The sequence below is a fragment of the Ilyonectria robusta genome (assembly GCF_021365365.1).
Source record: "Ilyonectria robusta strain PMI_751 chromosome Unknown BGZ61scaffold_34, whole genome shotgun sequence".
NCBI classification, from domain to species: domain Eukaryota; kingdom Fungi; phylum Ascomycota; class Sordariomycetes; order Hypocreales; family Nectriaceae; genus Ilyonectria; species Ilyonectria robusta.
In genome coordinates, this window is record NW_025764468.1 from 342,828 (window position 1) to 474,305 (window position 131,478).

A 131,478-nucleotide genomic window follows, 5' to 3' on the forward strand; every position below is an offset into this window, starting at 1 on the left:
GAGGGATCAGCGAGCGAAGAACAAGAAGAGATTCCGCCAGAGTATTGGAGAGGATAAAGAAGCTAAGTGCCCTGCCTGCGACCAACTCCATCCGCTCTCACTATGCTACTACGTTTTTTCCTGAGAAGAAGCCAGGCTGGTTTACACATCGTCCTCACATATTTGAGAAGGTTAACCGGCGGCTTGAGAAGAATGAAGATAACCTAGTTGATCGGATCCGAAAGATCAAGCTGGAAAAGTCCGCGTGACTAAGGCCGGTCGGCTCCTGTAACGCGAACGCTGCCCTAGTGGCAGGCGACTACTACCCGTTGCGGGACTGTCTTCTCTTGGACTCAGGAGCAACACTACATATCTTTCGAGATACAACAAGGATGAAGAACCTTCGAGCTGCCCAGCTAGGGGACTTCTTCTGGTCAGGCACGGAGCAAGTGTCAATTGATGGATATGGAGAAGCGACTGTTACCCTAACGGCCGCCGACGGCTCGCCGAAGAGGCTCACACTCTACGACGTTGCCCTGTGTACATCCCTTACTACCAACCTTGTCTCGTTCTCGAAGCTAAGGCAGCGAGGCCTGTGGTGGGATACTAGACCAGGCAACAACTGTCTGAGGAGATCAGATGGGTCCTTCCTCGGGGCTATTGACGAACGGCTTGGGCAACAGGTCCTTGAATGGAGAGAGAAGTCACCGGCCTCACCAACCGCTCGACGAGAGCATGCGGACCGCTCGGCAGCACTCATCGCTAATCGGCCACAGAAGAAACCCCGCTACACATCGTGGACTCACAGGAAACCTCTACTAGGAGACACCCTAACGTGGCACCGACGGCTCGGCCATCCAGGTCCTGACTCCCTTCGTTGCCTTACAACAGCCTCAAGGGGCGTTAGACTGAAGATGGAAGAGCCCGAGGGACCCCAAAGAATTACAACAGTAGACTGTGATGCCTGCGGTGTGGCGAAGGCTCGCCGAGTGATCCACAGGGCTCCACGAGAGGCAACAGCAAGAGCCAAGCCGGGAGACCGAATTGCACTCGACTTCCACCCGATGGCCCAAGGCTACGCAGGCTATACATCGGTCTGGATCTTTACAGATAGAGCAACAGGGTACTCGTGGGATTATTACGCAGACAGTCGCTCAACGCCCACTATCTATACGGCAATCACTCGCTTCCTCAAGATGCTAGAGGTGCAATACTCTATCAAGGTCAAGGTAATCGAGTGCGACAACGAGATAACCGACACACACCCACAAGTGGCCGAGCTGCTGAGCGAGCGCGGAATACGCGCCGAGCCCTCGGCCCCAAATACCCAAGCTCAGAATGGAGGGGCAGAGCGTGTTGCTGCAGTCATCATACAGAAAAGCCGCGCAATGCGAGCAGGAGCTAAGTTACCCGAATACCTATGGCCAGAGTCAATTAAGGCAGCAACCTACCTCTATAACCGCACGCCCTCTATGCATAGGAACCGGAAGACCCCGTACGAGCTGTTCCACGGCCAATTTCGCACCGACCACTCAGCGAAGCCAGACCTTTCCCACCTTCGAGCCTACGGATGCAAGGCTTTTGCTCTGACCGCAGACGCACAGTTGCGAAGAAACCGGCTACAAAGGCAGGCTCCAAGGGCATGGATCGGCTTCCTCGTGGGCTATACATCAAGCAACTCGTTTAGGATCTGGAACCCTTTGCAAAAAGAAGTCTTTACGACTCGAGACGTTACATTCAACGAGCGGCAACTGTTCGACGGGCGCACGGAGAGCCTTCGGGACGACCTGCGGAAACAGAACCTAGAAGCCATTCAGCAACGCATTCAGGAACTGATGGCAATGCAAGAAGAAGCCGAGCAATGGTTATCTCAGCCACCAGACGAAGAAGCAGACGAAATTCTAAGTGGGGGAGAGTATGACTTTTCCAGCGAACACTCGCCGAGCGATCGAGAGACTATTAGTGAAGAGCCTGAAGCTGAAGGGGCGAGTGAATACACTACAGCTAAGTTTGAAGTCCTTCCTACACCACCCCCATCACCGCCGGTCGCGTTCTTCCACGCCTTGGCTGTTGGCCTCGGTGTGAAGGGGCGTGAGGAGGCGGCCGACCACGAGGAGGTTCGGAAAGAGGCTCCAAAAGGGCACGCCGACCGACTCGCCGACCGACTTAAGGAGGCTCGGAAAGAGGCCCAACGAGGGCACGCCGACCGACCGGCGAAGCAGCGGGTCTCATTCAAGGCCGCGTTTCTAGCTGGGAGACTCCAGTCACCGAAATACCGCACGAGCAACCGCCGAGTGGTCTGCGAAAGCCTGGCCAGCTCTAGCAGGCCACCTGACGGGGGAAGTGAAGTCTGCCCTCAGATCACACTAGATGTAGGTAAGCGTGAAACCCAAGGGGATAGGGAGAGCTCTACAAAGACTGTAGGAAAGCGAGAAGCCCCGCGGGATAGGGAGAGCTCTACATCTAGGGGGGAAAGGCGACCTAAGGTTAGTACACCTTGGCGCCTGTTGCAGCCACTTCCTAGCTCGCATGCGAAGATAGCCAGCCATCCATACAGGGATGCACTGCTCGAAGCGGAAAGACTTCACTTACAGAGTCACGCAGAATCACAATCGTGGATCGAAGTCGCTAAGTGTGCGGCGAAGGGTCGCCGAGTGCTCGGCTGTCACTGGGTATATGTCTACAAGCTCGATAAGCACGGAAGATTCCTGAAGATCAAAGCACGCCTTGTGGTGCGTGGCGACCAGCAAGCGATCGACAGCCGAGAGACCTACGCAGCGACTCTAGCCGGCATGTCATTCAGGACCCTTGTGGCAATAGCGAACCGATTCGACTACGATATGTTGCAATACGATGCAGTTAACGCCTTCGTACACGCGAAACTCGATGAAGAGATTTATATGGAAATGCCTAGAGGCTATCAGAAGCCAGGGATGATCCTGAAGCTGCAGAAAGCCCTCTATGGTCTCAGACGATCGCCTCTTCTGTGGCAAAAGCACTTCGAGAAGGGCTTGCTGCTAGCGGGCTTTCGCCGAGTGCCCGGCGAGGACTGCTGCTGGCTTCATGGAGATATCATCTTCTTCTTCTACGTGGACGACTGCGTCCTCTGCTTTCCTAGGCAGGTCAAACCCCAAGCAATGGCACTAATAGAAGACCTGCAGAAGACCTATCATCTAGAAGGAGGCAAGCCCCTACAGTGGTTCCTAGGGATCGAGGTAATCCGAGACCGAGGAAACAGTCGCCTGTGGCTCTCACAGTCCTCCTACATCGACAAGATGCGCCGACTGCTCGCCGATCACCCGCCGAGACTACGAGCGATAACTCCAATGATACAGGAAGAACTGTTGCCCTACGACGAGATCGCTAGCCCAGGAAGCGTCAACCTTTACCAACGCAAAGTCGGAACGATCATGTACGCGGCCGTGATGACCCGACCGGATGTGGCTTTTACAGCAAGCCGGTTAGCTAGGTTCAACCAGAACCCAGGGCCACAGCACCATCAAGCAGCCGATCGGGCCCTATGGTATCTCATCGAAACACGCGGACTTTGCCTCGAATATGGCACAATCCCCGGATGCGAAGAAGATGGCTTACAAGTGGCTTCCGATGCGAGTTTCGCAGACAACTCAGCGGACCGCCGGAGCTCACAAGCCTTCGTCATGAAGCTATTCGGAGGGATCACATCATGGAGAGCGAACAAACAAGATACAGTCACAACGTCAACCACGGAAGCGGAGCTCCTAGCGCTATCCCAAGCAGCTAAAGAAGCCCTCTTTGCTAGCAGACTCATCTCCGCACTGAACGTCGACTTATCTTCGCCAACAGCTCGCCGAGCGGTCGCCTCTCCTGCGAGAGTTACGATCGAATGCGATAACAAGCAGACTATCCGACTAGTCACCGCAGAGCTGGTGCAACTACGTACGAAGCTGAGGCATGTTGATGTTCACAACCACTGGCTTAGGCAAGAGATATTGGAGGAAAGAATTGAAGTGATCTACACCCCGTCAACGCAACTGCTAGCCGACGGCTTGACGAAGAGCCTGCCGGGAGAGGCATTTGCCAAATTCACCCAGCAACTCAAGCTAGCCGATCTCTCTGATCAATTGGAACAACTGAGGAAGGACGAAGAGCGCAGCTTGACGGCGATGCCCTCAAGCTGAAGGGGCGTGTTAGATTGGATCATGTACAAAGCATCTGATCGGGTGGTCATATGGTGACCTCCAGGGTCGAGACTGCCTATTGGGGCAGATACCTCGGGACCCCACTTTTAGTCGACAGACATACACTCAAGCGATCACAATAGGGGCAACGGGGAGAACACCGAGAATACACACAATCAAGTCATCTGAAGTGCCACGCAAGTTTTCCGACAATATAGTCCTCATGCGTTTTACATTTGAGTTGAGGAAGGAAGAAAGAAAGAAAGAGAAAAGGACAGAAAATCCTTCAACAAAATAGACTAAGTCGTCACCGGAGCAACAGTGCTCAGTCCAGCAAGAGGACAAGGCACTGCCTTGTCCAGCAGGGCCTAACCCGTTACAACGGCGCTGTGGACGTGTATATGCCAGCTGTGAAGGGTTCTAATTGTCAAATATTAGGGTGGAAAAATTGTGTATTGTCTCCTGCCCCTATGTCTTGAGGTTTCAGGGCAAGCTTTATATACCCTTTCTCTTCTGTATAGAATCAGCTAGAAGCTGATTGCTAAGCCTCGTGGCAATAGGTGGCAATAGGTGGCAACTTTCGCCACTGACGTATCTGACAATAGTGTAAATTACAGCTATATAGTCCTCATGCGTTTTACATTCGAGCTGAGGAAAGAAAAAGAAAAGGACACGAAATCCTTTAACCAAATAGACTGTCGTCACCAGAGCAACAGTGCTCAGACCAGCAAGAGGACAAGGCACTGCCTTGTCCAACAGGGCCTAGCCCGTTACACCAGCGTCCCTTTCACAATAGCCTCAAATTTTCATTCAGAGTGTTACAGGCTGGAGCCTGGGGATACGGCTGCGGCTGTGCCGAAGCCGGGGTTAAGACGCTAGCAACTACTAGTGTTAAACCGACAGGGTCTACGAAAGACACGGGAAGTTCCCTGGCAACCGGCTAGAAGACTTCCCGAAGACTTCCCTGGAACTACTATAAAGACTGTATGAAGATTTCTGCAGAAGGAAATCCTCTTCTCTTCCTTAGATTTAGAAAGACAATTCACAGCACTCTTTGCACAGAAGATCCTCAAAGGGCCGGCCCTTAACACAGAGACTCAAATTGCGATCCCCATTTGAGCTGGTATTTTTTTTGCTCAAGGATTCTTCACGCCAGGTGTCAACCGCCTATGTATGAGCACACAGCTTGGTAAGCCAGCAGCGGCTCAGCGCAGTGTTCCCGAGTCGGGTCAGCAGAGGACTAGCGTGGCGATCTCACGCTCAAGAGAGTCTAGTGATCACCATTCATCGTAGCAAAGGGCAACATTGTTATGTTTTGTAAACAATAAAATCTCGTTCCCAATGTCAACTTGTTTCATTCTTTGCTTCTCTTGGCCCAAGGTCTCTCCTTAAACAGAATGGAACCCCTAGACATTCCCCCTGAGTATGTCTACTGCGTCAAAGCCGGGAAGAAACATCAATAGGATATCCACGGCGGCCTTTTGGTGGCTGATTCAGCGGCTTAGCGCCACAACGCCGCCAAATCACGTCCGTGCCCTCAGCAACTTCGAATATTCCCCCCTCTCTACGGTCGCCGGCCTGACCAGCGTAACGCAATTTCTACGTAATCGAGGGTCTCTATCTTTACGCAATGACCGGGAACCTGCTTGGAGCTATCGAGCAGGGCCCCCCGATCCCGGATCCGTCAGGCAGCCCGGAGGGCTGCAAACTGCTTGCCTAGCCCGAGGCGGCCTGCGGATAAAAGAGGTATTATTCACAGCCCACGAGAGGAAGATTGTCACGGGCCAGGGCCCATATCCTTGCGGCTGTGCCGCAAGACGTACTTGGCTCGTGCGCGCCAGGGATGAGAAATCGTTCCACAGCTCAGGGGCACTTGGGAACTTCTTTCTTTCTTCTTCATCTTTGATGTAAATAGCATCCTGAACTAGATAGCTGGAATACAGTTACTAGAGGCCGTTCACACCGGGCACTTATCAGGTGGTAGTTATGTAATCGTATACGATTTCCCGAAATTACTCTGCAAAACGACCCCACGATAAGTTCTGTGTCAAATATCAGCTCTGCCCCACTATACGGAGAGCAGCTGCCTGGTAGGCAGCTGCTACTGCCTAAACAGGCAATGTTTTCATTTGTGTATAAAGAGCTGCACGACTCAGTGCATCTTGTCATTGAGTTCTTGCTCCTTAGATAATTCTCATCAATTGACTGGTGCCATCAATGATCCCTGTGGAGCCAATTGTCTGACATTCTGCTTATTATAGTTACACGTTGTTGATTATCAAAAATGCACTGTAACTAAACATCCGCGTATTCCCGAACTACATGGCGATGCAGACAGAACCTTCCTCATAAAAAATTCGCTACCTGATGTCTTCTCCGCTTGAACACGCCTCTAGAACCTCAATGATGGAACTTCACCTAATGGACGTCTTCTGGATTGTCGCCCCTGTTTGGAATGAATATCGACTTGCATAGTGGGCAGTCGACATGGTGTTTCCGGAACCAATGGTCGATGCAACTCGTGTGGAAGATATGTTTACATCTCAATCGTCGGACATAGTCCTGGTCTACGAGCACTTCTAGGCATATGGCACTATACTGATGTTAGTATTTGTAGGAAAATCTCAGTATTTCAACTATGAACTTACCAGACTTCAGCCGAACTGGGCTGCGTTGAAGTCCGGGTTGCCTGCTCCTTTAACGCCTTCACCGCCTCGTATTTTCGTGATGGGATTACGCGATTCAGCGTCTGCAGATCAACTCTAACCTTCGTTTTGCTCTTCGCGGCCTCGATGTCTCTCTGAGGTTGGTGATGGTGGTATCGTGATTTTACCATGTAGCTATGTTTATTAGCAGACATGAATCGCAAGAAACTTGAAATAGGTGCCGCACAAGATGAGAAATACCCCAAAAAAGCCGACGACGCCGCCAAATGTCGCAACGAATGGTATTAGCGTCCCTGAGGTGGGGACATTGTCCTCGCTCTGGTTTTTCGAGTCACCTGCGGGGATGTGGTTCATGGGCCGTGACTTTTAACGATGAATTATATGTGAAATTCTAGCCATGTATAGTGGGATATGAAGAATTATGAAGGCTCGGTTTCGGCTCGTTCTTATACAAGGGCTCAGTCGCGGTGTCTACCGATGTTTACTGAGCGCATGATCGTAGGTTTCCGCCATAACAACACCATACCGGTAACGGCGTGCTGAGCCGCATAGCGTGCGAGCCAAAGATCATAAACGAACTAGCTACTTGTTGCAATATTTTTCACTGCCTCGGGATGTGCGTTCGTAGAATGAATGGTGGTCTGATGGCGTTTTCTAGAATGCCTTCCCCACCTCCATTCTGCTCCATTTAAGCTCTCTCCTGCCACCGCTTTCGTGCATCCAGAATCAGGTGCTCGCTCATCACCTGAGGTGAGATCAGCTGATTGATCATACGTGCGTTCTTGTCACAAGAGATCGATCTTCTTCCCAGAGGAATCTATTGGCAGAAATTGCGGCACCAATGACGCAATGTGACTGATCATGGCTGTCAGCTCATGTATAGACACAACTGAGTGGGTGGATAACGCCCAACAATCCACTCCAGACAATTCCTCGAGCATTAAACGTGATGTAAGAGTTCTGAATGACTTGAGAAGCTTGTGAAGTGAATGTCATATGATGCCTGTGCGGCTGTGGGAACGATCAAGGATTGAGGTTGATACATTGTATGTTGGTACTTAACCTGCGCGAATATTGCGGGGTAAAGTGCCTGCAGCCACATCAGCTCACCCACTTTCTCAAGGACGGTGCTAACACTGGTGTGTAGCAGCACACATTATTGGTCCAATCAATCTTCATGGTGTTAACCCTTCTTAATCTGGATCTTGCTACTTGCTTCGCCCTCGAGTGGTTGAGTGGGCGAGTGGACTACTGTCCGGTCGAGATGGCCAATAGCTGGCAGAGCTTGGCACCGCAAAAATCCCCGTACAAGGACCTGCTGTCGCCATCCTCCCGCTTCAGACCTTGCCCTCATTCACCACTCACGCTTGAATTTTGTATGTTCCTCGAGTCCAAGATCCGACACTTTTTCGGAGGCCTGCCGGCTCACCGACCTAGCTTCGACTGTGGTGCATGAGTCATTGGCGTAAATGCGCATAGTACGTCCCCGGCATGATGCTTCCAGGAAGCTTTTACTGCGGCTTTTGTGGGGAATACAGTGGCAGGAACGCATCCACTTCCAATAATGAAGAGAATATATCCCCCTATAGCACTGTCTTCCGGGTTTGCTTTAATTCAGATCGAATCGCCATCTGACTATGAGAGGTGATGGCTCTCCACTGCGAGAGTCCTGGTTCTGGGGGCGATAGGCCTCGGGGTTCAAGTGAGACGGTAACCCGTCGGATGCACCGGCTTCCAAATATCGCAGACGTGCTTCTTAAAGCGGTTCGCGGTCCACTTGTCCTTACCGTCCAGTGCTGTAATGCCGAATGCTTGAATGGGATGTCGGTAAACTCCGTGTCCCTGCCATTTAGCACTGGGTATTCGCCGTGGACCCGTTCCGAACGATGACCCTGATCAGAAGATCAGACTCCCTACGGTGGTCCATCCGCATCTCTTCCTTTTTGTCCTCGCGGCTTTCAACCGGCGCTGTTCATTGCGTTCTGCCCGCTCTACTCTCTTCCATTCATCAAAAAGATTGACACGACTCCAGATCAATTTCTCTCCTCTTTTTGGCCAACCTTTCGCGACACTGCCGCTACAATTAGGACCCCTCTACGGACGATAGGGGCAACTGTTGCAAAACTCCCTGCTTTTGGAGGTTTTGCAACAGTGACCCATATAGGCTGCATATCACCCAACGGTTACACCGGCCAGGTTTCTTTCGAAGCCTGCATAGAGAACAGAGGGTACGTTCTCCAGGTGCGCTCCGTATGGATGCGGGTGATATGTGCCACCTTAGCGATAGCGTATTGTTGGAAAGTTTAGTGAACAGTATAGCCAACCGGGGGGCCTGAGGGCAAGCAGAAAGTGCAGTTCAAGCAAGAGCCATTAGCCACTCGATGCTGGCATGATCTCTAACCTTAAATTTCATCACAAGCTCCACTTTGGCGACCACAACATCAGTACCTTCGTGGCTACCGAGTAGGGGAGTCTCCTTCAGCGGCCAATCGCTCATCATCACGTCCAAATTGGTGTGGCAGATCTCCGAGTACTTCACATTGATCAGGTCCTCATCAGAGCCTGATTTGTAGACGGGAGCTTTCTTAGTAGACAACCGCTGTTAGTGATTACTTCGGTCAGTCAGACAGAAAAGAGAGATTACACACGTCCTTCGACTACTTAGGCCCATTGCCTCCGTCGGGATATTCAACGAAGCGATGGTGGTGTAACTAGGAGCGAATCCCTGCCAGTTATGAAAAGGTTCATGACCCATGTGTCAGTGAGTGACATTTAAAAAAGGGTTGAAATACAGCAGAGTCTACGTACTGTAGCTGACCAGTATGTCACGGATGCGTGCAGGATGCATGAAAATACAAGCCATCATACGATTGATGGTCAGCCACGAATTCAAAAGTTGAATATTTTGACTTCAGCATGTGATCTTGGATCTGCTTGTTAACTTGAGTTCAGCCACAATGCCAAAATCTAATGTGGCAACCACCTTGTGCAGGAGTGTCTAAGGAAATGGTGCCTCGCCTGTGTTCTATCACAAAACCAATGGCAGAGATTACACGCAAGGTCCTAGAAATAAAATGCGTGGATTAGGGGCTTACGCTTATAAATGTTATGGAAGAAAAGGCTCGTGACCACGAGATATCCAAAGACCCCATACGCCTTGCCTGGATCACCGCTCAGCTTCGAGGTGCACACACCCCACTGGTAATGTAGCACGACATACACAGAGGACAAGTGTAATGATGCCTCAGATACCATGAAGCGATACAGTCCGAATGGAAACCATGTCCACACGATAAGCGGCGGACGGAATCGCTGTCCCCCATCGCCTCCAAGCAGATAGCACTGATATGTGGTAACGGAAGCGGTTAGTTTGAGATAACGAATTAACCCTCTCATTTGAGACTGAGTTGCGTACCAGGTGACAAACGAGTCGGGCCATGCCAAATGACCTCCTGTGCCTTCAAGTTTCATCTCCATTATCACCTGTTTATACGTCTTTGGCGGAGCTACTGAGTCCAGCTGCTGCAGATTGCTAGTCTCGGAGTTTGTGCTGCTTGAAGACTGTGCATCTTCGGGATCCTCTGGACTCGCGAGGTAGTTGCTTCTAGCGATCAGACAATTGGACCTTTTCCATTGTTAGCTCTAGATACAGTGGCCCCTACTCGTTAGTTAGGGACTCCATATGCGTACATGGTAAGAATGAGGACATAAACGACAAAAATCACCCCGAACAAGACTATTGTGGCGAGCCATTGGAGCCTTCCCTCTATTGGCTGCGTCGGCGCTTGGTTGTCGAGGTTAGTTGAGGAATTGTTTGATATATTCATGACTGCTTGCCCATCCATCAGTAACATAATATGTGCTAGCTTCAGCGATATGCACAAATCGCGTGGAGTCTCGATTTATGTGCTCACAGCTTCGAGTGTATGTCCGATGCAAGTGGCCTGACCTTCTGGTCGACATTCCGACCCCGTAACTATGACCTTCCATCGGCTTGGCCATGTGTGAGCTGATCCAGAAAGTTTATATTGATGCCCCGGTATGGACATAGTGACATCGCCACATCGCCCGGCTGATCCGGAGCACGTGGTGGGGGTCATCTGAGAGGTTGTAACAGTGCCAGACGAATTGCGCGGGTTCATGGGATCTCATATCGGCGGGTATGGGTGTCCATCCAGTATGAATTTCTGGCTGTCAGGGCTTACTAGTTATTACGCCTGGTCACAAAAATCCTTTAAAAACGCCTCACGTCGTGGAGAGTTGCAAACTTGAAAGCGATGTTCCGTGTGAGGAGTCTGTTGAGGGGATCGAGGGTCAACAAATCCAAACAGGCAAGCCGCGGAGACGACTTCTGATAACGCCTTTGGTTTCGAAAGTGGAGGAGATAAGGGAGACATCGGCAACTTACACATCTAGAACTTCCACGCCCCTGCTTCCAGCTTATACTACGCAAATCACTCTCACGGACGCCGCGGAGATACGAAAGAGAGGTCCGAGGCACATTTGTGTGACACTCCCAAGCCGCCCTCGTTACAGGCTTGACGCTTATCACATGTTGATACATCATACGAGCCGCCTCCCGAGGGTTTGATTACGCCTCTAGAACGCTGGCCACCCACAAGACCAGGTCCTTAACGGCATGAGAGATGGAGGCAGGAACCCTGAAAAGGGGATCGAGATGGGAACTCCCCATGGCACGGACCTGAAGGTAGGTAGGTAGGGAAGGAAAAGAAATTAACATTCTGTAGGACAAGCCTGTTGCCCCCTGTTATTACACAATGCTTTGAAATTCCCCCGAAAGGATCTCCACAATGGTGTCTTGCCATCTTTGTCTTCTAGCCCCGTTTTAATCCCGCCATTATTCTTGCTCGCGTCGCGCACGCTGCTACGGCTGCAGATACGAGGCCTCTCGCTGCGGCTTCTCGTCTAACGCTTGTACATATTGCTGGGACTCATGGACGAGGTAGTTGTGAGGGAATGGTCACGTGATTTTCAACGTTATGAATAGTGTCATTTTATGAATTTTATGTAAATAGCTTTAAGTCAGAGCTTTCCTTAGGAATCTCTTTCTCTCCTCGTAAACAATCATTTTGCCCAAGTCGCACTAGACCTCGTTCGTGCTCTTGTACCGTCACAGTAGTTCTGGATCAAGGCACAGTTACACCCCGAGTGCTGTAGAAGTTGCATCTTGAGCTCGTATACCTCGAGGGTCAAGTCGGCCACGCAGGTGGACAGGTCGCGGTGGATGCGCTCTTTGTCCTGCTCACTAGACTTGAGTCCCAGCAAGGCTTCGCTCTTCTTGACCCGGAGCTTGTTGGATGCGATTCGGTTCCGTTCCTGGATCACTTTGATGTGGCTGTCGCGTTGTTGGGCTGAATGAGCACCGTTGCCGCTGGCATTGCTGTTGCGGCGAACAGTTGAATGTTTCGCCTTCTTCTCTTTCTGTGGATTGATGTCTTCGTCACCCGACGAACTTCGTCTAGCAGCATTGCGAGGCGGAAGCTCATCAGAGTCGCGCTTCCGCTTTCGACTCGGTTTCTTTGGTGTCGAGGGTGGATGCCAGTAGCCCTGGATGGGAGGTAATTCCTCGGAATCCATGTCCTCAGAATTTGAAGATGGAGCGGTGTACTTCGTGACAGGACCGGAGCCACTCCACGGCTCGGTGTAGTCGGTCACAGGGCTGGTATCATTCCAATAGTCTGTCGAGTTAGTATCACAGCGATATACAAAGCCATCGAGTAGAGGACCGGTCTGCGGGTAGACGCCGTTTGCCGTGCTGCTCTTGTCTTCAGACGAACCAAGCGGGACTAACTGGTCTATCGACCACCATTGTTCCCATAGAAGAGGTTGGGACATATAGGATGTCTCAAAGATCGAGTCATCTCCCATGGGATTCGGTTCGCCCAGGGCTCTGTCGCCCATGGGATGGAGAGGGATCAAACGGTATGTTTCTGTGCAAGAGGTTAACCTGATGGCCGAAGCAGAGGGAGGAAGAGCTAAAGAGAGGCTTTACCCATCTGGAAGTGCCTTGAATAGACCGCTGGCTGTCGTTTTGTGCTAGCGATGGCGGTTTTGGGTTTGGTGGAGCACCGTGTAGTGGAGGCTCGGGATGGTGTTGGAAGAACCGATGATTCCCCCTCAACTTCAGGATTAAAGTTAAGGTTTGAAGTCCTGAACTTAGATCGTAGGACTTTCTAGGACTCGAGTCCTAGAAGGGACCACTCAAAGATATAAGGTCTTAAAGGTCCTTCTATTGCAAGAAGATAACCACAAGAAGAACTACCTTTTGTCAAGTGCACTCAGCATCCCTGCGTGATACAACATCAGTTATTATCAGTCTTCAGCTCAATTTACAGTCTTTTGGCCTATCTATTTGATATCCTTCAGAGATCCGTTTGATCAAATGGTACCAGATAAGGCAGTCATCATTTTCGTTCAATTGACCCATTTATCCGAATTTTGATCCCGACCCTATCCGCCTTTTCAGTCACATCACTACCGCAGTCATCACCAATCTGCCTTTTGGGTGGGTTGTGGGTTTCTAGTGTCTCTTGTCCCTGCCCATTACACACTAATGATTTTATATTTTTTATTATACTTTTTTTAAATTTTAATTTAATTATTCAAACTGGAATGAGAGTTGTGACGGGAACGTCCGGAGCGCTGGACCCAGGGTGGGGTCGATACGTAGCTAGGGCGCACGGGGCAGGCCACAGGGACTAAGGTTATCATACGCGTCTACGCGCCTGCCCGCTTTCTCTCTTTCCTCTCCATCGTAGTATTCTTGCAATAGATACAGGCGTAGATAGAGAAGCCGAAGTTCTTGAGCTTCTCGTACCCATCGATAGACCACGTGAAGTTAGGCCCAGGAACCTGGAAGTTCTTCCGGTGCTTCCAATCAGCAAGGAGTCTTTGTTCGGCCCGCTTCTTCCACTCTGGGTTCGTTTGGTACTCGCGATATAAGGTATTCTGGCCGACAAGGACGCCGGCACGGATGCGGACGTAATGGTATAGATACCCCCTGCCAAATCCTCGGATGCTTGAAGGCTGACGGTCGTCTTGGAAGAGGAACTCTCTTGCTTTTTGAATAACCTCCTGTCGTTCAGCCAGATCTCGGAAGCGCTGCTTCATGCCATGCTTCAGACGATACTCCTGTACAGTCCGCTCGGAGATCTCGATGCCGCGTCGCTTGAGATCACGGACGATGGAAGTGTCGCTATATCCGTATCGGTAGAAGTAGCCTTTGATCAGCTCGACGAAGGTGTTGGTATCAATCTTTGAGTGAAGGGGGGAGTACTCCTGGGCACCCCATTCCGTTAACCTCCTTTTCAGGGTTCTGACGTCGAGTACGTGCCCATCGTCGCGGAGATGGGCACATATAGTGTCAATGGATAGTCCTTCTCGCCGCTGCTCGAGGATCCAGTCCTTGACGCGCTCCAAGTCCTTACGGGGCCTCGGCATTGTGCGAGTCGCAGACCAGGGGTTCGAGATCGTGGTAGAGGTCGGAGTTCATACCTCCTTCCAAGGCTTCCAGCTGCAATATCCCGCCCCCTCTGAACCGGCATTATCGGAGCTTCGGCGCCGATGGAATGGCATCAGCACCGCTTGGTATGGCATCAGCTCTGCTACATTGAAAACAGTGCGCTATCATATCAATACTGTAGCCCCATGTGAAAACGCCGGAAGCCTATGTGCGAAATAGCTCCAGTCATTTTCGTACATGGTTTTGTCACCCATGTGGTAATGTGCGACCGTAATCGTCGGGCGGGTCGGGGCACACTTCTTAGCTCCAGCATTCTGTGAGAGCAAACGTCAGCTGGACAACCCCCGGAAACTTCTGCGTCTGGAGCATACGGCTTGGAAAAGACCTGGGCGGACGGAAAGGTGGCGAGGAGCTGTGCTTTAGCGGCGGCATATGCCGTTGGCGGAGAACGCGGACTTCAAACCTTAACCTTGATCCTGAAGTTGAGGGGGAACCCTCAGTTCTTCCAACACAAATACTTTCTCATCTCTTCTTCTCTCTTCCCTTACAACCCGTCAATCTACACGTGCCTAACCATAATTGCCAGCAAATCGGCTACCGACAGTATTAAGAGCCTGTTATGCGCGTCCAATCGACTCTCTGATCGCTTCGAGCGAAGCCGCTACCAGTCCGACATGCAAAAGCCTGTATCCGTCAGTGATTGCTGTGATGGATCCTCGATGCTCGAGTCTGCATCTGATCCTCCCGTCCTCAGCACCGAGTCTCCCGCCGCTCCTCCGCATTGGGCCCGGTATCTCGTCCCGTATCCCACCGAAGAGACTTCCTCGAGTCCTACTCAGAGTTCTCTCTTTACTCAGCTCGATACTCACACTTGCATTGTCGAGAACCGTGCTCGTACTCGACCGCCTACTTCTTTCTCCGGCACCCTGCCTCCCAACTGCGACGACTATGAGCTGGCCCTCGCCATCAAGCCTCAGGTCACAAAGCATTTCGTTAAAGACCGCAGAGCATGGCTTCGCAAAGAACGAGCCCTCCTTGAGTCCGACCGACGAGCTGGTGCTCGCGTGACCGGGGCTTCCATTGCCCGAGCCTTGAAGCCGACCTGCACCCGCCCCGACAAACCTAGGCACACCGCCCTCCGTATTAGTGCCCCTACCCGTCAAGATAAGGACTTCACTCCGCTGGCCGATCGAACCAATAACCTTAAAGTGGAATGGACGGGAGAGCCCGTCGACCTCACCAACGACTCCTACGTGGGACCAACTTCATCATGAAGAGGTGTCGTTCGCTCGCTCGCTCGCTCGTTAGGACTAGATTGCGCGACATACCTGACGAGCAAGCGACATATCTTACTACAAGCGACCGCAATTCTTGCGAGCTGGCAGAGAGTTCCGTAAGACAGATGCACAGCAAGCCTGCTGTATTGATGTCAATACGGCCTCGAAGCTATGAGATTCCTTGAATAACGCTAGATGGTTTGATGCCTATTGGATGAAAAAGCACTTAGCGGACCCCATCAATTGCATGACTCTCGACTAAACCGAACATCGGCGCCTCTGTTTTCGGGTAGAATTGGGTGGCGGCGCTTCGACTGGATAGGGAAATCTGGAACCTACTGAACGCCTAAGACCGCGCGCAAGCCGATTGGTATGATCAGGATTTAACTCAGGTTGATGGCGTATAGCTGAAAATGCCTTTAGAGATTTTTTTTTCCTGATGTGGAATGTCGTACTGACTTCTTTTGCCATGGATTTGTATCTACCCCGATATACTAGCGAACTTTTTCGTATGTAGTAAGTTATATATTGGTAGTGATGGATTGCATTACCATGCCCCACCACCCTTTCGGACGCATCACCCTTTGGGACAGCAAAAAATCCACCAGCCCGTATAAAACTCAACCACATCACTTATAGAGATTAGGCTCAATTTTGAAGTTATTCGCAAGCCATCGCCTTCAACGATTATGAAAATGACTGAAGATCATTATACGCAATTTGTTTGGTTGATTGGAACACTGGGGAATGTGCGCACCCCTGTAGTGCAATATTGGCTGAGAGCCACCAAATTTGCTCCTGAATTCACTCAACTCTCTTTCTCTCAATCTTCAACGTCATCAAAATGGCTCGTAAAAGGCCTCGACACGTTTATTCAGAAGAAGCGATTGCTAACGCTATATCAGACGTCACAAACAAGCATCTATCCCTCACCAAGGCTTGTCAGAAGTGGGGAGTGCCAAAGCAGACCGTCTCCAATAGACTTAACGGACAAGGTGTATCACACTGAATGGATAGGATCACAATGATGATGATGAAAGCTCTTGATTTCTAGCTAAGGGACGGGCCTAGAGCCCGTCTTTTATACATGATGAAGACGGCTGCTGCCGGAGGCGGCAGTCCGTCGCCGCCGCACAGGGGCCGGGGCCCTGTGGGTCCCGGGGACCGGGATCGCGGTCACAGGCCCGACTGTGGTCTGAGAAGGAAGGAAAGTCGTGTTGTCTAGGAAAGCCGGAAATGAGGTTATCATGCGTCTCAGGATGACCCCGAAATGTGACAAGGTGCCTTAGCCGATCAGATTCAGCCAAAAGCACGTCTCTCCAAGAATCAAGAAGCTCATTTAGTATCCTGGATTCTTCGTCAAGAGTCTTTGGGTTATGCTCCCTCTCACAGTCAGATTCGTGCCTGCGTCGTGGCCCTCCTGAATCAACAAAATAACAAGGGGATATTGGGGGCCAACTGGGTAGCCAGATTCATCAATCGTTATCCAGAGATCAAGACCAAGCGCGGAAACGTCAAGAAGCTAACAGGTTTGACTCATTCACTCCCAAAGCCGTGAACTGGTACTTTGATATCCGAGAAAAGGAATATGGATGGATCAAACCGGAGAATACCGTTAACATGGACGAGGGAGGTATTATGTCCGGTTTTGGTGGGTATTCATGCCTTTATTCATGGGTGTAACTGATCAGATTGATTCCATTAGGCCTGGACAGTTTGGTGGTTGGAAGTGCAGAGCCTAAGAAGAAGGCATTTCTTAAGGGCTCCCAATCCCGTACCTGGACCTCATTCATTGAGGCTATCACCGCAGACGGGCGTGCTCTTAAGCCTGGCATCATTTTTAAGGTCAAGGAGCTCCAATCGCCGTGGTTTTTGAACGAGTTTCGGAAAATAGCTGATTGGCATTATATAACCTCACCCAACGGGTGGACGGACAACCACATCGCCGTTAGGTGGCTTGAAGAGGTGTATATGCTACAGACTAAGCCTGCAGATGCCTCTGACGCTAGACGTATCATCATGGACGGCCATGGAAGTCATGCAACGGTACGTCCTTTACTTCTATTCCCAAAGGTCAATGTTAACATGAAGTGGTAGGACGAGTGGATGACCTTGTGCTTTTTGAATAACATCTATTGTTGTTATCTCCCTGCCCACTGTTCTCATGGCCTCCAACCATTGGATAACGGAGTTTTTAATACCATGAAGACGGCATATCGAAAAGAGCTTATAAGTTGGCTTCTCTTACGGATTCTGCACCTGTTGACACAGTCAATTTTATACGGGCTTATGCCAAGGCACGGGAGATCGGGATGACCCCAAAGAATGTATTATCCAGCTGGAGAGTAACTGGGAATTAGCCAGTCTCCCGGGTTAAGGCATTGAGGCATCCAGAGATTCAAGAAGACAAGGCAGAGAGGCCAGAGAGTGGGCCTCCAGAAATTCCAGAATCTAGTCCTTATTTGGGCTCAGACGATACACTAAAAGTCGGGCGTCAAATGCGTGATTTGGGCAAAGGCAAAACCCCTAGCACTCGACGACGATATAACATTATAGCCAAAGGCTTTGAAGCCCAAGGACAACTCATTGCGGCCCACAAAGTCCAAATTGCCAGCCTGCAGGAGAAGGTAGCCCGGTTGGAAAGAGGAAAGAAGAGAAGGGCCATACCGAACCCGAATAGGCGATTCATTGCCCTCAGCGAGGCTCTAGCCCAAGGTGAAGGGATTACGGAAGTTGTAGATGGCGGATTGACTATTGCGGTGGAACTTAACTCGGACGAGGAGGCGGAATCAGACGTGGAGATGGCTTCAACAATTCAAGTCGCGACGGTCCCGGAGTCGCCTCAAATCACCACCAGATCGGGTAGGGTCATCAAAAAACGACGATACAATAGAAGAGTCAATTCTCTACAAAATGGTATATTTCATTTGTGTATAACCTCAAAATTGATTAGCTACCTGGTCAATTCAATTGGTGGGTTTTTGGTGGGAATGGCCTCAGCTGTTAGTCCGAAAGGGTGGTGCGTCCGAAAGGGTAGTGGGCATGGTAGTGCATTTATGCCAAATGCTGACCCCAATGGAAAAAAAGAAAGGCGGACAGCGGAGGCCATTGAGCAGACCCAACTGAGTCAAGTTGAATCGTTGATACCGGTACCTAAATTAAGAGGGAGCCTATCCAAGGGAAAAAAGATGACATAACTTTCAAGATTCTAGCTAATTCTTCCCCTCAAACTCCATGATCCGTGCGCGACAAATGTCGGTCTCCTTCTCCTAGGACTTGTCGCTACCCGGCCGCTTCCATTCCACAAAGTATTCAGTCCTCCCGCGCCGGGTTCGCTTCCCGAGCAATGGCTCAATTGCAAAGTAGTTCCCTTTATAACTCGCCTGGAACTCATAGATCAACTCGGCATTCATATCTTTCTTCTTCTCTCACGCGTTGTGCTTGTTATCAAAAAGCCCTTCTACTTCAGCAAACATCAAGTCGTTCTACCTCGCGTCTATCTGCCAAGTAGTGTGTCGAATTCCCATATGTTTTCCTTGGCATCTATTTAGACCGACTGATCGGCCATTTCGCTGCCGGAAAACCCAACATCACTTGCTTGGGAGATACCATCCGACGGGCATGATAGGGACATATCAGTGCTGGAGCAGGAATTCCAAACGCTGTTGTCTTGGCTGTCGGAGTATGAAGACGAGCTGCTGAATGGAGTTGGCGTCGCCTTGCGAAATCCTGCCCTCAGCTCGGCCACGCCGTTGTTCTGTGCTCATTGGTATGGCATCACATCTCCCACATGAACCCTAACGTCCCTCAACCCCTTTAAGGTGGAGAGTTGAATAGTGTCGCCGCATGGCCACCTTCATTTTACCGTTTCCTGCATTAAATTGATGTTCTTCATCAACTTGTCTCGCTCCTTGACCAGCACTTGGTTTTCTCTCTCCAGCAACTTGATGCGCTGCCTCGCACGGTCCAGCACTCCAGCTTTGCTGAGACATCGGTCGCCGATGTCGTGGCGGTCGCAATCCTCCGACTGCGGTGCCGGCAGTGCGGCGAGCAAGTTGTTGAACTGTTGGTTTAGTCGGTTCCGGTACTGCTTCTCGGCCAGGTTATGGCTGTGGCGTGGCTGTGCTACTGACGGTGAGAAAGGAACCTTGTTGCTGCCCAGTTTTTTGGATGATGGCTTCTTAGGCTTGCGAGATGCGGTGCGCAACTTGATGCCGGTGCGTATCTCAGCGCTAGCGTCCATGTTGCCATTTTGTGGCTGGGACGCAGGTGGTTGTTCTGTCTCTTGGCTCGTCGGGGACGGTCGCTTCTTGCCATGTGGGTTCAGGTTCTTGGAATTGACGGTATACTTTTGTTTGGCTTGCCTTTGGTCGATGATGTCGCAGTCGTCGTCATTGTTGCACAGCCCTCCCATCCCGCCTGCGGATTTAGGGATGACAGTTGGGGAGACGCTGTAAGGTAGAAAAGGAATGGACCCGATCTCAGAAGGGGTCATCGGGAAGGAGTCGTACAGCAACGATTCATCGCTGCTGAAGATATCAGGAGATGTGAAGCTAGCTGTCGGCGGAGAGAAGCTGTCGACGGAGAGGGAAGCAGACTCGGTGGGCTTGATGGGGCAATTTTGTTTGGGGGCAGCATAAAACGGGGCTAGTGTTTGTTTCGCCGTTGTCAAGCACCTCTCTTGGTCCCAATTGAATTCCTCGAGATCAAGGTCGTATTCCATCAGCGGCGCCTCAGCAGCAGGTAGTGGTAATCGTTCCATTTCGAAGTCTCGGTTGAATTCCAATGCTGCGTTCACTAGCGTGGAAACAGGACAATTGCCAACAGTTAGTTATTATGTAACTATATATACTCAAATTTATCATAGTGCCAATGCCTCAGATATTACAATTTGAGTTGTATTCTGATTAGTCTCCGTTGTCCATTAGTGCTGGTGCCGCAAGCGCAGCCTAGCCTGCTGCCGCCGGCCTCCGTTGATCCGTGAGCTGATGTAAGATTTTCCGGCCGAGTCTGGATCGTGAAGGGTACTCTCCGTGTGAAGCATCTGCAGTGTTCTAGACCCAGGTCCGTGCTTGGTAGGGTTGCCTTTTGCCCCATAGATCGGCAGCCTCCGCCGGGGTGGTTCGATCCGACCCTTCACAATGCCGAGCTCGCCACACTCCGCTAATGCGTAGTGCAATAATGACGTGCATGCTAAATGCCGTTAGCGGCTTGGCACAAGGAGGTCGTGATCATCGTGCGAGTCCGTCCTCCTCGGGATGCTCCTCCGGATGTTTCTCGGGATGCTCCTCGACGATGTTGTCGGCCCACCGAATATGCCGTTCCTCAGGCTTCATGACAACCCCCAACAATTGGGTAAACCAGTTCTCCTGGTCTCTCAACACGCCAGAAAGTTCGAGCATCAGAGACTCGAGTAGGTTGGCATGCCCGACGAGTAGGCGGAGGTTCTGGTCGGGTCGGGCAGCTTCAGAAGAGAGCTTAGCTCGTGCAGTGTTGGCAATGTGGTACAACTGGGAGATGGACATAGCGTTCTTGCTTCGGATTGTTGTGGGTAGCAAAGGCTCGCCTCAAGTGCCAGGACCCATTGATAACATAGACCGTTAGGGTGGTCACGATAATGCGGAGGGATATTTTTGGACAGCTCAGGGCATGTCATGATAATATGTGACATCGTGCAATACGCCTCGATCATACAGAGCAATGGGAACACTAGCATTCTGTGCCAGCGCTGGGAGTCGACTGAGTTATGTAGAATCGGAAGGGTGGTAGCGAGTTTTGACTCTGCTGCTAGGGGTGATGTTCAGGACCGGGTGAGCAGACCATCAACGCATTGGACTTCGGCAAAATTATGCAGCTTATATTCCATTTGCGTGCAACGCTAGATTGTGGGCAATCCTGGGATCCCCGCCATTCCTGCCGCCAGCTGTACCCATCAGAAATGGCTCTGCGCCTGTGCCTCGACGGGGGTCCCGTTCTGGGCACTCCGATCGAACCGACAAACGGATGGCGCGGGGTGATCGTAATCCTACCTCGACTAGTAGCAATACAGTTCACAGGGCGTTCGCCTTCTGCACTCCCAATGGTTATTCATCCTGCAACCTGGTCATTCAGATCCGACAGCTCTAATACACACCGAGACATCAATTAGCGGTGTCGACGACGTATCCACCAACGATTTTGCCCATGGCCATCAAACACCTCCGAGAGCCCCGCTGAGGGAACAATCGTGAACGGCACTTTGATGACACCCGCGCGGAAGAACTCGATCGCCTCGTTTGCGGCCACTCGGTTTTTCATAAGTTCCTAGGCCGGTCCCGTATACCGTAATACGCTTGTCATTGCGTCACGCACGCGTAACTACCATGAAGCCCATTAATCACATGTTGGCGCCCGTTGAAGCTGATCACACCACAACTCAACTATATTTCTTCCAATCTAATCTCTAGACCCTTTATACATCTTTAGCGCTCGATTTATTAAGAATGAATTTTTAGTGAAGTGTGGGGGAGACCAGGTCATTCTCATACCCCCCAATTCCGCGCCATTTCGCTGCAATTTCAGCCCACATCGCTAATATCCATACACTACCTCTGTTCTGTTATATTCGATCCATTCGACCCAAGATCTATCCTCTTTATATCCTCTTTATTTATTATTATCAAAAATGGCCAATGGCAGAAGAACACAAATTAGAAAATACACCCAGTGCGCAAAAGTGAAACCATCGTTCCATCACTTAACATAACCCATACGGACGATGGGGTATTATGTTTGAGTTGTATGTGTCGATGTCGCCAAGGAGGGGGTGTGCTATGAGCACACGCTGAGAGCAGTATCTGTCGGAGCAACTGAGCATTAAGATAGTGAACTTTACATAGAGCAGCCTGCACTAATGCCGGACTTTGTTAACGTTTGCGAAAATGAGCAGGATGATAGCTTCAGACTGCCAACTGTAGCATTTATAGATATTATGCTGTTATATCTAGAAGCTTTATGTTTAGCAGGTTAAATTATTAGTAGTAGTAGTAGTAGTAGTAGATTTATTACGCCCGGGAGAACGGATCTCATAGGGCCATGGAATACGCTATGCTATTTACATTTCTGCCACCTTCAATCCTGACCACAAGTAAAGCCCCACTTTCTCTCCCTGGATCGCTTTCGCTTGGCCTCGCTTGACTCTCTCTGACAGGCCTGCTTGAAGGCCAATTTCTCCAAGTGTTCAGCATCCTATCCTCAGCAGCTGAAGCGTGGTCTGTCAAAATGAGGCTGTATTGTGTTAGTATTGTGCCACTGTTTCCTGGTTCCGGCTGTTAGTATGTCCCATTCTCCTACTTCACTCCCAACCTTCCTGTCTTCATCGCAAATTTGATCGTTGCTCCCACCGCCTGTAGGTTAGGTGACCACTTCGGTCCGTCCGATGCCGACTTTCCTCCCAGAAAGAATGAGAGGTTTCCCATCTCGCTTTGTCCGATTCGCCGCATGCCTTCGCGTTGTGCATCCCACTTGCTGCAGCGAAAGAGAAAATGTTCCATCGTCTCGACTGCCCTTCCACAGTCGCACAAGTCTGATTCCACTGCACCGATCCTCGACAGGTAGCTGTTAATCCTCGCCATTCCCGTGCGCAACTGCGAAAGCGTATCTGCTTCGCGTCTCTTCAGTCCGCCGTATAAAACCTTTGTGTGTATGCCTGGTAGCGCTTTGTCAACCCTCTTGGAGAAGCCGCCCACTCTGTCCGGTAGTGTCTGGTGCTGTTGTAGCTGCTTTCTCGCTAGTCTTATCCGCGTCGATCGGGCTTGGTACGGCTGTGTCTCTGGCATGCGCCCCGATTCAGTTGCTCTCTGCGCCTGTCTCTTCGCCTTAGGCCCCAAGGGGAACGCATCATCCCGAGAGGGTACCCAAATCATCTTGACCCTGTTGTTGCCTTTTCTTAGCCGTCGGATGTGGTTGTAGATTTCTCGGATGGCGCACTGTCCCGATTGTTGTCGTGGTCGCGCGATCGCCTTCAGTGCTGACTGGCCGCTTGACAGTATGGTAAACCTTCGGTCCCGTAATCCGTCAGGCATGCATCGCAATGCCATCGCTATCGCCCCTAGCTCGGCTGTGTAGGGGTTCTGGTCGTCTCGCGAGCCGAGAGTGACCGAGTACCTGGCCATGACCCTATTCTCTTGCCCTGCTGCTTTGTGGCTGATGATGCCTCCCATGCCCGTCATTCCTCCTCTGTCGGAAGCGCTGGTCGCGATGGTGATGTCTTCGACACTGTTGGCTGCCGCTATCGCCACCTTCCGATCTGCCTCACACACCAGCGACACGCGGGGGTGCCACGGCGGTGCTGCATAGGCTTCGATTGTTTCCATCCGCCCGATTCCGCTCTCGCCGAGGGCAAGCGCCAGTCTCTTCATCGGCGAGATGTACCTTCGACTCACTGATACTTTGAGTGTCGCTAGCGGGTGTTTCTTTGGCAGCGTGTGCATATTGATGTACAACTTCATTCCAGCCAGAGCATGTCGCTCGTGTACTGTTTGGATGCTGGCTTCCGCTTCAGCTACTGCCCTCGCTACCGTCTGGAAGGCTCCCGTGATGGCCCGCGCTCCTATTTTCTGTGCCCTGTTGAACTCTTTCAATTCCCTTTCGCCGCGCGCATGCGCCCATACGACAGATGCGTAGTCCATGGCTGGGGCAACGGTTGCGACGAAGAGTTGTCTGGCAGCTTGTGGTGGCAGCATCCTGAGTCTCCTTAGACACATGGCTGCCAAGAGACCTTTCGTGGCGGCTTTGGTCATGTGTTCCTTGAACCTGAGCTCCGTGTCCATGATTACCCCTAAGAGTTTGGTCTTCGCTTTGGGCTTGACTTCCTCTCCATTGATCGTGAACGGCGCCTCGCTGGTGCGCTCAGCTACGCGCGTGAAGTGGACAATTGCTGTCTTGTCATGCTCAAACGTCGCTCCACTGCGTTTCCCCCACGCCAGTGCCCGGTCAATGATGGCTTGTATGCCGTCCCTGTTCGCCTCCGCCGTCGGCCCCGTGACCCAGGCCGAGTAGTCGTCGACAAACGCCATCGATCCGCCTTTCGAGTCAATCTTGCTTTGCACAAGGTCTGCGTTGAAGAACAGGAAGAGCACTGGCGAAAGCGGCGATCCTTGGGGAAGGCCGGCTTGCGGCAGCTCCCGTTGCTCTGACGTGTACTCGTTCACCACAATGCTGGCCGTGCGATTGGAGCAGAACGCGCTTATCCATTGCACCAGCTTCTTGGGGATACCTCTTGCTTCCAGCCTCTGTAGCAGTCTGTCATCGAACACTTAAATTATTATCAAACGCGCGGGGCCACCAGAAAAAAAGTGACAAAACCGAAGGTCAGCTGACTTGCCTTTGTTTGCGCCGCCCTTCCAAAAATGGCTGCAAATAATCCCACCAAAATCGCGTCGATCACCACCTCCGTCCTGCAATTGCGCCACAACCACGACCCTCCCGGGCCCAGCTGACCCCGTATCTTGTCATCTATTTACTATGGATTCTATCGCTATTGAAGATGCTCGCGTGCAGGCGGCCATGGACTTCTATTTGCTCGACTTGGAGGGGACGGCGCCCAAGAACACAGTCAAGAACTACGCGCCAAAACAGGCCGAATGGAAGGTCAGATTGTTGCTACCTGCCCTCGATTTATGTACTGACGCCACTGTAGAACTGGTGCGCCAGTAACTGGCCGCCTATCCCTGAAGACTGGGTCAACAAGAAGCTCTCCTGGCCGCCGGGCCAGTAGCTACCTGGCGACCTAGTTGATGAGGGCAAACTACTCCTTTTTATGAAGGAGGAGGTTGTCACTCGAGCCCCGAAGAAAGGAGTTCGAGTGACAAAGCAAAGGAAGCGCAAGGCGGCGACTTGCTTCAGGTACCGCCCTGTTGAAATGAGAAGATTCATGTTCCTTAATTCATCCTAAATGTGAAGTAGGGGAACCACTGTTTATGTACAGGCACGATCTCTTGTAGAATGTTCCACCTTCTTCCACACCTTGTCACCGACTTGGTCGCCTCACACTTGTGATCTCCAACACGCCCCCCCCCCCCCCCCCCCCCTCTTCCCCCCTTTTGGCTGGCCTTCCCTTGATGCCGTATCGCTGACTCTTTGTTTCGGGAGATACGATCGTGGTTGCCACGTTGCCTGCCGGCGAGGCGGCTACAAAAGAAGAGTCTCCTGCTCTCGACGAGCCTTTATTTAACGAGGAGGAGCTCCGGCTGCAGTACAACACGGTCCGGGGCTATATCTCGGCCATACAAAGGCTGTATGAGGAGCAGAAGAGCAGGAATATGAACCCGGCGCCTCGGCCGCAGGGAATCGCGCTCAAGGCGCTGAAGAAGAGCATTCTCGCCGTCGTCTGGAGCCGCAAGCAGTCCGAGTATCGCAACCGCGTTAAGGGCACAATAAAAGACGTCTACACGCCGGCGCAGATCCCCAATCACACGTCTGCAGTCTGGGAGAGCGACGACGACGTCTCTGCGCTTTTTCGGACGCAGGTCGACTTCCTCCTGGGCAACCACATGCTCCTGAGGCAGAGTAATTAGTTGCCAATGGAGCTCCCTGACTGTTTTCGCCTTGAGCTTCCCAATGAGGGCCAGAAGAGCCGGGAGTTCCCAACATACGCCTTGGTGATTGTCATGAACGAGGGCACGACGAATCAACACGGGAGAATGGAGTATGGGGCCGCCCTGCGTCACCGTGACGTGCGGTCTTGTCTTATCGGGGCGCTGGCATTTTATTTCTTTTGGCGTTGGCAGATGGAGGAAAAGGAGCCATTTCCCAGCTTTGAACGTAGTGAGTTGTGGTACGATCTCAAGGTCTTACGTCGCTCCGCCACGGATCAGAAGGCGACGCTTTCAGCCCAAACGGCGCGGTTGTGGACGAGCAAGCTATACAGCCGGTGCGGAATCTCCACCTCAAAAGTTTTGCATGCTCCCTGGGTTGCAGCAGCACAGAACGCCGATATGGCAGGCGTCCCTGAAGGTCAGGTGTGTTAAGAGCTTTTGATTCGTTATATTTTCGGCCGATTTAGCCTTATTTTGAATGGTATGGCAGCCTTCTACATCTCGAGTGGATAAGGTGGCGCGCCGGATAGTTGCAAACTATCACGACTTTTTAGCCTTGGTGTTGATTTTTTTTTTTTTGACCGGTAGGCTTTATAAGCTTCCCATAAACCTCTAGAGTAGCCCTTCCGCTCGTCCGTTCAACTGCACTCTTCAGTCCGTATTACCATACCGCATTTATATGCTGATCTCCATACAAAACAGATACAGCGCGCCGGGAGATGGAACAACAGTGACCAGATAATGGGTTGCTACCTTACATCACTACCCTTCGAGTTTATGAGGTTCTCGGCCGATTTTGACCCTGACTGGTCAGGTTCCTACTTTCTCACGCGCGACACTATCAAGCCGCCACTCGCTCTTTTACGACACATCTGGCCCGATCTCGATAGGTGGAAAGAAGTACACAATACTGCTTCTTTAGCCGTTGAACCTAATAAGGCTGCTGGCGCGTTTCTCGAGCTTTTGGGCTGGCTACGCAAAGTGTTGTTACAGGATGCCGTCTTCTTGCGGAAGCTCTATCCCCGGCATCCTGTCTTCTGCGACCCAGTCTTCAAAAGTTGTGATTTTGTAGCATTCGCGCTACAAGTTGAAGATGTCTGCCGAACGGCTAAGGAAGAGAGTTATGTGGCCACCATCGATCGAGCCATTCCTGCCGTTGCAGAGAAACTGCGCTCCTTACAAAGCCAGCAGCTCGCTGTGAACTTAACAGTAGATAGGATGTTCTATCAACTTACGATAGAGCTTAACAAGCTGTCGAGACAGATACTTGAGCTATCCAAAATCAGCTATACTGTCACGATCAGCCCTGGGCTTAGTACGGTCTTACAGCGGTTGGAAATGCCGAAATGAGGGCGCCGCACCGCGCCGGCCCGTTTGACGACGCCGGCTCCCTCGTTGCGGGCCGCCGCTCCTCTCCCCGCTAATCCTACGCTTGTGGAAGAGCAGGGAGCCGTTGGCCTAGCCTCCCGTGCGTCTCATCTGCCGCCGCCGGCCGGAGCGGGGGCGGCGGCGGCGGCGGATGAGCCGCAAATACCACACTTTGAGTTTCCTTTAGACCTCAGAAGCGTTTGCGATCTGTGGACCGTGTGGAAGAACGGGAGGGCGGGTATGCCTTCTATCGAGTCCCTGGAGGCCGACTATGGCTCTGCTTGGCGCCCCAAACACCAGAAGTCCGTCTTCTGCAGCAGGAAGGCGATAATCGACTTCATCGCGCAGAAGGCGCGAGAGCGGGGGGCCGAGCGCGACGTCGGCGTACACTCACTCGTTGTCATGCGAATTGAGGAGCAGTGCGCCAATTGGTCTCTTGATAAGGTGCGGAAGGCTATAAAGAATGGAGATCTGGACTGGAGATGGCTGGCAAAGCCGTGAAACGTGGTGTTTTTGGCAGTCTTTTTGCGACTGTTTTGCTAGTTACCCCTGAATTGAGCCGACTATCACGACTTTTTTGCTTATAGTGTTGAGCCTAGACCCCCCTAAAAGTGCAGTAAAATTGGCCTGTTTTGATCGTAACTTGGCGGCCGTTTTAGGGCTTGTAGACCACCCCATAGACGGTCATCACTTGAAAATAAAGGCGATGACCAGAAACGCGCGCAAATCAACAACGAGACGGATGCACGGCTCGAGGCAGGTGTCATTTTGTTCAGCTCAATTAGACGAGCCTATTTATCCTATTTTTATGCCCGTGCAGGCCTTGGTCGTCGATGAATACCGAGATCCGTAAAAATTACAGTCCTTTTGGTGATGTCAAGGGCTTGGCGGTTTTTAGCGGGGTTTCCCGAAAACCCGCCACGCAATCCGACCTGTTACATCCACTTGATGCTGTTAGAGCTAATGCCCAGTTTCATTCGTCATCTCTGCTTTGCCCAGTTTTTTGGCCATGAGCTAGGCTTACGCAGAGTCCGTGACACAGTAGACGATTATTGAACCCAGACCGTTCTGCCTTTAGTGAAGAGAAAGATCCCGCCAACGAGGAATGGAATGTTTGTCAGGGTGAGGAAGCGAGCGCAGGTGTTTGCAGGCTTTCACGTACCTAATGTCCGTTCTTTATTTTCGTTCTACGAGCACATATGTCCCCGTTGTTGTTGTTGTTGTTGTTGATTAATTACCGTCATGAAGACATCTACTTGAGATATCTACAGAATCCCCAAGGGGGCAAGATGACGTGCTAGGCTGGTGTCAACAGCTGAAGAAACCTAAGTACAGTAACCCGGGGCCGGAGCTATAGGCCAAGCAGGCCCGTAGCTCGGACCTGCAGTCCGCATCCCGTATAATCCACACACGAGCTGAGATTGCAATCCTTCTTCCTCTTCCATCTAGCAATTAAGCAGCCCTATTTGACTTATTATTTCGAGCCCAGTATCCGTCAGCGGATTGTCAGGGCGGGTGTCAGCATACCCATATTTATTAACCAGCTTGAAATTCTTCAGTATTCCTATTCCTGCCTGCCGGCATTCAAAACCTCCAGAAATCGAGATCCGTACGATAGGAAAAACTGCAGATGGGAAAACCTCGCGGGAGCAAAGAGGGAAAAACCACTGCAGCTAGCATCCATTGATCAGGGCCATCAAGCCAGAACCCTGATGCCTACAAGTAGCCCGATTCTGTGACTTCTTATAGACCTGGATTAACAGCCAAGACCCGGGGGTCATGGTGGCCAAGGCCCGGAGGCCAAGGCAGCTCAGGCCCGGAGGCCTAAGCAGGAGCTAAGACACGGTGGCCTTATGCCCCTAAGTGCCGAGACACAGAGGTCAGGGCAGCTTAAGCCCGGAAGCCTAAGCAGGTGCCGAGGCCCGAAGGCCAAGGCAGCTCAGGCCCGGAGGCCTAAGCAGGTACTAAGACTAAGATATAGCCTTATGTACCTAAGTGCCGAGTCGTAGAGATCAGGGCAAAGGTCGACGCCCACCTAGATTGAAGCTGGTGTCGTGATTGCTCCTGGCGGCTGCAATAGCTATACTTGCTGCGAGGTCTGAACCAGCATTACAGCATGTATAGGAGCCACAGCGGTGTCGTTTGGCCCCCGCAAGCCGTGCTGTGACCCTGCTGCTATCTTAGCTGCCCAGCTGGTCAGGGCAGCAGGCCTCGATCATAGCCGGAGCCCTTGGGCTGTGGCCGTGGCTGCTGCGTAAAGGAAGTCAACCCTCTCAATCCTTCCTTTATTGCAGTGTTAGTACCCGATGGGCACCAGCTGCTACAGCAGCCAAATTTGGTGGGCCTGAAAATTTTTCCACGCTAGTGCTAAGGGATTTCCCGGTGATCTGCCGGATCTGGTGATTCGCCGGACTTACACCTACTTGCATTCCAGACATCAATCTATAATAGCTCCACAGCCGCAGTCCCAAATCTTCCAAAATTAAACACATAATGAAAATGCAACTATAAGATATGTCTCAGTCTATTTCGCAGTCATCAAGCCATCGTGGTCGCTTGCTATTCCGCTGCGGCCGCCCGGTACCCCGAAATGCGACTACCATCTCCCGATCACTCTCAACAGCTAGACAGGGTCTTTTCGGACGAGCGGTACGGATTGGAGTGGTCGCTGCCTTCCCTTTTCGGTTGTCTTTTGGTAGATCTAGGGCCTGTGATGCTACCGGCGGCTCTGGTATGAGTGGAAGAGCGACGATTATCTCGTCTCGAACGTCCGGACTCTTCTCGCGGCCTTCAGAAGCCACCCGTCGTTCATGTTGCATTTCATGTGCCATTTCCAGATTGCGACGCTTAAGTTCTTGTCGAATCTGTCGATTGGTCTCCTTCTCTTGCTGCCTGGCCTCCCTTACCTGCCGTTTTCTCTCTATTTCCGCCTCTCGTTGCCTCCTCTTCTCCAGAGCGAGAGCTTTTTGCTCCGCCGCCTTCTGCTGTCGCTGAGCCTTTTGCGATTCCTTCTGCAGAACCTCCTCTTTCTTTTGGGCGTCCATCGCCGCTTTCTTTAGGCGGGCTTGAGCGACTTTTGCTGGGCTAAACACCTGAGCTGAATTTGGATCTGTACGATCAAAGAGCAGATCTTTCAGAGCTTTACCGCGCTGTCTGCGCTTCTTTTCTTGGCTAATTGTCTCGCGGAGTCCTTGATTCTCATATCGAAGCAGTTCAACCTCAGATTGCAGGCTTTCGAGGGTGTTCTTCAGCTTTCGGCTGTTGCGGTCAGCATCGATAGAGGATTTGTCGACTACTTTGTCAATAAGTCGGCGTAAATCTCGGGCCGTAGGTTGCTGAAGGGCTAGTGATTCTGCCGAGTCGCTACCCGTATTCGAATCATCATCTTTTTTCTCAGTGATCTGCGATAGGACCACTTCTGGGTCAAAAGGCAGGAGACCAGTCCGTTTCCACCCACTCGCAATGTTCTCGGAAGAGAAGGAAGTCTCAAATGCGTTCCAAAATAAAGTCCAGAACTCACGTTTCGATAGGCCAATAAGGCCTTGTGTTTTTGCTGTCCACTGGATAAGCTGATTTGAGTATGCGGTCGAAAGGGGGCTGAATAGCGACACGTCCAAGGGTTGCAGCCGATGCGTGGAATGGGGGGGAAACACCGCAACGATAATCCGGTGCTGGTCACACCACTCCAGAAAGTCCATATTAACATGGCTAGAGTGGCCGTCGGTAATGAGAAGGCGATAATCACGACCGTTTCGAGCTTTTGCCTTAGTAAAGCGATCGAAAACACCGACGAGCCACTCTTTTCCAAGCTCGTGATTTGTCCACCCCGTTTCTGAGGTGGTAAAGAAGGCTGATTGATGTTCTGGGTCAAATTCATTGAGCCAAGAGTCCTGGACTTGTCCTGGTTTGCCTTGATAGATGAGGAATGGGGGCAGCGATGTCATGTCCTGGCTGATGCACGCCAGGAACGTAATCCAAGATCGATTACCATCTTGCGACGCACCGAGCAATTTGCCTTGCTTTTTGATGTTAATGGAAAATACTCTCTTCGTTCAATTGATCACACCCAAGAGAAATCCTTTCTCATCCGCGTTATACGTGTTGCAGGGTAGGATGTTGTATTTCTCGATTTTTGTGCGGATCTTCCACTGTCAGTTGTGAAAGGGAAGCTTCGTGCATTGGCTTACAAGCTCAAAATAAGCCCTATACCTAGAGGCATTATCGGCTCTCTTTCGCGCGATGTCCAACCCGTCGAACCATATACAACCTAACTCATCACGATTGCGTCGAACGAAGCTGTACGGCCAGTCCTTTCCGACCTCGATTTTGGCGATATCCTGGGCGAAGTTCTTTATCATAGGTAAGGTAGGGGGAATGCCACGCGATGAAAGCTTATGAATATAAGCGATAAGATCCCGTTCTTGTTGTTTTGACAGACGTGACTTATACAAACTGTCGGCATCTCGTCTTGACCGCTGTTTGCCTTGATGTCGGCGTCGCAAGGTCGTCTCGTCGCAATTGAAACGCCGTGCAGTCTCAGCATAATTAACTGATTCCGACGATTTCAGGAAATCAAGGGCCTCATCAATCGGCGCCATGGTTGTTGAGTAATTGTCGATTGATGTTGAGTGTGTGAAGTGGCGGTGATCCGGCGGATCACCAGATCCGGCAGATCACCGGGAAATCCCTTACCAATCGGAGGTGAGCCTGGGGACACGGATAATCTTGTCCGGCAATGAAGGGCGCGGTTTGACATGCCCAAGCCTGATAAATGCAGCCTGATAAAGGCCATCTCTCAGTGCACTCTCTTATCCCCAACATGCCTTTTCCCGGTATCCCTTCCGTCTCTGAATAATCTACCGGGTCTTGTAATGACCATTACTACGCATTATGGCACCAGCTTCAGAACCCACGCAATTGCTTCAATACGACACCCTTTACGAGACGGATCCCAGACATGTCGCTGTTGATGCATATGTCAATTCTCACCTCTTATCCGAATCCAAGAATCGTTACCATTCAGCCCTGCAACGCATCCACCAAAACTCTCTCGATGCCGGCCTTCCAGACATCGCTTGCTCCCCTTCCCAGGCAAAATTCCTTACGCTTCAGATTCAAATGTCCAATGCCAAGAATGTGCTTGAACTCGGCACCCTCGGCGGGTATAGTGCCGCATGGATGGCTTCGGCAGGCCCCGATGTCAAGGTGACGACTATTGAGATTGACGAGAGAGTTGCGTCCGTGGCTTCAAGGAATGTCGCCGAGGCGGGGCTAGGAGCTCAAGTTGAGATTCTCCAAGGAGCTGGGCTTGATGTTCTTCCACAGCTCGTGTCGCAAGTACAATCTCAACAGCGTCAGCCCTTCGACTTCGTCTTCATCGATGCCAACAAACAAGACAACCTGGCGTATTTTAACTTTGCGGTTTCCATGACTCGCCCTCGTACCGCTATCATTGTCGACAATGTGGTGCGTAATGGAAAAGTTGCGTCTGCTAGTGAAACAGAAAAAGACGACCGCGTGTTAGGGACACGGCAATTGATTGAAGCAATTGGCAAAGATGGACGGGTCGATGCAACCGTCATCCAAACAGTTGGAGAAAAGAATTATGACGGGTTCCTGATTGCTCTTAAGAAGTAGGCCCTGCACTGCACCAACTACATGGCCATGTTATTTTTAAATCTCTGGTATTGTTGTAAAGGAATTGTAGGAAGGGCGTGCTATCAAGCTGATGCGAATATATCGCGGAGGTCACATAAAGTGAGGTTGTCATGTAGATGTAGAAAGATAGATGACGAGCTAAGACTACAATTGAGGACGGGAGCATAAGGTCTCCTTTCTCACGTGATGTTACATATAATGCCAGTCTTAAGCACCAGGCCCAAGACTGGTTCTTCACGTATCACAGCCAACCTTGATCAACTTCGCAAGAGGCATTGGGTGATTGAAAATTGGCGCTAGAAAATCATCAAGAGATGCAGTACCATCGAAGACGAGTAGAGACAAACTGTCAACACTGAGAGCTTTACAATTTCAGCAGTTCTTTACTTGGTACCTAGTCCTACATACGATTAAGGCAGACCTTTACTATCCTCCTAGGGATTAAATCCTGAAGAACGAGACTTTACCCATTTCCTGTGGTTACAAGCTGATGATCTTCCGATGATTATCATATTTCAAGAACAAATGCAACAATTCGTCGTTCTGCCCCGTGTCCAACTTACTATTCGCCTTGTATCCTGGCCCGCCAACCCCGGCGACAGGCCATTATTTGACCGGCGGCTCCATACCAATCTCAGTAGAAGAAGCAGCCTTCAGGTCTCTGGGAGACTCCCTTTTCTTTGGTGGTGAGGACACGTACGACACACCCACGGCAATGAGCAGAGCTGCACCTCCAAGTCGAACCCTATGTCGTGGTCAGCACATGGCAGATCCATGGCCATCTAGACTGTACCAGTTTTGCTTGATGAAATCACGACCGCCGCGGCCGGGTGGCGGGATCTGCTGCCCTCCCAGGCCGCCGATGTCGCCGTCACTGCTGACGGTGGATTGCTGCCGGAGCTGGAATCGGCGAAGTGGGGCCACTCCGGCACCGGGCCGGATACAGGAGCGGACCACGCTAAGGGATGCTCGGTGGATGGTCATGTTTGTAATGTAGATTTCAGACTGTCTCGGGAGTTAAGAAATGTTGAAGTTATCGAGGGAAAAAAGCATGGAAAAGACTGCCTTTCATGTAAGATGCTTCCAGTCGACATCAGATGGGAGAGTTTGCAGTGTGATGTCGACATGACGTCGAGACTTGAGGGGAGACCCCCGCTCCCGCCTAAGATGATGGCATCGTGTGACTTGTCTCTATTGCGTTGTTACTGGCCTAGGCTGAATGCTTGAGTAGGCATATTAAGCCTGGGGATCAGTCGCGATAAGACAGAGGAGTCGGAACTTGGAAGCTTGACGTGGGTTACACAAAGACAATTTGGGCGGGATAATGATCGGTGCCAGTCCAGAACAAGTTCAACTGAATGAAAGTCGCTGCAGACTAATTATACAGAACCCATGTTATCTTCCACTTGGCCCTGGGAGCTTGACTGCCTTGAGCTTGACGTCGGCGCCATGGTCGATGAGCAGCTACACGATGTCACTGTAGCCACCAACAATGGCCGCTCGAAGAGGCGTGTGCCACCGACCTTGCAACATGTGTGGATGTCTGCACCGGTTTCCAACAGAAGCTTCACGATCTCCGTCTGTCCAGTACGCGCCGCAGCCTGGATGGGGCAGCCGTAGTAATATCCAGTCCCGTTGACATTGACGCCTCGAGCTAGCAGCAGCTCAACCACCGGGAATTTAAGCTTACCTGCCGTTTGGGTGTGGATGCTGATTAATTGAACCACCTCCACTTACGGGTCTTGATTTCTAAGCCTCAACATCCTCCGAACGACCTCGAATTCATCCGAGCCAAGCCAAAATATTCAATTGATCCATGCCAGCTTACTTCGGCGTGACTCACAACTCATTGAGACGTCGGAAGGAAACCTTGAGAAAATGCCTCTCGCGGATGGATGACAGCCCGGCTCGATGGCTTCAAGCATCGTGAGCCGCTCGCGAGGCAGCAGATTGCGTAGCTCAAACAGAGATGGGGCCGTAATGTGAAGATATGTATTGCCTGCACTGTAGTATAAAGAGCTGGGAAGGTTCCGTAGCAGACTTGAATCAACAAACATCTGGAACACCAACGAACAAACTCAGCACTCATTGCTTATCACACTTGCAACGCTCAGAATGACTACTCCTCAATCTCTCACATTTCTCGGCCTCGGGAACATGGGTTCCGCCCTCGTACAAGCTCTTCTGAAGGCTTCTAACAAAGTGACGATCTGGAACCGCACGGCAGCTCGACCTCAGGTCAGAGCCGCTGTTGAGGCCGGAGCTATCCTCGAAGCGGATGTCCAGAGTGCTATCTCCAGGAACAACACCATTGTCATCTGTCTCCTCGACTACTCCAGAATCAATACTGCACTGGCTGACATTCCGACCCCTGCCCTCGAGGGAAAGACTATTGTCAACCTGACCAACCCCGAAACAAGAACGGGAGATGGCAGACTGGGTCGCCTCCCACTCTGCCAAACACCACTTCGACGGAGCGGTCATGGTAACGCCTCAAATGATCGGTGGGCCCCAGTCATTTTTTGTCGTCAGTGGAGAAACCCTCCAAGCATTCAAGCCCATCGCCTCATTCCTTGAACCGCTCGGAAGGCCGGAATATCTCGGCACAGCCATAGATGCTGCTGCTCTGTCATCCATGTATGGCATGTTTAGCGGAATGTTCGTCGCCATGGCACTCCTCAAAAAGGGACATACCACAGCCGACGAGAAGCTTGAACCTGTTGTGTCAGGCAGTCTGAACCCGTGCTTGGGCGCATTGATACCGTATATTGGACTTATTGCTCGGTCTGGGGATGACAAGGCGTGGGATGATAACCTGGGGAATCCGATCGGATTGCAAGCACAGGCTCTGAGGAATATTCTGGAGGCTTGTCGTGATGATGGGATGGACGATGGGTTTCTGAAGAACTTGACGACGGCGATGGAGGGGGTGGTGAAGGACAGGGGAGAGAATGGCGGGATTGCCGTGATTGGAGAGTATCTCTTGAACGGACGGTTGACCAAAGAGTAATGGCTGGCTACTAAGAGCATTGCATCACTGTTACGCAAGAGCTCTTACAGGTGTTGGTTGTAACCGAGCTTCCCTATCTTGTCTCACACAATACGAAGACCCATGAGTTGCTTGTCTACCGGCAGCAGCCAAGGCGGATAAAACCGGCAAGATGCGGTGTTTTCTCAACCAACGTTGCCGGAAATGCATTGATCCATTGCTGCGTGATACTCAAACTTGCAGCAACACTGAAACCGTCATGCACTTTGCCGTCCGAACTACATGTTTCCTTGGTCGAGCTGAGGTGCTGGAAGGTTGCAGGGGCATTTAATCATGAACAAGGCGTTGAAAGAGGCCCGAGCGGTGGTCGGTGACCAAATGACCCTCTTTGTGTTGTTTAAGACGTGCATCCTGACTGGACGTTGGGTCCGGGAGGGGACACCATTCCGTCGTTTGTTGCAGCCTGATGGCTCTTGGTATTGTGGAATCTCAGTGTGGCTAACAATCAAGCTCGAACTTGACAATTCTCAATCAAGTTCGACTTCTCGTCAAGTCAAGTTCTCAAGTCAAGTTTAAGGGTTATCGTCAATCAATCAAGTTAAAGGAGTGTCAAGTTGTCAAGTACTTGATGCCAATAATTACTTATTTAGGAAGGCTAGGAGAGGATACCCTAGATATCGCTAATTAGCCAATTACATCGCTTAGAACTAATTATCTAAGTTGCGCAAACTCGCAATAGCCCTATGAGGTGTGTCCCCCCGGGCGAAATAAAATCCTACTCTTTCTCCATCAAATATCTATCAACAACGCGTCGAATCGACGCGTTATTATGTCGCTACACGCGTTCTGGGGCCCAAGTCGGCCATCAAGTACTCGAAGCTTATCTACGATGTCTTCTTCAAGGCAATCTACTGACCTAAACGAGCCGCTATTGTCGACCGAGCAAACGTCAGATGTAGAGCAACCTCTCCATCGATCTACCTGCCCTCCACACTCTCTCTCGTTCCCAATTGACTGGGGCGTGCTTCGGCGGCACGATGGCACGATTCTCAAGGGTATACAATATCGCATACGGGACAAGAGGAGCGTGGGCAGACGAGTAAAGGTCTCATGGATCTATTCATATGGAGCCGAGCTGGAGCATAGTAATGACAAGTACTTCCTCTGCGCCGATTGCCATACCAAGAAGCGGTATATCAGTCAGCTATTTGCAGCAGAATCGACGACTGCTGCAATCCAGCATCTTATAGAGTTCCACAATATCAAAAGGCCTTCGAATTCGACCATCGATGACGGCGATATCGACGCCAACAACGCTGCAGAAGTCTTCCAGCTCGTCATGCCATTTAATGAGGATGAATATAAGCAGAAGCTTATTGACTGGGCCATCAAGCTACGCCTCAGCTACCGAGAAGTCACGGACGAGGCGACCACTGATTTACTCACATATGGCAAGCCTTCGCTCGCACGCCTGCTGCCAACGCATCACTCAACGCTCTCGCAGTGGGTGAAGGATTCGATGGCAGCACGCTTGCCATTCATCATCGAATTGGTGCAGTCTGCATTCAGCAACATCAACCTCTCGATCGATGGATGGCGAGCTCACAATCGCAGAGAATACGTCGCTGTTTGCGCACACTTCGTCGACGGCATACATGGGCACTTTCGTTCGTTCGTTCGTTCGTTCGTTCCGTTTAAAACGTTTATGCATGTTAAATCGTTTAACCGTTTAAGGGCATCCTAAAACCGTTTGAACGGTTAAACGATTTTCCAGCCCTGGCACTCGAAAAATCTTTCAAAATGTCAAGTTCCGGAGACCTTCGCTTAGGTCAAGGGCAAGGATCACGACCATCGTGAATAGCTTCACGGTCAGCGTGAACGCTACACCATACCTAGCGTCAGGTAACAGCCTGCTGCCTATTAGATCGGCAGACTGAACACAGGTATAAGAGACCGACTCTCGTCGCTCCTTAGATAGAAGAGATGGTCCTCAATCTACACTGATCTTTTGTTCAATGTCTGCATTCGTGTATCGGTGTAGGTTGACACAAAACCCATTGATATCGGGTCTCAATCCATGATACCAAATTCAAAATCTCGCCTTTTAACTACCAATATGTCATCTGACACATCGTCTATTATTGGTGCTACAGAAAACCCCCCAGATGTCAATGGATTGCCGTCAAACTTCCTCTCAATTATGGACATCACGAAGGACCGTTCAAATACACGCGGACGCAAGACTGGAGGTAAAACCATCTATACTTGCACTGTGTGTGGAGATAAACGATACGACCATAGGGCAAATGCTGCCAATCACGTCAGAAACAACCATCCCGTTGCATCCAGATCCACCAGGTCTGTCTCGGGCACCCAGCGCTCAATCTCCGCACATTTTCGCCCTGTAGCAAGCGAGGACGCACTTCGAAATGCCTTCAACCCGCAAGCATATCAGGAAGCATTGATCAGCATACTCACGCGTCGGAGAGTGCCCTTTTCGGCTATTGAATGGGACGAGTTTCAACAACTAGCTCTCGCGTGTAACCCATACATCAAAGACTCCCTCATTACCTCACGGCGTACGATGGTCCGATATATTGCAGCAAACTATGATTTTTACAGCAGCGAGATCAAGGACAGTCTCACCACCGCGTCAAGTCCGATTCATATCTCAACAGACCTCTGGACATCACCGCATAGACATTCTCTACTTGCTGTGTGTGCACAATGGGTAGATAAAGACTACAAGCTTCGTAAGGCACTACTATCTCTACCAGAATGTGCAGAGAGTCATTCTGGAGAAGCTCAAGCGCAGGCTGTTATCGATACTTCAGAGAAGTACGGGATACAGTCAAAACTTGGTTGGCACACGGGTGACAACGCGACATCAAACGACACATGTCTTGAGTCTATACAACGCAAGCTAATGAGTAGACACAAGGTTAGTTAACTACGCAGTTTAGGCTATAGGCTGACATTGAGTAGATTAAATTCAACGCAAAAGGACGTCGTATACGCTGTATCGCGCATATCATTAATCTTTCCCTTCAAGCCTTCCTTCTCGCATCTTCTAAAGAGGCTCTAGTCGCAGCACTCGAGTCAGCATCCGGTGTCACTGGAGAGGGGCTTCTCTCCCAGTTTTCCGAGGTCCTAGCCTCTCATCGAAAGAAGGCTGCCGCCGAACGAAATACAGCAAAGAGAAAGAACGGAGAGCCGGCCAGAAAGCACAAGCGCAAGGGCAGCACGGTTAGCAATACGTCCGTGATATCGGCTGACGACTTTAGCGGCGTTGAGAATGTCCCTGCATTACGCAAGCTTCATGGCTTAGCTGTGTGGCTAACATCATCAAGCCTCCACCACAATGCGTGGGATAAGGCAGTGGGACTGCGTTTAGGGATGGATAATCGTACCCGCTGGTCGTCCTGGTATCAGGTCATTGATCGTGCGATTAGAAAGAAGGACAAAATCCAGTCCTTCATGTCTGATCACGAAGAGGCCATCGGAGACAATCGGCTATTAGTTGGAGATTGGGAGTTGCTAGGCAAAGCACATACGTTTCTTCAGCCATTTGCTTCAGCAACATTGTATGCAGAGGGAGATGACTCGTCTATCTCACAATCGTTGATGCTGATGAATATGTTGTTACTCCATTACGAAGAACAAAAGGTACCCTTCAATCTATCCACATCAAGTCGATTACTAACATTGTATCAGAAGATATATCAGTCAGATGAACACTCCGACGAACGGATGGTTCGAGCCATCGATATGGGATGGTTTATCCTCTCTAAATACTACCGCCTAACTGACGAGGTTCCCGTATACGCCGCCGCTCTCCTCCTTGATCCCCGTAAACGCATCGCGTATATCAAGCAGAACTGGCCAAAGGAATGGCATGAAGATACTATTGCCATTGCCACAGCATTCTGGCAAAAGGAATTTAATTACGAGCAACCCAGCGACCATCCCTCCACCCCCACGTCGATGCCACCACCGCTGGCAAAGAAGCCAAATCAACTCGCGATACTATCAAAGAAGCTGGAGGTTAGGACTATTAACGCGAATGTTAGGGATGATTTCACTAGCTTCATCAACGTTGATGCAACAGATATCCCTCCGGATTGTACGCCTCTGGAGTGGTGGTGTCAACCACAGCAGAGAAAGCAGTATCCGAAACTTAGCCGCATGGCTATTTGTATTCTTTCTATCCCAGCAGAGTCATCGGAGCCGGAGAGGACGTTTTCTGGGGCAAGAAGAACATGTTCATGGGATAGATTGCGAATCACATGCAAAACTATCGAGATGATTGAATGTACGGGTAATTGGTTACGTCAAGGACTCATACGGCCTCTGCATGAGAATTGGATGGGTCTAATCGGAATCCCACGGCCGGAGGGTGACTCTCGGGACGTTGACGATGATAGTAGGCATTATTTCGACTGGTATTAGAGCAGGCGCAGTGGATATTTCTCACCGTCATAAATCGTTCATTCGTTCGTTTAAATCGTTTATTCGTTCGTTTAACCGTTTGCGATATTTTTGAACCGTTCAAACGTTTGAGAAAATATTCGACCGTTTAAACGGTTTGCCCATGTATGCATGTTGGAACGGGGCATCATCCGGGCTGAATACGACCTCCCTCAGGGATGGCTTTGCGAGAGCATGGTGGCGGGCACGACCTGCGGCGAGCTCCCCTTCTTTTCCGAGACTGATCGGACGGCGACTGCGGTGGTGGAGAGAGATTGTGTCGTCTGGCTTATGGACTGGGAGCAGTGGGCCAAGATTCAAATCGAGCAGCCGGAGGTTGGTAGGGAACTGTTGAGGGTGTCCCTGAAGCTCACTAGCGAGCGCATGAGCGCTATTACCTCGTACATCTTGACGACGGCGGGTTAGATCTCGACCGGAATATAGAATGTCAAATCATCAGGGAACGCAAAATAAATAAAAATGAATTTCCAATTAACGAAAGTACTGGAGCGCATGGGCCATTGATGACCCTTTGAAGCAATTTGAGCTGTCCCAAGAGGACCTTCATTGCGTTGGCGTTACAGTGTAATGAGTGAAGAAAGCGATGATTTCTTAAGCCACAGCGGGATCCAGATACGTAGCTAGATTTGACTCGGAGCCGCGGCACCGTTACGCTTTGACTGGGAGCGATGGGGGAGAACGCGAATTCCTAAGAATCACACTGTTGTTACTCAATCTAACTCTTCGATAATCCTTTTCCTTTTCGTCCCAAACCTCATGTCACCTCAGCATTTGATTCCACTCGCCACAGGTCGTGCTCGGCTCGGGCCTTTTCTTGTCCCCGATACTCCCTCGATTCCCGCGTCAGCACCGAGGACTCGACCACCATAAGAACCAGCCTTGCCGACTCGTGTCCGCCAATCATGAGCAACATTTCCTTTGGTTTTTAAAGTTTTGGAACTTTTGGGGCTAAAGAAGTTACTCCTGACTGGTGACTTCCCCTGCCATATCAATATTTTTTGATCTAAGCAGAATGTAAGAATGGTTAGAGTCCTACCTAATGTCATCTTGATGTCATCTCACACTTCTTGCGTTGAACCCCTTCATAATTGTATGGATGCTTAAATTAAAACCCTGGCTTGTTCAAACTGAACAAGGTGCCGGCGGTTAACTCGTGGGGAGTCGGCCACCAGACGCAGCGCTAACACGTTATGCAAGGCTCAAAAGTGGCCAGCAGTACCTGCACCGCTAGGGGTGCAGCTACCAACACGTGACTTTTGCACCGCTAGGGGTGCAACCAAGATCCGTTATCTAAGAGGCATTTTTGGCCTTTGATAACTACTGCAAATTGGCACTCAATTCAATGATCAACAGCTTCTACAGTATTAATTCAACTTGCTGTGCCTTTCTCCTGTTACAATAAACCCAATTGAGGCTCCCCATTCCCTTGCCGCGGCTCCCCGCCCCTTCCCTGAGGATGCCCTTCCTCCTGAAGGCGAATATGCCTCACGGGACGAAGTCCGTATCGCAATTAATGCTTGGGCAGCGCCACGAGGTTATGCCTTTGTGATCGGGAGATCCAGAATGACTGTCAGTAACAGAAGGGTAGTTACCTTTCTCTGTGACCGTAGAGGGCGCGCTCCTGCCTCTAAGCCTGGAGAGGAACAGTGTAATTTACGTCGTATGGGATGCCGCTTCTCTGTCATAGCAAAGGAAAGCATGTATAAGACCGTATGGAGTCTGAAGCATCGTCCCGAGGCTGGCTTTGATCAACACAATCACGAACCAAGTCACTCTCAACGGGAACATCCAATTCATCGTCAGCTATCAGACCGGCAGGAAGCAACAGTCCAACAACTCGCCAATGCCGGCATTGCGCCAAAGGAGATTAGATCCTTCTTGCATACCAATCTACCTACATTTGCCACACAGCAAGATATCTACAACTGCATTGCACGGGGCAAACGGAAGCTCACTCAAGGTCAAAGCAATATACATGCTCTTGCCGAACAGCTCAAATCCGAGGGCTTCTGGAGTCAATTTAATCTTAACGAGAGTGGTAGAGTTATGGCAGTGTTATTTACACACCCGCAGTCACTAGCATACCTCAAATCATATCCTGAAGTACTTATATTGGACTGTACCTACAAGACCAATAAGTATAAAATGCCTCTTCTTGATATAGTTGGTATTGATGCTTGTCAACAATCCTTCTGTATTGCATTTGCATTCCTTAGTGGCGAGGAAGAAGTTGATTATATATGGGCTCTTGGACAGCTACGGTATATATATCAGCTTTATAAAGCAGCCCTTCCATCTGTAATACTCACAGATCGCTGTCTTGCCTGTATGAATGCTATTGCCTCTCCCTCTTGTTTCCCTGAGTCAATTGCAATGTTATGCTTGTGGCATATCAACAGAGCAGTACTAAGCTATTGTCTGCCTTCATTCACTCAGGGAAATAATCCTCAGGGATACAAAGAGTGGAAGGAGTTCTATAGCCATTGGCATGAGCTTGTAGCCTCAGCAACTGAGGACATCTACAACGAGAGGCTTAAGAAGTTCAAGGAGCATTACGTCCCTGACTATATCAATAAAGTAGGTTATCTTATGGACACCTGGCTTGATCTCTACAAAGAGAGGTTTGTCAAGGCATGGGTTAACCAATACCTTCACTTTGAGCAATATGTCACGTTACGGGGCGAGGGCATTCATCAGCTTATCAAATCTCACATGAAATCCTCACAAGCTGACCTCTTTGCGGCCTGGAGGATTATCAAGCTTGTTCTGCTCAATCAGATTTCCGAACTCAATGCCAACCAAGGCAGGCAGCATATTAGCACACCTATTCGACTGTCTGGAATGTTATATAGCAACATATGTGGTTGGATCTCACACAAAGCCTTGTATAAGGTTGAGACTCAGCAGGAACGGCTATTAAAGGATCTGTCTGTATGTACAGAGGTCTTCACTAAGACTCTTAGTCTGCCTTGTGCTCATATCCTTCAATCTTTACTGGCGCAGAAGCAGCCCCTTCAACTGCATCATTTCCATTCACATTGGTATCTCCAACGCTCAGGAACCCCCCAGCTTATTGTTGAGCCACACAGTCAGTTTGATCGTCTTATAGCTAATTCGATGCTGCTACCAATAAGCACACAGCGTGAGCCCTGTGTATTTAAAGCTGTTGAGAAATCAGTACGAACAAGAGCTCCGCCAATATGTTCGAAATATCATACAGAAGGCCATACAATGAGGTCTAAAATATGCCCCTTACGTTACGACTATCTATTAGAGGGTCGGGCTTAGGCTCAAGCTCTAGCTCAAGCTCCGGCTTAAGCTCCGGCTCAAGCTCCAGCTCAAGCTTAGGCTCCGACTCAGGCTTCTGCACCAGCACACGCAGGAATGCATTCACATACTCACTCTGTCACCCGCTCATTATCTCCATTATCTCTAACAGGATGCTCTGTGGTTTCCGAGACTGTATCCAAGACTATATCCGAGACTGTATCCAAGACTGGGGCCCGCATAAGAACACAGACAAAAACAATAATAACCACAAAAGCTCACCTTCTACTTGCTCGAGCAGCTGGATTAGCATCTCCATTACGAGCTGATAACCCCCGTGCTATCTTCCAACGGTACAAAGGAGCACAACAAGCCTGGTATACCACATTACCTCAGGGGGCCCTTAAGACTAATCAGCAATACCGTAAGGCTATGGGGCTGCCTCTACGTTACAGCAAAGCAGAATATAAATGGTGCCTTAACTACAAGCAAATGGGGAGTTGTTGTAGGGCGGGAAATAGCATCAGAGACTGGACCAAGGAGGAAATGATGAGTTATCTTGATTGGGATAAAGCTGAGAATGAGAGAGTTAAACAGAATTTAGGGATTGAGATGGCAGAGCAGCCTTTCTCAGGCCGGCGAGGGATGCGAGATATCTGGGATGCCGCTGAAAGAGATCTCGAAGTACAGGCAAGAGTATATAGAGATAAGAATGCCTCCTGCTGAAATTTGCACGAGTAACAGGAGACGCAATTGCTGTATATCATTTGAAAGAGAAAGAAAAGGCGAATCTCCGAGTATAGCTTTAGTAATTCAATAGCTTGATTTGACGAAGTTGTTATTAAGTTCATATGCAGAGTGAAGTAGACTCGGTAGTCACTTATATAAGAATATGAGATATAGCTATAACGGCATGATATTATATTAATTGAACTCTTCTATAATATCACTGCGTTCCCTGCCATATCCACGTAATATACCCATTCTGATCGATATTCCAAATATGCATCCCTGACCTCTCTACTGCCCGAAGTACTGGTAGGTTGGTAGTCATCCCTATAGCAGCCGTTGGCCATATAGTGCCTGGAAACGTAATATTCATACCACGATATGAAGTATCGAGAGTTTGAAGCCAATTGTAACTCCACATAGGAGATACATCCGGATGAAGACGCTGCTGCCGTAAATAAAGAGCATCATTGAGATGCCCAACATGCCACTCTCCATTAACCTAGTATCCAAATGGCAGCACCTGTATAGTAACAGGCTGCCCTTGAGGAGGATATTCAGTAGTATGAGCTCTTGCATATGCCTGGGGGTCTGCATAGAGCACAGTGGGGGACGTTGGATCCGTTGGCAGGGTTGTATTAGCCCTCCAATACTCAACTGGGAATGGCATCGTTGTTGGATGAGCAAGTCGGGCTGGGTGCTGCGTTTGTTGGTTATTAGCAATAGGCTGTAGGATAAATGGGTTGTTGCTGTTAATTTGCAACACCCCAGCTGGTGTTACCGAATGATCCACAAAGATAGGGATATCCTGAGGGTTCTGACGCTGGTTTTGATTGCGGTTGTACATTTTGATAGTATTGCTTAGTGTAGAAAGAGGGCTTCTTCCAAGAGGAAGAGTCCTGCTTTATATCCTGCGCGCGTTGAAGTCATCCACTTATATATAACTGCTGTGGTGTTATGACCAAGCATCGTGTGTTATTCACGGCCTTACGCAGCCTGGTACGTTGCCAACGGATCAAATGTGATGCATTGAATAGCTGAATATACACCAAATCATCCTCTTCATTCAATTGCATTAAGGAATGCCTTGTGGGTGCGTGCAAAAGAGATATCCCTTGCACACACTCACAGGCCTAGTATATGACGGATCTTGGTTGCACCCCTAGCGGTGCAAAAGTCACGTGTTGGTAGCTGCACCCCTAGCGGTGCAGGTACTGCTGGCCCTCAAAAGTACCGATGTGACTAAGCATTCGCAACTGATGAACGTTTTATTTGGCAATTGATAGGGGTGCCGCACCACTTTGATACGGGTGCCGCAAGCTTACGGGTGCCGCACTTTTAGCATTTCCCATTGGTCCAAAGACTCGTCGGCCCCGTCAGGCCACCCCGCACAAGGCGGTGAGCTGGTCCGCTCCACCATGCCTTAACACTGTAGGGACCACCGCCACTGTCACGGTGGTGTTTTCGTGGAGTAACTGGGTCATCACAGTCATAGAATGGAAGCAAATGGCCTAGCGACTACGGCCGTGGACGGTAAGTATAATGGCTGGGGGATGTATTGTCCCAAATCCACTGGGGGCGAGCAATTCAACTTATTATTCTTCTGCTGCACTACAGTTTGACTACAATACATTGTTCCTTCTGGCTTTCGGCTGAGTACACAGTGTGGCTAACAATCAATCGAGTTCAATTTTGGCCCTCAAACTCGATTGATTGAACCTATCTCAGCTCGATTGAAGCTTGACTTGACTAATCAGCGACCTCGATTGACAACTTGTCAAGTACTTGATGTACTATGCCTAATCAGGTAATTTTGTATAGACCTCTTGGTGTGGCAATCCCGCGCAAGATCTTTGAAGTAATCCAGTTCTTCTGTATCATCTCAGCTTCAACTGTGTCATCGCTGAGGCCGTTGCGCTTGCCGGTGATGAGCTCACTACCGTCAGAGAATACGCGCTCTGGCTCTGCGCTCATCGCTGGCGTGCTGAAGATGTTAAGAGCAAGTTTGCTGAGAATAGGCCATGCGTGGCGTCGGTCCACCCACCACGCCAGAGGATTCTTAACGCTCATGTCATCCTTCGACGGCACCTACTTTATCCAGATTTCCCACTCAGTCTCCACCTTCCTCCTCTTGCCACGGCGTGGTCGATCTGTTGTATGGCCCCAAGCATCATATTCGTCATCAATCGTCGGTGAGGAAGAAGGAGAAGAGGTCTCGCCTTGGTTGACGTGCTCAGTGGCCACCGTGACTGCAGCGAAACGATCGTAATATACACTGAGCTCCTTCTCTGCTGTCTTTATCCAATCCTCTCGCTTCCACCACTTCTCCTTGAATCCACGAGACCTTTACTCGTCTGCCCACGCTCCTCTTGTCCCGTATGCGATACTGTATACCCTTGAGAATCGTGCCATCGAGCCGCCGAAGCACTCCCTAGTCAATTGGGAACGAGAGAGTGTGTGGAGGGCAGGTAGATCGATGGAGAGGTTGCTCTTCATCTGACGTTTGCTCGGTCGACGATATCGGCTCGTTTAGATAGGTAGATTGCCTCGAAGAAGACATCGAAGATAAGTTTCGAGTACTTGATGGCCGACTTTGGCCCCAGAACGCGTGTAGCGACATAATAACGCGTCGATTCGACACGTTGTTGATAGATATTTGATGGAGTAGGAGGAGGTTTTTTTTTGGGGGGGGGGGGGGGGGGGACACCACCCATAGGGCCATTGCGCTAAGCTGTTTACGTTTCCCTCTCCTAGCCTTCCTAATAAGTAGTACCTAAAACCTGCCTACCCTATACTAAATCCAGCCTACCCTATAGCGGGTAATTATTGACGTCAAGTACTTGACAACTTGACACTCCTTTAACTTGATTGATTGACGACAACCCTTAAACTTGACTTGAGAACTTGACTTGACGAGAAGTCGAACTTGATTGAGAATTGTCAAGTTCGAGCTTGATTGTTAGCCACACTGTGAGTACATATTTCAAGGCCGATGGTTGAACTGCCTGACTGGTCTGAGTTGCTTGACAACGGCGATTGTATTTAACTAGTGGGATTAGTCGGGCTAATTGGACTTCTGCAGCAGCTTATATTGGCGGCAGCGGCATCTGGTGAAGGCATTGTAGAGCTGCAAGAGGGCCTTCATGCACTCATCGTGGTCCTTCGAGTTGTCGACGGCGTAGGCGCGAATCGTGTTGACACCGAGGTCGGCAAGAATGTGGCACGTGTGACGGGAACGTCCGGAGTGCTGGACCCAGGGTGGGGTCGATACGTAACTAGGGCGCACGGGGCAGGCCGCAGGGACTATCAACGCGTCTACGCGTCTACGCGCCTGCCCGCTTTCTCTCTTTCCTCTCCATCGTAGTATCCTCGCAATACAGTGGCATTACCTCTTGAGTTGATCTCATCCGGCCCGTGACATTATACTACGATCACTTATTCTTTTCACCTACATCTTGATTAACTTTGACGCGCGTTGGTGCGGGGTTAATCGTCGCGTCGGATCCGACTATAGATCCTCCTTCCTGCAGCGAGACGCAGGTACGAACAAAACCACCGTTGACTGGAACCAATCAGCAGTCGACATGACCAGGAGCTCCGAGTTGGGCGCGTGGAATGCCGACAAAGAGGGCATCGATAAGGTACGCCGAGAGAGCGCATTTTATCAGCAGGTCCAGGAGTACCTCGCTGAGTCCGTAGATGAGGACAGCGAAGGGACTACCAATACAGAAGACGACGAAGGGATATCCATCAGACCCTTCGCGAGACTCGCAGCAGGTTCTATCGAAGAAGATTTGACCGCTCGAACCTCCGAGATCACGAACAACGTCCAATTCACAGTCTATGTGAAAGACCAGGACGGGAGATTCAGGAACCTTCCGATCGATGCCGACAATATCGAGCCGATGGTCCAGAAATACCCTGAGGTGCGAGCCTCGATAATTCGCAACTTTGCCGAGCAACTGGCAATCAGAGGGCAGCGAGACGAGCTTATCGAGCTGCACAACAAGCACGTCGAGACGACCGAGCGACTCATTAAAGAGCACAATGAGGCAATTGAGGCCGAAGCGATGGCCCACGCCGAGGTGGCACGGATCAATAAGGAACTGGCACGGTTGAAGGCGGCACAGCATACTGCCCCTCTCCGCGAAGACACGCCTCTCGGGAGTGAGACGACGTCCGAGACCAGGCTGCGCCGGAAGCGGGAGAGTGACCCACCCGAGCTCGATGATGGCAAGGAACCGGACTTCGAAGACTGGCTCATCAAGGCCAGACGCAAGCTGCGACGCGACGGCCCACGAGACTACCCTGAAGAGGAGGACAAGATATATTACATTTTCGGCCGTTGCAAGGGTATCGCGGCTGCCTATTTACGACCACGCATGCCCGAGAACGCTGAGGAAGACGCCTTCGAGACCGCTGAAGATGTCTTCCAAGCCCTGACGACCCTCTTCCGGGACAAGAACAAGAAGATCAAGGCGCGCGAGGAGCTCAAGGCCTTGAGATACTATACCAATGGTAGCTGGCGTAGCTTCTACGTCAAGTTCTTGGCTACAGCGAACGACGCTAAGATCCCCAAGCGGGATTGGAAGGAAGAGCTCTATGACAAGGTGCCCGTGGAGATGAAACGTACAGTGGCCACGCAGCGCTTTGCCGAAGAAGTAAGCTTCGATACCTTTGCGGCAGCACTTGGCGACATTGCGGTAGTGGAAGAGGCCTATGCGAAGACCTTGACGAAGAAGGACAGCAAGAGGACCAGCAAGTTACAGACCGGCAAGAGCGATGGGGCTGCCACTGGGAAGAAGGACATCAAGAAGTCAACAACTTCAACACCCAAGTACCCGAAGATCAAGATTGATGGCAAATGGACCTTCAAGGACCCAGAGGTCCGCAAGCTAGCCGAAGAAGGGAGGTGCTTCAAGTGCAAGAAAGTCGGCCACACCCACCAGGAGTGTCCGGAGGGGGGTGAGGTTAACGAGGTTCGTGCCAAGGTTAAGAAGGCAGGGCGGAAGGTTACCATTGTGATCCCTGATGAATCAGATGAGTCATCATCCTCCGAGTCGGAAAAAGACGAGTCCTAGGGGAAGTCTCCTCTCTAGGACCTGAATTGCAGTCACTAATCTTTGACGAGAGCTCAATAAACATGGATGAACTACTCGGCGGGGAGAAGCTCTACCGTCCCTGTACCATAGCAAGTTCAGGGTTGGCAATTAAAGTCAAAGGTCTATGTGATACCGGAGCGGATGGTTATGTCTTTGTGAATAAGGATCTAGCCCTAAGGATGCACCAACAACTGCAGAGCCGTCGAATCCCGATCCCGGGGCGGGGGCTCGTCGTCAAGGGATACAAGGGCGGACGACAACGGATTACCCACATCACGGTGGCAACGCTGGATATAGATGGCAGACGACAGCCAAATTGTCCGATGTTGGAACTCGGGATGCACCAGGACCTGATCATTGGGAGGAAGTGGTTCGAGAAGCACGACGTGGAAATCTCTGCCAAACATCGCCGCCTACGATGGCCTGACGACAGGCCGAAGGATTACCCTAGTCACGATATTGTGATACCGATGTCCTCGTTGAAGAGCCCTAGCCGTTCAAGGCCAGCGGACCAGGCCGACATGGAACGGCGCAACCAATTGAGCGCAGAACGAAAGAAGGCCCGCAAGCCTCGGATCCTCAGGAGGGGAGATCGCCCGCCAAGGAGGCAATGGTCGGATGACGCCAAAGAGAACATAGCTAAGATGGACAGGGCATTGAGGGATACGGCGCCCTCTCTCCCGATGAGGGACTTCAATACCGAGCTAGCGATGATCCAAGCCGACCTGCCACGGCGACCAACGATTGATACTGAGGGGGTCACAATCGAAATCAGTATCGTTAGTGCCAGCAGATGGCAGGAGAGGGTGGTCAAGCAGGAGGACACCGAATGGATCGGTGAAGTCACCCTCCAGGAGATCGACAAGATTATCGAAGAACGACTAGAACGGAGAGAAGCCGGAGGGGAGAACCTTCGCAAGGATACGCCCGAATTGAGGGAGAAGGTAGAGTCGAAGGTGCCTCGACAGCACTTGCACCTGCGGCATGCCTTCTCCAAGGCTGAGTCTGACGTCTTGCCACCCCACCGGCCAGGCGTTGACATGAAGCTGGAATTGAAAGAGCCAATCCCCGACAGTCGGAAGGTCCCGCCAATGTACAAGTTGAGCCTCGAACAGCTAGAAGTGATGAGGAACTACATCGAGGAGCACCTGCAGAAAGGATTTATCGTACCGGCAGCTGACGCGCCATACGCATCACCAGTCCTGTTTGCAAAAAAGAAGAACGGCGGATGGCGCTTCTGTGTGGACTACAGGAAGCTCAACGAGCTGACGGCGAAGGAACATTGTGCACCACCCCTAATAGAAGAAACCCAGTCGAGGCTGGCAAAGGCAAAAGTATTTACGAAACTCGACATACGACAGGCCTTCTATCGGATGCGGATGTCCCCGGAATCCGAGGATCTCACAGCCTTCAAGACTCGGTATGGGACCTACAAGTATAAGGTGGTGCCGTTTGGTCTGACCAACGGCCCTTCGCACTTCCAAGCTTACATCAACCACGTCCTGATGGATCTCCTAGACGTCTGCTGCACGGCATACATCGACGATATTCTCATTTACTCAGAAAACGTCAAGGACCACGAAGCGCACGTCAATGCAGTCTTGGAACGACTGGTCGCAGCAGGGTTGCAGGCGGACATCGACAAGTCGGAATTCTATGTTACAGAGACGGAGTTCCTGGGCTTTATAATTACGACAAACGGGATCCGGATGGACCCAAAAAAGATGAAAGCTATCATAGACTGGGAAGAACCAACAAATGTACGGGGAGTACAGGCCTTCCTTGGCTTTTGCAACTTCTACCGGAAGTTCGTCGAGTTCTACAGCCGGATAGCGCGACCGCTTACGCTGTTGACGAAGAAGGGGATCCCATGGAGGTGGACCGAAGAGGAGACGACCGCGATGAAGGCTATGAAATTGGCGATTTCGTCGGGCCCGTGCCGGGCCTGGTACGACCCTCTCCGCGATACGATCGTCGAGACTGACGCATCAGGAGGTGTGGTGGCTGCAGTACTAACCCAGAAAGGTGATGACGGAGACTGGCACCCCGTCGCTTTCTTCTCCAAGACGATGAACGACGCGGAGATGCGTTACCCGATTCACGACCAGGAGATGCTCGCGGTGGTATTGGCCTTGAAGGAATGGAACGCCGAGCTCTTGGGGCTCCAACGGCAATTCCTAGTTATTACTGACCACAAAGCCCTCGAGTACTTCTCGACGAAACAACGCCTTAATGGCAGGCAGGCGCGGTGGGCGGACGACCTGGCGCCTTATGACTTCAAGATCACCTACCGTCCGGGGCGAGAGAATATTGTAGCGGATGCTCTGTCCCGGAAGTCGTCCGAATTGGCTACGCAGAAGGCGAGACGAGAAGCCGCGTGGAACAGGGTACTACTGAGTCAGGACCTGGTGGTTAGTTCCATTGACTATGAGGTCATGGCCGGCCCCGGTACCGAACCCGATTCCGGGGAAGGGCCAGAGGTGGCATTGATCGGGGCCGAAGCTGTCGAGTCCTCGGTCAGCTCTGGAAGAGAGGCTATCCGGGCGCCGGAGGGATGGAAGCTGCTTGACGCCGTCCTCCGGGCTAATAGGGCCTCTCCCCAATCACAGCCCTACCGAGAGAACGCAGAGAGGAAGGCCGATGGTTGGACGATGAACGAAGGTGTGGTTTGCCGGAGCCAGCGCATTTTTGTTCCGGACGACGGTGTTCTCCGAACGCTGGTCATCAAGGAGAATCACTGCAAGCTCAATGTAGCCCACCCGGGACGCAACAAAACCGTCAGATTGGTTGCCGAGAGGTTCTGGTGGCCGGGCTTATCGGCCGACGTCGATCGGTTCCGTGCAAATTGTAAGCCGTGTGGAAGAGCTCACGCCAATAGAGATAAGACCCCCGGGTTGCTACACCCATTGGAAGTCCCACACCGGATATGGCAGCATGTTACAACAGACTTCCATTACATGCCTAAGGACAGGAACGGATACGACTGCGTGTGGGTAGTTATTGATCGGCTCAGCAAGATCGCTTTTTCTATCCCTTGCTACCGGACGGTGACAGCGAAGGACGTCGCGTATATGTACTACCACCACGTCTACCGCGTTTTTGGGGTGCCGGAGACGGTGACGTCAGACCGAGGACCACAGTTTATCGCCGTCTTCATGGATGAGCTATGCAAGCTTATCGGGGTGAAGCAGAAACTGAGCACAGCAGAGCACCCCCAGACAGACGGGAACACTGAGATCTACAACCAGTACTTGAACCACCGACTACGACCGTTTATCAACCATTACCAAGACGACTGGAGTGAACTACTACCGTCGATGGACTATGCGCAGATGAATCTCTACCACGAGTCACTGGGTATGGAACCGGTGAGACTGTTACTCGGCCACTTGCCCCGATCCCAACTCGACTGGGATAAGAGAACCGACCTGGAGGGCTGCAAAACAAAAGCTGAACGCTTGTCGAGGGAGGATGCCCAGCAGTATGCCAAGCGAATTGCGGACTCTATCAAAGTTGCTAGGCAGAATCTCCACCAGGCGCAGGAACGGCAGATCCGCCAAGCTAACAAGAAGCGCCGGGAACCGGATTTTACGGTTGGGGACAAAGTCTGGGTCGACATGCGCGGACTTACGAGTACAAGACCCAGCCAGGCGCTAGACTGGAGGAAGAGAGGGCCATGGACTATTGTGGAACAAGTCGGGCATTCATACCGCCTAGATTTACCCTCCTCGTGGCACATAAACCCAACTCTACATGCGGATCGGTTGCGGCGTTATCCCGACAATCCTATGCCAGGGCAGGATGAGGACCCGCCACCACCGGAGGTCATCAACGGCGCCAAAGAATACGAGGTTCACAAGGTCAAGGAGTCGCGGTACAATAAGCGCGACAAACAGCTTCAGTATAGGGTAGACTGGGTCGGACACGACCCCGACGATGAATGGTACCCTGCCGAAAACTTCAAGAACGCACCGATGCGACTGAAGGAGTTCCATGAGGAATACCCAGAGGCACCTGGGCCACCGAAGCGATTACAGGCCTGGGTCGACGCAGCTGCTGCGGATACGGACGTACCGGAGCACCCTGACGATAATCAACCGATCAAACTGGGCCGGGGGCCCAAGAAAGCACGACGGAAACGGAGAGTCTTCGTCATCTGGCGATCGTGAGGATTTGACAACTTGCGCTCACGCGGCCGTTTTGAGCGCCTTGAAGAGGGGGGTGATGTGACGGGAACGTCCGGAGTGCTGGACCCAGGGTGGGGTCGATACGTAACTAGGGCGCACGGGGCAGGCCGCAGGGACTATCAACGCGTCTACGCGTCTACGCGCCTGCCCGCTTTCTCTCTTTCCTCTCCATCGTAGTATCCTCGCAATACAGTGGCATTACCTCTTGAGTTGATCTCATCCGGCCCGTGACAGCACGTACCAGTGTACTAACAGGTGTGATTTGAGCCAATGGGAAATGCTAAAAGTGCGGCACCCGTAAGCTTACGGCACCCGTATCAAAGTGGTGCGGCACCCCTATCAATTGCCTACTTCAAACCGGGCCGTACGGTGGGTGTGCGCCTACCCAAAAATGCCACAAATTGGGTTTTGGTGTCACGATGTGTATTTGGGTAGCTGGGCGTGTACATGGCGTGTGACTGCTATAGCTATATCCTTATAGCTGGTTTCAGTATAAGGATGTACAGGGACTCAGAGCGGGGATCATATGCAACTCAGAATATACACACACCCAATCAGATGCCTCACAGAATCAGAGCTCGTGACATTTGGAACTGTGCCCCGATGGACTTCCGTACCCCTGCTGTTGTGTGGGGCGAGCTAACCCATCATACCGTAGTACGCCCCGGACCAGCGAATGTAGATAGAGGTTGAAGCACGAAAAGTGGGGACTTTCGGGACAGCTCGTCAATGTCGCTGACATTGGCGAAGTGGGGCGCCATGGGTTAGTATTCGGAGCGCCTCGGCTGTCAGTCAAACCCCGCTGACCGGGCAAGACAGTAGCTGTAGAAAAGTGCGACCGAAGCCGAGGAGTCGCGGCGTGCCCCGCCGCCTAAAACCACTCACTGCAATCATTGACTTTCAGGCTGACAGCCACTCGCTCCTACCTAGCTCTTAGTCACCACACACAATAACATAGCCGAAACGAACCCGCCAGCAAGCCCGCCGACCTTGAGCTAGATAACGGGTGCTCCAGTCGAAGTCGATGACGTACCGGTTCGTTATCCGCTTTGTACCCCGCTGCTATCAGATTAGTCCACCAGGGAAAATGTGCGATGGAGCCGAGCCAACCAAAACTGCCATATCTGCAATTGTAGATGGGCTCGCTAGGTGTACGCAAGTGGGCTGCAGACGAGCGTGACGCAACAATATGTGCTGAGGAAACTTTTTGTAACCTCCTAATTTAGGTGGCGACCCAAGTACCTGAGCTTGGTTCTGTGTTAGTGGTCGGAAATCTTACTCAGCACATCCAACGTGCTTGTAGACTGCCAAAAGTCAGAATCTCCCACCAATCCTGAGTGGCTAACCTGGATGATCTGACTTGGATGCATGTGTGCCTTAAACTAATTCATGCAGCGTGATATACACCACGGGCGAATCGTCCACAGCCACGTATCGTATCGTCCACGAGTATTCGCGGCAAATAAAGGCTATCTGAAGACCCCCAACATTTGAAGTACCAATGCTACACAACTCTTGGAAACCTTCTCTCCTAGCCGTCGAGATTAAGTGTCGACCTTAAAAGGGTTTCTTTGTCCTTAGTTTGATCTTCATTAGGGCCCATTTTTCTCAAATCTCGGAAGGGAAGCTACAAACGATGGATCCGGCGACTGCGGGTGGCCTTGCAGTCGGGATTGCATCGTTAGCGTTTGATGTGTTTGATAATTCCGTCAAGCGTGAGTTGGCCTGTAACCTGCAGTAGTATCCTCCAAGCATCTAACAAATCACCAGTTTTCAAATTCCTCTCTTCAATGGTGGACATGCCCAAGGAATGTGAGCAATGTCGACTTCAGCTTATGATTGAGTACAACCGGCTCCTTGCCTGGGGTGAGTCGGTTGGCTTGATTGACGTTCCACAAGGATCGCACGTGGCTGTAAGTCTTGGAACGAATGCAATTGAACTTTGTAGCATTGTTTCTCGCATAGGGTGGCTACTCGGAGAGTTTCGAGACATCAACGCGCGCTGGAAGAATGAGCTACACCCGTATCAGGGGAATGATCAAGAAACAACAGAGATAAATGCCATGGATATGGATGTGGTCAAGGAAGTTTCGAGCTTGGCGATTGCCTACGAGAGGACCAAGGAAGAACGCAAGCACTTACGAGGTACCAACCACATTATCAAGTGGATGTCGAAAGGAGCTGGGAATGCTAAAGAGATAATTACGCATCCTTTTCGCGTTCGATGGGTCATGGTGGATAAAGAAGCTTTCGAGGCATTGCTTAAAGATCTCCATAGCCTCACCGAGCGTATTCACGAGTTGATGGGGGACTACCGCGAAAAACGCATCCACGAAACCACCTCCAAGACTTACCGCGAGATGGTTCTTGCACGCAACGACATCAATGAGCTCAAAGACCTGTTCGAAGCCGTCACCAGTCTAATCAAGTCTTCCAAAGACACCGGCGACGCGAATACCGCTTGCCACAATGAAAATGACGAGACACTTCGAGATCTTTTGCGATTGAAGGAAATCAACTGTATCTCCGATGAAATTCTGTTGAAGATTGAGAATGATGTGAGCCTTGACATCGAGAAGGACCTAAAGGACCTACTCAGTGTAAACCGCTACGATGCTATCACACTGAGCGATCACTTTACCTACGCAGAAGCAGAGGGCACAAAAGATCTTTCAAAGCCGCACCGGCCGAGGGGGGTCTTGACCAAGGATGGTACGGACTTCGAGGTTTGGATCGAGTGGAGAACAGTTGACAACGTTGTCAAAGGGTCTGTCCAGGACAAAGAGTCCAGGTTGCGGACGGCAACCCTCGCACAGATGCTCCACAACAACAAGCCAAGACATCTCTATTCACCGATTTGCATCGGATATATCGATGATCGGGAAAGACACAATCGATACGGGTGGATATTCAGGATGCCTGACGGGTCAGATAAAGGCACTACGCTGAAGACCCTTCACAGCGTACTGGGTCAGAACCAACATAAGCCAACTCTGGCTCAACGGATTTCTCTTGCCTGGAAGCTAGCCTCCTCACTTTTATACCTACACACTACGAATTGGCTACACAAGGGAATCCATAGTGGGAATGTCATTTTCTCATTTGACGGAGACAAATTCGATGCCGAGAAACCCATTCTTTCGGGATTCGAGTATTCGCGACCACAGAGCAATAAAACGACTTCTCGCAGCCTGGACCCAAAGTGGGATATCTATCGATGGCCAGGCATCCAGAACGAGGTACCGAAGGCGGCAAACTCTCGAAAGACGTACGACATCTATAGCCTTGGCCTGGTCCTTCTCGAGATTGCCCACTGGAAACCATTGCATAAACTAATGTTTCTTAAGAGATGGCCAGAGCCGTCCGCTCAGGACTCCAAGATCCGTGCCTGGCTTTTGGAAGAGGAGCGTCGCCCACCTTTCAAGGATTCAAATCCCCTTCTCGAATTGCGCAACATTGCTGGAGACAAGTACTGGAAGGCGGTCAGCCGCTGTCTTGTAGCTCATGGCAATATGGGGATGCACATTCAGGAGGAGTCTCATCAGTCACAGGGCTCTGGAGTTGGAATTGAACTTCAGAATGCGTTCACTGAGCTTGTAGTTGAGGAGCTTAAAGGTGTTTCAATCTGATTGAAGTAGATGAGAAGGATTTCCCTGCTAGGTGGGACATCTAGCCTTTACATTGATGAGACACATAACCAATGAACACCAGTATCGGGGGCTCTGCAGAATATCCATCAAACTACTACTGGGTTGAAAACTTCACCAGTTGCATCCTAGACCTCCGTTATAACGTAATTTTCCAATAAGTCCAATACAACAGAATGATGCCTTCTATCTGCAAAGTGTAACGCTGTGTTTCCATCGAGGTCCTCTGCATCGACATCGGCTCCTGACTCTAGTAGCATTTTAACAATATTCTCGTACCCTTGCCCTGCTGCTCCCTGAAGTGCCGTCTGATCATTTTCGTCCTTAGCATTAACATCGGCACCCTTCTCCAGTAGCAATTTAACCACATCCTCGGAACGGTCTCGAGCCGCGCATTGTAGTGCTGTCTGTCCGGTAGGGTTCGGAATGTCGACATCGGCACCACGATCTAATAGGGCCTGCACGATGGCCTTTGACCCACGTTCTGCAGCATGGTGAATCGCACCTATGGTGTTTGGGTCTGCTCCGTTATATAGCAAGCGTTTCACCTCGTCCTCTGAGCCCCTTCTGCACGCCTCAACTAACTTATTGCTTTCTGTCAAAGCCACGTCTCTGGCGCATTTGCAAGCCATGGACTCATCTGAAGCCGATAATGATGACAAATCAGAATCTAGATCTTCAGCTCGAGGGCGTTGAAGTCGATCAGGGTGCAGCATTCTCCGACAGGTAGAAAGAATATCGTCCTGCCAGCCGACAAGATGAAGACTCTGCCCCACCCATGTATGAACATCGTCAATGTGATTGGCGTAAGACGAGACGTGCTGGGATGGGGGCTTCAAGACTTTCTCGAGTTCCTGAAACCCACTGGGGTAGGAATGGGCAAGGAGCATCTCGAGGAACACAGCTCCTAAAGAGAAGATGTCTGCCGACCGACCACGGGTGCTACCTTTTTCCACTTCGGGAGCGCAATACTCCCGTGTTCTTGGGGCGTTACGATACCGGTACGTGGTTGGCATTGTCTTTCCAAGACCCATTTGTGATATGCCAAAATCTGCCAGGAGGACCTTTTCTCCTTTGATCAAAATGTTCGATGGTTTGATGTCCCGATGTCGAATACCCAAAGTATGGATATAGTGCATGACGCCTATTAAACAGCTAAACCATTTTCTGCTGGGGATCTTTCCAGGCTTGAGGTAGTGGTGAAGGTTTGCGTCTGCGCGATCCATGATGACTGCAAATTTGATTTGGTCCTCGTTTCCATCCTCAAAATACGTATGGATGAGCTGAATAACATGATGATGCCGAGCTAAGTGGAGGATTTTGGCTTCTTGTATCAGTTTCCGTTTCTTGGCTTCTCGCGATACCTGGTCCGCTTCGGTGGGAACGATGATGGTTTTCCGGACGCACTTCAGACCTTTGAAATGGCCAGAAGTTCCTTTGACTTTCTCGACGCAGTCGCAGATAAGTGGGGCATTGCCATCAGGTGCAAATGGAATCTCGCCATCTTCCTTGTAAACGCAAGGCCGGTAAGGCTCGTTGTTATCCCGAGAGCTAAAAGCCCCCATGATGGAATCTAACAAGTCTGAAATCTAAATGGGAGTACCTGGTTGCTACCTGGAAGCACAAGATACGAGATTGGGGATCAGAGGCACGCTTACGATTTCGCTTTGGAGCGGGGTTTCGATTTTAACGTGACCCTAGATTAGTTCCGAACAGGGGTGCTAATGAACGAATGAGAGCATGATATGGGGGGCTTATCAGGTCACTGATAAAGCCTCAGAAGTATTTATGTAATCTCGGCTGACGAGCCAGCAAGTGTCGGCTTAATGAGATTCCGGCTCCGAGAGGTGGAGAATAGGTGTCAAATAAGTGGCCTCTCCCCCTTATCCTGGCAGCCATTCAGAGCTCCTAATAGTCCAGACCATTAAGAGGACTATTAGTCCAGACTACAGTCCAGACCATTAGTCCACCCGAGCTGGTACAAGGACAGTCCTCTACCGCAAGACTGGGTGATCGCCAAGTCTGGAAACGGCTGGACCACAAATGAGAGGCCTGGAATGGATTCAGCATTTCGACAAGCATACTAAACCTCGTACAACAGGCGGATATCGCCTCCTCATCCTCGACGGCCATGAAAGTCACCACTAGACGGACTTCGAGCTCTACTGCAAGGAGAACAACATCATCACGCTCTGTATACCTCCTCATTCATCTCACATGCTCCAGCCTCTTGATGTTGGATGCTTTGACCCGCTCAAGCAGGCGTACGGTCGGCAAATTGAGATGAAGATGAAGGCTGGTACACTAAGGATGACTTCTTCCCCGCGTGTTTCGCAGCATTCCAGCAGGCTATGACGGAAAAGAACGTCCAGGGGGGTTTCCGAGGCGCAGGACTTGTTCCTTTTGACTCCGAATCTGTGATTTCGCGGTTGAATGTGAAGCCACGGACGCCGACGCCGTCGGAGGGGGGTCGGGGGACACCCGAACCTTGGGTCTCCAAGACGCCAAACAACCCGACCGAGGCGAGCTCTCAGTCGGATTTATTAAGAGTCGAATCGCCCGTCATCAGGGCAGCTCGCCGACGTCCATCCTTGAAGCTGTTGACCAGTTTGCAAAGGGGACGCGGGGAATCATGCACCAGATCGCCCTTTTGAAGTCGGAGAACCGCATCCTTCGAGAGGGGATGGAGGCACTTAGCAAGCGTCGAAGCTCCAGGCATCTCCATCATCGCCAAAGCTGCCCCTACTGGCGTGGCTGCTAATGCCATCGGTGGCATGACTCTTCATGCTCTCTTAGGTCTGCCAGTCTCAAGGAATCTCACAGACCTGCCGCCTCTTTCCCGGGCCCGGCTCTCCAACCTAGAGCTGGGTTACTACAGCGGTGGTGAGTCGCCTCGCTGCGAATGGGAATCCCTCGCCCTCCTGGTTGATCACATCACGATCTGGTCGAATCTCTGAGACCAGCCCTGTGACCATCTACAACTTATGCGGCGGCTTATACTCGATCGCGACGGTTGGGATGTTTCGGTCATCAGAGGTCCGGTATATGCAGAACTGGTCCACTCGATTGCCTTTCCCTCGCGCCCTTCGGCGCCGAGTTGTTCGGTCGGGTCGCCCGGAACCAATAGAGACTTGCTCCATCGATTCAGAGAGGGAGTCATCGGTAATGCCGAGATTCGTGTGGCTTTCAAATGTCACCGTTCCATCAAGGCCGAGATGACTCCTCAGCAACGGATCGTTGTACGTCGCATTCACCAGCTTCTGGACCGCGTTTTCCACAACGTCTCGCTCGCCGTTCCGAAGTCCCATCTCGCTGCTGACTGGGCGAAGCAGGGATCTCACGTAATCCAGCTGGTGTCTGGATGGAAAGGCGGCTCGTGAAGCAAATGAGGAACTGAAGGAGAGCTTATTCCAGACCTTTTCTTGTTCCCTTGCGAAGGTGGTCCACGGGATAATTCGTCGAGGATAAATTCGACCGGTTGGGTTCGTTGTGTCTCATTCAGTCGTGAGGGAACGGTCGGTTACCACCTTGATAGCAAGATTGAGCGAGTGGCATGTTTCAAGATACTGGTGTAGTGTTAAGGGTTGCGATGCGCTCGCACGTTCTTCGGCTTCTTCGCGTCGGCCTTGTTCGTCGAGGGTGCGACTTTCAGCAGCTTTGCGTAAGCGCTGTTCTTTCCGAAGCTGCTCCCGCAGCTGCTCAATAATGGGAAGCGGACGAATGTGAGCGGAAGGGCGAGTATGGCCGTCAACAAGTCGTTTGTTTTGAAGCTTTAACCAAACAAACTTGGGAAAACATCGGGGCAACGAAGCAGCTGCCTAGGACATTACGTCATTAATGGATGTCTGCACACAGCGGCTCAAAACAGCTGGGGAAGGATCACGCCACCTCGTCGGGCGTGATTGGATGCATTCTACCTTCAGGGGCCGCCGCAGAAGAGTGTCAAGTCAAGGACGTGCTTACCGATGAGTTGATCTGCTGATGGAGGGTCAGTCGGGGGTGAAAGGGAGTCGAGCAGAAATTGGGTCGACACACGTCACGCACAGTCCAGCGGAAAACAACGCACCCTCTGAATCACGTCCAAGTCGATGCGGCACAGTTGCTCACTTCATGTCCCAGAGTAAGTAGCTGGGCTGCTGGGCGTGGGTATCAACAGGATAGAATTGGGATGGAAGCAGAAGATGGGGTGAAAATGCGCTCGATCGGCGATAGAGCGATTATTGTTAGATATACGGAGGGCCCATTCAAAAGTCTTGTCCAGAGGAAAAAACAACGCTAGTAAGTCAACCAATCATTACGAGGCTAAGTACACTAAGTACTTCCTGATTTCCATAAGCCCTAAAAGATAGCAGATTACAGCACACCAGCGACCGCTAGATCCTAGTCAGCAGCGCCTACTACCCCTGAAGTTACAGAGGCCATAGCGGATAACTTGACGAGACTGTCACAGCCTCATGTATCTCAGGTAACCGACAGGGATGAATGGATGTGGCGTTACTAGCGCTTGGACCAGACTTTTGAAAGGGCCCTCCGTATACCCTAATAAAGATGTGATGAAATAATCGGGGATCCTCTTTTTAGTCAATTCGGATAATCCGACAATTAAGAGTCTCACTGTCTCTCGAGCATCGCACTTAAAAACATCCTGGGTTCGATTCCAGGCTCCTTACCAACTAAAAAATATGACTTGGTCCCAGAAATTAAATGGGCAGCTAGAATGACTACGGCCCTTCAAGCTGGGGGTGTGTGTTAGATATATACCCTAATAAAGATGTGATAAAATAATCGGGGATCCTCTTTTTAGTCAATTGTTGGATGATGACCCTGTATGACGAAACCTCGGATAGATTGATATCCTGACCTTAGTCAGAAGGGGGGTATTCCTGGGAACTCATACCTGCACCGCCGGCGGTGTGTCACGATGTGTATTTGGGTAGCTGGGCGTGTACATGGCGTGTGACTGCTATAGCTATATCCTTGTAGCTGGTTTCAGTATAAGGATGTACAGGGACTCAGAGCGGGGATCATATGCAACTCAGAATATACACACACCCAATCAGATGCCTCACAGAATCAGAGCTCGTGACACGGTGCAAATAAGATCACGTGACTCGTGCAACCCCGGCGGTACAACTATTATCCGTAATGTAAGAGATTTGCGTAAGGCGTTGGAAAGGGGGTCAACTAACATACTACAAATTGGCCCCCCAATTCAACGATCAACAGCTTCTACAGTCTCAATTCAACTTGCCGCGCCCTTCTTCCACTGCAATGAACCCAATTGGGATTTCCCGTCGCTTCCCTGATGATGTTCTTCCGCCTGAAGGCCAATTCAACTCACGGGAGGAGTTACGTACCGCAATCAATGCTTGGGCAGCGCCACGAGGTTATGCCTTTGCAATCGGAAGATCTAGGAAGACTGCCAATGGAAGAAATGTGACTATCTTCAACTGTGACCGTGGAGCAGGGCGCACTCCTATCCCCAAAGCCGTAAAGGATCGGCAGCGGGATACTTCAACACGCCGTACAGGATGCCGCTTCTCTGTCATAGCAAAGGAAAGCATATGTAAGACTGTATGGAGTCTAAGGCATCGTCCTGAGGCTGGGTTTAGTCAACACAATCACGAACCAAGTATCAGTCAACTGGCACATCCAACGCTTCGTCAGTTAACAGGCCTAGAGGAAGCAACAGTCCAACAACTCGCCTATGCCGGCGTTGCGCCAAAGGAGGTTAGGTCATATTTACGTATGAACTCAACCACGCTTGCCACACAGCAAGATATCCACAATTGCATTGCACGGGGCAAACGGGAGCTTGCTCAAGGTCAAAGCAATATACATGCCCTTATTGACCAGCTCAAGAGCGATGGCTTCTGGAGTCGAATTCGCCTTGACACAAGTGGCCGAGTGCTAGCAGTGTTATTTGCACACCCAAAGTCACTGGGATACCTCAAGTCATATCCCGAAGTGCTTATATTGGACTGTACATACAAGACCAATAAGTACAAGATGCCTCTGCTTGATATAGTTGGTGTTGATGCATGCCAACGATCCTTCTGTATTGCATTTGCATTCCTTAGTGGCGAGGAAGAGAATGACTTTATCTGGGCTCTTGGACGGTTACGGGGCATGTATGAGCTTTATGAAGTGGCCTTTCCGTCAGTGATACTGACAGATCGCTGCCTTGCTTGTATGAATGCTGTTTCCTCTGTCTCTTGTTTCCCTGAGTCAACCTTGATGTTATGCATCTGGCATATCAACAAAGCAGTCCTGAGCTATTGCTTGCCCGAATTTACTCAGGATAAGAATAATCCTCAAGGGTACAAAGAGTGGGAAGAGTTCTATGGCTCTTGGCACAAGATTGTGGCCTCAACGACTGAGGATATCTACAATGAGAGACTCGAGAAGTTCAAGGAGCGTTATATCCCTGACCATATCAATGAGGTGGGCTACATTATGGACACCTGGCTAGATCTCTACAAAGAGAGGTTTGTCAAGGCGTGGGTTAACCAATACCTTCACTTTGAGCAATATGTTACATCCCGGGGCGAAGGCATTCATCATCTTATCAAATCTCACATGAAAACCTCGCAGGTTGACCTCTTTGAGGCCTGGAGGATCATCAAGCTTGTCCTTTCAAATCAGATTGCTGAACTTGAGGCAAATCAAGCCAGGCAGCATATCAGCACACCTCTTCGGCTGTCTGGGGTATTATATGGTAATATCCGTGGCTGGATCGCACACAAAGCCCTACAGAAGGTTGAGGATCAACGGCAACGACTATCGAAGGAACATCCTGCGTGTACAGGGGTCTTCACTAAGACTCTTGGTCTGCCTTGTGCTCATTCACTTCAGCCTTTACTAGAGCAGAATCAGCCCCTTCAACTACATCATTTCCATTCACATTGGCATCTCCAACGCTCAGGAACTCCCCAGCTTATTATCGAGCCTTACATACGGTTTGATCGTCCAGGGGCTAATTCAACGCTGCCACCAACAAGCACACAGCGTGAGCCCTGTATATTTGAGCAGGTTGAGAAGACATTACAACCAAAGACACCGCCAACATGTTCAAGATGTCATGAGCAAGGCCACACGATGAGGTCCAAAGTATGCCCCTTGCGTTACGAGCATCTATTGCAAGCTCCCGCCCAAACCACTACGATAACGCATACAACAACACATACATCTTCTCGCTCTGTAACCCGCTCACTATCCCCGTCATCCTTAGCAGGATCTCCTACAGTATCCGAGACTGTAGCTCACACAACAATACATACAACAACACATACAACAACTCGTGTACTGTCTCCTTCCGCAGCCGGACCAGCAACCGTCATAGCAGAAAATGCAGTAGCAGTGCCTACATTACGAGCTGATGACCCTCGCGCTATCTTCCAACGATACAAAGAAGCACGAGAGGCCTGGTATACTACATTGCCTCGGGGAGCCTACAAGACCAACCAACAATACCGGAAGGCAATGAAGCTGCCTCTACGTTATAGCAAAGCAGAATATGACTGGTGCCTCAACTTCAAGCAAATGGGGAGTCATTGTAGGGCAGGAAGCAGCATTAGAGACTGGACTAAGGAAGAGATGATGAGTTATCTTGATTGGGATAAAGCTGAGAATGAGCGGGTTGAGCAGAATGTAGGGAAAGAGATGGCAGAGCAGCCTTTCTCAGCGCGGCGAGGCATGCAAGATATCTGGGATGCAGCTGAGAGGGATCTTCAATTACAGGAGAGATAGTACAGCGATAAGAACGCCCCATGCTAGAATGTAAAAGGGCAATAGGGAATGCAATTGTAATATATCACTAGGAAGAGAAAGAAAAGGAGAATCTCTGAGTATATGTATGGTGATCCAATGGCTTGATTTGAGATGGTTATGGCCGAGTTCACATATAGGGTTAAGTAGACTCAGTAGTCACTTATATTACCCATAAGATAACGAGAGATATAGCAATAATAACACCAAATTGAATTCATTGAACTATTTGATGATACTACTATGTTCCCTGCCATATCCACTCAACATACCCGTATGGATTGATGTTCCAGATATGAATTCCTGATCTCTCTATTGCCCGGATAGAGGGCTGGTTCAGGGTCATCCCTACCGCAGCTGTTGGCCATGTTGTGCCCGGGACGCTGACGCCCATATTGCGATAGGTAGCATCATGAGCTTGAAGCCCACTATGAGTCCACATAGGATTTATATCCGGGTGAGGGCGCTGTTGCTGTTGCTGCATAAGGTGATTCAGGTACCCAATATGCCACTCCCCCCTAACCTGATATCCAAATGGCAGTACCTCTGTAGTAACAGGCTGCCCTTGAGGAGGGTATCGGGTTGCTTGAGCTCTTGCACGCGCCCGGGGGTCTGCATACAGTACAGTGGGGGAGGTTGGATCTGTTGGCAATGTAGTAGAAGACCTCCAAAGCTCGATGGGGAATGGGGTTGTTGCTATGTGAGGAATTCGGGATGGGTGCTGTGCTTGTTGGTTATTAGGAATAGGCCGTAGGATAAACTGATTGTTGCTGTTTACTACAAAAGGCCCTACTGGTGTTGCTGTATTATCCACATAGATGGGGATGCCTTGAGCGTTCTGATGCTGGCTTTGGTTGCGGTTGTACATTTTCACGATGATATTTGATGTAGGAATAGAGAGCTTCTTCCAAAAGGGAAAGCCCTGCTTTATATATCGTATAATATGCTGTGATTGACTTACATCGTGACAGCTGTGGTGCTACGATAAGGCATTGTACGTTATTCACGGCTGTAGGCAGACTGATCCGTTGCCAAGAGATGAAATGATATACATTGAATAGCTGCATATACAACAAATCACTCCTCCATTCAATTGTGTAAGGAAATGCCGTGATGTGTGTGTGCAAGAGAGATATTACACGCCCTTTCCAACGCCTTACGCAAATCTCTTACATTACGGATAATAGTTGTACCGCCGGGGGTGCACGAGTCACGTGATCTTATTTGCACCGCCGGCGGTGCAGGTATGAGTTCCCGGTATTCCTCTTCCGGCCGATCCGGATGACCGGCACGAGCAATCATCAACATCATCATCACTGTATTGATCCCTATCCATTTAATCGAATTGACCGTAACGGATCCATCATCAATTCGGATAATCCGACAATTATCAACCCCACGTGACCGCGGAGCTATGCTCGGCCTTACCTCAGGCACTCAGACCCACTCACTAAGCGAACAGACGCGCGGATCACGTGGTTCTGTGAGTGGGCCTGAGACCAAAACTTGGCAATTGGGTGAGATGATGCTTCGCTCCCATACAATTTTGCGGTAACCATAATGTTTCGCCGAGTCGACTCCCAACCCTACCGATTACACCACGTCATAAAGGCCTCAATGCAACACAAATCAATAAGATAACTATATTAGAAGGACCCCACAAGCCCCAAATATCCATTAATTCAGCTTTTGTCCCCTCGCGACGCGTTGTTGTGGAGTTGTAGCCGTCTAGGGCAGTCGCGTCGCGAAATCTCCAGCATCAGCAAGCGACCACGACCCGTTGGTACCTCAATTTCCTTGCGAGGACGACTCCAACCAGACTGTCGGGCGGAAGTGTTGGGTTCGACGAAGGCCGGCGGGCTGCTCGTCGCCGGGAGAGAGGAAAGAGGTGACGTAGGCGGCTCCATGTCGATATCCGTATCACGGACTGTCGGTATCGTGGCGTCGTTCAGGGGAGTTGATGCTTTCAACTGGCGGGCGTGGCACGTTCTCAATAATACGCAGTCTTGTAGATGTAGTCACGGGGACGAAGCTTCATTCCCTACAATTTTTAAGTTTTGGCCTCAGGCCGTCTGGAAGCCATTGCCCCTTTCGGGAAGGCGTCGCGCTGTTAAGCGCGCCCAGTGGGTCTGAGTGCCTGAGGTAAGCTCGGCCCCGAGCTTTGCGTTGGCCTTTCCGTACCTGGCCCATTTTCTTTATAACTAGTCCATCCCCTGTCCAACTACGGAAGGCCCTTTCAAAAGTCTTGTCCCGGCGCTAGTTCAAAATGGGAAATCTGGTGGCTGTGGCTGGGCCAAGTACGTCAAGTACTTCCTCTGGGATCTTATCCACTAAAGGCTGCTAATTTTATAGCAGCTTGCACTCACTGTGTGACATGGTGGTCCCCCTAAAGCCCCTAAAGCTGTAGGGGATATAGCAGCTAACCTACTGTGGCTGGGTTCTGCACCTTGTACCTCAGGTAACCGACAAGGATTGAGGGATGTGGCGCATTTAGCGTTGGACAAGACTTTTGAAAGGGCCCTCCGTACATCGAGATCTTTTGTCTATTTCTCAACCAGTTCCACAATTCAATTTTTTACTGTTCTTCCCTGGCGTCGACGGTCACTTACTTATCAAAATGAACACTGCAAGCCTTCCCTCAGCCGCGCGTCGCCACGTCTTGATTTACTGATGCCGAGGATCTAGGTCAAATCTTTCTGGTAGGGACAACGACAATATTTCACACTCTGCAACCTTAGCCACTTACCAATTTTTTAACATAGGCTTGGTTGGGGTTCCCTCTGTGCTGGTATGATCATCTTCGCATCCGATTGCTGGCTACATCATTGATGATTACTTCTCACAGCGGGCGGCGCGGCATACTACTTTGCGAAGAAGAGCATCAATGCGGACCGAGCAGCCCGACTAGATGAGCAGCGGAAGAGAAAGTCCACGATCGAGTACCTCGAATACTCCCAAAAATTCCCGAGCAAGACAACGATCCCGCGTGACAATGGGTGCCCGGTTATGAACAATAATGTAGCACGAGCCCTAACAATAACAGCAGGCTCTCCCGGTCAGGAGTCCAGCAGCGACCCAGCAGCATCCAAACCGGCGCCAGCGACCGAGGATCAAGCGGTGTTTGAAAAGGGCAACCACGAGAGTAGCACGCGGCTCAGAAGTCCGAAATGAAATCGCTTCTCTTTAAATCTGCTGAGCAGCAGTTTCTGCATATGCTGAATGACCTTGAGCATCACCCATCATGATGGCCCTTTTGCATCGCGTGAGCAAGGTCGACCTGGCCGACAACTATGAAGTTTGGAGCATCATGTCTCAATCTCAAACCCCAACTTAGTCGTACATCATCATACACACCTGGTTCTAGGTATCTACATCTGCCCAGCGCCAAAAGCTGACCAGCATCCTTGCAATCCACACCAAAGATCAATCTCAATATTTTTACTGCGCTATGACCATGCTATCCCAAACACAAGCCAAGACGAAAGCCATTCTGGAATACCAGTAATAATCACTGTTTGCATTGACTACAGATATCGTCCGTCTTGTCAGCCATTCCCTCCTAAAAATACACTCTGCTGAGGCTGGCCGGAGGCGGGTGCGCCAAATAACTCAAAACTCATCGAATCCATCGTCGTATTCCACGGGTCCACCGATTCTATGCCAGTCGGGTCAGCACCTGTTGTCAAACCTGACCTCCACGAAATGCCACCGAAGCTTACAGTCCCTTGCCAACCCATATTGACTCATACAGGTCCATCGGCGCCATGTATGATGCGGGATCGACATTCACGCCTCCGAGGTTGTCCACATCCATATTATTCTGCTGCGCCCGGGCAAGTCCAGCGTCTTGGTGAGGGTCATCGCCCTGCTGGCGGGGGTGGGTGGTTGCTGCGGCTGCGGCTTGCCCGTCTGGGGGGAGTGCCGACAAAGGGCTGCGGTCGTCGTTAGAGGAATCACGGCGCTTTTTAGATCCAGAGCCAACGACGGACCCGTGGTCGTAGATATTCTTCAGCGCCGCGAGGGCTCGCCAAAGAGGACCCGACAACTCTATGTCCTTGTCTGGATTGGGTACTTGAGACTGGGGATCGCCCTGCTCCTTGGCTGTGACCGAGAGCGCCGCAATCAAATCACCTTGCAGCCGGCGAACCTCGGGATCAGTCCTTGTGTCAGACAATATCCCGAGGAGCAGCGCAGACGACAGGCCGTGGTATGTGAATGCCCAGCTTCGAGTGGGAATAACTGACAATTGATGCATTGCGAGAAACATTCGCACAGTCTCCGTCAAATTGACCTTGCATCGCTCAGCCAATATGTGCTTCTGTCCAGCATCAAGCTTAGTGCAGTCGCGTCTCAACGAGGGTCGACAAGCAACTGAGGTGATGTATGATGTGTGAAGGCGAATAGCAAAATATTGGAGACGGTCCACCGCAGTCTTGCAATGCTCCTTGTGCTGGATCTGAGGTGTGGCCCGAGCGAGCAGTGCTTCCACTGCTTCACAGTTATCCAGGATCTGAGTGTACGACGCTGTGGCTATGACATCTGGGTTCAATCGGCGAGAAATGATCTGTATGAGATGATACATGGTTTCAAGATAGGTGTATCCGCCTGCCGGGTTTTCCGAGCAAACGGGTATTGAACAGCTTGGGATATTCGTCATAGGCGACCTGGTAAAGTCAGTTAGAAATGACTGCCAGGGGCTGATACCTTACCTATCAAAGGAAAGGGATGCCAGAGTATCATGCCAAACACAAGTCCACCAGATTCTTCGGCGAGCTATTCCTTTCGCCATGTCCAGCGCACCGCTCTCACGGCCATCTGGGGTGTGTGGCACATGTAGGCCGAGGGATTGGGCCAATCGACACGTCAGCCCCAGGAGAGCCCATGAAGCCTCGGCTTTCATGTCATTGAGAAGAGCGAAACTGGTGAGTAGTAGTGCTTGGATCGAATCAAATGTCGGTCTTGCAGGTCAGATGGCAGCTCAGTTGAGTGGGAATTAGACCCTTACCGAAGGAGAAAGTTTCCCAGCCGGAGGAAGTGGGATGAAATCTGAATATACTTCTGAGAGTCCCGTGTACGTACATCATATGGCGACTCGTTGTATTGGGAGCCAACAGCTAGCACGGCGAACAAGACAGCCAACCACGATGCCGACACAGGTCGACCACTCTTCACGGAGCTCCTCGCATTGCGTGATCGGTCTTCCAGGTAGACCATGAGCTTGGACTCGAGATCATCCCAGTTCACGACGAAACCCCAGAACGGTTGAGGGATCTCTTTGTAAGTTTGAAAGAGTCTGCTACGAATTAGACACCTCCTGAGAGGACAGAATCGAGGTAATTGGCTTGCTTGACAACTTCACGATCCGAAGGCAGCTCACTGGAGATGTCCTGAGCCAACCAGTTGAGGTGCCGCGATGACATAAGAGGAAACGGCGCTGAGGTGTCCAATCCCAGGATCGACCCCATGCTTTGGTGGATGTCTGACGTCACAGCGCCTCCTGGATTCTGGTGATCTGGCGAGGACTGCTCTCGCAGCAAGACAGGAATACTGTTCTGGCCCAGAAAACGTGACGCCTCCGTGGCATCTGGTTCATCTGCGCTGACTGATTGGCCATAAGTCAGGACTGACGACGAGACACAACAAAGTCGCAGACTTGCCTATCGTACGCAGCCAGTTTGAGCGACGCTGTTCCTGTTCGGCAACCTCATCTCGTTCATACGGAGCCGAGTGCCGTCTCTTCCTCGCCTTGGAGCCCTTCGAGTTGACGGCAACTTGCTTGCTGGTGTACGAGTGGTTCGGCTCATATGAGCACAGCTGCGCGTAATCTCGTTCGACGCAATTCTCGCATGGCTGCTTATTGTCACACCTGACTTTGCGCTGGCGACACGCCCAGCATGCAGTGCCTGTCATGGCCCGGTGAGCACGCGACAATGAGGTTATACCCTAGAATGCGGAGGCCGTACGGGGGGGTGACCAGCCGAGCAACATACCATATTGGACTTTGCGGCTCGCCTCCTCAGGTGTCAGATCTTCCAGTGAAGCTTCATCAGGCGAAGCAAGCGGCTCGGCCATGGCTGGTCGGTTTCAAACTGGAAAGCTGCATGCTGTGGGAGAATTGAGGCTGGGTGACGAGCTTCGCGCTCCGGCAGCGCTTTGAATGCCGAACGCCGAGCGTCTCGATATGATGGAAGGGAACGTTCGACGGGTGGGCAACGGCTGACGGAGGATATTGCACCGGGCTGACAATCTACCATCCTGTACCCATTTGCCTACGCGTTGGTCTTGGGTGCGTGGGGCACCCTCGTAGCCACAAAAATCTGGAACATCAAAATACCTGCTAGAATCGTCAGCACAGCCAAAATCACAGCCAAAAATACCACCCAGAGAACTCTTCCGGTAGTCAGCCGTCATTGCCCATTATGGCGCCTTCAAAGCCGAAATCAGCCATTCAAGAAGTCGTTGCCGCTACTCGTAACAACGCTAACCGCTTCACTCGCACCACCCGCAACACCACCAAGAAGAAGACTACGAAGCCGCAGCCACAGCCTAATAGCTATCGTAGCCTTGCTAGAGGACTGAATACAAGCAAAAGCGCTTTTCATAGAGATATGATATCGCCAACTGCGAGGCCTGGCGGCCGGCCGTCACTGCTGACAGCGGAGGAAGCTTGTCCTAGGATATCTCTTGGCGAATTTGGGTACGTGCTATGGCCTGTTAGCTACGACTGCTAAGCAGAGCGGTGGTCCTAACGCCGAGCTGGAAAGGCAGAAGACCGAAGCGTCCGAACTGTAAATAGCTTAGCGTACTGGCCCTATGGGGGCATATTCCCCCCAGGGCGAAATAAATTCCATTCCATTCCATTCCATTGGCTCCCCTCAGACATAACATGATGAGGTAAGCGATCATCCTGTCAGAGGGGTGTGGGTCCGGTATCGTATGGATCTGGTTACAGGAATATCGCCCTGTTACACAATCGTCGCAAGACGGTCTGAGTTACCGTTTCAAGGACCTCATAACAGACCGATAACTAAGGTATCGGCACTTGATAAATAGGGCGATTTTGTCGCGCGATTTGGCCTAGGTGCCCAGCATTATTTGAGCACCCGGGTGCCCATGTAACGTAATCCACCCCCTACTCGTACACACCACCTAATGCAGCCGGAGTTGCAGGGCGACCACGAGCACCATCTCGAGTCGGGGCTGCACCAAGAGAGGTTGTCCGGTCTGTGGAGGAAGCTGCTGAGCAAGAGGCAGGTGACCGAGAAACGGGGACCAAACTCGTTGGCGACACTGGTGGATAAGTACGGCAAGTGCCATGAAGTGGTGGGTCGTGGGGCATCCGGCACCGTGCGAATCTCACACAAAAAGACGGAGAATGGCGCTGGCGAAGAGCTGTACAAAGGTTGACGCTTGAATTATTGTTAGCTTCGACCCACTGGTCAGGGAGGTGATTTTTGGTAGCATTTTCAGCGCAAGACACGACCAGTACAACGCTTTAGAAGAAAAGAATATTCAATAAATAGCTAAGAATATTAAAATAAATGATAAAATATATAGAAAAGCAAAACATACTATAAAAATACCGATATTTTATTACTCACTTTAAAATCCTGAATACTATTTTACTGTATTTTATATTTACTGAATGATCTGATCTATAGGGTAGATTTGCTCTCGGGCTACGTAGAGACATGCCTGTAGTGACCAATTTGACCCCCCTGCTCGTGTGGGCCGAATCTAACAATAATTCAAGAGTCAACCTCCGTACGTCTATCCTCGTCGTGACCCTTATCTCGTCAGGCTCACTCACTTATGGCTCGGACTCTCGCTAGGGGCATAACCCCTGCTTGGTTCGGCGGCAACACCAACATCGCAGAGCGTCGATGACTGGGGAAGATTCGAGAGGTTCGGTGCCGCAGGATGAGCCTGGACTCTTGGCGGCAAGCCGCTACTTGTACGTTCGCAGAGCTCAAGATGCATATCCGTTGGAGACACTTGTAGAATGCGCCGCGTACAGTTCAGGACACGAACTAAAAGCATTGGGGGCAAGGCGCATAAAAACAAGAGGACAGTGTTGGGGGAGGCAGCAAAAGCTCGTAACCGACTAGTGAGACACCCGATTCCGCCATCCTAGACAGCGACGTACCATAACACGAGGATGAGCTGGCGAGAGAGTCGTTGACCATCGGTCCCTCCTTCCCTTTGGCTCCCGCGGCAAGTATCCCTCTCCTTGCATGACCCTCCAAACGTCGTCAAAGAGACGTAGCGCCTGTGCGCTGCCTGTAGTCTTCACCGCGCCCCGCAGTGTGTGTGCGCAGGTCCGGAGTCGTCCATGAGACAGGCTTTTCAAGTTTGAGGTCGTTGGGGTTCGCGACGGCTTGTAGACCGCGTGAGGCCGCCGGCGCAGGACCTTCGTTCTCGTGGCTACGGACTGCCGAGTGCTTGCGCAGGACATCGGCGCCAGGAAGATAGGCTGCTGCAGCGGGCACCATTGTACGCCGTCTAGATCTCGTCGCGGTGGCCGTTGAGGCCATGCACGGGCAACGATAATAGGCGGGTGAAAGAAGTAAGTTGCGGAGGTGGGTGGCGACTCTGGCACGTTCTTCAGCCTCTTCGCGTCGGCGTTGCTCTTCTTTGCGTTGATGTTGTTCCTCGAGGGCGCGACCTTCAGCAGCTTCACGTCGTCGTTGCTCCTCTTCACGTTGAAGTTGCTCCTTCAGAACGCGACCCTCAGCCTCCCGGAGCTGCTTCGGTAGCTTCTCAAGTTCTTCCATGGAGGCTGATGAATTTCTGCATATGCGGAAGATAGGCGTCAGGAACCGGTTTGTTTTGAGAAACCCAAATCAAAAGGTGGGGCTGGGTACGCCTGTTTTTGCCTAGGCAACTTTTCCTGCGCGTTCCTGTCACATAATTTCATGGATCTGTTGCTGAATTACCTAGGTTTTGCTTTGAGTGCTGCAAGTCACCTATGGGGTCGTTATTCAGATCGTCAGTGTAGTAGGCTCTCGTTCAATGAGCCAGACTGGTTCGAGGGTGTCCTGTCTCGTCGACAGAAGGTCCCGAATCGGGTGGTTTTCTTATCCCATCCATCTTGCAGCTTGTTAGCTTCACCGATGGTGCGACACTCCTGTGTGATTACTGGAAGCACTGGCCCTGTGGGGTTTGTTCCCCCGGGCGAAGTAAATTCCATTCCATTCCATTCCAAGGCACCCACCAGACTTATGAACATCGACCCCGTCTGTCAGCTAAACGGTGCTTCTTCGCTCAACCAAGAACTAGCGACTCCGCCGGTGCTCTTCCAACATGGCAACCTTTCGGCGATTCCGTCCCGACGACGTCAACAAGTTCTCCAAATGCAACCTCGACCCATTGACGGAAACAATACGAGCTTAGTTTCTATCTCCAATACGATGCAAAGTGGCCGTCTCTCTTCCAGGTCTGCGAAGACATGGATGGAAACATTGTGGGATATAGTGGGACCTGATATTCCATGTTTGAAGTCGTCAAATTAATACTGACTGTCTGCGGCAGTCATGGGCAAGGTTGAATCTTCACCTGATACCTACAAATTCTCCGAGCACTACCTCCCGTGGCATGCGCATATCACCGCCCTGACCGTAGCTCCAGAGGCACGAAGGTCGGGCATTGGCAAGATCTTGACTGAGCAGTTGGAAATAGCCGCCGATGCCAAGAATGCCTGGTTTGTCGATTTGTTTGTCCGAAGAAGCAACCACCGAGCCATCGCCTTTTACAAGAACCTAGGCTACAGCGTCTTTCGCGTGGTCAAAGACTACTACGACGAACATGCCACTGATCCTACCAAGTCGAGCGAGGATGCCTTCGACATGAGGAAGCCCATGAAGCGAGACAAGGACCACCAGCATATCAGGGATGATGACGAGCGCCACGAGGTTAACCCAGACGATGTCTGGTAAGAATTGTTTAACAATACAAATCGCCCCCCCCCCCCCCCCCCCCCCCCCCAAAAAAAAAAAACCCCAGCGCACGCTTGACACCACGTCTCCCAGCACCCATCTCGGCTAACTGGGCTCAAAAAGCACCGTGAAGAAGACTGTGAACACATACGCTTTACTTTGCACTGATAGGATGCGTTCATATAACATCAGAGTTGTAAATAGCAGATAGACCCAGCCTTGCTTCTCACCTTCCTGTTTCGTATTGGTAATGTAGAGAAGGAGCGTTCATCTCATTCTAAAACGGACCGCTGAAGGCATACCGCAATTTTGTTACAGACTTGACCAACGTACGGTTAAGAACAAGTAGGTACGAACTTATAAACCTCATTCTCTTCTCCGCTATGACTCTGTATTTCTACTCCTTAATCTCGGTATCGCTGACGGGGTACTCAATCCGGAGGATTTCACAAAGATTATGGACGGAAGCAGGACTGGAACGAGGCCGCTCAAAACATCCCTGTCCATTGATGCTGAAGGTGCAAATAAGCTGCAAGGAGCCTGCGGGCAGAGCACGATTGTTAGCTCGGGGAGCCAAGTTCCGGCACGTGAAAGGTAAAGGTAGCGCTGCCCCGCCTTCCACGCATTGCACTAGGTGCTGGGCTTGCCGCAGGAAACTGGGCCATCCATACTTTTCTTTTTTCCGCTGGAGACAGTGGATAGAATGTAGATGGCTGCAGAGTCGGACTCAGTGGAACGTGGCGGTATGCCCCGCTAACTTGGCCTAGCTGAAAGAACCCCCTTGTCCAAGGAGCTCGTTGTCCTCACTGAGATAAGACACGGTAGTCCCATTGCCCGCTCTGCCATTGAGGCCAATGGCTTTGGAACAGAACGAGAGGTTCCGGCTACGTATGGGCACAGGTTGACAAAGATACTGAAGAGCAGAACCGCTTATATGGGCAGATAAGACGTTGTGACTTGTGTCGATTGCTAATGATAATCAGGGACGATGATTCTAGTCAGAATGTTCCTGAGTTGGTCTAGGTATCAGTCTGGCATGACGCTGAGTAAGACTGCCACGCCCGGGCGCGGATGTATCAGTCGCCAGGTCTGATGACACAGTTATATCAGCTCACCTTGCGTCATAATCGCGTGGTGTCTGCGCGAATCCGGCACAATCCCCGAAACTCGGGATTTGGAAGGCGATGTCTCAGCATGCCCTGCAAACTGGTGACAGTCTCCCTTCCTGAAGCGTGGACCAAACTTACTCTTTGCTCGGCAATGCTGGACCAATCCGATCAGAGACGGTGTACTTGGAGGCAAAGAAGAGGGGCGACCGGAACAGCGGCACATGCACCAACGGCCGTTCCGAGAGCCAATCTTGTGACCTTCCCCATTTTATTTCCACCTGGCAGTCGAGCAACCAAATCCCATCAACATCGGGGGCAGTCGCTGTCGAGTCGTCTCACCCAGTAGACCAAGATGAAGCGGAAAGTTCTGTCGACCCAGATTCTAGCAAGTAGAGATGACTCTGCTATGCCTCCATCGCCCTGGCTTCCCATATGCATTTTGATCGCCATCGTGCTTGCTTTTTTTCTGGCCCTTCTCTGGCTGTTAGCGTCCCCTGCGCTCAAGCGCCGACTTGAGCTAACCAAGGTGCTAGCCATTCATCTTATCCTCGCGGTCTACGAGGTCTCCGGCTCCTAAATGAAGCCGCCCCAGTCCAGGCACTTGGGCAGCTGAAAGCTGAGATTCAGGGAGCAGCAAGCTCATTTATTGTCTGGTAGGCCAATTTTCAATAATACAACTTTGCTGGAACCCCGCTGACGATCTTGCGCCTATGAGTGCGGTTTGCTTGGAGCTCCTCCTCTATGAAGACGATGTTCGTTGCTTACCATGCAGACACATATTCCATGCAAGCTGCATCAATAGATGGTTTCTACAAGGGCAGTTCACCTGCCCCTGTTGCAAGTAAGTCTACCTTGTGCCCTTCGGTGCCTTTGGAAACGGCCGCAGAGAAATATAGATGTTAACAGAATGGAAGACGTCGGCTAGTCCCCTGACTGGTCCGTACCTTCCCCTTCTTTGTGTTACTGCTATACCGCCGCCTCATCGATCGGAAGCGGCGCATGAGCATAGAATCCTTCAGTCGTACCAGCCGAACATGCACTAACGTCAAACTCTGGAGACCGAGTCTGAAACCATCCCGCTAAGTGACGGTCCCCCTGAGACAACGGGCCAACATGTCCCGTTGAATTGGATACAATATGAACAATATGAACAGCCGGCTCGTCACTGGGCGGGACGCTGACTCTTGAGCGACCGTTTTCTTTAAGCCCTCTCCCATTCCGTTGCCCCAATAGCATCTACCGCACCTGATAGCCTTACCCTGTCAATTGAACTGTCCGGCTTATGGGCGTCAGTCGGTTTGTTTTGTTCCGAATGAGCTCGTATGTATTTTCCTGGATGGTGGGCCTAGAAGGCCCGTTCTGAGAGCTGGTATCGTCATGCGCCAGCCCATGACATAGGAGTTAATGTGTTCTAGTTGTAGGGATGGAAGGTGGCGTTCGATGGATATGGAATGTCTCCAGTAATGCTGTCGGTGACAGGCGGACGAGGTCTAGATCGGGGCAGTTTCTTTCCTCTCACTTCGCTGGCTCGGCGAGCTTCTTGAGTGCCGTGTCGTTGGTGTTGTCTTCAGGCGCAGACGATGCCAACTGAACCGAAGAAGGCGTGTAACATGACACACGATCCTTGAAATTACAAGCAAAACAGCGCCAGCGGTAGCCGGCATAGTGCGTCACACAAAGATTGCGTACCTGATTGGCGGCGCTGCTGATACCGAGAAAACCCCCTCCAAACCCGAATTTCAGGATCTTCGTGGAAATCAAGTGAAGGAATCACGCCACCATTGCGCACAAGTGGGCTGATCCCAGACCCGTGACATTTTGAGGCGCCAGGGAGGTACGAAAGCATTTTCTCGTTTTGCGCTAGACAGAGTACCGAAGGTAACCTCGGCCCCATGCTGTTGACCAGTAGCAAGGTTGAGCTTGGGCCAGGCAAGACGCTTTTGGCTAGATTAGTCCACTTGTCGCAGAGATCTGGCATGGTTCAGCACCGGGGAGTCGGCGCGCTGAATTGAGCTCACAAAAATTATGCGAGTAGTTTGCGCCCATCGACAGCACAGATTCGTTCGAATTGACCCCGCTCCTCCTGTTCCCATCGCTTGCGTCATTGCCTCCTTATTGTTTCACCCTCACTGGTGATGCTGTATCCGGATTGCTATTACAGTATTCCAAAGTCAGAATGGCGCGCGAGGCAAGTTTTTTCTCATGGAGCCCTCTCACAGCCATATCCTTGCTACGATTGCCCACCTTGTTAGAGTCGCTTTTCAATCAATATTGGCTGGTTGGGCTAACTTTATCGCTCCACCCCAGCGCGAGAAGTTCGTCTCCAACCAATGTCGGCGACTGCCCCAGAATCGCAGGACTGATTTCGGAGCTACAGGCAGGCCTTTCTTACTCGCCTCTGCGAGCAGGCTTGGCGTTACGATGATATGGTCACCCACGTGAATGAAGTCGCGAAGGCCGGTGGTGAGCTCAGTTTCGAGGAGCAGAACCTTCTCAGTACTGCATATAGGAACGTGGTTGGCACCCGCCGTACCAGCTTGCGGATCATCTCCTCGATAGAGGAATCGGAGTCAAGCAGCGAGAAGCATGCGACTGCCATCCGGGAATACCGCCAGAAGATTCTGAATGAGCTCGAGAAGTTCTGCGAGGACCTTTTAGTGGCGCTAGATGAGAGACTGATCCCCAATGCGACTGCAGGCATGTCCAAGGTCTTCTACCACAAGATGTATGTTATTTAAACTGTCTTAGCCGCGGGTTTACTTACCGTGCTTTAGGAAAGGCGACTACAGCCGTTATCTGGCGGAATTCGGGTCGGGCGAGAAGCGCAACACTGCTATTACTTCTGCCCAGGAGGCCTACAAGGTAAGTTCAAAATCCATTGATCCGATTTAATCAGCGTTGTCGGAGATGCTTATATATTCATTTGTCTCTAGATTGCTACTGATGTTGCCCAGATCGAGCTTGTCGCCACCCACCCATTGCGCCTAGGCGTGGCTCTGAACTTTTCTGTCTTCTACTACGAAATCCAGAACTCGCCTGATCGTGCTTGTCATCTTGCTCAGAAGGCCATTGATGATGCCATTGCCGAGCTCTGCTCCCTGTCCGAAGAATCCTTTCGCGACTCCACACTCGTTATACAGCTCCTCCGTGACAATCTGAGTGTTTGGACGTCTTCGGACATTGATGCGTCCGAGACTCACCCTGTGGCTCCGGAGATGGCTGAGGAGGCCGAAGTCGAGGCGCCCGAATTTGTGGCCAGGAGGAAATGTGCTTAGGATGATATATGGCTAGGAAAATATGTGGCCAGGATCTCTGTGCTGGGGACGGTAGGTCCAGACCGAGTGTGTCACGGATCTCAACACGGGATCACAGATGTAAGCCGCAAAAATCCAGATAACTATGCCATCCTTATCGCCGTCAAGTGTATCGCATGGGTTGACGACCTCGTTTGCCAATGCAAGCATTTGAGGAATATCAATGTCTTTAGATCCGTCACAAGGAGGCTGTACGTGGCGACCTTAGGTCTTAGATTGGATATCTCACTCCTTCCTTCGTCATGCTTGGAATGCCGTCTCCTTGTTCAGGAAATGCAGCATTCAGACGAGCACTGTGGGGATTCTCGATTGTGCGCCTGGATTGCGTGCTGGAGAAACGAAGACTTGATTACGGGCTGAGGGGTAACTTTTATCCCCAGCTTTCTGTGGTCCTCACCAGAGTGTGACGCCCCAAGGTCCTGACATGGGCGTGGTGCGCAGGCACAGCAACGCAAGTGGACGTCTCTCAACTGAAAACTGACTCGGCCATCTGCACCAATAATGCTAATCAAGGTCCATCGAGTGGCCTGATTTTCCTGAGTACAGCACATCGGCGACTAGCGGAGTCTTGGTGCCCGACACACCGTTAGAGAAACTGGGCGTTCGTGTGTCGCTTAGAAGTGGCGTTTCATTGGGGGAAGTCTCTCACCGATGAAAATCGAGTGGGGCACATTTCCAATCAGCCGAAGGGGGGCAACAAATAATGGCTTGTCTAGGATTTTCCCATCTCTCCAATTTTTTTCTTCTTCTTGACGTTTCGTTTCCCTTCCTGTCCACGCCTTGGACCACATCCGCCCACTACAACCCAACCGTCCATTTCCGTGAGCTCCTCGGCCGACCTACCATCGACCCACCCCATCCTTTTCACTACTGATCACCTTTCGGCCAGATACACAGTCAACGGCTCTGTTCGACATCCTTCCCTACGTCACGAGCGACAATGAGATTTACGCGCGCTATATCCTTGACCAACTTCCTGGTGGCCAGTTCTGCACTGGGTTTCCAGGTTTTCGTATTATACCCGTGGCACAAGGAGTTAGACGCGGGATTCGACGACCTGAAAAAGGAGCACTTGAAGGTTCTGGATGCGGTGGGAAACAGTCTGAGCGAGCAGCAGCGAAAGGCCTTCTCGGACAAATTGAATAAACTGAAAAGTCAAAGCTCGAGAAGGTGGTGGTGGCTCTAAATACCCTTTGAAATAGACGGCAATTGCAGCCTGTTTCCGTCTGGTCCATTTGCTCACTGTCGGTAGCTTCCACCTCGTTGCCAAACATGCACCAAGTCCTGGAGAAGCAATCAGCGCCGCTAGGGACAAAATCCTGCCGACCAAGGACAATCTTATGGCCGCTGTAACAAGGGAAAGTGCCCTGGATGTGTCTCTATACGCAAGATACGCCCTAGCTGGTGCCTTCTGTTGTGCTTTCACTCATGCCGTCCTCACTCCCGTCGATGTGTAAGCAAGCCAGCTCCTCTCCTCCTTAATGCGCGCCCACGGTTTAGATCGTCCCTTTTGTGACGCTGTAGTCGCTTCCCTGTGCTCGAAGGTACCTCGTCAAAGGGGTTGGCCGTCATGCACAACAACGTCAACTTCCCCCAATCCACCTCCGCACAACGTTGACTGGGCATAATCTTATCATAATCCTCCCTACGACGGCGATGCTGCTGACACTTCTCCCTTGCGCAGCGTTAAAACACGGATCCAGCTCGATCCAATCACATACAGCAGCAGCCTTTCTAAGAGTGCACGGCAAATAGTTTCATCAGAAGGGCCAGCGGCTCTCCTGATAGGGCTGGGCCCGACCATAGCAGGCTACTGCCTCCAGGGTGCTTTCAAGTTTGGCGGCTACGAGTACTTCAAAGCCCGCACAATCGACTATCTGGGACACTCAACTGCTACCAATAACCGGAATGCCGTATACCTGGCCTCAGCCGCTGCGGCCGAGTTCCTTGGCGATATCGCACTCTGCCCATTCGAGTCTGTTCGAATACGGCTTGTGTCTCAACCTAGCTACGCCACTGACTGTGTGAGCGCTCTCGCTAAGCTGGCAAGAGAAGAGGGCTTTAGTGGGCTGTACTCCGGCCTGAGTCCTATCCTCCTCAAACAGTGCGTGCGGCTAGGCGGCCAACCCCGGCCGCCAAGCTCGATATATCTGGCTGCTAACCTAGACGCCGTCGTAGGATTCCGTATACGATGGCGACGTTTTTAGTCTACGAGAAGGCTATCCAGACAGCATATAGCGTTATAGACAAGCGGGAGCTCTCTTCGATGGGAGTCACTGGCATCAACCTTGGTGCTGGGCTCGTCTCTGGTTTGGCCGCCGCCGTCGTCTCTCAACCGGCCGATACGATCTTGAGTAGAATCAACAAGGAAAAAGCAGGCAGAGGCGAAAGCATAACCCGCCGCTTAGTTCGCATCGCGGTCGGGCTTGGACTACGCGGTGCCTACACAGGAATGCAAGCACGCGCAATCATGGTTGGCGGCATGACGGCAGTCCAGTTCGGCATCTATGGGGACATAAAGAAGGTGCGTTTGAATCTTACATCTCTAGCTTCGTCATGATGGTCATTGAGACTTCTGCTGACCATGCTTTGTTTCAGCTCTTCGGAGCAACCGACGGAGTGGAGTTAAGCCAGCGCTACCATGCTGCAGACCGTTGTTCAGAGGAACTGCGACGAACGGTTGTGCAGCCCATAGAATGATCGACCCGAAGTGGCGACAGATGAATTACTTCTGATGCCTGTTGGAACCTGATATTTGCGGGAGTCGTCCTGTTAAGCTCCGACCGGAGTTTCATCATGCCCTTTTGCTTGTAACAGACGTAACTTATCCTTGCTTCACCGGAATAGGGTCTTTTGGTCATTAGTGGATACTCGCTACTAGAGGCACACCAGGGACGTTCCGTCGGCATTGAGTCCTATGCTATGGTGGGTGATGTAGCTACTGTCGAGTTCCTATTCACGGTGACTTGAATGGGTGCGATCGTTTCCATCCATGATCTTGCCATACGTGACGATCAGGTGTGTCAGCGGCAAGAGCTCCTCGTGCAACCAGAGGCAGCTGGCTGTTGCGTGTTTGCAGAGGGAGATGATTTCTGTCGCACATTTCCATTCGAAACCACGTGTATACGTACAAATATAAGCAAAACACCAATTGACCAAGTGCTACTATCGTCCAGGTCACCAGTCCGCGGGTTAGTAGGTGATGGAGGGCTCCTGCACGTCTGCAATTGTGTGCTTGCTGCATCCGCGCGAACAGCTCGTCAGGCCATGCGGGATCGCAGGTTGGCAACCCTAGGTGCAAATGCCAAATCAATAACAAGCATCAGGCAGCACCGCTGACGCTCCTGCCCGAAACTTTACCGTCTGGCTCTTTGTCACCAGTCGACGGAGCCATACCCACTTCATGACGTTGCTGTATAAACCGAGACTGCGGACTTCACGTCCTGAGTCCTTCGGATTTCGGACGAATTAACCGCACCTCAAGCTGTCTTTTTCTCTCCAGCTTGGCGTATTGCAAGCCACAGGCATTACAGAGCGTCTTGGCGCCGTCCGGGCCGCGTCTCCACTCGGGTGTGTCGATCCTATCACAGCTATGGCATCTGCCTGGGCTCGGGGCGAGCTCCGTAAAATCTGAGCATTGTATCCTTCATCGTGCTACACAAACTCACTCTTCGCCGCTTCTTAATGGAGTCGTGTTGAGGCATCATCCCGTCTCCGGACATTAATACGTCATGTTCTTCCTCGCAAAGGCCCTTTATTTCCCCTCTCCCACCAGCTTTCTGGTTCTGGATCGACACCTGTACCAGATCCCTCACTTGCTTCAACCAATGCTTGATGGGTTCGATGCTTCCAAGCATGTCGCTGACCTCTCGTTCGGTCGGTAGTCTTTCGGGAATAAGGTGTGCTCCGTGCTCTTCTCGGGCGATTCCGCTGTAGGCCTCTGCAAAATTCAGAATCGTCCGGGACGACGTTCCAAGCTAGAGACTGTATCAGCAAAATCCCATATTCGAGGATTGAAATGTGCAAAACTTACCCGACTCAGCCAGTCCTCATAGATCCAGCTGTCGAAGTGTCCTTCAACCGTCGCGTTGTTTCTGGCTCGGACAGAGTGATCTTCCTCATCAGCATCAGGCACTGGTCCGGGATCGCACGGCCTCGGAGCATTGGGTGGAATAGCGTGTTGAGGGGAAATGGGATATGCAGGCAGTGGCATCTGGCCAGGAGGTAGATGGTCCGACTGATAGGACACCAGAGCTGGTAGCGGTGGAGGAGGGTGTGCATGCACTTCCTTGAAGGGATGAAGAAGCTGGGGAGGCTTTTGCGGCTCGGTATCGTAATGTGGAGGAGGAAAGTCTGGCTTTGACGGGCTCGGGCGTCGGTCTGAGGCTGGCCGTAGAGATGCAAGACTGCTGAAAGGGGGGCTCGGCGAGTCTGAGGCTGCCCGAGCATCCTGTCGGGGAGAAAATGGCCAAGCCAGAAATAGGGGTTGGGGGGACGAGTGCTTCTCAATTTCGGGGTATGGGCGAGGAGCGGGTGCGAAAGGCGAAGGTAGGCTGGAGTCAGACTGCATGCTGGAGGATGGAGTGAGATGGGAGGAAGAGGGCTTGGTGCCTGAGATGAATTCGGAGATAGATGGCAGCGACTGGCGATTCGAACGTTCGTTGTCGTCAGTCGGCTTGCAGAGCTCCACGGAGATCATTTTGGAGACACCGGCACCAGAGGCAGCATGCAAGCAGCCGGCTTCCTCGCCAGCTGAGATCAGATGATGAGGGTTGCTGTGGGTATGGTTGGAGGTTCCCGGTACGGGCCTAGTGCGGAGATCCGGCGAGAAGAACGGATGCTGATATAACTATTGTTGTTGGGGTTAGGCGGAGTGGTGTTGATATATTCCGAGGCGGAAGAGTGCTCTAAGTATGAAGGAGGGGGGAGGCAAGGTGGATATCTCTACGAGAGAGCATCAGCGGCTCCAGTTTAGGAGTTTAGATGGATCTACTCCAGACGCAGCCGCTGACGATTTTTGGCGCAATTGAAAGTCATAGATACGTCAGGCTAGGCTAGATCTGGCCGGATTGATTTGACGATAGCGGGGTCCGGCGAATAGCCGAAGCACCTCGGATCAATACTGGCCCGTGGTGCCCCACTTCGCCAGCGTCAGTCGACGCTGGCCAGTTGTCCCCAGTTCTCCCGTAGACAGCGGTTCCCTACTAATGCATACATGATTTTAGGCTCCCTCAGGTCCTTTGACTCTTTGCTTCGCGGCTTCATACCTACGGCTGACTTCATCGGCTCCGTTGATACTCGCATCCTCCAACCCGAAGACTCATATGGTCGGGAAATTTGTAGCCTCGATCGACCCAGCGGTCCTCGAACGAGATTCGATTCGGAGGTGAGCACCACTCTGTCGTCGCTCCAAATGGAGTCAGCTTCGGTTCCGTCGCCAGTGCTACCCTCACCATCGATCCAACGCCTTCCGAACGAGCTCCTTGTTCAGATTTTCAGCTTCCTCGACTCGCCGTCAAATCTTCAAGAAAGGCTTCGTGAGGACACTGTTAAAATCGCTCGGCCGATCGATGCCCGAGCCGACACACCTATCAAGAACGCTTCCCTCGTGTGTCGCCTATGGAGACAGCTAGTGTTGCACTTCCTCTTCCGACATGTCGTTTGGTCCTTCCAGCGGTTCTACAAACCAAAAAGTGGTAACATTCGCTCTCAGATCCAAATCCTAGACTTTCTGAAGCACAATGGTTTGTCAAGGGATGTGGAGAATTTCACCATCCTCATGGATCCCCCGAAGGAAGCGGGAGGCTTCAGATACGCCGACGGCCAGTTCTGGGGTCTCCTGCCGCCGGACGACTACCCCACTCAGCCACCAAAGTCTTGGAATCTCCTCTGGTCTGTCGTCCCTACCGAATCGCTGCAGTTTTCATCGACCCTGCGTCCCGTTTCCGCGGACGGGTTGAGTGCAAGAGACTCAAATGCATCTCCACAGCGACTTTGGGATAATAATTGGTTGTGGCAAACCATATTCGGGGAGCTTGATCCGCTTCGAGTCACCTTGATCGGCTCCGTGGATATCATTTCTTCGCTTTTGAGTCGGAGTGTAGATTTGACAAGCGAGTTGGCGTTCAATAGCCACTATCATGTCTTGTCACTTTCACGTACATCCCGTTCCGTTGCACACCCTGGCAATTTAGTCAGCGCCCTTGGCCTCTTGCCGCCCCACGACCAGGGTATAGCTGGAAGCCCGATTCCTAGTGATTTATTCAGCATTCGAGATTGGACTTCGTTGCTCGTCAATGAAGGATCATTTGTCCCTGTGTACTCAACTTACGAGTTCTTCCACTACTCGCTGCCAACTCTCTTACCTGTCATTCTAAGCCCCAAAGACTCGTCCTTCACCGGCCTTCAGAAGACACTCCGCTCGTTCTCCTACATCGGTACGTTCCCGCTCTCCCGTCACATTCGGGACGTCGTGATCCCGTACTGCCCACCCGTCGAACACCTCTACATACAGATCATGCCCAGAGCACTGGACTTCTGGCCCAGCGACAAACTTGCCCACATCGACATTGCCGACCTGTGGCTGGAGTGCGACACTGCATACTCGTTGATCATGCGCGAGGTCTTCGGCCCGGATGCGGAACTAGGCTTGAAAAGTGTCCAAGTTTTTGAGAGCGGCGATGCCGCTACCGAAGAGGCCTGGAGCATGGCGATGCAGTATGTCCAAATACATGGCCTCCGAGGCTGGAAGATGAAGCGGGACGGCTACTTTGTACGAGAGACTGTGGATTACCCATCTGAGGTGCTGATCTAGACATGACCAGGCCGCAGGCAGCCTCAGAACCGGGCTGCCTGTAGGCATCAGGGTTCTAGTTGCTGGCCTCGGGGTTTGGGTGATGGCCCTGATCAATGGCATCCGGCTGCAGCGGTTTCCCCCTCTTATCCGTCATGTTAATCATGTTTCACTCTAAGGCACAGGTCTCGTAAACATTTCCATCGATGGAGGCAAGCCCGCAGTCGCAGAGGAATTCCGCCAACCGGGTTTTGCTCTCCGGCGGACACATTGCGAGGCATATATCGACCACGCTGAAGTCCACAATCCAGCTCAGCACATCATCCTGGTTCGCGTTTGTGGGCCATCCCCTCCAACCGTCATCAATTTTCCATTTCCTGCTGATGGGGTTCTAAGGAGAGCGAAGGAAGACAGTTGTGAAGCGCCTCTGGCTCGTCGGGCTGATGGCACACGGACTAGATCCGTCCACCACTTTTCGTTCGTGTGGAGGAACATCTGATGCTCGAATCCAGTCAACCATTCAAAACCATCGTCGAGGGTTTGGCTCGCGGGCATCTCATTCCAGGACGGCGCGAATGGTGAGGCATGTTCCATGGCCATCGATTGCGGCGAATCATTGTAATGGAGGGCATTGGGGTTTATCATCGAGCCCGACCCGAAGAGGAGGCCCTCAAAGTCGAATTCGGCGTTGAAGGTGGCCATCGGTGGCGCTGTCCGCAAGCCGTTGCTGAAGTCGCTTGGGAAGCCCGTGCTGCACCCCTCCCTGCCCCATGACTGTTGATCTCAATAGCCCCACATAGACACGCTTACTGTTGGAAGCTAGGCCCTTCTGGTATGCATGAGAAAGTGATTTGTATTATGTTGTTGGTCTTGCTAGCTAAAGCGGCGAACGGGCTGTCTCGGGAGAGATGGGCTGTGTCACTAGTTGCCTTACAATCACAATTTAAAATTGGGACGTCGCTTGAACATGCATGCGACACCTGGTCCCACTAACACTTATGCCCGGTACCCACCTTCGCCCCAAACCCGCCCCCCCCCCCCAAAAAAAAAAAAAAGCCCAGCCGAAGATTGGCATGTGACTGCGCGCTACCCCGGATACTCCAGGCAGTGTTGTCACACTCATCACACTCATATATTCGGTGAAGGGAACTCTTGCTGCTAAGACTGCATTATGCATGATATGTCGTATTGTGTGATGTCTAACTATCTAGCTAAGGGCGGCGAAATGTGTGTCGAAAAGGGGTTCACCGATGTCGGTGGTTGCCTTACATTTCAGGTGCAAATCGGGACGCCGCTTGAACATAACCTTGACACCCTGACCCTCCAACAGGAACATTCGAGACTGGGGCCGCTCGATCAGCTTCAACCACTTCAACCACGGACGGTTTCTGTGCTGATGACGCTCGCGGCAGGCGCCTGGAAAGCTAGTTAGCATCGCCTCATCGTTCACGACGATTGGAGCAAAGCCCGCGGGTTGCGGGACATACCGCAGATGTCGTCACCCCGCTCATCGTGTCGGAAACAGCTAAATGCAGAAGATTATCGTTGACTTGAGGGATTGGGTCTCGGTTGACCAATATTGCTTGCGGACAATTGTCAGAAGGCACCGCCGCTCTATCTCGATATACTTAGGGCACCAGAACTCCACCAGTTGGTAGTGGTGTTGGCAGCTGAATTCCTTCTGCGAACCGGGCCAGCAATGGATGGCCCCGAGCTGCAGTATTCGGCATATCCATACGTAGATGTAGTTGCACATGGTGATAAAGTTGGGAGACGATATCGAAGTCGTCGAGTTGTAAGAGTGATGAACTTACTCAGGAAGAGGTAGTAAACTGAGACACCGTAAGATTGGTAAAGGGTAGACATGGAGATGACCAAAGACGATTCGTGATGTCTACCACCGAAACGACAACGTTCTCTTGACACACAGGCCGAGGGAGATGAGTCGTACTTAAAATGCTTCAATCTGCTACGTGCTTCCTCTCTTAGCCAGGGCCCAGTCTCTGGCCAAGAAGATTCCTTGTTCAGAAATTGAAAGGGCGTGAAAGGCGTCTGTACAGTTTGGCAACGCTGGCAACTTCACATATTACTCGGAGCCGCCCAGTGATGAGAGGATGATTTTTCACTTCTGAGAGCCCCAATGTCGATGCGTCTCGATCCCTCTCGTCACCTCCATGCATGATAATGTCGGCTAAAGGAATTGTAGGCTGTCACCACTCCTCGCAGGATGACCCCATCACTGCCCAGTCCAAGCTCTTTCAAAACAACCAGTCCTCGTCGCCCATCATCCGTCATCCCCGACACAAATCCATCAGCCTCCATGGAGGAAATTGAGAGGCTGCGGAAGCAGCTCAAGGCCCACAATACAGCTCATCAATGGCCAAAATCACAATCCACCTATCAACTTCAGCATATTGAGCGCTTCAGGTTGGCTTCCAAGATACACCAATCCTCCTCACCATAGCGTCCCACCCCAATGTCGTAGAGGACATCTAAGGCTTCAATGTCACTGCCCGCAGCAACCTGAACAAACCTACGACATATCTCTAGACGATTGTGGTGGCTCAGCGTGGCAATCCATATTGCCTCTGCAATGTGCGATTTCTCCGTGAACTTCCAGTCACCCTGCCACTTAAGCGCCTTGCCGAGCTCCGTGTTGTAATATGCTCGGTACCGTTCTAATGTCTCTGGAGTGTCCTCCGAATCGGCCATCTTTGACCAACCGTACATCAGAGGGTCCCAATCGCGCGTGATCCATCCTGGGTATCTGGCATATCCCACAAATCGTGGCATTGTCTGGGCGAGGTCCCAGTCAATGAGTCCGGTGACACTACCCTCGTCATCCACCAGGACATTCTGGGAGTCGAAATCGGGGAGACAGAGAACAAAGCCAGGAGGAGAATCAAGGGCTGGTAGGCTGTCCCTAATGGCTTCCAGCACCTTTGTCTCCGCCGTGTCCCACACATCTTCGTTGGAGCTTGGGATTGAACTTTTTTCAAGAAAGCCAGAGTTAGAGTCAAAAGGACCTGACGCGGCAACCTGAAGCCTGCCATCTTCCCCTTCATGCCAGTCGTATAAAGGGCCGATGACGGGTCGCGCCAGATCCGTCGTCCATAATGGACCCCATCTGGTCGAAGGTCAGACAAGAGAATTGAGCCATGGTCCGCGACAGACTTGTCAGGATCCTGAGGCGCAATTCTTCTCTCGGCACGGTGCCTGAGTGGTCAGACCAAACCTCGGACACTGTTTTCCCGGGTATAAAGCTCATGCATATGTACGGCGCGCCGATCTCGTTGTTGTCGGTCGTGTCTAGAGCGTATATCTCTGGGACTGGAATCGTAGTTCTGTTCCGAATGAGGCGCATCGTGGCAACTTGTGATTCCATGGCGTGTGCCGCGATCGGTGTCATTCCAGAGCCCCAGCCCGTAGCCGGAACGCGGATCACGAGCTTGATACCTTCCAATTCAACAACGTGAATGATGTTGTATGATCCGTCGATTCGTGCAACAAGCTTGCCGCCAGAGCCTGGCACATGCAGGCGTTGATTTGCGATGTTCGAAGCGAGAAGGACGAGAGACTCTGCCGTAATGTCCACAAGTGGACCAAAGATTTCGCGGTCTGGATCCATCAAAGATGCTATGGGCACTGACGGCATTCATATCAGATTAGAAGTGGGACAGGGAGCCTCAAATAAGATTTGGGGCAGATGAGATACCTGTATGTTCGAAATGGGAGGCTTGAGGTGGAAGTGATAGCAAAAACGACTTTCATCTACGGGTGGCACGAAGGTCTGAAGGGGTAGCCTTGCGCAAGAAGTAACTACAGAGGACGATAGGGGCCACTGTTCCAAAACTCCCTGTCGGTGTTTTATGCAGCCCAGGCCCCGCACTTAAACAGAGGCGTCACCACACCTGACTAATCGCAGTACCTAGGCGTAAGTACTACATCAAGCGGGCCCGCGCGACGCTCTGGTGTCCCTGACCTACACAACGCAATATCGGGTACTCTATCCAAGCTGTCCGATTATTACCAAGCAATCCTGAGTGACTGATGCGCCGTTGTACTCATTTACTACGGCCGTAATTAAGACAGCGAACAGGGACAGTTAAGGATAGCCACTCGTCCCGCCTAAACGAGACTTAAACCTCTCACGCTTGGGAGTCGTATATGTCACCACCCTCATGATCCCCAAGTCTTTGCTTCCCGATGGCCGCAGGGTCAAAATATCTCCATCTTGGTAATGGCCATACCCTGTGAACACACTTTCATCACGGATGTCAACAATCTACGGGATAATGGCAGCCAGGGCGGTTTCATTATCGGGGCCATGAGTGAAGTTGGGGTCGGCGCCGTACTTGAGGAGTGGGACTGCGCCAGCGTGTGTGTGTGTGATTGTTGGTGGTGGTAGGGGGTGATGACGTGATGAAGGGGAAGAAAGAGAGCAGAGGATGAAGAGAGAGAAAAGAGATTCCCACGTCTACAAGAAAAGATGAAAAAAAGTTGGAGGAGGATCAAGTTCGACTCTGAAGTCCCCCGCCGAGGAATGCGATGTGACAAGTGCACGAGCATGAGCGTGTGCGACAAGGGGGTGGGCCGGATCTGAGGTTCTGCTGGAAGTAGAGGTACGGTAGAAACGTTGGAGCAGCCCCTGTTTTCCGAGTAACTCAGGTACTTGTATTTTCATTCGAGAGGCATGTTAGCCAATGCATTCTCATGAACTTCGCAGGTCCTCTCATTTTAAACCCTGATGTCACAGCGCAACAAGAAAGTCGCTATCAGGTCCGTCCCCATAACGTATGCGGGGAGTCACGGAGGGGCAAATCAGCTGACGGCGTTTTCTCAACTGGCTTGCTCCCCGGAAGTGGATGCAACGCCGAATTTGTGGGGGAGCTAGGGGATCCATGGCTTGGAGACCGAGATGGGGTTCGGCTCGCTGCTCTCATTCCCAAGCTTTTCGAGGTGTGAAGAGGGCACATGGCAGACGAGGCTCATCGTGGGAGTTGGTTGGAATTTATTATGCCCGGGAGGACCAAGTCTCATGGCCTAAATCGTGGGGTTGCACCGAGTGTTGCATGTCTGGATCGTGTGGAGGATGGAGATTATTGGCCGAGTTTAACGTACGTCATGAAAGAGAAGGGCCTTCCACATGCTTGATTTGCGGCTTACCCAAGCGGTTTCTAAGATGAATCTAGCCATATTAGGATTAGTTCCACAAGTCACGTTCTTGTATGTGACTGACCAGTTAGGTATAGCCCGTTCCACAGACCCACAAATGGTCGGAGCTTGCTGAGGTACTCCGTACAGTGGGTGGCAATAAGTGTTCGCCCCCTTGTCAGGTGTTGAACGAAGTGCTAGACTCAAGTAGGTAGTTTTCCATCGCTGCTTTAGAGTTGCCTTTCAGAAGAGCCGACCCACTATGAGATTGATGCTAGCGCTATATTATAGTGCATAGCCACTAATCCACCCACTAGCTGCTCGAAATTCCCAGTGGTCATGCGCTGAAATTTAGGGGAGCTGGTTACTAGGGTTAGGGTTATACAAAAGCGGCATGATAACAGTACCTGACAGGGGGCTAACACTTATTGCCACCCACCAACACCATGGCTCCCCATCGGCCTTTTGATCGCCCTTGTGCTCGCTTTTTTTCTGGCCATTCTGTGGCTGTAAGCGTCCCCTGCACTCAAGAGGCGATAGCCATTCATCTTATCCTCGCGGTCTACAAGGTCTCCGACTCCTAAATGAATCCGCCCCAGTCCAGGCACTTGGGCAGCTGAAAGCTGAGATTCAGGGAGTAGCAAGCTCATTTATTGTTTGGTAAGCCAATTTTCAATGATACAACTTTGCTGAAACCCTGCTGACGATCTTGCGCCTTCGAGTGTGGCCCGCTTGGAGATACTACTCGATGAAGATAATGTTCGTTGCTTACCATGCAGACACGTGTTCCATGCAAGCTGCATCAATAGATGGTTTCTACAAGGGCAGTTCACCTGCCCATGTTGCAAGTAAGTCTACCGTTTGCAATCGGGTGCCTTAGAAACGGCTGCAGCGAAATATAGATGTTAACAGAATGGAAGACGTCGGCTAATCGTTCGACTGACTGAATCCTCTGACTGGTCCGTACCTTCCTCTTGTTACTGCTAGACCACCGCCTCGTCGATCGGAAGCTTCTGAGGCGCACAAGAATAGAATCCTTCAGCCGTACCAGCCGAACATGCACCAACGTCAACGCTAGAGACCGAGTCCGAAACGATCCCGCTGAGTGACGGTTCCTCTGAGACAAGGAGACATGTCCCGCTCTCCTCCCGCCCGTTGTTTTCGCTTGACCTTTGCCACGGAGCGGGCCGCTCATGTCACTGGGTGGGACGCTGACTCTTGGGCAACCCTTCTCTGCTCCTTGCCATGACGAAGTGCCGCTCGCTCTTTTGAGGAAGGAGACGTGAGCAAGCTCGTAAGGTGTTCCGACCGTTGGAGAAAGTTGGAAGTTTGGCCCACCTGTCGTTTTGGTGGATTATCGAGAACAACGGTGTCATTCATAGAAGGCAGATTTTGTGGTCTGGCCAGCCCCGACACACAAGTCACCGTCGAAGGAGGGCGGTCTTATCCAGCACACTATTGTGACTGCGCAACGAGGAACACGCAGCCAGGCCTTTCTTGGCCTCTGAGGATTTTCCATGCTCTCAGGAGTCCGGAAACGGACGCCCCGTCAGAGGGCCGAATCTGTTCCGCCGTGGTCCAGGGTACCGTCGTGAGAAGCTGGGTCAACCGACTGAGCTATGATGCCGACCTGGCTTCAGCAAACCTCAATCACTACCTTCTATGGCGGCGTCTACTCGTATCTCATTTCGAGCTTGGCATAGCGAACAGCACTAACAAGCAAAAACATGGGAATCAAGACTAGGCATAGGTCCTCTTATTAGAGAAGGGACTGATGTCAGGCCTTAACCAAAAGGACTACCACCCGCGTATTGAAGCCTCATCACCGGCATGATTCAATGAACACATCGATTTAATGATATCACAACAAGCTCCCACGAAGGATCCACATCTCTCCAGCCCTGGTTTCCTATTTCTTCTCCATAAATCGAAAGTATCGTGGTTGTTTAGGACTTAGGGACCTTTCCTTAGGCTTCCTCCGTCTTTTCCGGGGCCGTATGGTGAGTTTCCAGCTCGTCAATGACCGAAGATCTCCAAGTAGTCAGGTTGTCACAGAGTTGCTGCATGACGAGTGTGGAGTGGTGAAAAGATTCTTCGGACAGGGAGCCGAGCTCGGCAATGGCATCATCGATGGCCTGCTCGGCATGGTGGCATGCGCGATCCAGCGAGTTCTGGATTTCGTAGTAGAAGACACAGAAGTTCAGAGCCACGTCTAGGCGCAAAGGGTGGGTGGCGGCGAGCTCGATCTGGGCAACATGGGTAGCAGTCTAGAGACGGGTATATAAGCATCTCCGACAGCGCTGATTAAATCGTATCAATGGACTTGAAACCTACGTTGTAGGCCTCCTTGGCAGAAGTAATAGCAGTACTGCGCTTCTCGCCCGACCCAAATTCCGCCAGATCACGACTGTAGTCACCCTTCCTAAAGTAAAGTAAGTCAATCCGTGGCTAACGCGGTTAAAATAAGCATACATCTTGTAGTAGAATACCTTGGACATGCCTGCAGTGGCAATGGGGATTAGTCTCTCATCTAGCGCCTCTAAAAGGTCCTCGCAGAACTTCTCGAGTTCATTTAGAATCTTGTGGCGGTATTCCCGGATGGTAGTTGCATCCTTCGCGCTCCTTGAATCCACTTCCTCGATCGAGGAGATGATCCGCAAGCTGGCACGGCGGGTGCCGACCACGTTCCTATATGCAGTACTGAGGAGGTTCTGCTCCTCGAAACTGAGCTCACCACCAGCGCTCGCAACTTCATTCACATGGGTGACCATATCATCGTAGCGCCCAGCCTGCTCGCAGAGGCGAGCAAGAAAGGACTGGCTGTAGCCCTGAAATCAGTTCTGCGATTCTGGCATCGCCGACATTGGGTTTGTAGACGAAATTCTCGCGCTAAGTGGAGCGATAGTGTCAGCCAAACCAGCTGATATTGATTGAAAAGTGGCCCAAACAGGTGGGTGCTTGTGGAAAGGATGTAGCTGTAAGAGTCTGCAAATGGTGAATGGTGGGGCTCTATGAGAAGGAACTTGCCTGGGGCGTCATCCTGACCTAGCCAAAGCGGCATCAGCGATGTTATGCTCGATGGTACCAATCACCCGGCTTTAACAGCCGCAGCCACCTCCTCCATATGGCAGCCTGCCGTCACGTTTTCCTACGCTTGTGCCTATGAACCCGTAATTGTTTGGAGTCCTCCAGCATGGTCTGTGTCTTACCGAACATTCGAACTTATATTTCTCCAGCATCCAGTGAAGGGCCATATCGTCTCTCTAAGTAACTGTACACTGCGGCTCGAACTTGCTGACTGTTCATTCCCTGAAATCGAGAGTCGTACTCCACGTCGTCGTGGGAAACCGGCGCGAACCCTGCGCGTTCCGTACAGTCCCGTGAATAGCGTACTTGGCGATAGAAACGGCCCGATCCGCTAAAGGAACCATACACTACAGGTCGTGGCTCCTGTCTAGTACAGTTTCGTCGCCAGCCTAGCTTGACCAATTTGTCTATAATATGTGAGGGAATCGCCGTCTCTCTTCGAGTCGACCTGTCTCTGCGACGATGGGGTCTGCCTAAGCGGCGAGTTGTCGGTATAGGGTTCGCTCGAGAAGGAGCACGGCGTATTGGCCAGTCAGCCGTGGGGTAACGGGGCGCGTTTCGGTGTCTTCGGACATCGTAGGAACGGGGGGCCCGGCGAGCAGATGTGTCTGCTCTCATGCTTGGGATCTCTGGTGTGGTGAAATGGGCAGCTGTCTCTGGTTGTGCCTGCCTTGTAACCGTGCCCAGATAGATCACTTCATCGTCGGAGCTGGGCAAACAGATAGTCTCGCGTATGTTATCAGCTCCTCTTGTTGGGTGAAGCGCTGTACGTTGAGGGAGAGAATTCCCGACACGCATCTTTCCACTCCGGAATTGATAATTGATGTCAGACAATCAGGAATTCGAGGTTAGTCGCATCATTCAAATGTTCTCAAGTGTTTGTGATGTGATTCCGGGAGCGTCGATCGCATCCCGTGACTCGACAACGCCAATGGTTGAATGTTCGTTCACTGGTTTAGCGGGGTTACAGGCTGGTGCTGGGGAAGCTAATTCAAATGTGCAAGAACCGCCCACCTTAAGGAAGCCCATGAATGAATGAAATTTATTCCGCCCGGAGGAAACAAACTCCACAGGTCCGAGACGCTAAGCTATTTACAGTAACAGAGTCGTAACAGACATGTTGGATTCGCGATATCATCTTGACAACAGACTCGGCCAAGCACAGGCAGATATGACAGCATTACAGGGGCAGACTCGACCAAGTCCACACAGAGGTAGCAACCATGGGAAACCATCTCAATGAGAGTCTCGACCAGGTTGAAGGAATGTGAGAGAGGCCAAGACTTGTGAAGCGACGTTGGCGCCGCCATGTTAATGACGCCAGCCAGCTCAAGTCGGCTGCTAATCATCAAATGGAAGAAATTGGTATCGCCGGTCCAGTGGGGAGTCGCGGGTCGTTGGGCAAGTGGGTCACTCCAGCCTGCGAGGACCTCGTTGTCTAGCTCCTCTCTCAAGAAAATGAGGGCCACTACATTTTCCACGCTAAACCCAAGCCGGCTACAGTGAGTCAAGAATGCATGCAAGAATGCAAATGCCAGGCGATGTCCGATTCGATGTCCTTGATGAATGCTCATGACGCCTTTTCCCTAACTCCCAACACGAGGGCCCTCCACAGGCCACTTACCAAACGCCATAAGTCCATACGAGAATTAGCATTAAGAAGAGTAGTAACGCTAGGTAATGATGCGTGGTATCAATCAGTCCACGCTCGCCGAGTTTCGTCTTCGGCGTCCTGACCGCAGCTCCTTCTCCGTCTCCATCAGCCGTGCCTGCACCCACATGCGAAACGCCGCGTTACTGCGGACGGTCTCGCAGTTGAGGAGCTCGGTCAGCTCGCGCTTGATGCTCTCGTTGACGTTGAAGAGGCGCTGCTCCTCGGCCGAGTTCTCATACATCGTCTCGTCAGGGATGGTGTCGAGGCGATCGGAGCCCCAGTGGACATCGTCCCAGCTGCTGTAGCGGGCATGTGCCTGGGAATGTCTACGCTCGCTGCGGCGAGGATGCTGTTTCGGCGGCAAGGATGAGGAAGATTGAGTCGGCGATGTCGCGGGAGAAGAATACGGGGAGCCACTGCCCATCGAGGACAGGCGAGGGCGGTTCTGATCGAGGTAGTTGCAGAGCTCCTCGTGCTGTTCCTGCAGGAGCATATACTTCTGCAGGGAAAAGCTGTAATTGTGTGCTCTTGACGAGGTCATCTTGTTGGATGTGATGCTTCAGTTTAGTTGCACCCGTGTAGGATTGAGGTTTTGCGTGTAAGAGAGCATAGGGAGAGAGTTGCATTATTTTAGGTGGTGGCGTGACCTGAGCTCGCCTTGCGTCCAGATTCGAGAACGATGAGGGCCTCATCTTCGCTTGGCAACGCCGTCATGCCTGGTGAATATTGGCGTCAGAATGACGTCAGCTCTCAGCCTTTGGTTGATGCATTGGTCGCAGAAACAAAAATGGTGTTTTCTGTTGGATTGTGACCTCGGGTGGCGGCATAAATATCGCCATCAAAGATGAAAGTTGCCACCTATTGCCACTGGCTTAGCAAGCAGCTTCTAGTTGATTCCACATAGCTCAGAAAAGGCATAAATTGCCCTGAACCCTTAAGAAAAAAGGGAACAACCTTCTCAAAAAAAAAAAAGATCATTTGATCAATTACTCATACTATTGCATATAGCAAATTGCGTATCCAACATTTTCCTAAACTTTAGGCTCATAATCGATGATGCAACAACGACCATCATTGAATCACACCAGATGAATGACTCGCTCTGTCGTTGCTACAACTCTTCCGCCTCTTCAAGTCATCAATCCGTGGCCCGTAGCTATCACCCATATCATGTAGTAGAAGGTGCTTGGTTGCAGAGCACGTTTCGCACGCGCCAATGAGGGAGCGCATTTTTAGGTGCTTAGTCAGGCGGCGCATCCATTCCCCTATGTATCAGTCGCCTTTACGGTGCTGGCCTCGCATTTGCTATACGGAGTCGCTTTATCTTGTGAATATCTTAAGGGTTTATCACTGCTGCTTCCAGTAGAGGTTCCGCAGGACCTAGACAAATGCATAGAGACTCACGCATACCTAACTACCAGGATCAAGGCGGTTGTCCAGCCTGCATGCAGTTTGTCCTTCTGGTGCCGGTGGTTGACCATTGACGTCGACGCCGTCAATGAGGAGGGTGGGAGAAGCATACTCTCCGACCAATACCTCGACCTCTGCATCTATGTTTGTTTCTGCCAAACAACGCTCGAGTGTCCTGCGAACCTTGGCCACTAACGGGCAATCAGGGACACACAGAAGTTGAATCTTGATAGAGTTATTTGCAGTCATAGCCCAGGACGGTATTGAGATGTATGAGTGAAAGGCAGGATGCAGCTGAACAAGAGAGCGGTGCGGGGTTGCATATCCAGGCGTCCCTCAGTCCGGGCAAAGCTGTGCGGAGGGATCAACGCAAGAGGCGGCTGGATCGCATTCGTCGACCACTCCTCTGCCTGGGTGACAGGGCCAACAACGGAGGCGAACCAAGTAAGCATCCCGTCAATCATAGACGGAGCATTGGACTGGGAGAGGAGAACACGGTCATCATAACACATCACGCGGACCGCTGCGCGTACCGGCAACACGCCGTTCATGATCGAAGGGAAAGAGGTCAAGGGAAGCGCCAAAATTTTAGGAGTGGTGATCGACACGGAGCTACGCGAGAAGACACACCATGCACTTGGCTGCCCAAGACAGAAGCTGCACACCCGTACCACTTCGCTTTGGCTTTGTCTCGACATTACATGCCATTTTTGGCTGTGAATTGGCGCTCAGGTATACTATCCAAGGCAAATCAGCCCATTCTTACGTCATGAAAGGCATGGTTTTCGCCCTGGAGCTCCGGAGAAGGATCTGGAAACGTAAAGTTCCGTGCCCGAATATCGAACGGCCACGATATATTTGATAGGTGGAGACGACGCCGGGATGGACACAAGTCTTGTAGCACTACCAGAAGAAGAAGCCGCTTCAAAATTGGATACCCGTTGGCTCTGCGCGAGGCGATCCAACCTAGCAAGCTAGGTTGGCCACATAAATGCAAAAATGCGGGACAATATCAAAATGCCAAGTAATTTGTGGGAAGAACGTTAACCGAAGAAAGGCCGAGAAGAATTTCAGTTTCGAATTTTTGAACCACGCGGGATACCTTCGCACTAACACCTTTCGTCTTATTTTCCCGCCAATCTTGATGGTGTCCCAGGTTTTTGTGGCAGTCCCGCATTTATGTGGCCAACCTCGCTTGCTAGGTTGGCTCGCCTGGGACCTTGGTCCCTCATGAGCCAATGGGTACAGATTAGGAATAGACCCCCTGATCTGGCACACTCTCAAAAACTCTCGCGCTTCGCTTTGTCTCGCCGCCACAAGCCCCCCAAAAAAATTTCTGGCTCGGCGTCATGGTGGCCTAGATCCCCAATCAGACCTCTTACGTCATTATGGCGTGCTGGTCTGCGCTAATCCCGCACAAACTCCGAAACTCGGGGATTTGTAAGGCTATATCTCGGCATTCCCCCACCCACACCCCATTAGCGCAGTAAGCACTACCTCGAATAGGCTAGGATCATATGTCTCAGATGTGCCCAGGAAGGGTCTCGGCCTTCAGAGAAGGTCATGCTCGTCACAACGCTGCACAAGGACGTTCTGACTGGTTCGTTCGCTTCTGCCGGTATGACTCTTTGCATTGAGTCCTATCTTTCCAGCTGTTGGCGTGAACCAATGATGTGGCATGATATCACACCAAGCTCCCCGTTGTAATACTACGTATGCGAGAGCACTCTTGAGGGTCAGTTAGATGACCTGAGGCACACACCACCATTTCGGAAGTCTCTCGCTTCACAGAAGGTTGCCCCCAAGCTTAGCTTGCCCAGTCCCACCTGACTGCGCTACCCTGAGCATGACCCTTCATTCAAGAGAGTTCCTATCCAATTGAGGTGGTTGTATTTGTGCACCTTACCTTAGGCCTCCTTCGCCTTCCTTAGCGCCGGAGGCTGAGCATCAAGCTCGTCAGTGTCCGAAGACGTCCATCTAGCCAGATTGTCATGGAGGAGCTGCATGACGAGTGTGGAGTCGCGAAAAGATGCTTCCGACAGGGAGCAGAGCTTGGCAACGCCATCATCGATGGCTTCAAGCGTGATCAGGCAAGTTCTGTATTTCGTAGTAGAAGACTGAGAAGTTCAGAGCCAGGCCTAGCCGCAAAGGGGGCCGTGGCGTCGAGCACCACCTCGGCAACTTCGGAAGCGGTCTGAAGAGGAATTTAGCATCTCAGACAGCACCGAGTAAATCAAATCAAGGCAATTGGAGGTTACCTTGTAGGCCTCTTGGGCTGAAGTTGTAGCGGTATAGCGCATATCGCCTGACCCAAATTCCGCCAGATAACGGTTGTAGTCACCCTTCCTAAAACACCGACAGTCAATTAGGGGTTAAAAGCCAGGCAGAGAAAAGTTACATCTTGTAGTAGAACACCCCGGACACGCCTGTGGCATTGGGGATCAGTCTCTCATCCAGCACCTCTAGAACGTCTTCGCAGATCTTCTGGAGTTCCTAGAGGATCTTGTGGCGGTATTCCTGGATGCAAGTCGCATGGCTCGCAACTTGGTTCCATCTCCTCGATTGAAGAGATCATCCGCATGCCGGCACCTCGGATGCCAACGACGTTCCTATACGCAGTGCTGAGGAGGGTCTGCTCCTCGAAACTGAGCGCACCGCCGGCACTCGCGACTTCTTTCGTAACGCCCAGCTTGCTCGCCTCTGGCGAGCAAGAAAGGTATGGCTGTAGTCCTGAAATCAGTTCTGCAGTTCTTCAGATGCGTCGACATTGCACTGGAAGACGAACTTCTCGCGCTGAGCGGAGCGATATAGTTAGCCAAACAGCCAAACATCGAATGACGAGAGATCCAAATATGCTGGGCAACAGTGGCAAGGATGTGGCTGCGGGTCTAGAAACAGTGACAACACGGCTCTATGAGTAAACTTGCCTCAGATGACATCCTTACCGGGGGAGTACTGGAATCGCGATCCGATCATATGTAGTGTAGATCAAAGAGTTGTGATAAGCAAGGGAGGAATGAAAGGAAGGGTGGGGTCTTGCAGGCGGTGTCCGTCATTCACTCCAGCATACTAGCCAAAAACATCAACCAAAATCGTGGTAGTCGCTCCCCAGTCCCCTCCTGCAGTAGAACTTCCAAGATGAAGCGGAAAGTCCTGTCGACCTAGATTCTAGCAAGTAGAGATGCCCCTGCTGTGTCTCCAACGCCCCCCTGGCTTCCCATAGTCCTTTTGCTCAGTGTTGTGCTTGCCTTCTGCCTGGCAATCCTGTGGCTGTTTGTGTCCCCTTCCTCAAGTGCTGATAGGACATAACCAGTGTCTTAGCCATTCATCCTATCCTTGTGCTCTCTAAAACCTCGAAGCTGCTCCTGTCCAGGTCCTGGGGCAGCTGAAAGCTGAGATTCGGGAAGCAGAAAGCTTGTCGTCCTCCTTTCTTGTCTGGTAAGCCAAGTTTCAGTGATACGGCTTTATTGGCTTTGGCCCTGAGAGACCTCGCGCCTGCAAGTGGGGTCTGTTTGGAGCAGTTACTCGACAAAGACGATGTTCGTTTCTTACCGTGCAGGCACGTGTTCCATGCAAGCTGCATCAACAGATGGTTTCTGGAAGGCAAGCAGACCTACCCATTTTGCAAGTCAGTCTATCCTTTGCCCTTACCTGCGCTTAGAAACGGCGGAGCAAAGTACAATGTTAACGGAATGGAAGACGTTGGCTGACCATTCGACGGACTGAATCCCCCACCTGGTCTGTACCTTTCTTCACTCTATTACGCCATCCGCTCCTTACCGCACGGAAGTTTCTGCTATTAACCATCTAGAAAACGACCCACACACAATTCCACTCTAAAATATTCCTCCGAGATGGTTCTATTTTAACTCCACTCCATCGGTTGCCCCGAAAAGCAGGGGATTTAGTTAGCCGGAGCTCATGAAGCGAAGACGTATATTGAAACCACGCGTCAAAGGTCCAAACACACCTTCTTTGTGTCCCCATAAATGCCGAACTGAACTGCCGTCATACCACCAACCATGACCAAACGAGCTCGCATGCCAGTGAAGGCACCACGCAGTCCAAGTCCGGTCGCGATGCGGGCTAAGCGGCGTGCTGTACCTTCGCCTCGCTGCCCTTTCTCCTTGTTGACCTTACTGAGGATCGTGTCTGCCGGCTGAGAGACGACCGCGGCGGCCAGACCAGCGACGAGCCCAGTGCCAAGATTGATCCCGGTGACGCCCACCGGAGAGAGCTCCGCCTTTTCTATGACAGTATATGCTGTCTGGATAGACTTCTCGTAGACCAAAAATGTCGCCATAGTGTAAGGAATCCTGCGATGGCGATTAGGTTAGCACCCCAATAAATCGAGCACAGCGGCGTGACGGGCTGTCGGGGCGTACGCACTGTTTGAGGAGGACAGGGCTCAGGCCGGAGTATAGGCCACTGAGACCCTCTTCTCTGGCCATCTTGGCGAGCGCGCTCACGAAGTCGTTGGCGTAGGTAGGCTGGGACACAAGCCGGATTCGGACAGATTCGAAAGGGCAGAGTGCAATGTCGCCGAAGAACTCGGCCGCCGCGGCCGACGTAAGGTATACGGCATTGCGGTTATTGACAGCGGTCGAATATCCGAGGTAGTCGACAACGTGAGCTTTGAAGAACTCGTACCCGCCAAACTTGAAGGCACCCTGGAGGCAATAGCCTGCGACGGTCGGTCCCAGTCCTGTCAGGAAAGCCCCCGGCCCTTCGAGTGAAGCAATCTGCCGTGCACTTCCCCAGAGACTCCTGCTGTATGTAGTCGGATCAAGCTGGATTCGCGTTTTCACGCTTTGCACAGGGAATATTTCTGCTGTGCTATCGTAGGGTGGATGACGGTAAGGCGGTTATATGCGGCTAGTGTTGTCCACGAGAGTTTGAGGTAGATAGGCAGACTGGCCAACCTCATGATTTGAGAGAAGGGAATCCAAGCATGGGGTTGCAGCAACAGCCTGTTAGGATGATTTGCGCTGTGGGAGAGAATGTGGGATTTTTATGGAAAAAAAAAGGGGGGTGGGGAGGTGGGTAACTTGCTTACACATCGACAGGAGTTAGGACGGCATGAGTGAAAGGACAACAGAAGGCACCGGCCAGAGCGTATTTTGCGTACAGAGAGATATCCACGATCTTTTCGGTTGTAGCGATGCCCATAGACGGCTTGTCCTTGGCCGGCATGATTTTGTCTCTAGCGGCCCTGATTGCTTCTCCAGGACCCGGGGCATGTGTGGTGATGAAGTGGGTGCTACCGAAGACAGTGAGCAAGTGGACGGGACGACGAGTAAAGCTCGATTATCATCTTTTACAAGGGTATTTAGAGCCACCACCTTCTCGGGCTTTGACTTTTCAGCTCATTCAATTTGTTGGTCAAGGTCTTTCGCTGTTGCTTGCTCAGACTGTTTCCAACCGCATCCAGAACCTTCAAGTGCTCCTTCTTCAGGTCCTCGAATCCCGCGTCTAGCTCTTTGTGCCAAGGGTATAAGACGAAAACCTGGAAACCCAGCGCGGAACTGGCTACCAGGAAGTTGGTCAAAGAAATAGCCCGCGTGACTATCATTATGGTTCGCGACGTATGGAAAGAGGTCAATGGAGCCGTTGAATGGCTGACTGGTTGGTGGAAGAGCGGCTCGGATCGTAGGTCGTAACTCGGATTTCCTTGTGTCGCGTTCTTAGGCCCGCTGGGAGGCTCTCTACAACGGGCGGATCGAAGGGAAAGGAAATGTTAGAGGGTAAGAAGATACAGGAAAATGAAGCATGAGAGAGTGACATATGGCAGGAAATACAGAAAAGATTCGAAAGGTCGGGCTGGTCGATTTGGCGGTGTCCACCCTTGGGCGGTACGGAAGGCTTCCCGTCAAGGCGTACGGAGTAGACTCTGAGGAAGTGATCTTGGTTCGGGGGTTTTCGGGTTCGCTGATTCTCCACTTCCCAAGGACAGAACAGGCAACGATCCGCAGGGAACAACTGACGGATCAGGGAACGCCGTCAGGCGGTGCGGGAAAATGAGTACGTCCGAGCGTTCCACCCTTGCGCTTGCGCTACATACCTTGCAGAATTCCCATTCTTACTGTCTTCCATCAAGGATCCATCCCTTGCCGCCCAGGCCGACTGCCGCACGCCGCCATGGCCCGTCCCTTCTCACTCATCATCCGGTCCAGGACTGCTTTGCCTGTTCACATTTATCCCATCGTGGCTTTGATTTGTGACTGTGGCAAGGTCAACCCTTGAGAGGCTGCAAAAGGCAGCTGCTCGTCATTGTCAGCCGCCCTTGTCCATGATCCACTTCCAGCTTCTCATTGTTCCGTATTCTTTGCTTATGCCGGCCAGACCGCCTGGTCTGCTGCTGGGCTGTAACATGCCTTGGTCGCTCTTGATCCATCGGGCAATTGACAACCGGGATGCGATACCTGAGGGGCTACGAACGCCGAAGCGACAGCACTCTTCTCGCTTCGATATTTCCATCCACAGAGAGCTCGAGCACCTTCCAAGTTTCCACGAAGTGCCTCCGAACCGACGGCAGGAGCTGTTTATGCAAAAGATCGACCAGTGCAACGTCATCTTCGACTTTAACGACGCGAGTAGTGATGTGAAATCCAAGGAGATCAAGGGACTTGTTCTCCATGAGCTGCTCGACTATGTTGCTCACAACAGGCAAGTCATCATGAAGTCCATGTACCCGAGAGTGGTCGACATGTTCGCCAGGAATCTCTTTCGACCTATCCCGCCCTCAATGAACCCCCAATGCGAGATATTCGATCCAGAGGAGGACGAGCCAGTTCTGGAGGTTGCTTGGCCGCATATCCAGGTTGTTTACGAGTTCTTCCTGCGCTTCATCGAGAGCCAGGATTTCAAGACAAACATTGCCCAGGCCTTCATCGACCACAGCTTCGTGCTTCAGCTTCTGGAACTCTTTGACTCCGAAGATCCCCATGAGCGAGACTTTTTGAAGACAACGCTTCACTGCATCTACAGCAAGTTCCTCAATCTACGATCCCTCATCCGACGGTCTATCAACAACATCTTCTTCCAATTCACCTACGAAACCCAAAGATTCAACGGCATAGCCGAACTACTCGAAATTCTTGGGTCCATCATCAACGGCTTCGCTCTGCCCTTGAAGGAAGAACACAAGACCTTACTGACTCGCGTGTTACTCCCTCTCCACAAGCCCAATATCCTAAGCAAGTACCATCCTCAGCTTGCTTACCGCATCGTTCAATTTCTGGAAAAGGATGCATCACTCACTGAAGACGTAAGATGATTCATATGCCCTTCTGGTTATAGCATTCTGATTAGCACAGGTGATCCTCGGGTTATTAGGCTACTGGCCCAAGGTCAACGGCACAAAAGAGGCCATGTTCTTGAATGAAGTCGAAGACATCTTCGAGGTCATAGATCCTGCCGAATTTGGCAAAGTTCAGGAGCCTCTCTTTCGTCAACTTGCTAAATCTGTTGCTAGTCCACACTGTCAAGTCGCCGAACGTGCACTGTACTTCTGGAACAACGAATGCTTCTGCAACCTCGTCAGTGACAATGTGGAGATCATCCTTCCAATCATGTTTGCGTCCCTTTACGAGAATTCCAAGGGCCATTGGAACAGGTACAGTAAACTCCCGTTGCTGGCAGGCTTACTGCTCACGGGACTTATTAGGACGATCCGTGGCATGGCGTATGATGTCATGGCTTCATTTATGGAGATTAGCCCACAAGCCTTTGACGACTGTTCGCACCACTACACGGAACAGCAAAACAGTGCGGCGACGCGAGAAGCCATTAGGGAACGCAAGTGGGCAATTCTGGGTGAAAAAGCTAATCAACGAAGAGCACTGTTGGATGAGATAATTTGACCAGCTTGATTCTAAATTTGGGAGTATCTCAGATCGCTTCGGCCGCAAATTTGATGCTGTTGGGCTTTTGAGTGTATTGGGCGATGTATCTCAGCGCTGCTTTCTAGCTACTTGATAGTCTGGTTCTGGAAACTCGTATATTGAAGTGCCATTGACCTATAATCCTTACTTTACCTCGACCATTTGTGCTTCAATCCCGGCGAAATTCAAGTCTTGTCCCTTGAGAAATGACGGCTCCCCCAGTTGAGCTACGGGGAGCACCTCGATATCCATGCAACTAGTATAAATCTCCATCTCCCCCCTGGGAATGGCATCAGTCGGTGCTGTCGGCCAATCCCAGACCCAATACAGAGTATACCAGCTGAGGATATCAAGAGGCAGTCGAATGTCAATTTGGCACCATAAGTCAGCGCCTGATGGGTTGATCGCCGTTTTACTAAATGCCCCTTGCCGCGCAATAGAAATAGCACCCTCGTTTATTTGATAACATTGGCCGTCGTCGAAATCCCAAACGCCCAGGAGCCTGCCACGCCCTCGTCCCGCCCGTGAGGCTTGCGACAGTTGATCATCTGAGGCACTTGAAACTTTGCATCTCGACATGAAAAGCACGTGAAAGTGTCCCATAATCTCACTGTTCTCCAGCTCAAGCCGGCAAACCCTGCAGCGACTTTTCCCCAGATTCTGCACGTGGATCATCTGACCCCAAAACCCAAGACTGAGCCTCCGCCACTTGAGGTCGTCCATTTGTCCAGAGCATCGACTCAGCGCTTCGCTTATGTTGGCAATCAACCGATGATCTCATCTCCGCAAACTCCCAAGTCTGTGAGATGCTGACTGATCTTGCATTTTCACATGCGTGATTCTACAACGACACTCTAGTTTCTACCGTACCTCTACTTCAAGTCCTCCGATCCGGCCGTACCCCCTGGTCGTTGACGCTGTTTCCCCATAAACTCGAGGGTGACCCGCGCCTTCCCAGCTGTCGCACCTGCTCACGCTCACGCACTTGCGCTTTCCCCCATCGCTCGACCTCGGCTCGCACCCGGGGACTTAAGACACGGCTTTGATCCTCCTCCAACCTTTTGACTTCTTTTTATTTCCCCATCTTCATCCTTTCTCCTGTTGACGTGGGAATCTCTTCCTTCTCTCTTCATCATCTCTATCCTGTCTCTCTCTTCCCCCTTCATCACGTCATCTCCTCCCACCACCACCAACAGACACATACACACACAACAATGGCTCCTCGAGTGATTGTCGTGGGCGGCGGCCGTAAGTTGTCACTCGTTCACTTTGAAGTCGCAAATAACAACTTTGTCAATCCTTTTGGCTAACGTTCATCATCAGTTTCTGGTCTGTCTGCTGCGCACACCATTTACCTGGCTGGTGGTAACGTCGTTGTCCTTGACAAGCAGGGTAAGTCGGCGCATTCTGAGCGCCTACGGTCTCAGCCCGCTCCGTCCAACGCTCAGTATCTCACTTGGCGCTTGCACCCACTTTGGCGTGTGACATCCCGCTGACATGTGCTTCCTACACGCACAGGCTTCTTCGGCGGCAACTCTACCAAGGCCACTTCTGGTATCAACGGTGCCCTCACCCGGACACAGGTCGAGAATGGCATTCCCGACAGCGTCAAGCAGTTCTACGACGATACCCTCAAGTCGGCTCGTGACAAGGCCCGTCCCGACCTGATCAAGGTCCTCACCTACAAGTCCGCCGCTGCCGTCGAGTGGCTTCAGGATGAGTTCAACCTCGACCTTACTCTCGTCTCGCGTCTGGCGTAAGTGGCGCTGCCATGCGCGAATGCATCCGAGAACAAGAGACTGACAATTACAGTGGTCACTCCCAGCCCCGAACCCACCGAGGACACGACGCCAAGTTCCCCGGTATGGCCATCACCTACGCCCTGATGCAGCGCCTCGAGGAGCTTGCCGAGAACGAGCCCGCGCGCGTCGAGATTGTCAAGAAGGCCCGTGTCACCGAGCTTAACAAGGACGGCAACAAGGTTACCGGTGTCAAGTACGAGTACAACGGCGAGACCATCTCCATTGACGGCCCCGTCGTCCTCGCCACCGGTGGTTACGCTGCCGACTTCTCCGACTCCTCCCTCCTCAAGAAGCACCGCCCTGATACCTACGAACTCGCCACTACCAACGGCACCCATGCCACCGGTGACGGCCAGAAGATGGTCATGGCCATCGGCGGTAACGGCATCGACCTAGACAAGGTCCAGGTCCACCCTACCGGTCTCATTGACCCCAAGGAACCCAGCTCCAAGTGGAAGTTCCTCGCTGCTGAGGCTCTCCGTGGTGAAGGCGGTCTGCTCCTCAACGCCGATGGTGACCGATTCTGCGACGAGCTCGGCCACCGTGACTACGTCTCCGGCATGATGTGGAAGGAGAAGGACAAGAACAAGTTCCCCATCCGACTTGTGCTCAACTCCAAGGCTTCCAAGGTCCTTGACTTCCACACCCGCCACTATTCCGGCCGTGGCCTCATGAAGAAGATGACCGGTAAGGAGCTTGCCAAGGAGATTGGCTGCACTCCCGACCACCTCCAGAAGACCTTTACCACCTACAACGCTATTGCCGAGGGCAAGCAGAAGGACCCCTGGGGCAAGAACTTCTTCCACAACATGCCCCTCGACATCGACGACGACTTCCACGTCGCCCTCATGGAGCCCGTCCTGCACTTCACCATGGGTGGTATTGAGATCAACGACAAGGCCGAGGTCCTCAACCAAGAGAAGAAGCCCTTCGAGGGTCTCTACGCTTGCGGTGAGTTGACCGGTGGTGTGCACGGTGCCAACCGTTTGGGTGGTTCATCGCTGCTCGGCTGTGTCGTCTACGGCCGTGTCGCTGGTGACACCGCTAGCAACTACCTGTTCCGACAGGCTCTCCAGGGCAGCACCGGCGCCGCCCAGCGTGTTGGCCAGATCTCCCTGCACCTCGACCCTTCGGTCCCCAACCAGGTGACCGTCCAGTGGGTCAACACCGGTTCTGCCTCTGGTTCGGGCTCCGGTTCTCCCTCGGTCGTCGCCGAGCAGGCCACCGCTGCTGCCGGCCCCAGCCCCACCAAGGAGGACGGCGCCAAGGCGGCCAAGCCCAACGACCCCAAGTCTTTCAAGGTCCCTGAGAAGGAGTTCACCATGGAGGAGATTGCCAAACACAACACCAAGGACAACCTCTGGGTTGTCGTGAAGGGTGTCGTGATGGACCTCAGGGGCTGGCTCGAGGAGCACCCCGGCGGTGTCCAGGCTATCCTGAACTTTATGGGTCGCGATGCCACCGAGGAGTTTGAGATGCTGCACGACGACGAGGTCATCCCCAAGTACGCGTCCCAGCAGGTCATTGGCCGAGTCAAGGGCCAGGAAGTTACTCTGAAGCCTTAGATGGAGAGGTGACTGTTTGGTGTAACGATGGTGACGCGGCAAGGAAGAAGCCGTGATGACTCAAGTATTGTGCGAGAGTCTGTAGCTCATGCTGAAAAGGGGCTATGACATTCGGGCGTCAAGGATCTTGTATTGATAGGGCGGGATGCATGCAGCTTTGTTGCAATCTACTTTGAAATTTTAGATTTCAAGGATTCATGATTTGATTCATCAAGACGCGAAAGAACTCATTGTTCATGCTCATGTTATAGCAACAGGCAGGTTTGAGTAGTTCCCTACCCGGTCAGGCAACACCCTTTTCTGCCGCAGCTGCGCAATCGTTGATTGTATGCAAATGACTCGTGAAATGAGGCATACGGTGTGGGTGGACGATTCGAGTTACAGGATGCCCGGCCCGTTACGCTTGTTGGCGACGTCGGCATTCGGCGTCGAAAGGTCACTTTCGGTCGGACAGGCTCTGGCTTCGCACAGGGCTTCGTCCGCCGAGGTCGAACTCATAATTCCGCAGTTGCTGCTTGTACTTGCGCCTGTGAAGGAATTTTGGCACGGAATCCTGCTGTGCGTCAGCGCCCGTCGGCCTTGCCGAAGCTTGGGGGGTTAGCGAAACTCACACTAGCCATCAGCTTAAAGACCACGTCTTGGGCGTCCTCGAAGAGGGACGTCACTTCCCGGAGGGTGTCGATCATAGCCACGTCCTGGCCAACGGCCTTGGTCATCCGAGTGGCAAGGTTGTTGCGGAGCTGGTGGTCGATGTTGAGCTCGCACGGGGATCCGGGGGCCAGGAAAGCGTTGTAGATTCCATACGCCTGCGCCATCATCTCCTTGACACCGTCCAACGAGGTGCTGTTGGGGTTCTCTTGGGCCACGCGCGTGACGGCCTTGCAGTTGCGGACGAACTCGTCGGCGTCTTGGTAGAAGGACAGGTTCTCCTCGCAGTGTGTGTCGCGCAGGTTCTCCCGGAAGAGAAGACGGAGCGCAGGATCGTTGAGGATCTTGTCGAGCCGCTGGGTGTTGGAGTCCCTGGTGATGCCATTCCGCTGAGAGGCCGCACCGCCCTCACTCTCCGACGCCCGTCCCCTCGGGGCAGAACCGTTGACGAGATCCTTGCCCCGCTGGGAAATCTGATAGATGGCATACTTGGTGGGCTGGAACACGTTGCAGCCCGGGTTCTGGGACATGTAGGCTCGGTCTTGAGCGACGGGCTCCATCAGATCGTAATCGACAAAGAGGGTGGCGATCTCGACGGTTTCTCGCTTGTCAACAATCGTAGAGCAGTCCATCAACCAGTCGGTGGTTGCCTTGCCAGTGAAGGTATCTCGATACGTCTTGCCGTTGACCTTGCGCTCGGCTGCCATCTTGACACCGGTGAGACCATCCTTGTAATCGTGCAACGAGTCCGAATCAGCTGCATTGACGGTCGCCTTGGTGTTCCGGCCGTCAGCACCCGCGAACCGGCGGAAAATGACCTCGAGGGTGCCCTGGTCATGGGGGAGCTTATCGCTCTGGGAGTCCCTCTCCAGTAGGACGAGCTGGGTTGCGCCCAGGTTGACCAGTTCCGACACCTGCTTCTGCTGAATACCATTCCTCGAGCAGAACCTGTCCAGCACTGTGATTCCCTTAGGCGTCAGCTGCCAGACCGATCCCTTCATGTTGTACATTTGCTGATACTTGCCGTCGGCCGATTCAATGAAACGGGCCTCGACGAAGCGTTGGCAGATGGACCGGGCCATGTCCTTGGCCATGGAGAAGGTGGTGGTTGTGATGGTGGTGACGATGCGGGAGGGGTCTTCGGGATCTGGTATGCGATTCGACTGGGAGAACTTGAGAGATCCGAAGTTGTTGATGGCATCCTCGGAGAGGAACGTGTACTCGAACTTGGTCAATCGGACGCGGTGGGCCGAGAGCGGCAAGAGACTGACGACGAGGGTGGAGAAGAGATCCTTGAAGTCCTATCGTACAACCAAAGTCAGCCAATGCTCTGGCGAAAAGGGGTTCGGGAGGGGGCGTTTCAGAACGGGGGTTGTCGCATGCCTCGCGCGGAACGCCGCACATCGGCGCACGAAACACGGTTAGGTAGGTGGAAGTGGTAGAACCATCGGACATACCCTCGTGAACGGCCGGTCGTCATCCGTCATGCGCAGCAAGCGCGAGGATGTTTGGTGCATCTTGTTTGCCGTGACGGGAGACTTGATGGGAGGTAGGTTGGTTGGGGTCTGTTGGCGTGTAGGGCTGGGGAGGCGGGTGGTTCGCCAAAGCAGCTTGGGTAGCGACAACGCTGTCCAGGTTGACGTTGGACGACAGGGACTGGCTCGAGGCACTCCTGAGCCGGTGGTTCTGGTCCGGGCTGGAGGGCTCTGAGGCGGGCGTCGAGCTGGGGAGGAGGGAGGGTCTCGAGAGGGTACCGTTGGAGTGCCGGGCGCGGATCGCGGGCTCCGAGACGGTGGCGATGGCGCTCTGAGTCCTGTCCAAGGCGGTCACGGCCAGGGCGAGGATGCCGCTCGACGAACCCTGGTTGAGTCTCGAGACGGAGCCGGTATGGCGGTGGGTGTAGACGCGGGCTTGGGCGGGAGGAGCCGGGATGGCGGCAACAGCAACTGCAGCAGCGGTGACAGCGCCTGGATAGGACCGTTCCGAGAGTGAGGAGCGGGAGTGAGTGGAGGGCTGCTCGAGGGTATTAGAGGGAGACGCAGTCTGGTGAACCGTGGGCTGAGGAGGATGCGACAGTGTGGCCATCTAACGGGAACGAGAAAGGTCAGGGGGGAATTTTGATGACGGTCGCCGGGAGGTTCAAATAAGATGGACGAGCGAGTGGAAGCGGGACGGACGCAAAGAGATAGGTAAAGGTAGACAAGACCAAGACAAAGGCCACCTCAAGACGGGGCCTGGAGATAGGCGCCCTCACTTGAGGAGAAGGAGGTGATGCAGGAACACCCATGTTGGGTAGGTGCTGAGACGAGCTATTTGGTGAGCCAGTGGAGTGGGTGGACTGCCACCAGCCGCATCAGGTACTTCGTGCTTCCTTCGTCCACTCGACGTAGCCCACCTCAAGGACCCTGGCTGGCTTGGGCTGGATCACCAGGCGGTTCAGATCTTCGGGTCCCTGTGTGCTGGCTCACAGGGTGGGGAGGGGAAGAGGGGCGAGTGAGAATAATGCTACTCATCAGAAACATGTTTAAGGCCGGCACTGATTCCGACAAGACGGGACCCCTGGAGTGAACCACGTGTAAAAAAACAAGAAAAAAAATGGCAGGTCATGGAAAGGGGCCGATTTTGCGCCTTTGTTCATGAAATGACGACGGAGTCGACAAGTCCAGTGCCCTAGTAGAGACGAGGTATAGAGGTACGTACAACCGCTTCCGGCAGCCCACGCCGGGGCCCTCAAGCCGCTTGCTGGGCTGCCTGCACTAAGGTAGGTCACTGATTTGGGTACAAAAGGGCGCCGAGGGTTCACGGGCGGGAGCCACTCAGACTCGCAGGGCAGAAACGAGTGCATCGCTGCTGATCCGGGGGGGGCGGTAGGGAGGGCGAGCGAGGGGGCGAGCGGTCTGGAAGAGGAAGAGCCCATAACGGAGTGAGTGAGTGAGTGAGGAGAGTTAGTGTTGACGACGACGATGACAACGGCAGTTGTTGGATGTCGTTGCTGTCTCCAAGAGGTTAGTGGAAGGGAGAGCAAACGACTCCGCCGTATTATCAACCACGGACAGACAGATGGATGGATGGACGCACGGAACGAAGGGTACATCAGGCCGTCGACGGATAGCCAGGACGAGGTCGACACGGCCCAGGTCATGTGCTCCGGGGGCAGAGCTGAGTGAAGTGAGGGAACAATGCAACTGGCCGTCGTCGAGAGCATTCTCCTTTCTCTTCTCATTCCCATTCCCACCATGGATGGGTGAATGTGTGGCACACGCTTGCAGGCTTCCCTCCCTTTGGAGGCACGTGGCTCTAGGGATTGCACCCACACCCAAGACTGCTTTCGGCAGCCACATTCGATGCTCCATGCACAGCGTCACGTGGCGGCCACGCAGAGAAACCGTGGTCCACCCCAACCCCCCCGCCCACCCGTTGGGCTTGCTGCCCGCACCACCTTTCTTGGTCCTTGGTCTCCAGAGGTTGATGCGCTACCAATGAGCTACCTGAGGAGTGTCACTAACGTCTGGGATCCCGGAAGGGGAGTAGTGGCAAACAAAAGTTATGGCTCGTGCAGGCAACTACTACCCGTGACCAGACGCGAGTAACCAAACGTGGCAGTGAAAGTGGCGCTGCAAGTGGCAATTCCCTTCCATTAAGCATGCGGCCGCACTCAGGCGACGTGCGCAGTATCGTCGCACCCAGGTCTGCGCACACGCGGCGACTTCTGCGCTCTGGGGACTCCTCGTCCCCTCTTCTTTTCTTTTTTTTCTCTTTTTTTTCTCTTTTTTTTTTTTCCTTCACGCACGCACACACAGTGTGGCTAACAGACAGACCGGACCAGTCGGTCTGTGTGGGTGGTCTGGGTCGGTCTGGGTTGGTCTGAATGAGCTGCTGTTTCAGCGTCGCCATTGGCCTGTTGCGTTCTTAGTAATAACCTTAAGAGAAAGGGTGTGTTAATGAAGTCAATCACCCGATACCATACGTATTAATGCTTTTATCAACTGTAGTAGAGTTAGTTTTTTCGCCCCACTTTGCAGGGGGTAGAGTTGATATAAATCCGAGGTCATATCGAAAGAGTTTTGCTAGCCGGGCAGTGTCAACTGGCTGCCCGGCTAGCAAAACTCATATCAAAATGGATTGACGTATTACATAATCAAATCTCAATATTGATTGAGTTGAATTGACGTTGATTATCTCCATTCAATATATTGAAGTACGTTGAGTGGTTCGCATCCTTGCCCTTAGCTTAGCTCCTTCCCCTTTCCTGCTCCTTAGTCTTAGGTAGACCAATCTACCCGCACCCTTTCGTTGAACAAACCCAGGGTCAGCCCATCACAAGGACGATGCTTTCAGGTGCACGATACTTAAGTAAGTTACAATAGATCAACGCAGTGCAAAAACTGTACCCGCAAACATATCTTAGCACCATTTTGGAAATTTCGCCACGCGCTTTTGACGCGTCCGACGCGTTGGATCGCGTAGTTCTTGGCTGGGTACTCTGCAGCGGGCTACAAACTTGGAAAGACATTGCCTGACGCACGTTGAGTCTTGGGCGCACTAATAGTGAGACTGTTAGTCTGCGACCCTCGGACTGGACTACTGGTCAGTCTGGTCGAGTTACACTGGACCATCAGTGTGGTCCGAGAGGCCTGCAATACAATACAATAGAGTACCGGTAGTCCGAGAGACGTACACTGAACCAATAGTCCTCTTAATGGTCCGCACTAATCTGTATCAGGAGCGCTGTGGTGGTCTGTGCTGTGATAGAGGCGGGGCCAGACTCATGTACGCGCGTGATTGTGCGTGGCGAGTCGCGACAAAAATGTGGAATGACAAACGTGGAATCCATGCAATTTCCGCCATTACGAAATTCCAAGCCGTGCTTCACAGTTCCAGAACGTCCCTGGGTCCTTTCAATACTGGCACTGAAGTTCAGTTTGCCTTAGGGGTCCTTTCTGCTGATTGGACGTCATATCGGGCACGGACTACCTTCTTATGCTGACTTTGTCCCCAACTGTCTGCGTGTTTGGATCTTCTTCCATCATTGTCCAACTCCAGCTGGCGTCATGGCGGCCGGTATCCAGGGAAAGTGGCACGTCGCCAATGGCTTGGTGGGATCGCCATCCCAAGAGACAAATGGTCACCGCCAGCGCAAGCGCAAGCGTTCTCCTGCTGGAACACTGAAGGCGAAGGCTCAGCAAAGCCCTTTTTCACTTTCGGGAACTCTAGCGCAAGACGAGTTGATCGACTACTACACAGTTGAACCCCACCAACAATGGGACAAAATGAGCCGATACAATAGCTTCATCCGTACGACCACGCAGACCACTCCCTTTATCAAGGCACTGACAATTTGTTGTAGTGAAGGACAAGAAATTCGAGCGCGGAGACTTCGTTCTGGTGGCCAACGAAGCGACTCTGAAGGGAGCGAATAATGCACGAGACTCGAAACAGACGACCGGCGAATCGAGTCACTTCTGGATCGCCTACATCCTAGAAATTAGAGCTGCTGATGAGAATAAGGTGTTTGCTCGGGTTTACTGGATGTACTGGCCAGATGAACTGCCGCCAGGTACGTTCAACGGCAAGAAATCCATCCGAGGACGCCAGCCATACCACGGTCGCAATGAGCTTATAGCATCCAACCACAGTGAGTGATGCCAAATAAATGCTCCAACATGAGTTAGTGACACAATCTAGTGGATGTCGTCGATGTACTGTGCGTCGAGGGGCCTGCATCCGTGAAGCAATGGATGGAATCCTCAGATGACGAGCTCAATTCAGATTTCTTTTGGCGACAGAGATTTGACTGTCATCAGAAGCAACTCACGGTGTGTCTTTCTAAGCAAACTATATCCGCTCACCACTAATCCACATAGTCTGCCGAACCAATTTGTAGATGCGAGCTCCCTGCTAACCCACACCGACGCACAATCGGCTGCTCAACATGCGGCATGTGGTTTCATGAATGGTGCCTCATATGGGGCACTCTTGAACGGCTTCGAAATAGACTACAGGACGGTGAGGGCACCCTCCCTGTGAAATGGACGCGAGCCGACGGAAGTAATTGCCAGGGCGGCCTCAGTTGCTCCGATGCGGAGACGGATGGCCAGGAGACACTTGCCATGATGTCAAAGGGTATGGATATCTTAGAAGCTATCGTATCCCGATTATTGGCACAGTTGCTAGAGCCCCGGCGTGAGGACAAGCAGACCGAGACGGTAGCGCGGGAACCTAATCCTTACAGGACCCTACCCAGTCCGTTCGAGGCGATGCTGAAGTTAGATGATGGAACGATCGTGGTGGAGATTAAAAACTCGGGGAAGGAAGGACCTCGGTCTACATTCTTAGCCGAGGTTCAATGCCCAGGCTGCAACGGCCCCATGAGATGACTTTTCCAATATCAGATTGATGGCGCGACAAGGGTGCAGCTCCTGGTACACCAGGTGCTGTATACGCGGCATGGGCAACGATGTTGAGTGGCGAAAGCCTCAGGTAATGGTGCATTTCGGCGAGCATCAACCTTTCTCAAAGCTGAAAAATCCATTCGTGCTCCTATATCTTAACGCCAGCAAACTTGTTTCCAGTCAATTGGTGATGATAATTCTCGAGTCTCAATCCATTTAAGAGTTTGAGGGACAATGTGGGGTTGGAGCCTAAACCTCTGTGTTTGGGGTTGCCCCTCAGTTTCGAGGAAACATTTTCAAGAGTTTACTCGAGTACAAGCTTTTAGGGCTTGCCCCACACTCTCGGGTAACATCCCCCCCAGTGGGTCTTTTGACGTCGACGTCCATGGCGTCGGCTTCCCAACATGAGAGGCAGCCTGTCTAGGTCCTTCATCCGCATGTCGTGACCAGAACCTGAGCTACTGGACTTGGAAATGCTGCTTGTGGCACGCACCCAGTTGCGACTCGGGACAGAAACAGCTGATGCTAGCTCTGTGGAGTCTAAATTAATGCTCCCTGAGGGCCACGGGGTCGCAAGCGAGGGTCCCAGCGTTGTGACGTGTCAGAAAGCCTTACTTAGTACGAGTCATTTAGGTCGGCTGAGGCTTTGGTGTCTCGTCATGAGCCAATGAGATCGTGTGTCCAGGCCCGAGCGTGGATGTATCTCTCTGTCACGTTTCTGTGGCAATGAAGGAAGCCCATTCATGTTCCAAAGCACATTGCCAATACCTTGGGGGGGGCCGGGCAGGGAGGGCGCTCTATTTATGGGCGCTCGGGTGACCCCTAGCCTCTTTAACAGGCGGAAACTCAAGGCGGAACACCTGGTCATCTTTACCACGCAGTCAGCCACTAAAAACTGTTCATTTTGAGGGTGGGGGGCCGGTTTCATACCATTTGGCTGGGTGGGACATTAGATTATTGCGCCCCTGTCGATGAACAAGCTCCGACAGGGTTTTGCCTGACTCTTGGCGTCGCCACAGTAGGCACCTCAGCTGAAATGCTCGCGACTACGGTTGTCCATTTCAAAAGTTTTGTCCCACGCTAAAGACGCTATATCCCTTTATCCTTGTAAGTTACCTAAGGTACAAGGAGGGTAAGCTACTGTTCTTAAATTATCCGCTACGCCCCCTATTGCTACAGGGGGTAATGGGTACTAGCTGCTAAGGATAGTGATTGATGGCGTTCTATAATCCTTGAGCCTCCAGGGCTTGTGTGAGGAGAGAAGTACTTAATGTACTTGGACTTGCATTGATTGGTTGCCTTCATATCGTAGCGTCTTGGCAGGACAAAACTTTTGAAATGGTCCTCCGTAGTTGTAACTTCCCTCGCTTCCTGCCTATGCGGGCTGAAAACAGGGATCAAGATCTTCTAGCAGAAGACTAGACAGACATGATGCGTCATCCATCACGCCCCCCTTCGTTCGGATTCTCTCGGGTCCGGATTCTTGAGGAGCAAAGTCTCAGTTTGCTATAACCATATAAGTTCCATGCCCCCTAATTAATTCTCGTATCCGCCCCCCCCCCCCCCCAAATCGCATCCGCCTGATCAATCAATCGACGAATATCTTTCCACAGTGATACTTGGGAAACAACCAGCGCCGAGCAAACTCATCCATGGCAGGAAACTCGCCCTGATGCCTGTGTTTCTGTAACCGAAACTGACGACCTGTCTTCTGATGTAAGTCGGGACTCGCCGCCAACCCGAAATAAAAGGCATTAATATCGATTACCTGTCGCGCGAGGATTGTTTCTCTTTCGAAATCAACCACATCATTCATCTACAACACATTTCATGGTCTTTTTATTTCAAGAGTCACTTGTATAATTGGGAGAAGACGGTCGCTCACTATTCGCCGCTCGGCTTTATCCACATCGGTTCTGCGTCCATTCATTGGCATTTTCCAGAACCCAGGGATCTCACAGCTCCCCGACAAACGACAACCCTGTGCAGCCAAGGCCAGCCTTCTTTGACCTTGACCTTCTTGGCTCCGCCCTCCCATACGAGGGTCAGGTCGCGGAGGGCGGGCATCAACCCGGCGGAAGTACCGCCTCGCCCAGAAAGTAGAGTGGCCCAAGGCCGATGGCGACGGCGCCAAATTTGACTTTATACTACTAGCCAGAGCCAGTTCCTCACCATGGTTCTCGGAATGATTATGGACCCCGGCTTGAAGTACAAAGAACATATTGCACGAGCAGCGACCAAGGGCTTGGAAGCGGCCATGGAATTACAACGGCTCAGGGGTCTCACCCCAGCGACAGCAAGACAACTGTTTACAGCCATGGTTGCCCCAGTAGTAGATTACGCCTCGAACGTCTGGATGCACGCGTGCAGGTATAGAAGGGCCAGTCCCATCAACCGAGTCCAAAGGATTGGGGCACAAGCAATCGTGGGAACGTTTCTCACAGTGGCAATAAGCGTAGCAGAAGCTGAGGCACATATCGCCAGCGCACAGGAACGTTTCTGGAGGCGGGCGATCAAGATGTGGACTAACCTCCACACTCTGCCAACAACCAACCCACTTCGTAACGCTACATCCCGTATCCGAAAGTTCAGAAGATACAACCGCTCGCCATTTTACGAGATGGCAGCGGCACTCAATGAGATACCAGTGGAGGAACTAGAAACGATCAATCCGTTCACATTGGCACCCTGGGCAAAACGGGTACAAACCATTGTGGTCGACAAGGACGAGATAGAGACGACACAAGCAGATCTGGGCTGGGCAGTACGCGTCGCAGTGAGCTGCTCAGCGCGGAATGGGGTAGTAGGAGTCGGCGGGATCATTGAGATCCCGGTGTCGGTGCGAGGAGGGCCGAGGCTTGAGCGGTTTTCCTTTACACTTGGCATGAGGACGGAACAGAACCCGTTTTCTGGGGAGCTAGCGGCAATGGCGTACGCATTGAGGCACTTGCCTGACCTGAGATACCGAAGCGTGGCACTGTTGACGAGCAACAAAGCTGCTGTGCTTACGCTGCGAAATCCTCACCAGCAATCTGGTCAAGAGTATGTTGGATGCGTGTACGACTCCATCGAGGCGTTAAAGGCCAACGGAAATGCGGTAACTGTCATATGGATGCCCACTAGTGCTGAACACAAGCTCCTAAAGACTGCAAAAAAGGAGGCGCGGGATGCAACCCGAGACGGTGCCATCCCGGCCCTGAAATTTCCTACAATGCGATCGACGACCCTCAACATAGCTCGATTGAACCAGCATAGCAAGCACCTACCGGAAAACGTCGGAAGGTTTTCGAAGAGAGTCGATGCTGCACTACCAGGCAAGCACACTCGACAACTATACGACGACTTGTCATGGAGAGAAGCCAGCGTGCTGGCGCAGCTCAGGACAGGCATGGCCAGACTGAATGGATACCTCTTTCGGATCACAGTAGTACCATCACAACAATGCGCATGTGGACAAGCGACAGAGACGGTTGAGCATTTTCTCTTCCGATGCAGAAAATGGATGGCACACCGAGCTGAAATGTTGCAGTGCACCGAGACACAAAGAGGAAATATCTCGTTCTTCCTGGGAGGAAAGTCACCGTCAGACGACGCAAAATGGGCGCCAAATATGGAAGCAGTTCGCGCGACTATACGGTTTGCGATAGCCACAGGGCGACTGTACAACACGCAAGGTTGAAGACAGATTGCAAAACCTCACCTAACCTTTCTTACTAACCCACCCTACATCAAACACCTCGTGCCATGGACAGCAGGCACCGCTTCAGCCGCCGTAGATAGGACTCTGAACACTTGGAGAATAGCCTTCAAGTTAGCTTGCTAATAATACAAACCCCACGAGACCCGGCAGAGAGATGGAAAACGAAGAGGCAAAAGCAGAAAATGGACGCTGTATGGGCTTTTACGAGATCATGACAAAGCTTGGGAAATGGATATGTACAATAGCAACTAGTGCCCTATTGGTTATAAGCCACCGGGCGAAATAAATTGTGTGTGTGTGTGTGTAACAAATCGAGACGTCGTGCAACTTACACCCGTCACCTCTTCATCTTCAGCAACCTACTTCAACTCGCTGGCGCCCGCGCTGGCCATAATCCAGACTGGCCTCGGCATTTTTGCCCTCTTCATCGCCCGTTTCTGCCTTGCGCGCCTCCGTATATGGATGCAGCGTCTTCGCGGCCCTGCTGGCAGGCCAGTGCCCACAAGAACGGACGCCATCCCGCCGCATCATCGGTATCAACAACAAGCGCACAACATCAGACTTGTCTGGGCGATGGACGAAAAGGCTCGCTCGCCTGCCACGGCCGCTGCCCAGGAAGACTCGTCCAACAATGGCGACCCCAGAGACGAAGAGTCGACGGGCGGAAGGCTAGTCATTGGCCTGAATTGGTCGTCGAACAACAACACAGACATCACTGGGGGCGATTCCTCCATGCGTAGACCACTCATGTCGCATCCACCTCCTGCACCGCCTCTGACGCCCCCCGAACTGAGCACGGCTGTCTTCACCTTTGAGGACCATCCGCGACCAGGCGGCGACAGCTTCATGCGCCAGCCCAATCCTGACTACATCTCATCCACCACGGGGTCTGAGCTGCCCCCCAGCTCGAATGTGTCATCGCCGCCCATGCCACGCCGTCGCTCCTACAAGAAGACACTTCCCATCGGCGGTCTCGTCCCTCAGACATCGCCAGCAGGCGCAGCTGCCGCATCGGATGCTGCCGATCTTACATTCTCGCCCAGTTCCTACCCACCCACCAGCCCGTTGCTGCCCCCGGCCCCACCACAGGCAGAGGCTAACGACATCAACGTCAAGGGAGAGATTATTGGGGTCTTTGACGGCGAGGGAGCGGGATGGATTAGACACACTCGTGTCTACGGTGGTGGTGTCTGTCTGGCTTGCGCAGCCTTGGGTGGCAATCATGGGGGCGGTTTCTACGGAGCAACGGTACGACCTGAGGAGATGCGATGATTTCGCAAAGGTTTGCTTGAAAACGTGAGAAAAAGCGCTCGGTAGTTATGGGTTCGCATCAGGTCCCAAGGATATGGGCCATGTACGACTTTTTGATGTAAATCTACTGTACAGGGGTGTCAGGCGGTTTGATAAAAGCTCTTATCGATTTTGCGACGCACGGTCCATAACATCCCGAGCAAGTCATCAATTGACGCCTGAAAAAGACAATAAAATCGGTTCACAGCGCTGCATTATGAGAAAGGTAAGTCTATGAGATGCGTGATATTTTTCGCTTTCAATTGATATAGTTTTCTTGGTCGATATTGCTGTTGTTGATTTTTTGTAGAATATATTCTCGCCACCATTTGCATCTGAAAACCACAAGACACCGGCCCAACGGTACCCCGAAAACCGGGCAGTGATAAGATTGATGATTGATGCGACCAATCCATGCGACCAATCCATGCGACCAATCCATCCGGCCAACTGCAGAGAGTTGATGTCATTCTGACCCCAAAATTCACCATGACGGCATTTCCAAATCGGTGAAGAGGGGTATGATGGCCCTCATCGTTCTCAAATTGCTGTACAACACCGCGTCACTCCCCCCAGGTCGTCTCTTCTCAGCCCTGCTTCCGCGAGGCTCATGAAATATGAAGCTCATTTAGCGGCTCCATTTTCGAGCCACACACGATCATACGAGTTTCCTTCCACAGAATCGGTCCCAGCTATCCTATGTATTTAACATGACAAAGATGGACGGGCAGCATCTCGTTCCTAGCTTTGGGCCCCCAGATCCACATCCAGCCATGATCGGGTCGGTTGGCTGGCGAGGGCGCCAGCCACATTCGTCCATTCGTGCTCCTAGCCAAGACACCAGCGACCCTGTCGAGACAACATGACTTGCGCACGCCAACAATACGAACGGTCCATGATTCAGACAAGCGACAAAGTATCTGAGTACAGAATGCCATTGCGTCACAACGTCAGAGCGAGCGTCAAAGCGCATCTTAGTGAGGGGCCGGTTTAGGAGGGGGAGCCTTGGGAGAGTGGTCCTAGGTGGCCTAGGTGGCCTAGGTGGCCTAAATTTAGCTAGCCCGGATGAACCCCATCTTGGGTCTAGGGTAGGAATGGGATTAGTGAGGGGCCGAGGACGGTGGAGTCACGATTGGAGGGGTGGAGAGCCGCGGGTTGGGACGGGGAGATAGCCTGGGAGGGACAAGGACCTGGTGGCCTAGGGCCTATCCATGGTTTGTGGGGAAGCTCTCTCCGAAACAGAAGCTGGGAAAGACGTAAGAAACGTGAGAGAGAGTGAGAGGGCGACGCGGTGGTGAGGGGGGCCGGCGAGGAGTGGGTATGGGGTTGCGTAGGATTGCTGCGGTGCACCCTGGATATGTTTGGCGTTGTGGGGCGACATTCGGAGATGGAGATGGAGATGGCTTGAAGCGGCTTTGGATGAAGATGCTTAGGTGATGCTCCTGTGAGACGGTAGAGACTTGAAGATGGCATGGACATGGCGTGGATATCAAGACACTGCTCGGGGAGGCACGTTTCGGCTGGCTGCTGGTTGTGATTTTGCCCGCGTGTTCATCGAGCGAGATCGATTCATTCATTCATACCCATATCCACCTCGGAATGAGGTTGAAATGCGAGTCCTCTCCTGTCCCAAAGCCCAACCAACCAACCAGCCAACGAACAAGCCAAGAAGCCCCCCATCTCAGACCCTTGAAGCATGAAGCCATGGTCCATCACTCTCAGATGAGGTGGGTATTGGCATATTCCAGCCCAGCCCCGTAGAGTAAGCACATACAAAGAGACAAAGGAGAACCAACACGCAACCAGCAGCAAGTAACAGCACCAAAACACGCAAAGAACAGCATATAGCCCCAGCTCCGACAGCCTGCCTGCCCCACGATGCTCCTCACTCCCTCCCAAGATATACTACTGATATAGCAGTCGCTGCGCTGTTACCCAGGCCCAACCTAGCTTATAAAACGCCGGATAATTGGCGCTACAGGGATGGAGCGACGTTCATGCGCCAAGCCTTTCAACTAGCTGCAGCCCGTGGCCCGTGGCCCGTGGTTGCAGTTGCAGGGCGTGGGCCGGCCCCCATGGGTCAGTCGATGGGTCCCCCTTCCCCCCCACAGTCCCATCAGCATCCCCCCAATCACGCAGATCTCGCAATCACGGGCTCGATCCGCGGTCCTATCCCACCCTTCGTCTTGGAGGGGGGCCTGAGGGGTTGAAGAGGGGGGGATGGCGTCCCGGGGGGGTTCCCATCGTCGAACCCTGGCGTGATCGCCCCACGGGAAACATGGTCATGGCTATGGGATTGGCTATGGGATATGGAAATGGAGATGGAAAATGGACAAGCAACGCTGCGGCTTTGCGAGGCGTCGTTTGCCTTTTCCACCCCTACCCCCCGTCCCCGTCCCTTAGCCTCTGAGATCCTGCCCCCTCCAAAGGACCCAAAGTCTCCGGGTGGCGGAGTCAGGGGCGTGGCCTTGGGGAGGGTCCTGGTGGCAGGAAGAGAGCCCTTGCTGGTCCGGGGAGCTCGAAGCTTGGTACGTAAGGTGGCGGCGGAGGAGGGTCGTCGTTCAACGGCCAGCCTACGGCGCGGAGATAGCTATGCAGCGAGAATGTGTGAGGAGGAGAAGGCGGCGGGTTTGGCTGCGGAGGAGGCACGCGGGGTCCTCCTGGTGGCGTAGGTGGAGGGTCAGGATCTTGGGGTTCAGGAGTAAACGGCCGTCGAGGGATGAGGGGAGGGAGAGCTATCTCAGCGAGCATGGCGAGGTTGATGAAGGAGAGGAAAGGCGGAAATAGGTGGGATAGGAACGGACGGCGACAGAGACAAAGACAACGACGGCTGGGACAGCAAAAATGATGAAGAGACCGAGAGGGAGGGGGAATCGATGCACATCTAGAGGCGTACACCCACGCACCCGCTTGTCTCGAGAATGTGAGGATCTGGGGAGACTCGCGCCTGCGGGCGCGTGAGGTTATATTCGTCTGCCACCCTCCGTCCCAGGCATCGCATCGCAAATTCCGGATGCGACGCACTTCCGAATGAGGCTCACATTTCGTCTCTCCGCATCATGGCACGACACGCAGCTCGACCAGGGATGCCCTCCTCAAGCCCCAAGCCCCAAGCCCAGCCCATCCAGAGATTACTTCCCGCCTACCCGTCCTTTGCTGAACGCGGTCAGCCGCGCATGGCTTATAGCCTACGGCCTCCACACACCCGCTATACCGCACCCTGGAACCACGGATCCACGGATGTTTGCTGTATGGGGGATCCGATTTCTATACCCGAGGGCGTGGTTCAGGATATTCCAACGCCCCGGGGGGCGCCGTCATGTGGCCCGGAGAGCCGGCGGGCGTGTCAGCCAGAGGGATACGCCATCTTTGCCCGGATGAGCCGACCCAAGCAGCTGGGTGTGATGAGAGGCTCGAGTGCATAGTGGCTTGCGATCATGGTGCTTGAGGCTCACTGGCGTATCCGTCCTCCCGGGAGACACCATACCACGGCGGTTTTCATCTTGGCCTTGTATGTCTCAATGGCGAGTGAGGCGTGTGGGTGGCGCCCTGTAGTGTCTAGACCGTTCCCTGACATGGGACGGGGCAGATATGTGACGTGCGTCTATCCGCACATGCGCCAAGCCTGTAGCTGCTGTCCTCACGGAGCTGAGGTCGCCCCGTGATGGTGTGGTTCACAGCCGAACTCTTGTCCCCCCAGCTGGTGGGGCTGCCATGGGCTGGAGCAAGAGAGCAGCGCTAGGGTTCAGCTGTGGAGAGCGACATGACAAATAACAGATGAGATCTGGAAATCCTGGAAGGGCCGATACTTATTCGTATGTTGAGTGTTGGGGGGCTAATGCGGCTGCGCGGCACAAAGGAGATGTGACCATGCAGTGCAGGGCGCGGCAGTGGTAGGCGTGGTCGATGATCCACGCAAGATAAGATGAGAAACAAGCACTTGCAAGTCCAGGGGAGATATCCATAACGATGGTTCAAAGTAAAATTCACGCAGACAAGGTCATCCTTTGCTGGAAAGGGGAAGTGATGGGGTGTTGGAGCAACAAAACTGAACGCATCAGGAAATAGGTGAGCTGAATTTAGGATGGACCAGGGTTCCGGGAACATCTTGCGGAAAAGCCCCCCATCAAGGCTTGTCATGCATCAATCTCCATCTGGAAAAGTGTTAGCTAGTCGAAGATGAAGCGTGTCAGCAACCACAAACTTGTTCGTGAGCTAAAATAAAATCCACAGGACCATATCCCTTGTCTGGCCTTCCTTGTTTGGTCTTCCTTGTGTAACGCCACTTGTAATCCCTCGTTTGTTTTTCAAAATACACCTTGCATAAATCTCTGACCGGTCGCTGGTTAGGCTCTGGCCGGTATCTCACCGGTAGCCCCTGCCGCGACTGCGAGATCGGCTTCTGTTCCCAGCGCTGCTGTAGCTGTTTCGGCTCGCACTGCGACGTCTCGCTTCATGTTCCTCGGGTCGGCCGCCGCCCCGGCGTCTTGGCGCCACCGGCGACCTCGACCGCGATCGCGACGAGTAGGAACCTTTCAACTTTGTTGCGTCGATGGGGATAAGGATCGGAGACAGTACACAGATGGATGCCTCGATAACCTTCTTATGTGGGGCCGGTGTGAGTTCCGTCACATGTGGATAGCAAACGGTGAGGCAATTTCTAACTGTAATTCTGGCTCTGGCAACCTGGAATGTTAGTAACTATGACTTGTAACTGGCTTGTCGCTTAGGTGGGCAGTTACATAAACCACCAGGTGACCCTTAAATGCTATGAACGGGACCCGTCTCTTTTCGTCATTAAAACAGCAACACAGTGACCACGAAATTTTTGAAACAACAGTCATTTACAGAACTACAGCACTCCTGTCCGCTGGCCGGACTAGACACGAGCCTTCCATCCTTTCTGACAGTGGAGAGCCTCCACACTTCGCGGCGGCCACCAGCATTCAAGCGCCACGGTTATTAAACGACTCTGGCATCAGGGTCTCATGCTCTTCAACCGCATGTCGAATCCCCCTTCGTCCAACGCAGGGGTCGGCAGCGCGCCCTCCACCGCCGACGACTCTGGTGAGCAATCCTGCCGTCAGGCACTGACCCTGTGTTCCTCAGCCCGACCCGCACCGCCCGCCGATTCTGCACCCGACACTGCATACTGACCATTCCAGCGCCCACAATCACTGCCAACACCAAGGCGCCGGCCAATTTTCCTCCTCCCAAGACGGACAAGCCTCGCCCGCACGTTTGCGGCACCTGCTAGCGCTCCTTCGCCCGATTGGAACATCTCAAGCGACACGAGCGCTGCCACACCAAGGAGAAACCTTTCGAGTGTCCCGAATGCGCACAATGCTTTTCCCGCCGCGATCTGCTGCTGCGTCACGAGCAGAAGTTGCACCAGACCTCGACCCCGTTGTCCCGTCCCCGCAATCATCGCGAGTCTGCCTGCGGCGTCGCCCCCGGCCAGAGCCGAGCTGGCAAGAATAGCGTCGCAGGACCTAACCTAGCTGCATCCGATGCGTCGGCCACTTCCATGAGGCCGCGGGCAAACACTATTAGCCATGTCGACGACAGCGCGATACAGATGATTGCTGCTGCGAATGCCTCCGTCGCACGAGGCATCCCCCCGACCCAGACCCATAGCCGACACCCGAGTTTGGCCGTTTTGCCCATCAACAGCTTGGACCATGTCTTTGGTGGCATGTCAGCAGCCATGGGACAGCGAGGGGTGCAGCACGGGCTATCCAAGCTTGAGACGCGCACCTTGGGCGGCCTCGAGTTCAGCAACGGCCCGCGGACAGCGCCGCCGACGGCCGCCTTCAACACCGAATTCGACTTTGAGAGCCTCCTCTTCGGGCCGGGCTCGACGACAAACCCCAATGCCCTCCATTACAATGATTCGCCGCAATCGATGGCCTTGGAACAGGCCTCACTGTTTGCGCCGTCCTATAATGAGATGCCCTTGAGTCATACCCTCGACGATAGTTTTAAATGGCTGACTGGATTCGAGCATCAGATGTTCTTTCACACGAACGAAGACTTGGTGGACGGATCTAGTCCGTCCACCATCAGCACGACGAGCCAGAGCGGGATAAGCGATGTTATGTTGGATGGTTCGAACCACCCCGCGCCCGCCGAGACGAGTACCATGTGGCAATCCTCCGTGATGGGCCCTCCACAGATGCCGAATCCGTTTGCGATGGGTCTAAATGGCTATGTCTTCCCGGATCTCTTGAATGGGGTGCCTTTGTCACCTCAGCCAGCTTCTCAAAAGATGAATGACCCTTACTTCTTTACGCCTTCGCCGAGCTCGTTAACCCCGTCCGTCGTTCGTCAGACCCTTGGCTTCAACGCCGGCCCGAAGACGCCCTCCTCCCTCCACAGTGAAAGCCACGGTGCCTCGGCCGTAACCACCACAGATGCCACGCGGAGTGCCATTGTGAACACCTAGGACCCAGCTGCCGTAGATCGCGGCACCCTTTGCTGCTGTGGGGACATGCAAAGAGGTATCGGCGCAGGAATCGCAATCGAACTCGGACGACGCGGGGCCGATGTAAGCTCTTTCCCATCTTGAATCTTCCCAATCTAGTATCCGAGCCTGACAGACGTCCAGGTCATACTCATATACTCCGCTCCCAGCAGCGAACACTTAGCCCAAGGTATCGCCGAGAGAATCACCTCACTCCGTCACCATCCCATGGCCCTCTGCATCCGCGGTGATCTCGGCGACTGCCAGACCCCGAGTACCATCGTAGATACGGCTATCAACTGGCTCCGAGCGAACGGGAAGGGGGAGAAGATCCATATCCTCGTCAACAACGCAGGTGTGGAACTTGCAAAGTCCTTAGGCGACATCACACCCAGGGAGTTCGCCTCGGTATACGATGTGAACGTCCGCGGGACGCTGCTCATGACTCAGGCCGTCTTACCCTACCTGGCGACCAGTGGCCGCATCATCAATCTCTCGTCGGTGGGCGCTCGGGCGTCGCTCGCAAACAAGAGGAAGAGCCAGAGGAAGAGCCAGAGGAGGTGGAAGAGGAGGAGGAACAGAAACAGGAAGAGAACGACGGAGAGTGCTTTGAACGAGACCCTCTTGGATGTAACTCATCGTGCCCACTTCCAGCGGGCCCCAAGCACGATCACGCTAGTGAATGGATCCATTCAAACCATCTAGCAACCCTCCTCTGTTATCTCACGTGCGCATGGGTTATTAAAGTGTTCCTTCTCGTCCTCAAAGAAGCGCCTCTGCTCCTCCTCCTTGCGGGCGACTTCAGTCTTCTCAGACACATGGCGGCCGAGAGCCCCTTTGCGGCAGCTCTAGCTATGTGTTCTTTGTATCGTAGTTTCGCGTCCATGACCACTCCCAGGATCTTGGCGCTCGCTTTGGGCTTGACTGCTTCCCCTTTGATCATGAACGGGTGTGTCGCTAGTACTCGCGGCGTTTCGCGTGAAATGCACGATGGCCGTTTTGTCTCCTTCGAACGTCGCGCCGCTCCGACTTTCCCAGCCCAGTGCTTCGTCTATAATTGATTGGATGCCGGCTCGGTTCTCCTCTGCTGTTGGTCCCACTACCCAGGCCGAGTAGTCGTCCACGAATGGCATCGAACCACCTCTTGCGTTGATTCTTCTCTGCACCAAATCTGCATTAAAGAACAGGAACAACACCGGCGACAGTGGTGACCCTTGCGGGAGACCTGCCTGTGGCAACTCCCGTAGTTGTGACGTGTGCCCATTTACCATCACAGCGGCCGTTCGCCCAGAGCAGAAGGCGTCAATCCATCTCACCAGTCCACCAGGTATGCCTCTCGCCTTCAGCCTCTCTAGTAGTCGCTCTTTGAACACTCCGTTGTAAGCGCCTTTGACGTCGAAACTGATCAGACTGAGCACCCTGTCAGCCCTCCATGCCTTGTAGATCTGCTCCTGCAGCAGTATCAGCGCTTGTTCAGCTGACCTTCGCTTCCTTGCCCCGAAGTGGTTTGCAGGTAGCAGTCCATAGCTCTCCACTACATAGGATATCCGCTCTGCAATGACTGCCTCGAGTATCTTGCCCAGTGTTGATAGCAGCGATATCGGTCTCCAGGCCTTAGCCACTGTGTAGTCTCCTTTGTCTGGCTTCTTCAGCGGGATGATCTTCGCGCTCCTCCATTGGTGGGGTACCGCACCATCCCTGAGGGATGTGTCGAAGAGGTGCAAGACACGGTATCTAACCACTGGCCAAAGCTGTTTCCACACCATTGCTGGCAGACCATCGTCTCCAGGCGCTTTCCAAGGTTTCGCTGCTAGCAATATTTCCTCAACTTCTTCCATGGTGAGGTCTGGCATGTGGACTTCCCTCCGTTGCGGTCGGTCACCTTCATCTTCAATCCTGGCCGGCAACGGCGGGAAGAACGAGCTGAGCAGCTCCTCTGCCTGCTCCACCCTATCTTCCGTGGTGGAGCCGTCTTGTCTCTTCAAATGGGGCACCCTATCGTCCATGATGTCCTTTCCAGGTTTCAAATACTTGGCTGCCTTCCATATGTTGACATCTTCTGCTAGGAACTCGTCCCAGTGCAGTTTCTTCTGTTTCCGGATGGCATCATGGTACTCCTTCGATGCTTCCTTGGCCCGTCTTTCTAGGTCGGGCCTCACCTGACCTGCTCGCCACTGTGCCCTAGCCTGATTTCGCCAGAACGTATACACTCGCCGAAGACTTGTCAAATCCTTCGTCCACCAGCGCTTTGCGTACAGTACTGGTTGTGCTCGGGGCGTCAGCTCGTGGGTCGCCTCGAGGACGACTCTCATTAACTGGTCTGTCTGCTCCTGCACGCCGACGGTCCAGGGAAGCTCTCGGAGATTGTCTCCACCCTGGTTCTGATTGCTGTCCATGGTGCGTTCTTGAACAACACTCTTTCCGTGACAATCCGTTCGGGCATCGCGACATCGAACGTCGTTTGGATCGTCCGGTGGTCCGATCCGTGTTCTGTCGGGTGTATGGAGCACTCCACCATTTCGTTTGCCACCTCCGCCGTCGTCAGCACCAGGTCGATTGTGCTTTCCTTGTCGGGGCCTTGCCATGTCTTCGTGCCTCTCGGGAGGAGGCTGCAAAGACCGTGTTCGTTCATGAGGTCGATGATTGGATCGGCCTCGCCTTGCCTTGCCAATGGCACGTCGTCTCCTCCCCATAGCTGGTCGTGTTGATTAAAATCTCCAGCAAGTATGACGTCCACCACCATCCCTGTCCTACCCCTAAGGTCGAGGATCACCTGGTGCAGGGTATGGCATATATTTCGAAGAGCCTGGGGCTTGCGTCCCGGCACATACACTGACACAACCAACATTATTCGGTCTGGGAGTCGTATGGTTGCTGCTGTCAAGTCCGGGGACTGTATTGGTACTTGCTCGGCCTCCAAGTCCCTATTCACCCACAACATGCTCCGGATTGCCCATCTGCCATCCCTCCAAATCCTGGGGACCATTTTGATCCATCGGGGGTTCCCCATAGGGACTGTTAATAGTTTATCGTCGCTTTTCCATGCCTGTGGTTCTTGGATCGCCACAACTGCAAAATCTCGGAGTCGCTTGTCATTCATTAGGCTTTCGTGTACCGTATCCTGTTTTCTTACATTCAGTTGGATTACCTGAAACATCCTACTCATGCCGGGTGGGGTAGAGTTTCGGGCAGCTTCTGCTGAACGACTCGTGCGGTCCGCCACAGGGTACACACTTAGGTAACTGCGTCTGGCACTCACTATGATGATGGCCTTCGGCGGCGCACCTTGCACATACCCGATTCTTGCTGCCACGAGAATGCCTTATGGCCGAGCTCCTGGCAGTTATAGCATTGTATCGGTCCTGTTCTCCGCTCAAACGCGCTGGTATATGCCGATTCACCAGCTGCAAGGAAGTAGCGTTCCTGTAGGAGTCTCCTGGCATCGCTGTCTTTAGTGAGGTATACCACTATGGATCCATATGCCTTTGCGTTGTCCTTTCGACTCAACCAGGCCACCTTGGCAATCTGGACTTCATTCTCTTGGCCCAAGGCTTCCATTGCTCCAGGAAGGACCTTGCCTTCCTGGTCGAGAACGGCGGTACGGTTGATATTGTCAACTTTGACTGGGTACAGTTGGTCACGAAGAACTCTCGCACCTGGAGCCTTCTTGACCTCAATAATGGTCTTGATTTTCTTCAGTTCTTCCTCGTTCCTACCGATGACCCTCAGGCGGTTGGTATTTCGTCCATCTCTAGTCACGGCAACACATCGCCAACTGGGTTGGTCGCTAGACGTTCGCATTTCCTGTTCAATGGCCTTGCGAAGCACTGCTGGTGTAGTATCTCCGATATGATCCTCGGGCACCCTGGATGTGTCTACTGTGCAGAACACCGGTTCCGGGGTTGTCGATCGAACCGTGGATGGAGTTTGAGTGG

General features: G+C 52.1%; 45 protein-coding genes across 45 annotated transcripts; 21 read left to right on the top strand and 24 right to left on the bottom strand.

Moving 5' to 3' along the window:
- Window positions 1-6,478: 6,478 nt before the first annotated feature.
- Window positions 6,479-7,436, bottom strand: BGZ61DRAFT_144729 (uncharacterized protein). The gene is made up of 3 exons (XM_046237313.1): window positions 7,046-7,436; window positions 6,788-6,979; window positions 6,479-6,732 (listed from the first exon to the last, which is right to left on the bottom strand). The coding sequence occupies exons 2-3, from the start codon at window positions 6,973-6,975 to the stop codon at window positions 6,558-6,560; spliced, it is 363 nt and encodes a 120-aa protein (XP_046096579.1). The 5' UTR covers window positions 6,976-6,979; window positions 7,046-7,436; the 3' UTR covers window positions 6,479-6,557.
- Window positions 7,437-8,872: 1,436 nt separating this feature from the next.
- Window positions 8,873-9,392, top strand: BGZ61DRAFT_562992 (uncharacterized protein; the record flags this gene model as incomplete). The annotated part of the gene is made up of 1 exon (XM_046255868.1): window positions 8,873-9,392. A coding segment is annotated over one exon (240 nt), but the record flags the coding sequence as incomplete, so codon positions are not given.
- Window positions 9,183-9,392, bottom strand: BGZ61DRAFT_313157 (uncharacterized protein; the record flags this gene model as incomplete). Its single annotated transcript, XM_046238838.1, has 1 exon — window positions 9,183-9,392. A coding segment is annotated over one exon (210 nt), but the record flags the coding sequence as incomplete, so codon positions are not given.
- A 411-nt stretch (window positions 9,393-9,803) lies between these two features.
- Window positions 9,804-10,644, bottom strand: BGZ61DRAFT_432304 (uncharacterized protein). Its single transcript, XM_046243877.1, has 3 exons — window positions 10,496-10,644; window positions 10,221-10,430; window positions 9,804-10,147 (listed from the first exon to the last, which is right to left on the bottom strand). Exons 1-3 carry the CDS (start codon window positions 10,630-10,632, stop codon window positions 9,979-9,981), a joined length of 516 nt encoding a protein of 171 aa, XP_046096582.1. The 5' UTR covers window positions 10,633-10,644; the 3' UTR covers window positions 9,804-9,978.
- Window positions 10,645-11,690: 1,046 nt separating this feature from the next.
- BGZ61DRAFT_499392 (uncharacterized protein) lies at window positions 11,691-12,694 on the bottom strand (the record flags this gene model as incomplete). Its single annotated transcript, XM_046251396.1, has 2 exons — window positions 11,691-11,737; window positions 11,935-12,694. 2 exons carry the CDS (start codon window positions 12,692-12,694, stop codon window positions 11,691-11,693), a joined length of 807 nt encoding a protein of 268 aa, XP_046096583.1.
- A 2,268-nt stretch (window positions 12,695-14,962) lies between these two features.
- On the top strand, window positions 14,963-15,562 carry BGZ61DRAFT_485211 (uncharacterized protein; the record flags this gene model as incomplete). The annotated part of the gene is made up of 1 exon (XM_046249683.1): window positions 14,963-15,562. The coding sequence occupies one exon, from the start codon at window positions 14,963-14,965 to the stop codon at window positions 15,560-15,562; it is 600 nt and encodes a 199-aa protein (XP_046096584.1).
- Window positions 15,563-19,421: 3,859 nt separating this feature from the next.
- On the bottom strand, window positions 19,422-20,327 carry BGZ61DRAFT_539470 (uncharacterized protein; the record flags this gene model as incomplete). The annotated part of the gene is made up of 1 exon (XM_046254790.1): window positions 19,422-20,327. One exon carries the CDS (start codon window positions 20,325-20,327, stop codon window positions 19,422-19,424), a length of 906 nt encoding a protein of 301 aa, XP_046096585.1.
- An 11,966-nt stretch (window positions 20,328-32,293) lies between these two features.
- Window positions 32,294-33,412, top strand: BGZ61DRAFT_463228 (O-methyltransferase-domain-containing protein). Its single transcript, XM_046247392.1, has one exon. It carries the CDS (start codon window positions 32,401-32,403, stop codon window positions 33,145-33,147), a length of 747 nt encoding a protein of 248 aa, XP_046096586.1. The 5' UTR covers window positions 32,294-32,400; the 3' UTR covers window positions 33,148-33,412.
- Window positions 33,413-33,774: 362 nt separating this feature from the next.
- Window positions 33,775-34,209, bottom strand: BGZ61DRAFT_563031 (uncharacterized protein; the record flags this gene model as incomplete). The annotated part of the gene is made up of 2 exons (XM_046255869.1): window positions 33,962-34,209; window positions 33,775-33,913 (listed from the first exon to the last, which is right to left on the bottom strand). The coding sequence occupies exons 1-2, from the start codon at window positions 34,150-34,152 to the stop codon at window positions 33,775-33,777; spliced, it is 330 nt and encodes a 109-aa protein (XP_046096587.1). The 5' UTR covers window positions 34,153-34,209.
- A 1,074-nt stretch (window positions 34,210-35,283) lies between these two features.
- Window positions 35,284-36,178, top strand: BGZ61DRAFT_539477 (uncharacterized protein; the record flags this gene model as incomplete). The annotated part of the gene is made up of 2 exons (XM_046254791.1): window positions 35,284-35,653; window positions 35,718-36,178. 2 exons carry the CDS (start codon window positions 35,284-35,286, stop codon window positions 36,176-36,178), a joined length of 831 nt encoding a protein of 276 aa, XP_046096588.1.
- An 8,965-nt stretch (window positions 36,179-45,143) lies between these two features.
- Window positions 45,144-45,488, bottom strand: BGZ61DRAFT_485219 (uncharacterized protein; the record flags this gene model as incomplete). The annotated part of the gene is made up of 1 exon (XM_046249684.1): window positions 45,144-45,488. The coding sequence occupies one exon, from the start codon at window positions 45,486-45,488 to the stop codon at window positions 45,144-45,146; it is 345 nt and encodes a 114-aa protein (XP_046096589.1).
- A 1,241-nt stretch (window positions 45,489-46,729) lies between these two features.
- Window positions 46,730-46,975, bottom strand: BGZ61DRAFT_368385 (uncharacterized protein; the record flags this gene model as incomplete). The annotated part of the gene is made up of 1 exon (XM_046241886.1): window positions 46,730-46,975. A coding segment is annotated over one exon (246 nt), but the record flags the coding sequence as incomplete, so codon positions are not given.
- A 2,117-nt stretch (window positions 46,976-49,092) lies between these two features.
- On the top strand, window positions 49,093-49,605 carry BGZ61DRAFT_317161 (uncharacterized protein; the record flags this gene model as incomplete). Its single annotated transcript, XM_046238887.1, has 1 exon — window positions 49,093-49,605. A coding segment is annotated over one exon (513 nt), but the record flags the coding sequence as incomplete, so codon positions are not given.
- Window positions 49,606-54,839: 5,234 nt separating this feature from the next.
- Window positions 54,840-55,227, top strand: BGZ61DRAFT_463235 (uncharacterized protein). The gene has a single exon (XM_046247393.1). The coding sequence runs from the start codon at window positions 54,955-54,957 to the stop codon at window positions 55,108-55,110; it is 156 nt and encodes a 51-aa protein (XP_046096592.1). The 5' UTR covers window positions 54,840-54,954; the 3' UTR covers window positions 55,111-55,227.
- Window positions 55,228-55,566: 339 nt separating this feature from the next.
- BGZ61DRAFT_368360 (prion-inhibition and propagation-domain-containing protein) lies at window positions 55,567-57,559 on the top strand (the record flags this gene model as incomplete). Its single annotated transcript, XM_046241883.1, has 2 exons — window positions 55,567-55,645; window positions 55,701-57,559. 2 exons carry the CDS (start codon window positions 55,567-55,569, stop codon window positions 57,557-57,559), a joined length of 1,938 nt encoding a protein of 645 aa, XP_046096593.1.
- A 146-nt stretch (window positions 57,560-57,705) lies between these two features.
- On the bottom strand, window positions 57,706-59,142 carry BGZ61DRAFT_499398 (kinase-like domain-containing protein; the record flags this gene model as incomplete). The annotated part of the gene is made up of 2 exons (XM_046251397.1): window positions 57,706-57,980; window positions 58,059-59,142. The coding sequence occupies 2 exons, from the start codon at window positions 59,140-59,142 to the stop codon at window positions 57,706-57,708; spliced, it is 1,359 nt and encodes a 452-aa protein (XP_046096594.1).
- Window positions 59,143-60,435: 1,293 nt separating this feature from the next.
- On the bottom strand, window positions 60,436-60,885 carry BGZ61DRAFT_499399 (uncharacterized protein; the record flags this gene model as incomplete). Its single annotated transcript, XM_046251398.1, has 2 exons — window positions 60,436-60,552; window positions 60,589-60,885. 2 exons carry the CDS (start codon window positions 60,883-60,885, stop codon window positions 60,436-60,438), a joined length of 414 nt encoding a protein of 137 aa, XP_046096595.1.
- A 4,700-nt stretch (window positions 60,886-65,585) lies between these two features.
- BGZ61DRAFT_368484 (uncharacterized protein) lies at window positions 65,586-66,212 on the bottom strand (the record flags this gene model as incomplete). Its single annotated transcript, XM_046241896.1, has 1 exon — window positions 65,586-66,212. The coding sequence occupies one exon, from the start codon at window positions 66,210-66,212 to the stop codon at window positions 65,586-65,588; it is 627 nt and encodes a 208-aa protein (XP_046096596.1).
- A 1,398-nt stretch (window positions 66,213-67,610) lies between these two features.
- On the top strand, window positions 67,611-68,515 carry BGZ61DRAFT_485224 (uncharacterized protein; the record flags this gene model as incomplete). The annotated part of the gene is made up of 2 exons (XM_046249685.1): window positions 67,611-67,641; window positions 68,190-68,515. 2 exons carry the CDS (start codon window positions 67,611-67,613, stop codon window positions 68,513-68,515), a joined length of 357 nt encoding a protein of 118 aa, XP_046096597.1.
- Window positions 68,516-68,889: 374 nt separating this feature from the next.
- BGZ61DRAFT_368389 (fungal-specific transcription factor domain-containing protein) lies at window positions 68,890-71,416 on the bottom strand (the record flags this gene model as incomplete). Its single annotated transcript, XM_046241887.1, is given in 8 exon segments — window positions 68,890-69,037; window positions 69,064-70,008; window positions 70,054-70,302; window positions 70,350-70,637; window positions 70,654-70,658; window positions 70,696-70,942; window positions 70,998-71,247; window positions 71,335-71,416. The coding sequence occupies 8 exon segments, from the start codon at window positions 71,414-71,416 to the stop codon at window positions 68,890-68,892; spliced, it is 2,214 nt and encodes a 737-aa protein (XP_046096598.1).
- A 709-nt stretch (window positions 71,417-72,125) lies between these two features.
- Window positions 72,126-72,882, top strand: BGZ61DRAFT_463275 (uncharacterized protein). The gene has a single exon (XM_046247394.1). It carries the CDS (start codon window positions 72,497-72,499, stop codon window positions 72,749-72,751), a length of 255 nt encoding a protein of 84 aa, XP_046096599.1. The 5' UTR covers window positions 72,126-72,496; the 3' UTR covers window positions 72,752-72,882.
- A 714-nt stretch (window positions 72,883-73,596) lies between these two features.
- On the bottom strand, window positions 73,597-74,118 carry BGZ61DRAFT_485226 (uncharacterized protein; the record flags this gene model as incomplete). The annotated part of the gene is made up of 1 exon (XM_046249686.1): window positions 73,597-74,118. The coding sequence occupies one exon, from the start codon at window positions 74,116-74,118 to the stop codon at window positions 73,597-73,599; it is 522 nt and encodes a 173-aa protein (XP_046096600.1).
- A 392-nt stretch (window positions 74,119-74,510) lies between these two features.
- BGZ61DRAFT_463281 (N-acetyltransferase 5) lies at window positions 74,511-75,309 on the top strand. Its single transcript, XM_046247395.1, has 2 exons — window positions 74,511-74,817; window positions 74,876-75,309. The coding sequence occupies exons 1-2, from the start codon at window positions 74,793-74,795 to the stop codon at window positions 75,277-75,279; spliced, it is 429 nt and encodes a 142-aa protein (XP_046096601.1). The 5' UTR covers window positions 74,511-74,792; the 3' UTR covers window positions 75,280-75,309.
- A 1,247-nt stretch (window positions 75,310-76,556) lies between these two features.
- Window positions 76,557-77,627, top strand: BGZ61DRAFT_145328 (uncharacterized protein). The gene is made up of 5 exons (XM_046237315.1): window positions 76,557-76,871; window positions 76,922-77,041; window positions 77,104-77,229; window positions 77,303-77,324; window positions 77,447-77,627. Exons 1-4 carry the CDS (start codon window positions 76,741-76,743, stop codon window positions 77,319-77,321), a joined length of 396 nt encoding a protein of 131 aa, XP_046096602.1. The 5' UTR covers window positions 76,557-76,740; the 3' UTR covers window positions 77,322-77,324; window positions 77,447-77,627.
- Window positions 77,628-78,564: 937 nt separating this feature from the next.
- BGZ61DRAFT_499402 (14-3-3 domain-containing protein) lies at window positions 78,565-80,125 on the top strand (the record flags this gene model as incomplete). The annotated part of the gene is made up of 6 exons (XM_046251399.1): window positions 78,565-78,576; window positions 78,770-79,113; window positions 79,163-79,250; window positions 79,322-79,575; window positions 79,696-79,729; window positions 80,105-80,125. The coding sequence occupies 6 exons, from the start codon at window positions 78,565-78,567 to the stop codon at window positions 80,123-80,125; spliced, it is 753 nt and encodes a 250-aa protein (XP_046096603.1).
- A 517-nt stretch (window positions 80,126-80,642) lies between these two features.
- On the top strand, window positions 80,643-82,262 carry BGZ61DRAFT_368531 (mitochondrial phosphate carrier protein; the record flags this gene model as incomplete). Its single annotated transcript, XM_046241899.1, has 4 exons — window positions 80,643-80,856; window positions 80,918-81,155; window positions 81,387-81,806; window positions 81,881-82,262. 4 exons carry the CDS (start codon window positions 80,643-80,645, stop codon window positions 82,260-82,262), a joined length of 1,254 nt encoding a protein of 417 aa, XP_046096604.1.
- Window positions 82,263-83,138: 876 nt separating this feature from the next.
- On the bottom strand, window positions 83,139-84,789 carry BGZ61DRAFT_432345 (uncharacterized protein; the record flags this gene model as incomplete). Its single annotated transcript, XM_046243878.1, has 3 exons — window positions 83,736-84,789; window positions 83,367-83,679; window positions 83,139-83,332 (listed from the first exon to the last, which is right to left on the bottom strand). The coding sequence occupies exons 1-3, from the start codon at window positions 84,399-84,401 to the stop codon at window positions 83,139-83,141; spliced, it is 1,173 nt and encodes a 390-aa protein (XP_046096605.1). The 5' UTR covers window positions 84,402-84,789.
- A 326-nt stretch (window positions 84,790-85,115) lies between these two features.
- On the top strand, window positions 85,116-86,516 carry BGZ61DRAFT_368210 (uncharacterized protein; the record flags this gene model as incomplete). The annotated part of the gene is made up of 1 exon (XM_046241871.1): window positions 85,116-86,516. The coding sequence occupies one exon, from the start codon at window positions 85,116-85,118 to the stop codon at window positions 86,514-86,516; it is 1,401 nt and encodes a 466-aa protein (XP_046096606.1).
- Window positions 86,517-86,996: 480 nt separating this feature from the next.
- BGZ61DRAFT_297477 (uncharacterized protein) lies at window positions 86,997-87,230 on the bottom strand (the record flags this gene model as incomplete). Its single annotated transcript, XM_046238650.1, has 1 exon — window positions 86,997-87,230. A coding segment is annotated over one exon (234 nt), but the record flags the coding sequence as incomplete, so codon positions are not given.
- Window positions 87,231-87,828: 598 nt separating this feature from the next.
- Window positions 87,829-88,251, bottom strand: BGZ61DRAFT_296253 (uncharacterized protein; the record flags this gene model as incomplete). The annotated part of the gene is made up of 3 exons (XM_046238630.1): window positions 87,829-87,919; window positions 88,046-88,176; window positions 88,234-88,251. Coding segments are annotated over 3 exons (240 nt in total), but the record flags the coding sequence as incomplete, so codon positions are not given.
- Window positions 88,252-88,901: 650 nt separating this feature from the next.
- On the bottom strand, window positions 88,902-90,123 carry BGZ61DRAFT_499407 (kinase-like domain-containing protein; the record flags this gene model as incomplete). Its single annotated transcript, XM_046251400.1, has 2 exons — window positions 88,902-89,554; window positions 89,586-90,123. The coding sequence occupies 2 exons, from the start codon at window positions 90,121-90,123 to the stop codon at window positions 88,902-88,904; spliced, it is 1,191 nt and encodes a 396-aa protein (XP_046096609.1).
- A 2,717-nt stretch (window positions 90,124-92,840) lies between these two features.
- On the bottom strand, window positions 92,841-94,903 carry BGZ61DRAFT_499408 (14-3-3 domain-containing protein; the record flags this gene model as incomplete). Its single annotated transcript, XM_046251401.1, has 5 exons — window positions 92,841-92,888; window positions 93,674-93,916; window positions 93,984-94,071; window positions 94,122-94,477; window positions 94,859-94,903. The coding sequence occupies 5 exons, from the start codon at window positions 94,901-94,903 to the stop codon at window positions 92,841-92,843; spliced, it is 780 nt and encodes a 259-aa protein (XP_046096610.1).
- BGZ61DRAFT_145756 (uncharacterized protein) lies at window positions 94,647-95,747 on the bottom strand. The gene has a single exon (XM_046237317.1). The coding sequence runs from the start codon at window positions 95,532-95,534 to the stop codon at window positions 94,872-94,874; it is 663 nt and encodes a 220-aa protein (XP_046096611.1). The 5' UTR covers window positions 95,535-95,747; the 3' UTR covers window positions 94,647-94,871.
- A 686-nt stretch (window positions 95,748-96,433) lies between these two features.
- BGZ61DRAFT_368337 (uncharacterized protein) lies at window positions 96,434-96,931 on the bottom strand (the record flags this gene model as incomplete). Its single annotated transcript, XM_046241881.1, has 1 exon — window positions 96,434-96,931. One exon carries the CDS (start codon window positions 96,929-96,931, stop codon window positions 96,434-96,436), a length of 498 nt encoding a protein of 165 aa, XP_046096612.1.
- Window positions 96,932-97,800: 869 nt separating this feature from the next.
- On the bottom strand, window positions 97,801-98,049 carry BGZ61DRAFT_368475 (uncharacterized protein; the record flags this gene model as incomplete). The annotated part of the gene is made up of 1 exon (XM_046241895.1): window positions 97,801-98,049. One exon carries the CDS (start codon window positions 98,047-98,049, stop codon window positions 97,801-97,803), a length of 249 nt encoding a protein of 82 aa, XP_046096613.1.
- Window positions 98,050-101,306: 3,257 nt separating this feature from the next.
- BGZ61DRAFT_368260 (uncharacterized protein) lies at window positions 101,307-101,510 on the top strand (the record flags this gene model as incomplete). The annotated part of the gene is made up of 1 exon (XM_046241875.1): window positions 101,307-101,510. A coding segment is annotated over one exon (204 nt), but the record flags the coding sequence as incomplete, so codon positions are not given.
- Window positions 101,511-101,752: 242 nt separating this feature from the next.
- Window positions 101,753-103,372, bottom strand: BGZ61DRAFT_368588 (mitochondrial phosphate carrier protein; the record flags this gene model as incomplete). The annotated part of the gene is made up of 4 exons (XM_046241903.1): window positions 101,753-102,116; window positions 102,190-102,609; window positions 102,857-103,102; window positions 103,143-103,372. 4 exons carry the CDS (start codon window positions 103,370-103,372, stop codon window positions 101,753-101,755), a joined length of 1,260 nt encoding a protein of 419 aa, XP_046096615.1.
- Window positions 103,373-103,897: 525 nt separating this feature from the next.
- BGZ61DRAFT_463380 (protein phosphatase 2A regulatory B subunit) lies at window positions 103,898-105,842 on the top strand. Its single transcript, XM_046247396.1, has 3 exons — window positions 103,898-105,067; window positions 105,117-105,415; window positions 105,467-105,842. The coding sequence occupies exons 1-3, from the start codon at window positions 104,090-104,092 to the stop codon at window positions 105,660-105,662; spliced, it is 1,473 nt and encodes a 490-aa protein (XP_046096616.1). The 5' UTR covers window positions 103,898-104,089; the 3' UTR covers window positions 105,663-105,842.
- A 1,055-nt stretch (window positions 105,843-106,897) lies between these two features.
- BGZ61DRAFT_368195 (FAD binding domain-containing protein) lies at window positions 106,898-109,050 on the top strand (the record flags this gene model as incomplete). The annotated part of the gene is made up of 4 exons (XM_046241869.1): window positions 106,898-106,931; window positions 107,007-107,075; window positions 107,202-107,439; window positions 107,496-109,050. The coding sequence occupies 4 exons, from the start codon at window positions 106,898-106,900 to the stop codon at window positions 109,048-109,050; spliced, it is 1,896 nt and encodes a 631-aa protein (XP_046096617.1).
- Window positions 109,051-110,859: 1,809 nt separating this feature from the next.
- Window positions 110,860-111,914, bottom strand: BGZ61DRAFT_463390 (uncharacterized protein). Its single transcript, XM_046247397.1, has 3 exons — window positions 111,604-111,914; window positions 111,156-111,547; window positions 110,860-110,999 (listed from the first exon to the last, which is right to left on the bottom strand). Exons 1-2 carry the CDS (start codon window positions 111,781-111,783, stop codon window positions 111,182-111,184), a joined length of 546 nt encoding a protein of 181 aa, XP_046096618.1. The 5' UTR covers window positions 111,784-111,914; the 3' UTR covers window positions 110,860-110,999; window positions 111,156-111,181.
- A 2,895-nt stretch (window positions 111,915-114,809) lies between these two features.
- Window positions 114,810-115,697, top strand: BGZ61DRAFT_290763 (uncharacterized protein; the record flags this gene model as incomplete). The annotated part of the gene is made up of 4 exons (XM_046238572.1): window positions 114,810-114,993; window positions 115,046-115,333; window positions 115,384-115,514; window positions 115,563-115,697. Coding segments are annotated over 4 exons (738 nt in total), but the record flags the coding sequence as incomplete, so codon positions are not given.
- Window positions 115,698-120,093: 4,396 nt separating this feature from the next.
- On the top strand, window positions 120,094-121,062 carry BGZ61DRAFT_368518 (uncharacterized protein; the record flags this gene model as incomplete). The annotated part of the gene is made up of 1 exon (XM_046241898.1): window positions 120,094-121,062. A coding segment is annotated over one exon (969 nt), but the record flags the coding sequence as incomplete, so codon positions are not given.
- A 1,964-nt stretch (window positions 121,063-123,026) lies between these two features.
- Window positions 123,027-123,985, bottom strand: BGZ61DRAFT_146905 (uncharacterized protein). Its single transcript, XM_046237320.1, has 2 exons — window positions 123,548-123,985; window positions 123,027-123,494 (listed from the first exon to the last, which is right to left on the bottom strand). The coding sequence occupies exons 1-2, from the start codon at window positions 123,829-123,831 to the stop codon at window positions 123,212-123,214; spliced, it is 567 nt and encodes a 188-aa protein (XP_046096621.1). The 5' UTR covers window positions 123,832-123,985; the 3' UTR covers window positions 123,027-123,211.
- A 2,098-nt stretch (window positions 123,986-126,083) lies between these two features.
- On the top strand, window positions 126,084-127,525 carry BGZ61DRAFT_499413 (uncharacterized protein; the record flags this gene model as incomplete). Its single annotated transcript, XM_046251402.1, has 3 exons — window positions 126,084-126,147; window positions 126,246-126,319; window positions 126,368-127,525. 3 exons carry the CDS (start codon window positions 126,084-126,086, stop codon window positions 127,523-127,525), a joined length of 1,296 nt encoding a protein of 431 aa, XP_046096622.1.
- On the top strand, window positions 127,415-128,527 carry BGZ61DRAFT_463402 (uncharacterized protein). Its single transcript, XM_046247398.1, has 2 exons — window positions 127,415-127,627; window positions 127,688-128,527. Exons 1-2 carry the CDS (start codon window positions 127,571-127,573, stop codon window positions 128,246-128,248), a joined length of 618 nt encoding a protein of 205 aa, XP_046096623.1. The 5' UTR covers window positions 127,415-127,570; the 3' UTR covers window positions 128,249-128,527.
- The last annotated feature ends 2,951 nt before the right edge of the window (window positions 128,528-131,478 follow it).

Bases quoted from the DNA above. Each gene is read 5' to 3' on its own strand.
- BGZ61DRAFT_144729 (XM_046237313.1), bottom strand. From the start codon at position 6,975: ATGGTAAAATCACGATACCACCATCACCAACCTCAGAGAGACATCGAG. The intron at 6,733-6,787 runs GTAAGTTCATAG...ACATCAGTATAG, and splicing joins CCCAGTTCGGCTGAAGTCTG to TGCCATATGCCTAGAAGTGC.
- BGZ61DRAFT_432304 (XM_046243877.1), bottom strand. From the start codon at position 10,632: ATGAATATATCAAACAATTCCTCAACTAACCTCGACAACCAAGCGCCG. The intron at 10,431-10,495 runs GTACGCATATGG...ACAATGGAAAAG, and splicing joins TATGTCCTCATTCTTACCAT to GTCCAATTGTCTGATCGCTA. The intron at 10,148-10,220 runs GTACGCAACTCA...ACCACATATCAG, and splicing joins CCCGACTCGTTTGTCACCTG to TGCTATCTGCTTGGAGGCGA.
- BGZ61DRAFT_463228 (XM_046247392.1), top strand. From the start codon at position 32,401: ATGGCACCAGCTTCAGAACCCACGCAATTGCTTCAATACGACACCCTT.
- BGZ61DRAFT_463235 (XM_046247393.1), top strand. From the start codon at position 54,955: ATGACGTACCGGTTCGTTATCCGCTTTGTACCCCGCTGCTATCAGATT.
- BGZ61DRAFT_463275 (XM_046247394.1), top strand. From the start codon at position 72,497: ATGCAGCCGGAGTTGCAGGGCGACCACGAGCACCATCTCGAGTCGGGG.
- BGZ61DRAFT_463281 (XM_046247395.1), top strand. From the start codon at position 74,793: ATGGATGGAAACATTGTGGGATATA. The intron at 74,818-74,875 runs GTGGGACCTGAT...TGTCTGCGGCAG, and splicing joins TGGAAACATTGTGGGATATA to TCATGGGCAAGGTTGAATCT.
- BGZ61DRAFT_145328 (XM_046237315.1), top strand. From the start codon at position 76,741: ATGAAGCGGAAAGTTCTGTCGACCCAGATTCTAGCAAGTAGAGATGAC. The intron at 76,872-76,921 runs GTTAGCGTCCCC...CCAAGGTGCTAG, and splicing joins TTTCTGGCCCTTCTCTGGCT to CCATTCATCTTATCCTCGCG. The intron at 77,042-77,103 runs GTAGGCCAATTT...TGCGCCTATGAG, and splicing joins GCAAGCTCATTTATTGTCTG to TGCGGTTTGCTTGGAGCTCC.
- BGZ61DRAFT_145756 (XM_046237317.1), bottom strand. From the start codon at position 95,534: ATGCGTGTCGGGAATTCTCTCCCTCAACGTACAGCGCTTCACCCAACA.
- BGZ61DRAFT_463380 (XM_046247396.1), top strand. From the start codon at position 104,090: ATGATCCACTTCCAGCTTCTCATTGTTCCGTATTCTTTGCTTATGCCG. The intron at 105,068-105,116 runs GTAAGATGATTC...TGATTAGCACAG, and splicing joins ATGCATCACTCACTGAAGAC to GTGATCCTCGGGTTATTAGG. The intron at 105,416-105,466 runs GTACAGTAAACT...GGGACTTATTAG, and splicing joins TCCAAGGGCCATTGGAACAG to GACGATCCGTGGCATGGCGT.
- BGZ61DRAFT_463390 (XM_046247397.1), bottom strand. From the start codon at position 111,783: ATGGCCACACTGTCGCATCCTCCTCAGCCCACGGTTCACCAGACTGCG. The intron at 111,548-111,603 runs GTCTACACCCAC...GGGTTCGTCGAG, and splicing joins CTCCTCCCGCCCAAGCCCGC to CGGCATCCTCGCCCTGGCCG.
- BGZ61DRAFT_146905 (XM_046237320.1), bottom strand. From the start codon at position 123,831: ATGCTCGCTGAGATAGCTCTCCCTCCCCTCATCCCTCGACGGCCGTTT. The intron at 123,495-123,547 runs GCCACGCCCCTG...TGGAGGGGGCAG, and splicing joins CCACCAGGACCCTCCCCAAG to GATCTCAGAGGCTAAGGGAC.
- BGZ61DRAFT_463402 (XM_046247398.1), top strand. From the start codon at position 127,571: ATGCAAAGAGGTATCGGCGCAGGAATCGCAATCGAACTCGGACGACGC. The intron at 127,628-127,687 runs GTAAGCTCTTTC...ACAGACGTCCAG, and splicing joins TCGGACGACGCGGGGCCGAT to GTCATACTCATATACTCCGC.